General features: G+C 38.1%; 1 protein-coding gene across 2 annotated transcripts; it reads left to right on the plus strand.

Annotated features, from left to right (window-relative positions):
- The first annotated feature begins 32,860 nt into the window (after window positions 1–32,860).
- LOC113054247 (protocadherin-1) lies at window positions 32,861–110,418 on the plus strand. 2 transcript variants are annotated; one of them, XM_026219659.1, is made up of 5 exons: window positions 32,862–33,549; window positions 37,638–38,456; window positions 39,102–41,288; window positions 84,732–84,951; window positions 108,033–110,418. In XM_026219659.1, the coding sequence occupies exons 2-5, from the start codon at window positions 37,665–37,667 to the stop codon at window positions 108,404–108,406; spliced, it is 3,573 nt and encodes a 1,190-aa protein (XP_026075444.1). In that variant the 5' UTR covers window positions 32,862–33,549; window positions 37,638–37,664; the 3' UTR covers window positions 108,407–110,418. The 2 variants fall into 2 exon arrangements, with proteins under 2 accessions (XP_026075445.1, XP_026075444.1); XM_026219660.1 differs by lacking the exons at window positions 84,732–84,951; window positions 108,033–110,418 and adding an exon at window positions 59,066–59,254 and having other exon boundaries at window positions 32,861–33,549.
- Window positions 110,419–144,179: the final 33,761 nt, after the last annotated feature.

Below are 144,179 nucleotides of genomic sequence, written 5' to 3' on the forward strand. Positions count from 1 at the left end.
GCGTAGTGGTTCTTGAAGCACTGATTCCAGCTGCAGTCCACTCTTTGTGAATCTCCACCACATTTTTTAATGGGTTTTATTTCACAATCCTCTCCAGAGTGTGGTTATCCCTATTGCTTGTACACTTTTTCCGAACACATCTTGTCCTTCCCTTCGCCTCTCTATTAACCCTTTCGCACACCATGTTAGTTCGCGCTGAATCCAAGATGTGGGATTTACAACACGCAAATTCATCCTCTCCTCCCGAAAAGACATGAAAGTAAGTCTGTGGTAAGCTAAGAGAAGAACAGAGTAACTTTATAGTTATCTACAAAATCTGTATATGATAACAATAAAAACATGTCATCAGATTATATTTGTAAGGATGATTATTTCCAGTCCCACAGACAACAGCATATATTTTACAATGTATGTAAATGTAAATGTATGTTTTTGCTAGTACTCATGTGTATTTAAATATCTGAAACCTAAGATAAGCATTATATGATTGAAAATACTGAATATTTGTGATAATATGACCAGCGATCAGCTCATCTGATCTGTCTCTGCTCCAGCCAAAGTGCAAAAGCGGATTTAAATTCAGCAGTTGATGATGTGACGTACTGAAAGTTCTAATCACACTGGTGTGATCGTACGAGTCAAAGGGGTTTAAATGTGCTTGGACACAGAGCTCTGTGAACAGCCGCCTCTTTTGCAATGACCTTTTGTGTCTTGCCCTCCTTGTGCAGGGTGTCAATGGTCGTCTTTTGGACAACTGTCAAGTCAGCAGTCTTCCCCATGATTGTGTAGCCTACAAACTAGACTAAGAGACCATTTAAAAAAACATTTGCATGTGTTTTGAGTTAATTAGCTGATTAGAGTGTGGCACCAGGTGTCTTCAATACTGAACCTTTTCACAATGTTCACATTTTCTGAGATACTGAATTTGGGATTGTCCTTAGTTGTCAGTTTTAATCATCAAATTAAAAGAAATAAACATTTGAAATATATCAGTCTTTGTGTAATGAATGAATTAGTGAAATAAATCAACTTTTAAATGATATTCTAATTATATGACAAGCACCTGTATACTATTAGATATTGCTCACTGAATGTAATTACAGGACAGAAGAAAAAGCTGCTCTGGAACTTTGCATGCCAGCAGACAAGTGATGTTAGCTTGCTAGTTAAAATAAGCTTATTGTTTCTATGGACAAAATGAATATTTTAAAGTGGCTTTATGAAATAATTTTCAAGTATTACTTGTTTTTTATTGTCAATGTGTCAACAACATGTAACATGCGTTTTTTAACATGTAAACTAAAAAAAAAAAAAAAAAAAAACGAAAGTCTGTAGGTAAATTTTTATGTGAAAGACTTCAAGGGAAGCTATCATAACAGTGTAATTTTAATGAACCTTAACTGTCGACATGATGTCATGATTGCTCGCATTACTGTGGAGTGTGTGCAGAAGCATGAGCAATAAGCTGCTGGCCACAGCTCAATTAGCCATATCACCCTGGAGCCCAAGACCGGTTTCCCACTGAAGCTAAGCAGGGCTGAGCCTGGTCAGTACCTGGATGGGAGACCTCCTGAGAAAACTAGGTTGCTGCTGGAAGAGGTGTTAGTGAGGCCAGCAGGGGGTGCTCACCCTGCAGTCTGTGTGGGTCCTAGCGCCCCAGTGTAGTGATGGGGACACTATACTGTCAACAAGCTTAACGGATGAGACGTTAAACTGAGGTCCTGACTCTCTGTGGTCATTAAAAATCCTAGGATGTCTTTCGTAAAGAGTAGAGGTGTGACCTCGGCATCCTGGCTAAATTCGCCCATTGGCCTCTGACCATCATGGCCTCCTAACAATCCCCATATCCGCTGATTGGCTTCATCACTCTGTCTCTTCTCCACCAGTAAGCTGGTGTGTGGTGGGCGTTCTGGCGCACTATGGCTGCCGTCGCATCATCCAGGTGGATGCTGCACACTGGTGGTGGATGAGGAGATACCCCTTGACTATGTAAGCGCTATATAAATGTAAAGAATTATTAATTATTATTATTATTAATTAACTGCCACCAGTGTTGCTAATAACAAGGGTTTCTGAATTCAGCTACATTTCAGCTTTTTCAGGAGTAAATTTTTAATGTTGACAGGAATTAACATGAGCCATCCTCTTGAGTAGGACAAGGCAGTACACAGTTTCGCAGAAAAAAAACACACAAAAAAATAAAAATAAAGCGTAGACATGCTTGATGATATTCAAGTGAACACGGTTGTGTTTAAGGTAAACATAAGAAATTTGAAAAAATATGGATCGATATATTGGATATGTTGTCTAGTGTTAGGCTTGAAGGTGGTCATATGACGTTGCTAAAAATAACATTATTTTGTGTATTTGGTGTAATGCAATGTGTTTGTGCAGTTTAAGGTTAAAAAACACATTATTTTCCACATAATGTACATTATTCTTTCTCCTCTATGCCCTTATTTATCAAAATCTTACTATAAAAAAATACAACAAATCATTTTCTTACGACCTTACAGTACGTGAATTATTGTGACATAAATGCATTATGAAGATCAGACAATTTATTAAATTATTAGTAACGTTACACTTTTACTCAAAACTCACTTTGAACCAGATCTAATGTTTGTAATAACTTCCTTTTGCGATCTCGGGTGGAATTTGGTTATTTACTATTGTAAAAATATGCTATCTGTAGCTTTTTTATCGTAATCGCTGGTTTATTATTCGGATATTTCGTGTGTACAGAGGTCTATCAGTGTTGTTGTGAGCAAATATGAACCAGGAAGTGTCTGACACAGAGCACGAGCATTGAGGAGCAAACACACAGAGACAGCGCTGGGAGAGGCTATTTATCATCAGATCGCGTAAATCAGTGGAAAATAAATAGAAAGTATGATTCTGTCTGAAGAAATATGAAGTAAACATCAGTAAATATATCCATATATCTCCACGGATATGCATCTTTGGTCTATAAATCCTTATTGACACTGTTCAGTGAGTCTATGTGAACACAAATAAACCGCTGCAGACGTGACTGAGTATGAATGAGTGGGGAATTTCTATTCAAAATGTGGCATAATACGGATTTATTATTTTGCACTCCTGACATAAATTACTAAATAACTGTAACTGCAACAATGTTTTATCAAAACATTGGTCAAATATCGAAGCTAGAGTCTTTAAACTTTCAATTGATGCACAGTTTGCCCCGATCAAGTAAAGTAAAACAATAATAAACTGGGGGCGTCGGCGATGCTTGAACGCAAAGGGGTTATACGTTGTTCAAGGAGGGGAAAACATTTATCTTTCTCTTATGTGTGTATCTAACTGCAGTATAACTAAATGCAATGGCACTGTCGCTTGCACATCAAATGCTTGCTTGTAAATATTGTTTATATTTTTGTATTTTTAACTTAAAAAAAATACTAATTAATTATGTTTCTCACAACGTTTGATGAGCAAGTATTTGTAATTTATCTATCTATTTGTGTAAATGTAACTGTATCTAGGAGGAATGTTGGCATGGTTGTGAGAGCCTCTGGGACTGTGGGGTACACAAGCTTAGTGTGTGAGTTGTTACTGACTAGAGGGCTATCAGAGGAATATCACTGATGAGACACTTTCATTCTGCACGGCTGCTTGTCTGCGCTGATGAGCTGCACTGATGGCTTACTTTTGATTGGGTTTTAAGAGAGACACTGGAGAGACCCTGGGGAAAACACAAGGGCTATGTGTGGAGAATTAAAGATTGAGCTGTTTAGATGCTGAACAAGGAGTTCCTGTCTTAATCAGACATGTGAATCGCATTAAAAAACCCATAGGCATCATTCCCTGATTGCAGCTGACAGCATTGTCAGTGAAGTCTCATATGTAATGCTATAACAAATCATTAATGTTGCTGGTCTAAATGGCCCCCTGCAGGGGCAGCTGGGAGTACAGATGACACTTTTCTACTTATTTAATATACTGTGATCCATATGACCATGCATAGGTGCAACGTTACACAATGCATTTCCCTGTTATTTCTTTTTCTTTCAAGAACAAAAATCAGTCTCCTTCACCTGGTCCATGCTGGATGTTCTCAATTTTTCAGGATTTTCTTTGTCACACCAAGTGGCCTTGACATCCTGTGAAGTGACCTGGCATTGAACTCACACCCTGCTCTCTTTCCCAATTGTCTTTTTGACTCATATCTGCTAAAAGAGACAGTACAGTCAGATATACAGATGAAAAGATGGATTGATAAATTAATTAAATAAAAAGTATATATCATATATAATAAAAATAATACAATTATATGATATTAAAGTGATAGTTCACCCAAAAATTTTAATTCTGTCATTAATTACTCACCCTCAAGTCGTTCCAAACCCATAAGACATTCGTTAATCTTATTTATTATTATTATTATTTTTTTTAATGTAATAAGTTACAACATCAACAATACTCACCCCCATTCAGCCTGACGGTGGTGCTACTGCGATCAAAAATATAAAATCTCTTGTAACTTCTAAACCTTTGGTCCCAGACTCAATTGTTTTATATCGTTGGGGTCCTTGGCTTTCACATTGGTGAAATTCTTGGGGTATTTTGGATTTGTTCTAAAAACTACTAGTAAAAAAAATAAATAAATTTGACTCGCCATCAAGACAGAACGCCAAAACATTAGTGCTTTAACCCTGATTATTGCTGCTTACAGCTATTTTCATTTTTTGTAATTATCTTTTTGTGATAGTTTTGTATAATTATAATTTTATGATTAAATATAATAATAACAATAATAATAACAATTGAATATCTACTTATATATTTAATAATAATCATAATTTATTATTATTATTATTTTTAAATATATAATTAAAGTAGATATTTAATTGTTATTATTATTATTATTATTATTATTATTATTATTATTATTATTATTATTATTATTACATACTCTAAGCGGAAACCTGCTTTTTTTTTCCCAAACGTTAAAGTTAAACGTTAAATTTGCTAAATATTAATTGTTTGGAATTGTTTATTATTATTATTATTATTATTTATTATTATTATTAAGGAAATTGTTAATATAATAATTATTATGGGATATTGATATAATGATAATAATAATATTATAATAATGACAAATCTGGCTGCATATATGCATCTCCTTGGTTTAATGAAATATATAGTGTGAATACAATAATTAATTCTGTGATTTATGGGTGAGAAGATTCATAGTTGAGCTGTCACATGCTTGCACAAGCTTCAAAAATACTCAGCATCAAAATGATAAAACGCTCACTGCATTCAAAATCAACTTATTTCTGTGAAGAAGCACGTTTCGCTATCTGCGGCAGAACAAACCCAATCACACCATCAGTTTGGCTGGGTATTAAAGCAGGTTATGTTGCTTTATTGAGCATCCAAATCTGTGTGCCGCTGGAAGAGCAAAAAGAATCGATGGATGCCAAGTGAAAGCATTTGGGAAAAGAAACAGAGAAGGCAAAACATCTGGCCTATAGTTTTTTAATTAGAGTCTGTTCACCTTTGGGATTATTTTTAGTTCAGGTGGTGAGGGATTTCTTCTCCTTGCGGACCACCTGACAACAACGCGAAAGCACCTGTGTTGTTGAAGTGAGAGAAACAAGCAAATGTTCGCTTTTGTTTGAGCTACGTGCAGTAAAATAAAGAGACATGTGAGGCGGCTGACACCAAAACTCACCATTTCTCTTCGGCTACATTGCAAACGACTACCAAAAGACTTTGTAACCCTGCCCCACTCCAAGGGCAACTGGAACAAACCACAGAGTATGGGATTCTGGGATGGGGGGCGCATGACCAATGGGAGGACACTTAGCCCAGGGAGATGCAAAATTGATTCGGTTTCACTTATCAGAGTCTAGTGAGAGATGAGTTTGCGTGGTATCCATAACAGATTCAGAGCAAGCCTCCTGCTGAGAAACTCACCTCAATTTCCACAGAGCCGTGCTCCTGCTCTGCTTTGCCAGGATCGAGCACCAGATTTATTTTTTGTCATAGGGTGAACAACAGAGATTTCTTTTTTTTTTTGGGTTGGTGGGAGGTTTTATTGCTAGCGGCTACGGGTGATGACACTTGCCGGTGTGATTGAGAGTGAGTAATCACGAGTGTCAGACCCGTTCTCAATAAAACCCGCGCACAAAGCGAGCTTCTCTTTGATTGACACTTTCTTATAATCCACCATATGAATTCGGGAAGCCTATTATGACTTTTTGTGGTTGTTGTTGTTGCTGGATGCTGTAAGCACTTAGTTTGTCCGTATCAAGGGCCTTTCAACCTGCATACATTTCCATTCATATTCGTGAAGAAATCAATCTTCAAACAGTCTAAATACATTCATAAGACAGGAACGGCACAGCTTTGGACAACATTATTTGTTTCGGTTGGCGAGAAAACGGAGTCATCTTGTTGTGAGATAAACATTGGCGGCAAAGGCACTTTTGTCCAGGTCGAATGCTGAGTGTTGGGACTAATCATTTCCTTCTCCACCCCATCGAGTGCTGTCACTCAGCCCCACTCTAATGCAGACATAATCATAGCAAGGGGATGAGGAACTTTTCATGTTTAATTAATAATGCTAATGAAACTTAATTAGCACGGCTAATGAAAAATGCATTCAAATGAGAGATGAGCTTTATCCTTAAATAACAAGCCTCCTGCACTGGATTTGGTGTCCTATTACATGCTAATTAGACTGCACTGGGGACTGTTAATTTAACAAGCGCACATCATTTTCATCTTCTCCATAGTGGAGGGGTACAGGACTGGTGGGTATGATTGAGAGAAAGCAAGGAAGAGCGCAAAGGAAGCATCAGAGCCAGTCTCATGTCCAGCCTTCTGTATTAAACATGTTTCTGATTAATAGTCCTTCTCTGTTAACAGAACATTTCTAGAAGCTTGACTGAAATTCATTTTACTATTCTCAGATTTTTTTAACACACCACTTCACAAAATATAGCTCTTGCTTCTGCAATCGAATTGAAACAGGATCTATAAACCATATTCATGTGAATCTTCCAGTAATCATGGCTGCAGTAATGATCAGATGATGGGGAATATGTTTTGAGTTTGTATGGCCTGAAATACAATATATGAACATGTAGTAAAAATATTTTTTAGGTCAAAGTTAATTAATTGATTAATTGATTATTTATTTAAAGCATTGAAGTCCACCCCTGAACTTTATCCTCAGTGGGCTGTAAGTAGACTGAATAATAATAATAATAATGATGATGATTTTATATATATATATATATATATATATATATATATATATATATATATATATACACACACACACACACACACACACACTACAGTACAGTGCAAAAGCCTTAGGTCACTAGTATTTTCACCAACAAAAAATGGTTTTAAGTCAGTCATTTCAATCTTTTGCTGTAGTGTGTCAGTAGTACATAATCTGTTTACATTTCCAAGCATTATTTTTTGCCATTAACTAAATGGCAAATTAAATAGAAGTTAAATTAATAAAAAAAAAAAATTTTTTGAAGGAATTCTCACTTTACAGCATTTTTACAAAAGTCCTAAAACTTCGCAAAGTACTGAAGCTTTGCAGGTTTCTTGAAGCGTTTTGGAGACATTGCCACCGTTGTTCTGGATTTAGTCTGTCTCAGTTTGTTCCATTTCTTCATGTTATCTAGACAGACTGGATGATGATGAGATCAGATCTCTGTGTAGAGCACTGTCTGCTGTCAGACTCCTTGTGCAAACAAAAATCTCACTGGATTAATGGCAAAAATAATGTCTGTAAATGTAAACTGATATTTCTGACTGACACACTACAGCAAAACATAGAAATTACTGACTTGAAAATACTAGTGGCTTAAGACTTGTGCACAGTACTGTATGTATATATATATATATATATATATATATATATATATATATATATATATATATATATATATATATATATATAGCCAAATAAGTAGTCAACTTGCAAAACATTGTGCCATCCAAATTGAGTTCAGTAATAATTTTTGGCCCATATTTGCAGTTACCTGATTTGCATCAAGAGGTCTTCAGCAGGGGGTCGCCGGCTGTACTATTTATTGTTTTTGTTATTGTTATAATATGATCTCAAAATAAAAAATAAAATAAAAATGCAGTAAATAAAGATACACAACATTTAACCCAAATAAATATGATACTATATGCATATTTTTATAGGCCAAGCTTTCAACGCTTTTACAATATACAAAAGGTCTATAAATGGCCAAAGACCCAGTTACACAAAATCAAGCGCAAAAAAAAAGCAGATGGCATGCACAAATTAATGACGCCATCAGCGGGTGTGATTTTATCTTTGTTTTTGTGCACTGGGTACAAAACTAATGATGGCACAACCGTTTACAGTTTGATCATCCACTGCAGAAGGTGATAGACTGTCACACTGCATCTGTCCTCCTCTCGGCTCCCTGAACAGAGCAGCGACATCCCAGCTCATCCGTGGAAAATGCCGGTTCGCCTCATGGGGAAGGGCTTTTGATCGGCTGCCTATCTGCATGACTGCCCCCCCCCCCCAAGCCCTGATTCTATCTCTGCATTGAGCCATTAGCCAGATCTGCATGCTTAGATACACATGACTCCAAGGTTCCTGCTTTCTTTGGAATTAATGCAGCTAATCACTATGCCATTAGTGTGTTGTTGGTGACATATAAACCTTCGCGCTTCTGAATGATAATTAGACTTTCTGTATGGTACACTACTCATGGTGAGGCAAAATGTGGGAAGTGGGTTTGTTGTGTGCGCTGTCACATACTGTAAAATGTGTATATGTGTGTGTGTGTGTGTGTGTGTTCATACATCTTTGGGGGTGTGTGAAGGCAGGAGAAGGTGAGAGAGTGAGCGAGCATGTCTTGCTTGCACTCTCTTACATGGACTGTGAGTCTGGCAGGGGCCAGCAGGGGTTTGTGTGTTGCCATGGTAATGTGAGGCAGGCTTGAAAGAGCAGTGTGGTTTGCCCAACAGGACATGTCTTAAATGGACCAAAGGAACACATGTGAACCTCTTTTCCTCTCTCTCCCTCTCTCTTTCTCTTTACAGTATTCATCATCTTTATTTGCAGAACATTCGGCTTGTAGCACTAAGAATTTTTGTTTGCCAGGTTATAACGTAATATATTAAAATCTATCTGGATAATGTGGCTGTAATAATATACTGTGCTATTTTTCCTGTTCTTCATTTAATTTGATTTTGTTTTGTTTTTTTAATCATGACCTTATTTATTGTCATATTTCAGAAAAAAATATATATTATTAAGATAGATGAGTGTTCTGCGCTAGTACAGTTTGAGATATGCCAGCATAAAAAAATAATAAATTAATAAAGTGTAACGAATTCTGACCTAAGGTAACCTATGTGCTTCATGTAGTAAAAATAAAGTAAAACATACTAATTAACAAGACTAAACTAATATAAGTACTGTCACAATCTTTGGCTGGAGTGCCTTGCCTTAATGTGTGTTTTATTTTTTTATTTTTATTTAATTTTTTCTATTTTTTCTCTTGGACTGTTTCTGTGTTTTGTGCCTGTTTGTTGGATTACTCTCTTGGAATATTCTTAAATGTCATTGTTTCCTGGTGATTAAACCTGCCTGTTTGGCCATCATCTTTTAATAAAGCTATCATTTGGACCCACATCTCCGGTGTCACGACTCCTACTTTACAGAAAATGGAGTCTGGGGTAAAGTGGCAAGAGTCTGGAATAGAGTGCCCTCTAGCCAAGCGCACAGGCACTCCAGCTAGAGATTGTGACAAGTACTTTCCCTACTTTCCCTATATCACACACACAACGATAAGTATAAAAACTAATTTAACATATTAATAAATAAATATATATATTTTAAAACAACCTGGTGTCATAGCCTGAAAGTTCTCAAGTTCCCAAAACTCCTCTAAAACCAACATACAGACCAGCCTTGGAGTCCAGCAAAGACCAAATCAGCTTAAGTTGGCTTAAGATATATTTCTTAGCAGGTTTTGGTTACACAAAGGATCAAATGTGGTAAAAGTGGCTACATTTTTGGGTGAACTATTCCTCTAAGACAGTCCTAAGTCCTTTTTACTCCAGGGCCCTCCTCCTCTCTGAATCAATACTGCAATGCCCTCCAACCTTTTCTAATCACAAACATCTTTGTATTCTATTGTCATTGTTTTTCAATTCCATGTCATTATTTTTAAACAATAAAATGTTTTAAACTAAATTCCAGATAGATTTAAACACCCAGTGTTATATTATTTAAATATACTTTGCAAAAATGTCACGGCAGATATTCTTTACTACTTAAAAGTATGTAAAGCTCAGATATACAGATATGTAAAGAAACCTAACTTCAAAAAGTGAGCACAAGTCAACCTGCCAAAGAAGACCACAGGGTGATGCCAAAAACTACTACAGGGATCCATTCAGAATCACTAAACACCATAATACAAATGAAAAATAGAAACATACAGTTAAAAAAGAAAAAAACTATTCTGAATGTGTGGATCTGAAGGCGTATCGGTGTCAACAGTGAATATCATATATATGTGTTCGGAGCATCTGATATCCATGTGTACACATAAACGCCACTGATCTTCACAATCTTCTCCAAAACACGCTTCTTCAGTTAGCATCCATTATAAAAAAAAAAACCTGCTGTACATACATTTTTATCAACATACTGAACTGTTCAAGCAGAAATATGATGTTATAGCAAAGCTATAGAAGAGACTTTGGTTACAATGATCATGTGTGCCGAGAGTGCACATACACTGTTCCTTTGCACTGTAATCATCTTAACCTCGATTGCAATTGTCATCCATCAAAACTTTACTTGCATGACACTGGTTTGCTTCATCCAGTTGAGAGCTGTAGTTTGCGTATTATATGCTCATGTAGCGGTCGGGTGTTGTGAACCGCCGTTCAGTCTGTATTTTACACAGCATAAAGAGAAACGGCTTGAGCTGCTCGGAAACACAGAATATCACAAAATAGACCTGAGTAAAATACAAGAGAGATGGTGCTGTTATTTTTATATCAATTATAAAACTAGTGAATTGAATATACTTTAATTGTAAGTTATCTCTCTAGAAGAAGCACACTCTACCCTTTGGAAAATAAGTGAAAAAGAAATAGCAATTCTCACTCAAGCTTCTATTTATCACAGGTCAGTGTTTGACATTCTAAATTTGCTGAGACAAGGAGCAGCCGCAAACGTAGGCCGATACATTTACAAATCCTCGATTCGCTCAGAGATCTTTATTTAGAGAAATGAACAAGGAGCAACAATGCTGAAACGCAGAAGATTGAATGTGACCTTTTTCCATACGGAATCATGCCTGACATGCAGTAAATTAATATCACAAATCAGTTTGAGTGATTTGCTTATTTTGTACACAATCATTTTAGTTGGAATAATCTGCTCTGCCATGTATCCAGGCAACTGAGTCATGTGTTTGTGACCCCTTTCGAAATAACAGTGAAAGGGAAGATGTACATTTAAATTAGGTTAAAACGACATTTTGTTTCTGCTCTACATTTCTTTTTTTATCACCAGTCCATTAACTCCTGTCAGGTCTGTCATTCCCTCAATCTACTTGCCTTTTTATTAAGCCTCTTTGCCTGTCACACTGTACTTAGCGCAAACAAAGCAGTGGAAGGAGGAATCCTCAAAAGTGGAGCATCACCGTGATTGAGTTTGGGTTGGCATGCAGCCCCAAGGCTCTGAGTACAGACAAGGTTTTTTTTTTTATACTTTTTTTATACGCACGTCCTTGAGACGTTTTCACACCCTGGCCTTAAGTGCAGCCGCGCCAATGTGAACAGGTGAATGCACTCGTGCTGTGAAGCGTCTAGGTAAGTGGCCCACTTTCCCACTTAGAATGGTGATGTCATAACCTGGTACTGAAAAACACCTGGGGGAACAAGCTTCAGAGTGTGAATGAGATCTGTCTGACGTTTAGCCGCAACTGCCAGCCTGTTGTGAATCTCTGTCAAAAAGATGTATTTTAAATAAACAAAAGCTTGAAAACACTTTGCCTGCAACTCGTCTAATCCACTACAGTTAAGCTGTGCGGACCTGACAGAGACTAGGATGAGAATGAAAATTTAGCCACAAACAAAACTTTAAACATTTATTTCTGATGCCTTTTTCACACACACACACACACACGCACACACACACACACACACACACAAACACACACATTTATATATATATATATATATATATATATATTTTTTTTTTCTTTCTTTCTTTATGATTCATTGAAGTTCAAAAGAACTGCATTTATTTAAAATAGAAATATCTTGTAACATCATAAATGTTTTAACTGTTACTTTTGATTAATGTAATGCATCCTTGCTAAATAAATGTATATATTTTTCAACAAAATATTATAAATTTTTTAATTCAGTTTGAGTGATTTTAGGACATCAGCTGAAACTTTGTCATTTATATGTATATATAAGTTAATGTATACAGACAATCATTTGTGTGTGTGTGTGTGTGTGTGTGTGTGTGTGTGCGCGTGTGTGTGTGTCTGTGTGTGTTTTCCACAAAAACTGAATGATCATGTGACACTAAATCTGGAGTTATGATGCAAAAAAATTCAGTACTGCATCACAGGAATACATTCGATTTTAAAAGACATTAGTAAAAGAGAAAACAGTTATTTTACATTCTTATTATTTTTCTAAATAGATTTTTGTAATTAAAAAAAATGCAACCTAGATGAGTATTTTTTTTATATTTCATAAACTTCACCAAATCATGATTTACATTACAGCTAGCTGTTCTGCAGACTATTTTGATGTGTTGACACTGAATTATCCAAGTGGAACAGTGGAACTGGTGGTGTTGAGTCCTCATTACACAAAAAAAGTGCATAAAATGTCTACAAAAGTGCTCCCCAACTCAGTTCACTCACTTGAAAACACAACCAACCTCTCATAAATCAATGCTCTTTCATGAGAAAAATGATATTGCAGACATCCAGAAATAACTTCTAATGACCTAGCATTACTTCAGATTAGAGTTTGAAGTGTTTTTTGACAGCTCTGAAATGATTTATGAAATAAGATTCATGAAAACACTCTCTAAATATTCTCTAGGCTCTCTCTATAGGTTCTACATTCTCTTTACTGTCAAATAATGAAATTACACTTCATTTTTCTATACATCTGAAAAGAAAGAAACAAAAAACATTTAATTGAGCTATTAGTTAAGACTCGTTAAGACATGTAATTGTACAGAAACTTAATTAGTTCCATATCAAGTAGTGATTCAGATTACTATATCAAGCATTAAGCGGAGCCCGATGCCAGTAACACCTGTCGAGGCTAAGCAAGATAACCTGAGAAATCTTTCTCGACTTTCTGTCATCATTAAAATTCCCAGGGCACTTCTTGCAGGAAAGCTAGGGTGATAACCTGGCAACTTGGACAAATTTCCCACTGTGGCCCATTGCTTTAAGCCTCCTCCATCAAAGAGAAAATTCTCCCCTGCCCTGCGATGATAAGTGGTGAGTGCCCATGGCCAGCATGAGTACTTCTGCAAGCTTTACAGGGTAAATACATATGGAAATGCCCAGTAAAAATAATGAACAACAACATGCACTTTTATGTAATTATGTTGTGGAACAGTCTGTGATTGTTGTTGTTGTTGTTGTTGTTGTTAATTATATTAATTAAAAGTAATATCATTAGCAACATGGGTTCCATTATGAAAAGCATTGTAGAGTGATTTACTATCTACTGCTACTACAGCTCCTGAATTTGATGGATTTTTACTAAGAAATCGCCAGACTGACACACTAATTCCTCACAGATCCTGATTATACAAGTGCCATCGATGAGTTTTCGAAACGCTGTTGAAATTGACAGCCTTGAGAGAAAAGTTTTATAATGCCACTTCAGACTTGAGGGATCTGCAAAAGGCCATTTTCATAAAATGAATGTATTCAAACAAGACATCAAATGTTCTCTCCAGTGAGGAAATTACTACAAGGTTTTATAGTGCTTTATAAGCTCCAGCAATTTTGAACCTTGTTTTAGGCAGAACAGCATTGTCTACGGTTTATGAATATCTGCTTTTAGAGAGATTTTAAGCTTCAGCAATTACAAAACTCTGTAAAAGTCTCAAATGAAAACTCCAAAAGTACAATCATACTTTACAGTGGTTCCAAACGGTAACACCTATTAGTTGCTTATTAGCATGCATATACTAGAATATTAGCCATGTATTAGTGATAATTAAGAACATATTAATGCCTTATTCTACCTTACCTTATTCTACATCCCTAATCTTACCCAATACTTAAATATAACTTCTACCTTACTAACTATTAATAAGCAGCAAATTAAGAATGTATTGAGAGAAAAGTCATAGTTAATAGTTAACAAGTGTTACCTATTCTAAAGTGTTACTGAAATCTCCTTCCCTTTAAAACGGTTAAGTGGTCACAAATATGTTATCTGCTGAGTGCAAAATAGCATGTACATTTTAAAAAGTTTTATTTGCATCACTATACTAGCAAATGATGTTTCCCTAATATACTTTTATGGTGGCTCATTCAATTGCAAAACCTAGTTTTGGTGGAGCATGCTTATTGTTAAAATGCCATGTTTTATTTACATTGAAATTATGTGTTCTTAGAAACTATCGCAGAGAATTAAGTTCAAGGTTTCTAGTTGCAGCACACAATTACTTTTTGCTGTGAGTAATTATGACAGATTTGTACCCCCCAATCCCCCCATGCTCAAAATGTTCTCTTTATAAACAACAATCTCTGTTTAAATGTCAAAATGCTTCCATATTTGGTTCTCACCGCTCCGAGCCTCTCTTGACCCTCAACCCCAGCCAAGTCTTAAGCAACCGTAAGCAGACAGAATATTTACAGTATACCTACTCTTCTGTTTCTTCCACAGTTCACTGTAAGGTTTTAAAAGAATGAAGGGGAAGAATTAAATTATCCTTATTTTCCTAACCAGATTCTATCTCACATTTTCCACATAAGCATCATAAGTTTTGTGTTTTGCTTTACAGCATTCAAAGCCAAAGCTGGTTAATTAAGATATGACAGACAAACTCACACCTCCATTAGACTGGTCTATTAATTAATGTGTCAGTTGTGACAAGACTATGTTTGGCATTTAATTTCTGTCACTATATAGTTACAGGTGTTATTCACAGTTATCCTGAAAACAGAAATGCTGAAAAATACTCTTTTCACATTTCCATGGTTGACAGGGTAAAAATGATGAAGTCAGGTAAACTTCCGTTAAACCTTCAAAACTGGTCAGAAAGGAGAAATATATAGAATTTGCCATTACTCACTTCTTAAAAAAATAAAATTAAAATAAAACTGCTCTCTTATATATCTCTCTTATATATTTTATATATATATATATATATATATATATATATATATATATATATATATATATATATATATATATATATATATATATATATATATATATATACACATATACTAACCCTAACCCTAACCCTAAGGGCAGAAAGGGCACTAATTGCTAAGCCACGACTCAAGACAGTCCAGCATATCTAAAGCAATTTTAAGACAAATACACTGTGTGCTTAGTGTTCAGATGAAATTTTGTGTTCAGGATACCGTTTCTCTTAAGGTGCTGCTCATTGCAAGGTAAAGGTAATGCCTTCGGCGTCAGACAATACCCTGACACTGCGCTCCGAACACTTTCCGTTACAACATCAAAGAGGTACAGATCATGTAAACACAGAGCACATTACATCAAAGCAGAAGACTTCAAGTTTATAGCCCCTGACTCCCTCTTCCTCTCTCTTTTCAAACACTTGCATTTACTCAGCAAATAGGGCCAGTCGTGGTTATTGTGTTTTTCCACTCTCCTCGGCTCGGAAAACCATGCTCCGGCTGTTGGATAAATGTTTTCTTTGCTCCCAGCCAGAAGACAATGAAACTCCGCCGAGTGCTTTTGTGAATATTATCCGAAAGAACATGTTAACGTATGTGCAGAAGCCTATAACGTACCACGTTCTCCTGGGAACAGACGTATACGTGTTCCATAAATTAAAGTCTGAGATAAGCCTATACCGCAGTTAGAGCCGGTGGATTCATATATTATCAGGATGTTCCGCTGGTGGAATGGGATCATATCTTCAAAGCTGGTCCAGACTGACATTCAGCTACTTCCGAGAGCGTGTGTCTGTGATAAACTGGCAAATAAGACTGTGAGAAGCTTGCGATTTAGACGAAAACACATACGCCAACCTGATATCCTGCAAAACTAGCCGTGATTTGATTCCGAAAGACAACAGGGTAACATGTTTCACGAGCTGGAGATTTGTACAAAGAGCCAATTGTTAACAACTAATTACAGACATGCACTGCAATCATAAATTAATAGCGTTCCAAGGGGCAGAAATAATCCTAATTGAAAAAAAAAGAGCTTAAAACATACTAAACCTAGAGAAATGTACAAATAGACACTGTTTGCGCTAATCCTCTCAAATCTGTAATATTGATTTAAAAGCATTTTTCTCTTCTTCATGACAAACCGTTTCATTAGACCACTGTATCATTAAGAGGCTTAATATGCTATTTTCTTGCCGGCTGTCTTCTCTGTGTTTGGTGCGTGGGTAAAAAATGAGCATGATAGACATTAAAGCAGAGCTCTATCACTGTTGGCCATGCCGGTTTGACAAGAGTCTCACCGCAGATCCACACAGTTGTAATCCCACTAAACAACCCGATGGCAGATAGCCTAGAAGGTAGAAAACAAGCATCTGCTAAGGAGTAAGCAGCATGGCAGGGAAAGAGGTGAAACGTGGCTGGGAGCAAGTACGGATACATTAAACACTCACTGAGAAAGGGAGAAGAGACACAGAGAGGGAGAGATCTCTAAAGCTGGTAAGATGACTAATTTGATCACCGACTACTTTGATATTCAAGTTAAGACATGTCAGAACATGTATTTCTCTTGGTGGTAATTGCTGTGGATGACAGCGCGTGATGTGCAGGTACCAAAGTAAAATCACTTGTACAAGCTCAACTAGAGCAAACACGCACCAAAGTACCAGGTTCAATATCAATGGAGCAGGGAGACATACAAAACGTGAGGAGATGGGGTGCTTGCCTATGTTTAAGCTCACTGTGTTTTGTGGTTGTAGATTTTGGCTAGATGATCGTCTGTTTGGATCCTTGAGTAATAAACTATAGGCCTCCAGGGTATCTCCTCTGTCATGTGCTCCCTTACAGCCACATACTACTGAGAATAATAGAATCATATTAAAATCAGTAAAGAATCATTCTATCATTACAATAATAATATATGCTATCCTATTTTCTTATACTTAACATTAATAATAAAGAATAATATTTACATTTATTTACTGATAATCATAAATCTGTGCCTTTGTATATTCTGAAATGTAATATTTTAAGTATAATTTATCTATTATTATTAAGCCATTATATTTATAAATATACTTTTATTATACAGTTATTTATAGTATTTAATACAACCTAAAATGCATAGAAAAAATAATAATATTCAGGATAAATAAATATAAGAAGTATCAGTCGATCAATCAATCAATAAAAAATGTTACTAGCAATTACATACATGCAAAGTATAGCACTACTGTTAATAATGTGTTAAGAATAATATGATATTTTTTCTCTCAAAAGTAGACTTCTTCAACATTGCATGGTAAGGACACAGTGTAACTGAAGTTATTCTGTCTGTACTCAAGCTGCTCGATGCCTAAAGCACAAAGTCATGACATACAGAATTCATAAGTCACTTCTCTCTAGTCTGATACTCTCCTGTCTGTCCTACAACCTACAAACAGTTTCTGTCCTGTTAGATCCTCTGGAGGGAACATAGGTGGGTCATGTCCTGAATCCAGCCGGAGGAGGGTCAGGTTTCTGCTTGACACCCCAATCATCAAAGCATTACAGCTGACGTCCAAAAAAAAAGAAATAGTTTTAATGTATATTTTATAAAGCAGAACATAAATTATATAAAATGGATGGAATTTGTATTGAATTCACAGAGCTTAAAGTTTATACTGAAATGTCTGGAAGAAAACGAATCTCCCTCTTGCTGTTTTTGCATTGCCCTCTGTCTCAACTGACATGTTTTACCAACCTTTACAGGGCATGTATGCACTGACTACCCAGCTTACATCTAGACTAGCTCTTCATTAATTAACTCACAGGATGTTCTGTTTGACCCACTGTGTGTGCTCTGAAGGGGACGATGGCTCATATTGCACCAGAGTCGGTAATTTGCACAGAAAAAGACTCATACTTTATTCTCTCTAAATTAAGACATCTCTCTTTTTCTCCAAACGAATCCACTCCATCTAAACCTACCTGGCCCCTCCCCCTCATAACAGAAACCCCTCCCTTTTACTCCATTCCTCATGCTTATTAAACTATAATGTGGTTTTAATCAGCTCATCACCTCTGGAATAGATCTGTGGAGACAATTTATCCTCTCAGAGGACAACTGGACAGCTAAAAGGGTCTTTTATAGCACAGGAGACTTTTAAAAAATATGTTTCATATGATAGCGACATATTACACAACTGGTTGAGCTAATGTGCATTTTAAATAAATAAAAATACACACTTCACATTTGAAGGAATAATACATTTTCCGAAAAAAAATTAAATTCATCCAGGCAGCATTCATTGCATAATGCTAATTACCTCAAAAATAATTTGGACTCTAAAATGTTTATTTATAATTTGGTACACTAAATTTCAAAACATTGTTATAAAAATATAAATAATTATTATACTAAAACAATTCTAATACATGCATGTTTTGTTTAATATCATATTTGATATATACAGTGGTAGCTGTACACATGAGTTGGCACTCTATATTTGACAATAATATGTCTTCGTCAAATGATATTTAAGTGCTCAGTTATATAATTAAAGCTCTGTTTCCTACAAAATGATGTATGGATAAACAAGTAAACCTTAGTTATTCTTATATTTATTTTATAAAATCAGTAAATAAGTTTAAATGTTTTTGAGAGAAGACATGTATTAGATTATGTACATTAGGTTTTATAACAATGTGTAAATACAAAATTGAGTATCAAATATGATGCAATAGGATTTATAGGGTTAAACTGTAAAGATGTTTAAATGGTTGGTGTTGTGTTCATACACATTTTTATATATATATATATATCTTGTGGCTATATTATTGCAAAAGAGTTTTTATATGCTTGGCTCCCGTCTTTCCCTTTAACATAAATTTGTTATTCTTCATTCAGGAAAAGAAGGTACAAGTGGGAAATAATTTCTTTGCCGATCAATAGTATATCACAATGTTCTCAATATATATTCATTGGTAGGTTCTATCCTTTGCATTTAATATCATTGCTTTCTTGGAGAAACAATTGAGATATTAAGATCACAATTGTAAATGTTCTTTCTTATGGGCTTTTCCCTCTCTCTTCTGTGAGTGAAATAACTACTGTATTCTGCCTAAGAAAATACAAGGCCAAACCTTTCTTCACTGTTTTTGACCAAACTTATATTCGGCCCATAAATGAAAGCACCCAGAGGCAGGAAGCGTAAATAAAGTAAATTGCTATAGGATGCCATAACATGAGGCTGTTTGAAATAGAGGGTGAAGTGACAGTCATTTAAAAGCTCATCTAGCTGGGCTGGCACGACGTTACTCAACAAGACAAATGGCTGAAGTAGTCAGTTCACTGTAGTGGTTTCACCAGAAGCCAGAGGAAACCTACTTAATAGATATTACAAAGCAAAGCGAGAAAGTTCTGCACTTCTCTGCTCACACAAGCTATTTCTTAAAGGCCATCCACGTTTCTTTCCCTGCAGTACCTCTCCTCTTTTAGCAGTCTCGGCATGCTGTGTTTTCTCTAAAGCTTTCATCACCTCTCCTCCCCAGCTGCCTTCAGCATCGCCTACACACAGCAGCCTCGAGCATGACTTCCAGGGCAGATGCTTCCTCTGGACACTAGAATAGAAAGGGTATATAAGTTCAATGTGCATGGTACTGACAAAGACAGCGCTGTATATTTAACTGAAGTCAAGTAGGAGGAAAATATAGAGACTTCATCTATTATGGGGAAAGGTGTTGCTTCAGCTATCGGCACTTTGGCCCTAACTAAACTCGCTTAAAACAAACTTTTTACACTCTCACTAGTTTAAATTGTCCAATAACAAAGTTCAACAGTGTATATATTCTTAGATCACAGGTGAATACTGTCAGGTTTTCTGAAAACCAAGAATATTTCCAGCATATTTGAAATTCTGTATTGTTTGACGATGGCAGAAATTATGTTCTGGCATCTTGCACGTTTGCTATTCGCTATTTTTAACCAAAGTAATATTACAGCGACCAAAGATTTGTTTTATCCCGCAGTTTCAACTAAATCACTGTCAACAGAGCCGTCGTGTTCACAACACAACTCTAATATGCATTTAAATAATTAACGTTTTTGTAAATGCAGCAGTCATTGAATTTTTTGTGCATCAGAAGCGGTTGTGGAATGCGGTTGTCACTCCATTAAACTAGTGAACTGTGTGTGTACTAAACAGAATTAAGTACTAAAAGGTGAACTAAAAAAACGAATTTAGCTGTAGTGTGTACATGGCCAATTACCTACATTTACCTACTTTGTCTACCTAATGCTGATTTCACAATAAAAGGCCAAACCATTCTTCATTGTTTTTGACCAAATTTATATTTAGCCCATGAAAAACAGTAACTTGTTCAGTAACAATGTTCAACAGTAGGTATTCATACTTCACGTTTAAATGTTTTCCAGAATAAAATGGCGGCATCTGTTGAGTTCAAGAGGCTAATTTCACAGCTAGCATATTACGTATCTGAAATACACACAATGTACATATAATATTTTCATACTTTTGGCATAATTTGACAGTTGCAGCCTGATTGGAGTGAATAAAAAATGTCTTCCTTGTTTTCCCTTTTGTTTTCTTCATACATTACATATCTCATAATTCATTTCAAACAGCCTGTCCACTGACAGTTTTGTTTCCATGGTTACAAAGAACACTAACCTCTGAAAAAATAAAATAATAAAAAAATAAAAATAAAAAAAACTTTATTGGGGACATGTTTTGAAATGTTTGTTTTCAAAGAAAACAGCATAATAATTGAGAAATAATTACTGCTCGTTCTCTCTCTCTCTCTGTGTGTGTATGTGTGTGCGGGTGTGTATATATATATATATATATATATATATATATATATATATATATATATATATATATATATATATATACACACACACACACACACACACACACACACACACACACACACATTTATGTATATTCGTTTAAAGAAATTATGATTGCATGGTAAATATTAAATAAGATGAAAGTGCCCAGAATGCAGATTTTTGATGGCTTTGTGGAATAAAATATGTGTGTGCAAGGGAAGAAAAGGGGTGCTGAAGATGTACAGGGTATTCTCAATAAGGGGTTTGATATTAGTTGATAACACTGTGTGTGAGCCAAAACACCGGACTCTTTAAGCTGTCAGTCAGGTTTACACACAAAAAACCCTCCTTCTTTCTCAAAGCTATCTGAGATGTCAGATTGCATAGCTAATAGCCCCATCGATGTGGAAATAGCATCTCAAAGCAAATAAGCTGCTGATGTCTCTCAAACAGGAAGAAAATCAATTACACACCGTTTTTAGTTTTGCTGCTCTGAGACGTTAAGGCCAAACACAATTATCAACAACACGAAAACAAATACAATACGAACTGACAGAATCACATGAGCAGCTAACTAATAGATGTCAATGGAGACTGACCAGCAGAAACCAATTATATTACATAAATCAAATACCAGAACAATGTAGAAGGAACTGCAATCAGATTGCATTGTCTTACCTCAGATGGAACTTGTTTACATTCTGAAGTTCTAATTTTAAATGTAAAATGAGAGATAATCAATTCTTATCAGTGGTCTTATCAATGCAGAGTTAATTTTGCACATGACAAATGTTAATGTAACTGCATACTTATTCATCAAATCTCCATGGAGATTTGTAGCTTTAATTATCTGACATTGTATTTTAATTTTAAGCCTGATTAAATCACATGTTTTGTCTTACTTAAGCAAGATCGGCAGCCAATGGTGTCACATTGCTCCACCTCCTAAGAAACACTAATGTACTTCAATTATTAAAGTCTATTGTGCACACACATCTTTTTTTCACTCTTTTTTTTTTAGGATATTGAATGTCTTTTTTCCCCCCTGACAGCTCCCTGTTTAACCTTGTTCTTGTTTCTTGGATTACTGATTTTATTTTGACTACAATGTTTATTTATGCTCGGTGCCCTGTTGTGTCTTGTGTTTGACTACTACAGCATTGGACTTGGTGATTTAGGTGATGCAATAAACACTGAATCTTTTTACATTTTTCTTATTCTACTAATTATACTATTCTGCAAATGTTTTATTCTATAATACATAATACATTAGTAATACCTCATTGTAATTGTTTTAAAGCTTTTACTTGTATTAAAAGGGCAGTTTCTGAAAAATGGCTAAATAGGACTACAGAGGTTTAGGGGACATTAAACGTTATCATTAAACACCAAACAGAAAAACTCATCTACTCACTAGTCAGCTTTCACAGCCTCGTTGCATTTATAATCATGCTCTTGCAGACTATTCTAATTCAAACTTTCAGGAAAATGTTTTAATGTTTAAGTTTTCTTTTTTCTTTTTTTAAAAACTGAAAGAGTTGTTGGAAGGTTAATGGTGGTCACATTAATGCGATGGTAGTCCATCTATAGCTTAAGCTCAGCTTTTCACTTCTGCCAATTGTATTTAGGCTTAAAGATTCATGAAAGCTGTGTGCATTTCAGAACATTATGATGTATGTAATAATCATAATCTTTTGTTGGTCATGGAGCTTGTTTTCTGCAATGATCCAAAAGCCAATGGATGAATCCTGCGTTTTTGTGAAGCAAACTTATGGAATGGCCTACAAAAATACACCATCGCTGGATAACACTATTAAACTTTGGTGCAAAAAACACACAGGTTTTACAATTGCACATAAGCATTCAATTTTACCACTTTTTGTGGTATAAACATAATTAACAATACATCAAATTGCAACCATGTAGCAATGCCCTGGTAACAATCCACAACAACTCACTGTTTGTATTTGTCCGGAATACATCTAAAAGCATGACACAATAAAAAATACATTATTTGATTTATCCTAACATATTTGTGGTATGCTTTAAACATTCAATCCGATTATTTGGACGTATCAACTATAAAACAGTTTAGTTGCAATCAGCAGCACTTCCGATGCAAATGAGCTCCTCTGTTCTCAAGATGCCGTTGTGACAAAAAACAATAATGCATGTTTTTTTCCAACAATTTCTCTCCTGGTATTTTCACTACAAGAATAGATACATAATCATTCATCTCCAGTACACCATTGTTACTGTGAAATTTCTAATCGTTCCCATTACAGATTGTAGCCCAGTGATTTACAATGGACATAGAAGCCAGTTATAATTACTCTGTGATATATGGCGGTTATTATACCATATTGAACACTATAATACGATAAAAGGCCTCCATGCCATCCACCTCTGCCGCAGTCTGTGGGGGGCGTATGCTGCCTCAGAGCATTGAGGTGTGACAGACCTTTGATGAAGGACTTCATTTAGACCTGTTTGTGCAGTGGCTGGTCAGTGTGAGCTGAAAGAGACCTGCGGGGGATCGCGTTAAGAGACCTCTCATTAGAGAGAGTGAGGCATTATGGAGTCTTCAAGCCCATTCGAAAGGCCACATATGGTTTTAGTGTTTGCTTTTGGAATTTCTATGTCTCACAGGGGTAGATCACAGGAAAGTGGTGGTTAGATCTCAACAATATAGAGTTGAGGAGATTATGCCACCTGTTCGTGGGCCAGGACTCACTCAGTTTAATGTTTAAACTCACTCAGTTTAACTCAGGACAATGCAATTTATGATGCTTGTCATGTATAATTAAGGACACATTATATATTTGTACCATTACAATTATCAACTAAAATTAGTTTATTTTATTTTTTTTTAGATAACACTTCAGAATAGGAAACACATATTCACTATTCACTAACTTTGCCACTTATTATATAGTTAGTAGGGTAGTTGTTAAGGTTTGGTATTAGGTTGGATTGAGGGATCTTGAATATGCAGAATAAGGCATTAATGTGTGCTTTATAAGCACTAATAAAAAGCCAACATGCTAGTAATATGCGGGCTAATAAGCAACTAGTTAATAGTTCGAATTAAAAAGAATTAAAAGCTCTTCAGATTAACAAAAAATAACTTCTGAGAACCTAACTTTGGTGGTTCTATGAACTTCGTGCAATAAGCTCCTTTTGTAACCTATATTTTAAGACTGAAGAATGAATTAAAAAAGGGGACATGATTGTGTCTAGCATGAGGAAAGTCCATCACATGCAGTCATTATGATAAGAGATGAGCCACCAAGCAAAGGAGAGACAGGTAACACCAATACTTGTTTGCTAACAATGCTAACTAACTGTAGAAACATAATGCTACCAGGGCCGTTTCTTTTCCAAGCAATATTGTCTGAAGCACTCTAATGAAAAATAATTATTTTAGCTTGTTCTCCAAGCGAGAAAGTGCAGTTTTACATTGTGTTGGTTAATGTTCCTTTGGACGAAAGCCACGCACATTAATCCTTGTCTTTGCATTTAACAAAGCTAAAGGCTTATAATCATCATTACAATTTATTCATTTACATTTTTTTTTCAAGCATTGCTTCAGCAATTTGAGTTGGAGGAAAATTAGTCCCCCACTGAGGTAGCCAAGACATCAGCTCTGTTCCAAAACCTATTGAGCTGCTTCTGTATTTTATGCATTTTAAAGCATCACACACACACTTTCGACATTAAGACTGTTCCAAAGTCTAATTTATTCAACTTAAACTTAATTATGCTGGCTCCTAAGACACCATCTTTTGCCCAAATAGAAAGGCAAACATGGTATGTATCCTTCACGGAGAAAGTAATCCTAGAATGAATTGAAACGAACAAAGAAACAAAGTTGATTACAAAGGATTTATATTTCTTTCAATACTGGGAAGTTTAAATAGTTTAAAATAGTTTTTTTTTTTGTTTTTTTTTTTTTTTTTCAAACGTCCTGTACTCTATGCACATTTATGCTAATTAATGTAGTTCCTCTCATGCTGTGTGAATTTAAATCAATTGTGGGATTTTTAGTTGTTGCTACCTAAATTAGTTCTTATGAGGTTTCATTTCAGTTAGAATGATGCCTTAGAAGGGAGCTGCTTATGTAGTCAGTATAATGCTGACATGAATTTCAGTTTTCAAAAAATTAGTTCATAAGTTTATAGTGTTTTTTGCATGGCTGTCAGTACTGTATGTGGAACGATTACATGATCTCTATACTTTCAAGGCTTCGGATGATAGATTATTAAATGGTATTGTATGAACTGTAGGAATTGTTATCTGAAGCTTCCTTTCATAAAGTCAGTCGGCTTCAAGAGCAAACTCGCTGAGTTTCCAATCATTATGCCTGCTCTGTTTTATTCAAAGCTTTCAGGTGAAGATCAGATGTTTGGCAGTCATGACAACTCACTACGTGTTCTGTAGAAGTCTAATAAAACATTACAGAGTGTATGTGTTCTGCAGAGTGTTTATTATTTATTATTATAGCACAGCATCTGCAGTCAGTGAAAGGGCCTTCATGCTGACAGTGATTTGCAGAGAAGAAGCAACTAAAAGTCAATCATTTTCAATGAGAGTTGGGGATTTCTGGCAGCACGAGTGACAGCGTCAGTTGTGGGCGTGTCCAGCTATGTCACAAAGGTGATAAAAGTTTAACGTCATGCAAATGAACAGCAAGTCAATGCAGCAGCTACTAGTAAGATGAAAACAACGGAGCTCCTGTGATCCGTCAATGGTGAGTGATTTCATTGTTCTATATGATTTGTCTGTGCTCACATGGTGCGATATAATTATGCATGGAAACTATGTTAGAAATTGTCAGCATTGAATTTGATTCATGCATTGATAATTGCTCATCTTGTTCATGATATGATTAATTATGCACTACTGCAATTAATATACCAACCCTTTTGGCTCCAGAATGAATAAAAAAAATAAAAAACAAAGCTTCTGTGTAAAATAGAATGAAAGCTTATTTTTATCAGCAAACATCCCATTTAGATAGAGACAGACATGGGTGGATGGATAGATTTGTGTTAGATTATTATTTTTGTATTATTACAATTTTTTCACATCTCAAGTTTTCACAACTCTGCTAGTTACGTAGCCCACCAATAACATTAGTGCTTTCATCAGTAGAAAGTAGCGAGCAACAGTGTAGCAACCTGATGGCTTCCTACAATAATATCTCTGTCAGTGTGAATGGGACATTAAGTGATGCTTTTTAGGGGCCGCAGAGCTGAAAGTGGTGGATCAACCAAAATATAGCTTTTATATAAGGTCAACAAACCATCTGAATACCAATGTGCACTTACATTCAGTGATTCAGGCAGCACTACTAGCAAAAAGTGGTTGGCCTTCTCTTAACATTACTCTCCTGGACCGTGTTCAAGGTTGGATCCAACTCTTCATTTGAAAGGAGCAACTCTTCATTTGAAAGGAGCAATTTAAGCAGGTTCCTTGGATGGGAATATCTTGTTCTTCATGCACTGGCTTTATGCTGTCATAATACTGTTGACCCTGAAACGTGTAAAATAGGTTCCTGCCTGGTTGTATTCCTAAGCCCACTTAATTGTCCCCCTGCAGTCTTGTCACATGAATCAGCCTCAGGGCTAAAGCATTAGTTCACATGAATTTCTCTGAAGCAGAGTTGTTTTAATGTGTAAATGTCAGTTTGTAGAAGCAAAAAATGGCCACACACATTATGCTTTTCCATTCATTACTAAAATCATCATCGCATATAGTCGAAGCGAGAAAAAGAGGGAAAAGAGGGAGTTTCAGCTGTAGAAGAACAATGTGTGAAATGACTGTGAGGAAATGTCAAAACCATCTCATGCTCTAAAGAGGAGAATAATCAAACTGCTTTACTTGTGAAATAGAGCACTAACCAAAGGAACTCCTCGGCACCCCCCTCTGAGTTTGCTATGCCATAATGCAGTTTTATACCTTTGAATATTTCTGAATGATTGACAATGGTGGGATGTCATTATCACAAACTGTGTGAAAAATGAGTCACTGCTATTACACAATCAAAAAACAGTATCTCACCTTTCATTAGAACAGGTTTCAGGCTATGCAAAACCTGAATGTAGAATTTATTTTGTGAGATAAGTTACTTCTGGAGTATTTAACAGAATTCTGTACAATAACTGCAATTTTTTTGCAATTTAAAATGTGTTTGTCTATTTTTAGGGTGGTACAATTTGGCCAAATTGTTATTATATTGTATATAAATATGGCTATATAATAATAATATATGATAATAATTATATATATATATATATATATATATATATATATATTTTATTTTATTTTATTTTTATTTATTTTTTGTACATAACAACTATATAGTTACAATGCTTACATTTGCGTCTGTCTTAGTTTCTTAATTTTTACATATTAAACCAACTTTTATTTTGATGTAAAAACACAAAGGGGTGCTTTAAAGAGGTGATAGAGGCGGGGCAGCTTGACAATGGCGCGGCCAGCAGATTCTACGAAGGAGCGTCAACCACATGTGACGTCCACGGGCTGGACTCCGCTTCGTCCACAGTGAAAGCCGATCCGGCGATCCACAGTGCAAAATGTATGTATTCCCTCAGCGACCAGCACGGATCAGCTCCAGGCGTGACAAAGCGGATATTGTCCTCTTTTGGAATGTCAAACAAAGAAGATTTCACAGTGAAACGCGCATTGTATATTAGACATGGCGGCAGCAGCAACAACAATACTACAATGAGAATAAAAATACACCTTTTTTCTTGGCATGAACATCTGGGCGGCGCTATGCAAATCTTCCCACATAGTGACGTAGAGATGTGGGGCGTGTTAGAACGAGCCGTTTTAGGGGTGTGTGGACGAGTCTTAAAGGGGGGTGAAAGGCTATTTCATGCATACTGAGTTTTTTAAACTGTTAAAGAGTTGGATTCCCATGCTAAACATGGACAAAGTTTCAAAAATTAAGTTGTACGTTTGAAGGAGTATTTTTGTTCCAAAAAAACCTCTTCCGGTTTGTCACAAGTTTCGGAAAGTTTTTTTCGAGTATGGCTCTGTGTGACGTTAGATGGAGTGGAATTTCCTTATATGGGTCCTAAGGCACTTCTGCCGGAAGAGCGCGCGCTCCCGTATAGCAGAGCACTGAGAGGCTGAGCACAGGCATTCCCTGATCAGAGCGAGAGCGTCGCGAAAAGTCACAAAAGGAGTGTGTTTTTGGTTGCCAGGGCAAGACAACCCTGCACAGATTACCAAAAGAGAAACAGCATTAAGGGACCAGTGGATGGAGTTTATTTTTACAGAGCATCAACGGAGTTGTGCAAGTGTTTTTGTTTGTTCCCTGCATTTCGAAGATGCTTGTTTTACAAACAAGGCCCAGTTTGACGCCGGATTTGCGTATCGTTTATTTCTTAAGGATAATGCAGTCCCAACGAAAAAGGGTCGATGGTGTGTTGGAACCACATGCGGTGAGTAAAACTGCTTCAAATATCTCTGTGTTGTTAACTTAGCTATCAGCGCGTAAGCACATCAAGTAAACAACATGCGATGTTGTCATCAAACTGCACTTTCCACATGTACAGCTTAAAAAAAAAAAAAAAAAAAAAAAGACGACATAAAGTGGAACTTAGTCTTTTTCCAAAACCGCTAAGCAAATATATACAGTTTCAGTACATACCACACAGAGACGCCTTTGCTGATGCTGCTCTTGTTAAATTTAAGCCTCTGGATCTGTGTCACAGCTTCCAAACACTCTCAACGCAAAAGCCTACTCGCGCTCGTGATTCTTTAGCTCCGCCCACACGTCACGCCTCTAGACGCTCGTGTTTTTCCGGGAAAAATCGGTACAGACTATCTTTCTCTTATAAATATAATAAAAATAAAGACTTTTTGGAGTTATGAAGGATGCAGTACTACTCTATAGGTACTCAAGATTAACAGGATATTGAGTAAAAACGAGCATTTCACCCCCCCCCCCCTTTTACTTTTATAAAGAATATCAATAATTTGAGACTAGTCTTTGCAACTTTACAGATCTTCTTCATGCGCTAAGAGCTTGTTAAACTCCAAAGAGAAAGGAAAATTTAAATAGCATCATATGACCCCTTTAAAAGTTCTTTTTTTATGCTTCTTATTACACATATGGAAAGATAGTAGCCAAATGCACATTAAAGCGACAAAAAAACTAAGAGCAGTTGCAGAGACGAGAGTTTGATTTGAACAGCATTTCCAGCAATCCGAGCTGCTGTGAGACACTTGCAGACACCTCATATAATGAGCTGCTCACGTATAAGAACACAATGCCATGTTTGACTCTGAAAAACACAGTGCATATATTCAATTAAATCACAGCCTTAAATAACTGCACTAAGTCATATCACAAATTTGATTATATTTCAATTAATTGTACAGCCCTACTTGTGAGACACAAAGATACAGTGAAAAAAACCTGACCTCTGACCTTCTCCCTGTTGCATGTAGGCGGGCACAGCGTGGGTAGAAGCTTCGCTTTGATTGGCTGGCGCCAGGCTCATGAATGAATGGCAGTGCTTAATGAGAGCCCAGGAGAGGTAACCCGACAGCTGTTTGTTTGCTGCTAATGAGAGACAGAAACACTCTGGAACTCTCACACACTGGAACTCTTTGAAAGAGGCTGCCTTCAGAGCGCCTGGCAGAAAAGAAGAAGTCCTACCTCTCCCTGAGGGCCGGGCTCAGGGGTCTGCTGCAGTTATCCGCTCTGGAAGCTCCTGGGTTCTGCCACCGCTGTTCACCACAGATCGGATTTGATGTTTGCACAGAGAGCAGGGATATGTGGCTTGTCAAAGCTTTGCTGTGTCTGTGATAATTAGGCTTAACAAGATTGTATTGATCTTTCATAAAAGATGACTATATAAAAAGATGATGAACCATTTTTAGCACTTAGGTCATGTGATTTTGGTAACAATGTGCAGTGGATTGGTACAGTTTTATCTATACAGAATCCTGCTTTAAATGTTTTTTTCTCTCTGAGCTTTTATAACTCCAACGTAGCATATTGGAAAAAATTAAACGCGTAGTTTCCAACCCCCCAAAAATCACAAAACGTCTGTTGGACTCTTTCTGAAGGACAAAGTGCCTGCTGTCTTTCTTTTATACAGACCTCCTCTCGGCTGGTGGGAGCTGCATGATTTTAACAGACAGCATCAGGTGGCATGCTGTTACACCCAGTGTAGAAAACATGCACCATATTGAATACATACAGGGCTAAAAATATTGAGTTGAATCCTCCGTTTTGCAATGTGAACACTGAATTAAGCATAGCAGGTTCTACTTTCTGCTCCACTGGTCTCACAGCAATCAATAAAGGCCTTGGCAGACGGTTTGTAAGGTACTTAAAGGGATAGTTTTGCCTAAATTAAAAATTCTGTCATCATTTACTCACCCTCATGTTGTTCCAAACCTCCTAAACACAAATAGAGATGTTTAGTGGAATGATTTCTGTACAATGAAAGTGGATGGGGACCAGGGGCTATCAAGCTACAATTCCAAAAGCACACTAAATGTAGTTCATACTTGTTTACAAACTTCTGCGCTAAATTCAGAAGTCATCCAGTAGCATAGACAGCAAATTCTTGATTGACAGATTCAGTCATTTTTCAATTACATAATATAAACTTTACATTCCAGTTCACATATTCACTTAAAAATGCAGTTTGTCACATTCAAGTCACCACAATGACGTCACCGGAGCTACTATTAGTGCAACTGCCATATTTGCCTTTATGACACATCTAAAAGCTGATGTATGTCAGAAGAGCTTTTTTTCACAAATGTTTAATAAATATTCGGTCTCCTCCACTGACCAATTCGGAAATAAAACAGGCACATTTGTAAGACTTAAAATGTATGTAAACATGCACAAAGGTGTTTTTGAATTCGATTAAGAAGATTCAAGCATTTACATGCTCAGTAGCGTGTTTAGGAAGCACCACGCAATCAACGTAACTGAGTGGGGCCCCGCAGTCAGGGGGGCCTCTGCAGAACATGATTTCTACAAAGGGGACCCTCCAGGGACTGTTTGTTAGTGCCTCCAAAACTGTAATCACGCCCCTGTACAAGCTTATTTTGTATTGATCAAAATATTTAATGTCTACACCACAGCTTCCAATTCGATCAAAACTGCATTCAGATCGAGCTCAGTCAAATTGATTGAGGTGTTTAAAGGATTTTCAATCAGAATTAAGCCATCAATTGGATTACTTAAAACTGTTGCATTTGGTTTCATGTAAACGTAACTGTGACACAAGGCAGTGTTTTTATGTTTTAAGTTATGATTTCATTTATGTCATCATGGCATGAGCCCACACCTGCCCTAATTTAAACAAGAAATAAACACACATGGCGTAGATAGATGCAGCAGATGTTTCATTTCTGTTGTTTTTGCTGCTGTTGAGTGTCTTCTTCATTCAAAGCTTAATCACACAACTCCATTCATTCCTATATGGGCTCATTTCTAAACAGCAAGTTCAGGGATGAAGTCTAGTCTTCTCTTCACAACAACTGTTACACAATCTAGCATCCTTTCTTCAGCATAAGAACAACAACAGCGGTTCTGGCGGTGCGTGTGTGCGTGCGCGCGCGCGCGTGGGCGATGGGGGAGTGGATTTATGGGGTAGATTAGAGCAAACGTGAACACGCTTTGCAGTGTACATTCAAACGCCTGTGGGTGGCGCCAAAAGAGCAAAGAGCGCCCAGCTCTTAAATGTTGAATGCATCAAACTGTATCTGTTCATTGGATGCGATTCCAACTGGATCAATAATCATCACGTTTCATGATCCAATTGCTCAGTATTATGATCCATGCACGAGAAAGTAATGAGCAATGGCACAGCCAGCAGAGCTCCGTGGTTAACCCTTGGAAGGGTCTGATGCTTAAAGAATTTGAAGCCAACTCTTTAAAACTAACAACTTTAATTAAAATACTAATAATAAAAATAATAATAAAAAAGATAAAGACATTTCCTGAACGAAATGGTTATGGGTGCGAGTCGACTCACCTTAAACGACCGTTTTCCCCAGAACAGTTTCCAAAACCAATTCAAAAGCGATTATTTTTTAATAAGGCCATCACGTTGGTCCCTGTTTTTGATCACATTTTATTTATAGGCATTTTACTGTTAGTTTTTTTGTCTACCAATCCAGTTCCTATACCCAACTCTGGTCAATAAAATAGCAACTTGCAGGAAATTCTCGTTTGTGTAGCCTATAAACATTCTGATTGTTGGCTATTTAAGAAATTCGATTTAAGGTCCATCAATCAAATCCTAAATTCAGTCCGAAGGGTGTTACTATCAGACCACATTTATCGGTCCGAAATCGGCGGTGTTGTTTTGGACACAAGAAAGTTCAATGACTCGTGAACCGATTCAGTCAAATTCATGGTTGTGTGAACTGGTTTAAACAATTCATTGAAGAGGTCTGACCCGATTTGTTCACGAATCTGTCTTACTAATAGGAAAGCAATGAAACGCATTTAAAATGATATGGGCCATATATATTAGACTATTAACAATTATTTTCCTAACCTAATTGTGCTTTTCTCATCAAACAGCCTGTGGCTCACAAGAGCCCCACCTCCTGTCTGTCTGCGCGTCCGCCTGTGCGCGCTTCTAGAGAGGGGACAGCGCGCGGTGCTGAGAAATCTCTCCACTCACTCTCTCGCATGCATAGAAATGCAGGATTAACCCTGTGCGGAGAAGATCCCTGAGCCAAAACTGCGCTGATAGTCTACTTCTGAGGAAAGAGAAGGGGAGAAACCCGATTCCATACGTTCTGCCATGTACTGTCACATTTGTACATTATTATTACGCTATCATTCCGTAACGTATAACGAGGTGCAGTCCAAATTTGTGAGAACCTGTACTCTCCTAAAATGACTATTTGAGGATTTATGGTCTGAAACGGGGGAGGTTGCTCGTATTAGAACTGTTCCTGCGTTGAGAAACAACATAAAAGACATTTCAACACCCATCATCAGCCGTAATTTCTAATCCATTAAGACTTAAATGAGTGTCGGCGTTGTCGAACTGACGCGGAGTCGAGGGAATGGCGTGGGAAAATAACGCGTTCACTTATGGATCGGTTTCCAGCGAAAGGATGATATGTTTTCTTGATATCTGGATCCTTTAAAGCAGGTGTTTAGGGCTCCGTGTAACCACGAAGGAAACATCAGCTGTAGTTGATCCTCAGACAAGAAGCCTCGGTCTCGGCAGGAAAAAGTGATCGACGGAGGTAGGCAATGAACTTTATTGACGCCTCTGGAAAATTAATAAAGCTAAGGGGAATGCTCGTTATGTCGATAGGTAATATTAAAAATTTCGATACGGCGGTATGCCACTGCAGAAAGTATATTGATTTTTGAAGATCATCTATAGATGTCAATGATATGTGGCAGCCCTATTATTTCGAGATTCTGACCGCATTTAGACGGGGTATATGTGCCGCAGAATCAATCGGGCTGTTTAGGTTTACATGCAATTAACCACTTGTTTGTCGCCTCGCCACTAGTAGCCTACTATTTAATGCGACGCGAATTCACGATTCTTATTTATTAGTGCTGTAAACGTTTTGCGGATCTTTTGGTGCGCATTTTAAGGTACCGAATATCAATCGTACGGATCCAGCTGCGGTGAAGATAGTTGACGAACGACCAGTTGAATGTGCTGTTTGCCGTGCGCAACTGCATGTTATGTTGTAACACTATTATCGTTAGTAACTCGCCATCGAGCCGACCTGGGTTGGATTTTATTCCACAGGGCTGCAGATAAAAAAGGAAATCGCAGTGGAGCGCCCACCTGGGCTGGCAGGGTCAACAGCAGGATCAATGTTTGGTCAAATCTCTGTAAGACTGATTGCAGGATTCCCCCATCCGCCATCTCCACCCACAACCCCGTCTGAGCTCAAAGGAAAGTATGGCGTGCGTCTACAAATTGGGGATTGCAATAAATAAATAAATAAATAAAATCCCAATCAACCCCCCTGTGAGTTGATGATAATAATAAGTATTATCATAATTGGTACATACATTCATATAGCTATCAAAAACAAAAAAGCAAACTAATAATGCACTTATGATAGCATTCCTAATGATAGCATTTTCTAATGAGCTTATGCAAAGGATAAAAATAGTGCATGGTCTTAAACAGCCATTACTGAATTAATTTGCCTGTAAAATGATCCAGCGTTTGTCCATAGGGAAAGGTATGGCTAATAATATGGGTAACTGATTTAATTGGACTGAGCTGAAATGCTAAACCTGTTGAACCTGAATGAATGCGATAACAGCTGATTTACAGCACTGCAGAAATATAAAAGGTCACAATACTTCAGGGAAAATAAAATGTCTGCATGAACTATCAGTCTCAAGAGCAGAGCGAAAATGTCTTCAGAACTTGTTTAGGGGTTGCTCTCCTTCATGTTCATCTCTGAAATTGTTGCAGGCATCTTGTGCAGTGTAAGCAAGGCTTGAAATGTACAACTGAGGGTTCAGTCTGAAAGTGCTTGTGCTGGATTTTCAACAGACCTCTGAATATTCTCAGCACTGTGTGAGACTGATACTGGCTGAATGTGGCTGGTTCGTTTAGATTGTCTAGGTGTTTACCAGCATTCACTAGGGAAGGAAATAATACATAGTGAACATATGTTCTGCTCTTTGCCTCTCCACAGCGTGTTACCAACTGATGTCTTTCAAACAGACCCTATAGTTAATGTTTTCATCAACAAATTTTTCAGCGCTTACATTTGAGTTCAAAGCCAATATAATAACCTTTTGAACATGAGGCACTCTGAACAGCTTAAATCAACAGCACTTAAATAGTTTTTGAGTGTTTGTAGACTCTTATCAGGATGAGATGAAGTGCTTATGCTCTTGTGGTGTTGAAGAGTCTCTTATGTAAAGGATGCTTCCGTGTTTAAATTTTTTTTATATTATTATTATGATTTGCTAGATCCATATATGAATCTCTTGTCAATTTATTGTGGCTGCTGAGGAAGTAAAAAAAATGAAAATGGCTTCTACAGCCTGTCAAATATGGCATGGAAAAGCACTCGAATGAACATCCCCCTTGCACATTTCTTCAGCAAAATGTTTTCACTACCCTGTGAACCGCCCCAACAAAGGCAAAACGCAATAAACATGTCAATGCTGGAACTGAGGAAAAAGAGCTTCATAGTTTTTTGATTGATTTTTATACTCAGTTTTCTCAGAATCTGAGGATAGTTCAGCTAGACATGTCTGTCAGATGACAGATCATAGACTAAGAGACCCAATTTCGGTCATAACCCACTTTTGACCAAGTGTGTAGTTATTGTGCTTTTGTCTTTGTAGGGCACTGCAGCGTCAGTGAACTTCTATTCAGTTTGAATTGAGTGGTTATACAGTAGAACTGGCTTGAAGGTTCCTCAGTTGCAGGCAGGTTTATTGCCAGGATTCTTTTTTTTTTTTTCTTGGCACAAATCATTACATGCACTAGTCAGTTACTTGGAGCAGCAAACGTAAAGCCCTTATGATTGATCAATTCTGAAAAAAAAAAAAAAAACATATTGCACCAAAACATCACAAAATTGCATTTCATTCACTAAGACATAATGCATGGGCCAACATATCATCACAGTTAGGAGTATTTTCACATCCGTAGCAGTGTTCCAGTCTCACTGGATACTTGTGTGGTTGCTCACTACATTATCACCTCCCCACTGCCATGAGTGCAAGTTATTGCCTGGGCCTTCAGAGTCTGTGCTTTATGCCACAGCCCCTAAGCAAGTTTTTACCCTATACACTATCAGCACAGCTAAATCGACAGGAGGCTGCCCTACAAATGCAGAAAGAGGACACATCAATACCTGGGCAATTAGTGCATCAATACGCTGCACTCCAAATCTTAACAGATACGAAGGAATTGTATTTCTTATTGGATTTCTATGCATTCTTGTGTTTAGCTATTTTGTATAACACTTATTTACTTTCCTTTGTATCATGGCCACTTGCAAAGCTTGTATTGATTCTGGTTTGACTCATTCCCCATTCTAGATGTTACATGGATGTTTTGCATATAAACATACAGTCTTCAAGGACTGTAGCATTATGTGGCCCAGCACAATAAACTGTCTACTGTCTTTTAAAGGCGCAGCATCATCTCACTCAGAAAATAATTACAATTTAAAACTATATGTTGCTCAAAAAGGAGAGAAACCTCGATCCAGAGGAATACTGATCAAAGCAGATGCTAAAATAGAGGATAGTAATTAACGAGGAGGCCTAGCAGGTTGAAAATCAAACATGAGCATTACAGTGTGTAAATTAGCCTGAAACTTCTGAGCCTTGATAGGACAGATATTTCAAATCTGTCTTGAGTAAATCTGTACTTTGAGATAAGGGCTGGCCTTTAGGTGCTTTGTGATCTGGGAGTGCATACCAGTGTTTCACTGAGGGGAATCTTTCAGCTTCCATTCTGTGATGCTGAATGGTTCCTTTGCTGTGTTAGCAGTCTTCTTAGTACGTTTTGTCTCCTCAGCACTTTGCATTGAGAAACTGCCTATTTTACGTTATGGGCCAATCAAATGAGGGTAACCTTCATTAAAGGGAAGTCTTCCAAAATAATAGCCCCATCACTGGCTGTGAATATGCATTGGATAAAGCATATGTTGAGGAAAGTGCATTATAAACTGCATGTAAGATGGTTTAATTTATCTTGTAAATAGTACAAAGCTTGCTGAGCTGTTGTTTCGAGCCTAACAGTAACCCATACCTTCTTATTAAAGAGCCCATTAAGAAGTGTCTTATTGCGTGTTCTAAATCATTAATTTTCAAAAGCATCTTAAAAAAGACTTAAAAATTAACATTTTACTGTGTGGTATTAATAGGGATAATGTACCTTCCAGATTTCAGAAATAAAGTATTTTTGTAGCAATGAAGCTACTAAATCATTGGTTGAAGGTGAAAACATAACCATGGTTTCAAACACCTTTATGAAAGACATTTGTACAGTAGGTCTTTATTGTCTTTCTTCGCATACAAGTAATCGTCCGCTCAAAAATGAGGATGATAAATAATGTAAGATAATGAGAGAGGAGGCTTTTAGTGGTGTCGGGGGAAGAGGCATTTTCCGGGAGCTTTTACCACTCTTAGACTTGGATGTAGTGCTCACAATGTGTACACAAAACAGTGTGTGGTATGTGCCTTCTGTTTCCCCCTCAGTTAGTCCCTTACTGGTAAAGTCAATTAAAAGAAAAAAGGAAATGTGTTTTTCTTTGTTTGTTCAAAAGAGTACCACATGACACACTTGTTTATGATTTAACATGTTTTTCACACTGTTTTGCAGACTGAGGTGTTACCTCTCCAAGGGCCCATGGATCTCCCAGTGGTGTTGTTTCTGCTGTGGGGACTGTCACTGGACTTGCTGAGTGTTGCCGTGGGTGGCATTCTATACCGCGTGCATGAGGAACAACCTCCAAGCACACTGATTGGCAGTCTGGCGGCTGACCAGGGCCTACCAGACACTGGACACCTGTACAAACTGGAGGTGGGCGCTCCCTATCTGCGGGTGGATGGCAAAACTGGAGACATCTTCACAACTGAGATTCCCATAGACAGAGAGACACTGAAGGATTGTCGTAATAAAGGCAGGCCCTGCTTTCTGGAGTTTGAGGTATCCGTCACAGACCTTATTCAGAATCAGAGTCCACGACTAATAGAGGGAAGGATCGAAGTGCAGGATATCAATGATAACACACCACAGTTCCCCTCACCTGTGCTAACCCTCTCAGTCCCAGAGAACACCCACGTGGGGGCGCTCTTCTCAATTCCACTGGCCACTGACAAAGATACAGTGAGAAATGGAGTAGCTGACTACACCTTAACAGCAGGACCAGAAGCTGTAGCACTCTTTGGTCTGCAAGTTGCAGAGGACAGAGGTGAAAAGTTGCCTCAACTCATTGTGTTGGGAAGTCTTGATCGAGAACGGAAAGACTCCTACGATCTCACCATCAAAGCTGTGGATGGAGGCAGTCCACCTCGCTACAGCAGTGCCTTGCTGAGGGTCGTCATTGCTGATGCCAATGACAATGCACCCCAATTTGAAAAATCCTCCTATGAAGCAGAGGTCGCAGAGAACAGCCCAGTTGGACACTCTGTGTTACAGGTAAAATCGCAAACATGCTAAGTCAACTTTTATATCCGAACAAAGCTAGATAAATTGCCTGTTGCGTCATGTTGGAGTGTGAAAATTTAATGAGTGCTGCTTTTCCAACCTCCCAGCTGTCTGTTCTTTACTTTGATGCCTTACATCAGTGGAGCAGGGCCTGACTTACCAGATTCATTTTCCTTAATTATTAGAATAATCCAGTTTGATCATCACATACACGTTCATCTAGTTAAAGAATAAATAAGTTAAAAAATACACATTAAATTGGTTAAATAAGATACATGCTCATTTGGTTAAATAAGTAAATCATTATAACTATTAAAGTTGAATTTGAAAGAATAAATTATTGAGGTGATCTGTGTAGTCTGTAAACCCCACTCTTCATAGATAGCCTGTGCCCCAGAAATTCTGTTATGCAGCGCTTTGACCCTGTTCTCAGTTTTGTGTTATAAATATATTCACTGTTTAAAAACCCAATATTTAATGCCCAGTGAATGTTAATGAATGTTTTTTTTTTTTGCTGTCTTGTCCTACAGTGTTTTTGTACACTGTCTTGAGTATACGTAAAATCCATTTTGCTGTTTTTAAATTTACATTTATTTCAGTGTTTCAAAGTTTCAATTACTATATTTTCTATTGCAGGTGAAGGCTAATGATTCAGACTTGGGTCCTAATGGTGAGATTGAATACACATTACATCAGGCCATTGATCCTGTGCCAAAACTTCTCAGGATAGACCGCTCATCAGGCATCATATATGTCAAAGGCCTGTTGGATCGTGAGGAAATCAACAATTTGAATTTTTATGTTGTTGCACGAGACAAAGGCCCCTCACCCAAAAGTTCTAAAACATATGTTTCTATTGATGTGACTGATCAAAATGACAACGCACCAGCAGTGGAAATCCGAGGCATTGGTCTTGTCACCCATAGTGATGGAGTAGCAAACATTTCAGAGGATATGCCTGTAGGCACTGCAGTGGCATTGGTCCAGGTTTCAGACAAGGACGAGGGAGAGAATGCTGTGGTGACATGTGTGGTTGCTGGTGATGTTCCTTTCCAGCTTCGGCCAGCCAGTGATTCATCAGTTGACAACAAGAGAAAGTATTTTCTGCAGACGACAACACCTCTGGACTATGAAAGGGTTAGGGACTACCGGGTGGAGATTGTGGCAGTGGATTCAGGCAACCCAGCTCTGTCCAGTACCAACTCGCTAAAAGTCCAAGTGACTGACACAAATGACAATTCCCCTATTTTCTCACCAACTCTGTTTGAAGTGAAGTTTGCTGAGGAGAACCAGCCAGGAGAAAAGGTGGTAGATGTAGTCGCCTCAGATGCAGACAGCGGCACTAATGCAGAGCTGGTCTACAGTATTATTGCGGACTCTTCAACAAGGGGACTTTTTGAGATTGACCCTAACTCAGGTGAAGTACGTGCTCGGAGCCCTCTTGATCGTGAGCACAAGGAGCGATATGAATTCCGTGTTACTGCAGCAGATAAAGGGGTTCCCAGTCACAGGGGTACCGCCACAGTTGTAATCAAAGTACTTGATCGGAATGACAATGATCCCAAGTTCATGCTGAGTGGATACAGCTTCTCAGTCTTGGAGAACATGCCACCCCTTAGCCCTGTTGGCATGGTAACAGTACAGGACATGGACGAGGTTGAGAATGCTCAAGTGCAACTTTCTGTGGAACCGGATGTGGGCAAATTTGTGATCCAGAATGGGACTGGCACTATTCTGTCCAGTATCTCATTTGACAGAGAGAAGGAGAGCAGTTACACTTTCCGCTTGAAAGCTGTAGATGGAGGGGACCCACCAAGGTCATCCTACGTTGGAGTGACCATCAATGTCCTTGATGAGAATGATAATGCCCCTGTTGTCACCAAACCATCTAATTCATCCTTCATACGTCTGTCTCCTATGGCTGCTCCAGACAGTGTTGTGGAAGTGGTCGAAGCTGAGGACATTGATTCCGGTTCCAATGCAGAGTTAGTTTACAGCATTGGTGGGGGAAATCCACATGACCTTTTTTATATCTCACCATCTAATGGTGAGATCATTTTAACCAAGGAACTAACTCGAAAACATAGTGGTCTGCATCGTCTGGTGGTAAAAGTGAGCGATAGGGGCAAACCTTCCCGCCACGCCATTGCCTTGGTACACATTTACGTAAATGAAACCATTGCCAATGTAAGTCATGTGGAGGCACTTGTAGGGCATAGCTTGTACACACCACTAGACATGGACATTGCAGGAGACCCAGATTATGGTTTGGCTGCCCAAAGAAGCAACATTGTATATGGCAGTTTAGCTGGAGTGGCAGGTGTGGTCACTGTGATTGTTGTAGTAGTCTTCATCAGGCATCGCCTTCAAAGAGAAGCTAAGAGTGGTTATCAGGCTGGCAAGAAGGAGACCAAAGATTTGTATGCCCCCAAGCAAGGGCCAAAAAGTGGCAAGGGGAGAAAGGGTAAAAGAGGTAAGCCCCCAAAATCACCTAAACCTCTTGGAGAGGATGAGGAAAGCAGTCTTCAAAAGAGTCTGAAATTTAACCTTGATGGGGTCAACGACAGCCCCAGGATCCATTTGCCTCTGACATATCCGCCTGGAAGCCCTGACCTTGGCAGGCACTACCGTTCCAATTCCCCATTGCCTTCCATTCAGCTCCAGGCCCAATCCCCATCTGCATCCCAAAAGCATCAGGCTGTCCAGGAGCTCCCTGCTGCCAACACCTTTGTGGGAACAGGTGGTGATGACAACTCCACCGGCTCAGACCAATACTCGGATTACAGCTACAAGACCACTCAACCAAAGTACAGCACAAAAACGGTACCAATCTTTCTTTTCTGATTTTGTATGTGCAGTGCTGTGGTGGAAAAATAGGTTTTGCTTGCAATTCCTGATATGGGTCATTTCAATTTTGCTCAGATAGGTACTTTTGCTAATGTAGTGAGTGTTGATATATGAATATTTCACTATATGCTAAATATTATTCTCCGCATTTCATTTGTTGAGGGTTAATTTACAGTACAGTATATGACATGAAAAGACAATTTTGCCATACAAGAATCTGTCTGTATGAAAGATGTCAGAAATGGCTCTTGTATTGCATCATGTACCCTTTTATGTATTCTCTGGCCACCGGTTCACTGTCTAAAAATACACTTCACTTTTACTTTGTGATCAGACAAATGTCCAGTCATGAAATGTTTTTATTGTATTTTTGTGGTTTAGGTAGAGTGCAAAATGTGCATATTTGAAAAAAATTCTTACATTTCTCATGAAATCCGATCTACTCAGTGAGAGAGACCTGTAGACCTGTATAATCTGTTTCTATTGAATAAGTCCAAAGTAGTTTTCTTTAGCTCAGATCTCAATTCAGTCTTGACCCATTTAGATGCCAATTCAACATGCTAATTTCAGATGGAATCCAAGGAGGGAAAGGTAAAGCAATTGGTGCTATGATTTCTGTGTGGATTAAGGGTAAACATAAACAATTTCAAATTGATTGTAATCTCCAGGGAGAGTTGTAGTGAAGTTTACTGGGCAGAGGTTTGAGACAGAAAGCAAGGGCACATGGGTCCTGACTCCGTCAGTACCAGACTGGTGTTTGATAAAGCCAGCAGATGCTAGATGACAGTCAGGTTGAGTGCAGGCCTTGCAGACTCACTGACTGGGGAGAACAGTTACCCACGGCAGCTCCCACATCATGATGGACAGCATATGGCATGGAAGTGACAATAGACTCCAGCTATGGAGAGCGTACTGCATTGGTGTGTGTGTTTTTTATGTGTGTACTTCCAGGCTTCTGCATGCACTCATGTAATCCGTTTGTGTGAATGTGGGCTGAGTTTCCTGTTTCCTAACTGATAAGATTCTTACTTGATGACATGCGTTACGTTAATGTATATTTGTTTCTGTGAAAGTTGACTGATCGGCATTTAATCAAGGGACAGATGTTGACTCATGTGACATCTCTTGGCAGATGTAAACTCGTTAGGGAACCCCCTCCATCCCATCCCAAACCCACATCAGGCTTAACAGATTGACCAAAATAAAAAATTAAAATCTCAGCCAAACTGAGTGACAGATGTGGAGAGTAGAGCATGACAGAACGAATGGTAATATGCTCACTGATTACTCAGGGTGCATGGCAATGTGCTCAGGTGCGTGTGACATCCTTGGCTCAAGCTTTCCCAGTTTAAGCTCTGATGAGTGTAAACACAGTGGCCTTGTTTGCAGTTTATTGCCAGTGAGGATTGAGCGTGATGACTGGCTTCACTGCTTTCCTTCCTGGTCCGTAAAAAACTCATTAAGAGGAGTTTGTTTGTTCAGAAATACTTCTCCTGAGGTGTGAGAAGAAGAAAAAAACCCCTCAATGCTCAATTCACAGTGGTATGGCCTGACTTTGTGAGGAGAGATTTGTTTAAATATGTTGCTGTGCTTTGTGTTTGTGCTTTCACAGTTCATGGATCTTCCCAAAACTCTCTCCCTAAAACTTCCAAATGTGTTAGACTGTGTGACAGTTACCGAGGTGACTGCATGGGCTCATCAAGAACAGTGCTGATAATTAAGTGGTCATGGCAAAGATCTAACACCTTTTTTATGATGTGTTCATCTCTCTCCAGAACAGCCTTGAATGAGAGACATAGCACACAGGTGGAGATCAGGGGAGAGACATTCCCAGTTATGTTGAAATGGGCGTGATGAGAGTTTGTGAAGCTGTAAATCTCTGCTTAAATTAAACCCATCCAATTAAAATGCCTTGTTTGACAGAGATAATGCTTTGTTTTACCCACTCTTCACCATGGGCTGCCCTTCATCTCTTACTGGAGGGTGGAGGATTGGGAGGCAGGGATTCAGGTTGGATTTTGGGGTGGGCTTTAATAGTGAAACACATCTCCTAACCTTGCAAATTCCAGTGTGTTTGAAGAGTACTCATCAAACACTAATATTGTGGCTGGGAAGGTGATGGTATATATTGTGAGTTGTTTGAAATGTCTCATTTGGCAAAGGTTTTGCATCTATACATATTAATATGCATGACTGCTTTGCTTTTATTGATGAGGAGAAAGTTTTATAAAGGGAGCAGTGTGAAGGACAGTGTGAGTTTCACAAATGTTAAATAACTGCTTTATTGTCCATGTTACAACATGAAACACAGTCTGACTTGAAGGTAACACCAGTGCACAAGTTCAATTCCATTTATGCTGTGTGCACGTGATTATTGTAAAATATGTAGGATGCATATATTGGCTATTTTCTATGGCTTCAATGTGGAATTTAGCAATGTTATTTAATGTCAATTTTAAAAACTTATTTTTTTTTTCTTTTTATTTCTGTGCCACTATTACTATTAAAACACAATAGCAAAAAATTGTTTTCCCCTAACACATTTAAGACACTGCTTGGACAAACAGGTACTTCTGTCCCAAACTAACATGATGGTTAAGCCATTATTAATATATTCAGGCAGGTTATGTCCCTTAAACCAACATATTGTAATTCCATATGATGCACCATTGGTGCAGAAATATCACACTTAACCTTTAATTCTCTATACCATTTTTAGTTGATTTTCCAGTATGGTTGTGACATTGAGGAAATTTCCCCACCAGGTAATTGAATTGTGACAAAACCAGTGATACTGTGGAGTGATACTACATCACCATGGAGGCAGGGAATTCCCTCTTTTCCTCAATTTCCTCAGCTTTTAAATAGCTTAAAAGCACCAATAAGCTCAAATAAATGACACAAAGTTTGAAAAAAGTAAAAATCTGCAAACAATGTGGAGTCAATTATATAAGAAACAAATGTTTTACAAAAACATTATGTGTTCCAAATTATTATGTAAGTAACATATAACAACATATCAATAAGATTTCAGTACAATAAAGAGTCATATCTTTGTTTGTGTTGTTTTTCACATCATTTCAGGTAACTGGTGTCAATCTCAGACTGGTTTGATCAATAGTTTGACAGGTCTTCTTAGGTAAATGGAAACCCTACTTAAAGAGGTTGTTCAACATTATTAAGCAAGTCACAGTTCTCATGAAATACGGTGAGGAAGAAAGATCGTTCTGAAGATGAAAATTATGAAACAATACATTGTCTTGTAAAAGGCATCAAAACATTTTGCTAAAAGCAAATAGAGATAACTGAACTGTCAAAAGATTTGTGAGTGACTTGGAGCACATATGATCTTGGTCAGATGAAGATTTATTAAGAAAAGTTTCTGTCAAACAAATGAACTGTATTGTAATGCCAGCCAAAATCTGACTCTTTATTGTACCAAAATCCTATTGATATGTAATTTGCATAATACTTAGGAACACGGTGTAAATGGAAAAAAGTCAACCACATTTTAAAAATCCTAAATATTGCTGAACAAGCACTTATGCATTATGTTTCGAAACTTAATCTTCCACCATAGTCTTGTCTGTCTCACCTCACTCTTCTTGTCAGTCAGCTTGACTCACTCTCCTGACTGGAGAAATTAAATTTGACTATGTCATTTGGCATGCTGCATTGAGCAGCCGTGTTTCGTTCTTAATTGTTATATCTGTTCTTTTACTGAACTAAATGATTTTAATTACTATCAAAAATCTAAACGATGGTGGGGTTGGGGGTCGTTGCCATGCTGGGCAAGTGACAACTGTTGTCGAGGCTCAACACGGGTATAACAGTTAGCACTGTCTATCACGGCAAGCCTTTTTTCCAGGACAAATAACTATCATGATACAGTCAAACACTATAGATAATGTTGTATAACATTTCTCATAACTCTATACACAATTGATAAGATTCAGATGACCCTTACTCTGTCAGACTGTTGACCATCCATGGCATGGCAAAACTAAGTAAAAACAGTGAAGTGCAGACTAGAAAAGCATTGTAGCAGATAAATAGCTCCAAGCCTTATCTCCACTCCATCTCACTATCTTCATATCTACCACAGATGCCTTATATTCTCTGGCAAGTGAAGCTTTAAGATAAGAGGATCTACCATCAAAAATGTTTCTACAGACCATTCTTCCTTTTCTCTCTCTATTTTTTTCACTTTTCTAAATTATGCACCCTATATAACAAATCCAATATGTCCATAAATTAGACTCTGCACCAAGAGAAGCTTAAATAGTAAATATTCAGTAACTTTAGAGCCCCCTGCTCTTTGTATGGTTCATCTACTCAACTATTCTATATGTGAACCAGTGTTGCCTTTATGGAGGCTGCCTCAAAGCCCTTCCCAGTATCCCACATTTTGAGCATCTGCTCAACCCAGCTCTGGCTAATATCCAAAGCAGAATGCAGCCGTAAACCTCAAACCTGACGCCCACCCTCTCAGATCTCCCCTCAGTGAATACAGCCCATAATACTCTCAGACTGCTCCTCATTAGAGCACAATACTGCCGGCACTCAGCTCCCTCTCGGTGGAGCAATCTACTGTCAGGTGCGAAGGCCTCACAGGCTCATGCTCAGCGTGAAGACAACTGCTGCACTTACAGGAATTCAAAAGTACGTGGCACCCTCTCCCCTTCTAGCCTGCATGAGCAAACAACTAAGCAATTATCAAGAAATGCTTTGCAATTATATTCCACAGAGATCGCTCATACTGAATGAAATTAGCACAAAAAGAAGAAATTCCATTGCACCTATGCTGGTATGATTGTGTCAACATGGCAGATGTCGTGAAGACAACAGGAAGGGTCAGATATGCATTCTTGTTTGCTCTTGGAGTCTTGCTGGAGGGTCTCTCTGGGACTAACAAGTCTGTGCTGGCACTTACGGACTGACTGGTCTTGGCTGACACTTCAGAATCGATTGACCTGGACAAGTGCTCAGGGATTTAGTGCACTGGGCAGACATATTCCAAAAGTGTAATCTTGTCCAGTAGTGATAAGACGGTCTATGACGGTTTCCAGTTCTTTCTTAGCCATTTTGTAGTCAAACCACATTTTGGCCACCAACCAATTTTAGGATGTTCAAGCCAGTTCTTCTGCCAAAATGATTCACTAGATATCACCACTCTGTTGGATCTCTACTTCAAATAAATGAGGCCGACATGACATTTTGAGTCTGGACTAATCGATTCTCATGATCTTGACAAGCATGCTGGGATTGGCCCTGCAGAAATGGCAGAGTAGAAATGGATAATCTCTCTCTGTCTGTCACTCCCTCTCCATTCATCTCAAAAGAACACAAACTCTCCCAGAAACTTGAGGATTGTAGTAGTGGAAAGGTTTGAGTAAATCTTCATGCCTCTGGTTTGGTCGTGCGCTGTTTGGCGATTTCGATCTAACATCCCAATGATTACCTGTTAAGAGGGATTAGAGACCCTACCCAGGAGGTGCTCCACTGTCAGGACACAGTTTTTCTGTCACCGAAGGAGATGGCTGATGTTGTTGAGTTGTTCGACAGTGAAGCGCAGCGCAACACAGAAGCACACAGATGTGCAACTAATGATAGTGTCGTCAAAGACAAGGATGACAATAATGATAATAATAATGGTAACATGCAAGTGTTCACAGTCAGATTCATTTCCTCCTAGATATATTTCTGCACACAACCACAAGGAGCCTGATTTATGCGGGTGTTGTCTTGGAAGCATTCTTCTACATGGGTGTTTATGAAGCAATGTCATTTTTTTTTATTGCGCCAGAGGCAGAGCATCTCTGATTTCATCATATTACATTTCTTGCTTATGATATGAGAAGAGAAAGCTGTGATAAGGATGAATGTAGATAGGCTGGGCTGACACAATTATGAATAATTGTCATACAAATAATAGCAATCATTAGTTCACTTTCCATTAACAGTGTTGCTTTTTGAAACTCAGCCAACCTGGATATTATATTATAGTGATATATTGATGTACAGTATAAACACATTTCAGGGAATTTCTTCATTGCCTTATACTGTGGATGGTAATATGAGATTGGAATTTAAAGTGCTTGATAATCACAATCAAATGAGATGAGATCAGATCAATCAGGTGATTTTGTAATAACTGTGACAGGACTATAGAAAGTTAAATTCTCTATATCTCTAGCTGTTTGCCTGAGAAGATGAAAGGCAAAGGCAGTTGTATTCTGTGCCTCTGTCTCATTTCACCGGTGACAGAAACGCGCTCTTTGAGCCACCGATGGTCAGAGTCGCACTTAATAAAAAATGAGAAGCTCCTTTAGGGAAAGCTATGTAGAGGCTCAGCTCCCTGATGGCATTGCCTTTAGCTCAAATATTTTATCACTACTCCTTCCAGCCTACTTTACCTTCTGCCAGGCAGATTAGTGCTTTTATCAATAAGCAGCTTAGCACCAATGCTTCTCTCAATAATGTGCTATGCCATTTCATTCTTGTTGCTGTAACTCCTAGATGCTTCTCTTTCTTTGTTTTTTTTTCTTCTTGTTTTCCTTTACACTGGTTGATGTACACTTTTTTTTTTTAAGTCAGCATAATGCAATTATTAGGTTACACAACATAGCACCAACTAGCAATTAATAAACTAGAAATTAAGTTAATATATTACAAATTGATGACAGGCCTTAAACTGTATGTACAGTATGCATGCATTTGTACAGTATGTTGTATGTAACACTTAATTTTCTCTTCATAACTTTTTTTTTTTTTATTGTAATGATACATTCGTTAAATCTCTTGTTAAATTTCTAGTTAACCATCCCTTTAAAACAATCATTACAGTATCAGTATTTTACGATAAATCCACACATCCTTACTAATTTATTGAGCCATTCAGTTTCACTGCTGTGTGTGCAGAGGGGAAAATATATTAGGTCAAGAAGTGAAAAAATAAATGCGTCACAATTATTTTTAATGTGTCCATATTAAGTAAGGAAATGAGCACATCCCTAAATGATGTGTGTATGTCCCACAAAACACTCCTAACACTGCAATGATTAGCTTGTGCCTGTGACATATATACTATATTTAGGCTTATATTGGTGAGGCAAGTCATTTTTCCCAAACTAAATTGATTACAGTGGTTACTACTGTACAATATGAAACTGTTTGTGAATGCAAAGTTCCGTCTGTTGTGTTCTTTCTTTCTCCCTCCCTTTGTTCTGCTTTATCTTCCACTATGCAAATATAAGTTGATTACTCATTCAAAGGCCAACAAGGCCAATCAGATTTCTGAGGTGACAGTAATGAAGTGGCTCATTCTCTCAGTGTGATGAAAAATCAACTTTGCCTGATGTAATTGTCTTGTCATGGGCTTTGTATGATGACTGGGAAGCACAACATTTCTCTGTTCATTGTGTTGCCATGGAGAAATAGGCCACAGCTCTGCATTTGCTGAGGCTTATTTGTAAATATTGATGATATTAAAATTTAAGCCACTTTAAATAAAAAGGCAAACAAGCTCCCGAAGACTGAAGATGCCCTGAGCCTCACATATTTTCATTTCTTTAATATAATTTTCAGATTTGACAGACCACTGGTCTCTGTCTCTTCTGTAGGTCAGTGGGGAAGCTTCAACTGAAGAGAGGAAAATATGGACAAATACCTCTCAGACATCTCACCCCATTAAAGCAGTAGAGATCTGAACACAATCCATTAAGCTCCATTAGAGATGTATAAATTCACACATGCACTCACACCTTCAAAGCCTTGCAGCGGTGTGCTGTTACACTTACAATCAAGTTTCATTATTCAGACACACCATTCATACAAAATGCAAGTTGCAAACTACCTAGAGAAAACATGGACTCATATTTGACCATGATATGTGACGCCGCAGAAAAGACGCCTGGGGGCAGACTTGGTAGAGCTTTGCTTTTATAAACCTACTGTTAATATCACTTACTGTCCACAACTGCAATTTGCATTGGAAATCAACAGGACATGCTTTGTTTTTGTACATGAAAGGTGGCAGGAAATGAAGGAACCGTCCTGCAGTCATGATGTGCTTGCTCCAATTCTCTGTTTTTGAGCTGTCAGTGACTCAATCATGCATCACACCCTGGCACAAACAAACAAGAAGATACAACTAAATCAATTCTTCAAATACAGTGTTCATCGTCAGAGGCTTGTCAGTCAAGCCCCTCGACAGCCCCAAGGCGGCCTGGCTCTTACTGAGATGTCAACGAGCAGGCTCAACTCCTGACCCCGTCAAAAATACAAGCCCTAATAAGATATTCCTCTCTTTATCTCCACCCCTGAAGAGCATTGCTACATTTTGCAGTTTTGGAGAAACCAGCAAACCAGTTATGTTCAAATTGTTCAACCCACATCTTCAGCAACAATTGTGTTTAAAGCCTAGTTTAATATCTGAGGCTTCATAGGTACTATAGGTAGTCATGATGGAAAACATACATTTTCTTCTGTCCTGGATTGGAGAATAATCAACTTACCGCGAAAAAAAAAAAAGAAAAAAAGTGAGAAACCACCAAAAAAATTGAAATAAAAAAAGTGCTGAAGAGAAATGCTTTTGCATAATTCTCTTTGCTGCTTTTGCTGGATGATAGGAGCAGTGAACATTATTTATCTCACTGTCTTCGCCCCACTGGGAAGGTAGGATATTAGAATATTTCATGATTGTTGAGCTCTCCCAGGCTTTTTGGAAGTGGCATAAATACTGTTCTCCACTGTTTCATGTTGGCAAAAGGAACAGGGCTTAATTGTGTAAGTCTATAAAATTGGATGAGAAAGAAAAATTAAAAAATTAAAATGTAAATTGGTCTGATGCACCTCCTTGTATTAGTCTCAAAAGCAAAAGCATCAACTTGAATGTAGTCAAGGATGACGTGGAAAAGAAAGGACCGCTAAATGCTTTTAGATAAAAGGCAAATCTTCAAGTGCCCCACTGAATCACTTTTCGGTTTAGCCGTCTGTGACATAAACCTTTTGAACTCAACGATGTGGTATAACATGCTCAGATCCCCCTGGGACTGAGGAAAGGTACATTTGCAATTTTATATTGGTCTGTGTATGTGGTGTTGATTTCTATTTAAATGGACGATATTTCTTACAACATTGATTCCGGAAGCTTTTCCCCTGCCCCCTGTAGAAATGGTCACTGGTGTTGAATAACATGGCTACACTTGATCCAGATCCAATATTTTCCACCATGTTGGATTCCCTTGTCTGACTAATAACTATAGGCACTGGTGTGAAAGAGAGCAAGAGAGAAAACGAGAGAAGAGACAGTCTAATCCTTTATTTCCTGTGTTAAGAGATTCTTCGGGTGAGTGCTCTAAAGCACATTCAGAGATGATTATTTGCATGGCAGTCTCATGCTCTTATCTGGTTGGAAGGCATGTTTAAACACAAAGGCCACTGAGAAGAGAGGCAGAGATAGCACTGGACAAAGCACCAGTGATAATTATCTGTCCAAAAGCACTTGTCAGGATGATGAAATCCAATTAAAGCACTTTTAAAAAAAGCCAGAAAATAGGATAAAACTTCAGAGTGAACGCATGGACGGTGGTTGAGTTCATTAGCTCCATCCTCTCAGGCCGACAGGCATGATTTGCATGAGTTTTGTCTGTCATCGCATTCTTGAGCCACAAACCTTGTCAATACAACTGTCAGTACAGATTAGACAAACATCCCATCTCTTTAACTCTTGTTTTTTTTTCTGTTTCCATAACATGAGAAGATAATTGATGATGATAACACATCATTATCAGCATTATTTCTATGACTGTAATCAGAATGCAGAGCAGATGCCCTTATCTGCAGTCGCTGACATGGCTCTCAGTTGTCCATTATGCGCTTGGCTACACAGAAGAATTCAGGTTAATTATCTAGCTGCTCGAAAACACTCTATTCGTTCCCAGTTGGGGTTTGAACCGGCAGCCAGCAGGTCACCTGCTTGACCGTGTACCATGAAAGAGAGGAAGAAAGGATGGTGTTATATTCAGAAATTGATCTACATTGCGTTGGCAATATTATAGTTTGGACAGTGACATCATTAAAGCTCCATTGAATGTGTATTTTAAAGACACACACACACACAGAGAGAGAGAGAGAGAGAGAGAGAGATAGTTTACTGCAGTAGCTGTGCTCTGCCATTCATTACACACTGATGCCCTCTGAGTGGACGCACAATACCAATAAACGAGTTTATCCAATTCTGCCGGTAGTGCATTCTGGACTGCTACCTCAGCTGTGGCCTTCTTCACATCCTACAGTCATATCAGTCCCAGCAGGGTAAAGAAAGATAGTGAGAAAACATAAGAGGGAGTAGGGAGAGAGAGAAAAAATATATATTTTTACAGTTGTTAAATATATATATATATAAATGTTATATATATATATATATATATATATATATATATATATATATATATATATATATATATATATATATATACATACATACATACACACACACACCAAGGCTTATATTTTGCTAATGTTTTAAAATCTACTAGTTGGTGGGTTGACCAAAAAGGGCTGTAACACCTGGTAAGAGCTATGCAATAGTATTTCTATTTATCTTAGTGGCACCTGGCACAGGACCCCCTGGAAAGACACAGTTTGAAATCTCTTTTGTGGAATCAGTCCCACACCCTTCACTAGTGACTATCTTAAGCTGTGACTTGAAAGGCAGCAAACACTGGAGAAAAAAAAAAAGAAGTCAGGCTTTCAAGGCCAGAACAAAATGAAATTTTCTTTTTTTTTTCTACTGGCATCTACCAGCAAAAGACTATCAGGTTCATGGTAACCAGCCAAAACTTGATTTATTAATCTGAATGACGAGTTAAAAAAATATATATATATATTTACGAAGCCCTGTAATAGTAAACTGATCAGATACATTTCTTAGGGACATTTACACCGCTGTTTAAAAGTTGGTCTAGGAAGATTTATATATAGGTGTTGAATAACATGGCTACACTTATTCTTTTTTTAAAATAAATTATTACTTTTATTCAGCAAGGACACATTTAATAGATTAAAAGTGATAGAAAAAAAAAGATATTTACATTGTCACAAAAGATTTCTTTATTATTAATTAATTTAAATTCATCAAAGAATCTTGAAAAAAACAAAGAAGTATAATGGTATCCATAAAAAAAATATAAGCATCACAACTGTTTCCCTGTATATATTTAAAAATGACTAGTGAACCTCACTGTCATCATGGCCCATCCCTAGTCTCATACTTCGGCTACAGCACATTAGAGTCATCTATCCAGCTCAGTATGTGTGTGAACGTTCAAGAGGTTTGTCCCTCCCTAGATTTTATTTCTGTTTTTGGAGTATAAATAAAGTATCCAGCCTGGACAAAGACAACCAAAAGGATCATTGAGAAGCTCTGTAGAACAGGATTGAGGATATCCTATAAAGTTCTTCCTCAGGCTAGGAGAGTGTAAGTATATCAGTTTGTGTGTGTGTGTGTGTGTGTGTGTGTGTGTGTGTGTGTGTGTGTGTGTGTGTGTGTGTGTGTGCGCGTGCGCGTTCGTCCGTGCATGCATGTGTGTATGCCAGTGAGGGGACATTGAAGCAGATTTTAGCGGAAGGATTCATGCGTGCTGTTATGAGGAAGAAGCGAACCAGTCGGACAGTGATAAATGAACCATAACCTTTCCTCTTCCAGATGCTACCCCTTTACCCCCTCTTCTCCCTTCATCCCTCTGTTTCCTGCTGATATTGTCTTTGTCTGCTGTTTTGAAATGTCTTTGTGTTCAGCGTGTCTCTGAAGGAATGGCCTAAGGCAAGGTCTCCGTGTGTGGCGTGAGTAGCACTAGATGCTTAACTCAGAAATGTATCTCAATCAGGGTGGTGCGCTCTTCTGTGTTGAATTGAGATAATAACCTATAGAAATGTGTATGCATTATATAGTAATATTATAAAACATGTACAAACAACTGTTTATGTATTTATTTATTCTGCATGTATTCCGCGTGTTTCTGGGAGCAAAAAGTAATTTTGTAAAATTAATGCCATTCTTGCTCAAATACCATAAACATGTAGCCAGTATTCAAGAAACCTATAGTTCAGTTCAGCTACCTACTCATAAATGGAAAAAGAGCCATATTGCGGTACATATTCTATTACCAGCAGTGACTTAAATGTGTATTTAAAATAATTTAGTCCATTCCATATTAAATTTTAAGTTTAGGCTAATATGGAGGGTGAGGAAGCTCTGTTCTGTCTAAAATCACCATCCTTATAATAGACATTTTTGCTTGAGTTTTAAATTGAAACACCAGGCAAGGCTAATATTAATTGCTTTGCTACATCTGCACTTGTTTTTTTTCTCTCTCTCTCTTGCAAGTTTAGTTTTTTCCTCCCTACTTTGCCTTTTTTTATTTTTTTGGAAGCCAAGCTCTGGAGCCTGATAAGAAGAGAAGTGCAGGGCCACCCTGATGCTCAACGAGCTTGTCTATCTCCCCGTCTCCATGCTCACTGTGGTAATGCTAATGCGATGGGCCAGTCCGCTAAAGCCTCTACGCTTCTATACAAGACACTGCGTCACACAGCTCAACTTAGCAGCACACCAGTATCTATTTGCTCCAAATAGCATAGGCTACAACAACAAAACGTTCATACCAAGAGAATGGTAGCTAAAGATAGCCTCTGGTATTGACAAGATTGCAAAAAAATATATATATATTGGCTGTTTTCAACAGGATGATAGAAGATAATTAACAATACCATAATGCAGCATAGCATGAAATGAGAGAGTTTTGGAGATTGGATTCGGGTCCCTTTGAGAGGGGATTCAGTGAGCTTTTAAAATTATCTAGTGTTCACTGTGGCGTGCAATTATGTGTTAGATTGTTTGTAAGACTATCATGGTTCTTCAGCATTTATTACAGCATTTAAAGACCTTGGAGAGGCAGATGTTTTCATTACTTTGCTAATACATGAACACTTTGAACAAAATTAGTCTGAATTGCTATACTTATGTAATCAAGTTCTAAAACCAGATGACTCTCTTTTGGTTGCATGCGATGCCAATCACAAGAGGAAAGCACAAGTCTATAATCAAACTCTTACCCTTACCTTATTTTTTAGCTGCTACCCCATTCATATGTATAAAACACCACTGTACACCAAAAACACTTCTATTTTGTGAACCAGCAGCAAACAAAATCTTTATGTCAAGTGGAGTCTTCCTCCTGTTACTGTGCTGCACATGTTTATTTATTTTCCCCAAGTCTGCCCTTTTAAAGACTTACAAGGATATGAGGAACTTCTCACACCTTAACTGGGTGGGAAACTTCCCAAGGCATAATTGTTAGGTATAGGAAACGATGTCATACTCACACTCTAATTTCCATCTAAAAATACCAGACTAGAGAAAGCGGCATGGAGGCACGAGTCTCCAGAGCACCGATCCTGAAAATAGACAGTCTATTTCCATTTGTTTTATTTATTAGTTTTTCACACTTTGGTTATCCTTGTTTGCAATCACTGAGTCTTTCAGCAGTCATTTAGCTTTCTTCACAATGAATACCTGTTTAGGAATTCATATTTCCCCCCCTCGTTTCCCTTTTGGATTAATGTCAGAGTAAACAAAAGACCAGAAATGTGAAGTCCGAGCAGCAGCTCTGTGGGTTTTTGTGCTTACAACAAAAAGATTTGTGGAAACTGCAGGGTCTCGCCCAGGGATGGATTGTCTCTGATTAGCAGTCCATATGAAGGACTGTCAACCAGGATTTGACAAGTATTATGTGAAGCAGGCAATCCCTGCTGGAGATTTCTCCTGAGCTGAAACATATTGTCTTCTATTGTTCACCAAAGAGAGAGACTCGCCCTCTTGGATGACCCATGTCATTGTGTGATAAAGCTAATTATTAGCGTCAACTCATTGGTCGCGCTGGCCATGTTTTCTAAAAACCTGTCTGTGCCAGTTTTTATGGCTTGTGGGGAAATAAAAAAGTAGCATATCAGTGATTTATTGACAAAACCATGCTCTGCCCCACTTTTCTGTGTTTAAGCTTTGTTGCTAAAGATGGCATCATTATGGATGCACGGATCAGCTCCATGTAAGGGAATCATGTGCCCTTCATTTCAGTTTGCCATACAAGACTCTAGGGCTGGGGTGTCAAACTCATTGTCACTGAGGGCCACTTCAACATTATGGCTGCCATCAAAAGGGCCGGTTGTAACTGTAAGACTGTACAAATGTTACTACTCCTTAACATATTGTTAAATAGCTGTCTCTTTATTTTATTATTAATTATTTAAATGTTAAGTATTGCATGCATTTGCATAGATGTAAAAATATATGCAATTGCTCTGTGTTATTTTAACATAAATCCTTTTAACTAACCAGGTTAAGAAATCCAATTTACTCTATAAATCAAAGTAAATAATAAAGTCATCAAACAAGTCATTACAATAAATTTGTTAAAAACTGTTTTGTTACATTCATGGCACAACAAATAATTGTGAGCTGATAGGAATGTGTGACAGAAATGGCATGAGCCCAGTCTCATGAAAATGAGTATCAATAGCAGGATTTTCGGTTTCTATTTGGCATGCGATTTATACGCAGAGATTGACTTTGGTGTGCATATGATACGCACATGTTTGGTGTGCATATGATACGCAATCAATGCTTGCAGTTGAAAAAAAGAAGTGGTGGTACTCAACCCCACTCCCCCGACCAAAAATAAATAAATACAAAGTAAAGTACTAAAAAAAATACTTTTTGATTTTCATAATTTGCAATGAATGTATGCCAAAATGAACAAATAAATTCAATCATAATTTTGATTAGGTTAATTAGCACTTTTCATGATACACTGTTGCAAAGCAGCTTCACAGAAAATTAATATTTCTAGATTACATTTAGTAGTTTATAGCACACACAAAAAACAAATGCACAAGTCTATCTGCCATACCAAACAGGAACACAATAAACAACATAATAAGAAATAAGCTACCTTGAAAGGACTGATCCAGATTTACTAAACCACTGACTACTGCATAAACTAAAACACCTTAACCCAGCATTCAGTATAATACACTCATGCTTTTAAACAAAATAGCTTGCCGTCTGTACATAAGTACTATTATCTCCACCATCTCTCATGACATTGGCCATTTTTGAACTTATTGCTTGAATGCATTTGCGTTCCTTAGACTTTCCATGAGTTTACCGGTTGATCTGATCGCAAAAAAAAAAAAAAAAAAAAAAAGAACCGCTTCTTTTCATTTTTAGAATATATTGTTGATTTAAATGAGTAATTATTATTTTATAACTCTAGGCTAGGGTGACCACCTGGTTATAGATCTGATTTTGCGGGACAATTTGGGACATTACTGTTATGCTATGTAAATACTGATTTACATTCGTTGGCATATATGCACACATTTATTTCTGACGGTGGATGCACACACTCCAAGTTGTGTGTATTAAACTCAAAAGATAAGATAATTTTTGAGCACACACATGTCTGAGCGATAGGGAGTGCATCTGTTTTATGAGTGAATGAATGGGAATCCACCTGCGAGCAGATAGATTTGCGCTCATGCATTTAATGCACTCTTGCATAGGCTATATAATGCTCTCTGGACATTTGTCATTAAAATACAGTAACTCAATAGAAAGAGCTTCATTCAAACTATTACAATGAGAAAAAAGTTGTGTTGGAAAGCTTTTTTTTCCGATAAATAAAAGCAGAATATCATGTTTTTCCATGTGTGCTGCTCGATCATTTCCGTTGGTGGTGCTCGAACAACTGAGGTCCGCAGTTATTCCTTTGAGCGGTCCACACAGTCATCATTAACAGAAAAAACCCTAATCACATATTAACCATTTCTAATCATATATGATGCACACCAATGTCAATTCTGCATATAAATAGAACACCAAATATAAACAGAAACTTGTGGAAACACACTTTCATAATTTACAATATAAAGCAGCATAAATTTTTATTTTAAGACAATCATATGCTCTCGTGGGCAACATAAAATGATGTGGCGGGCCGAAATAGGCCCGCAGGCCTTGAGTTTGACACAAAGGGACATATCTGTATTACGCCTCTACGCTTTATTTCTCCATCACAATCACAGCACAGCTGGGGTTCCACAAGGGTGTGTGTTTGGGCCCGTTCTGTTTTCCGGCATTACCCCCGCTACCCAGCTGGGATCCAAATGAAGTATGAACCACTGTCCTGCATTCAGTTGTTGCAGTTGCAGCACAGCTGGGATTCAAACCAGCCTGCCCTGGCTGTGTTCTACATTCCCCATCTCCATGGAAGCACAGCTGGGGAGGGTTTTATCCCCCTATACCACCTCTGACAGAGCATCACAGCTTGAGCCTCCACAAGTCTTAGGGCAATCTGCCTGAATTGACTGTGACTGAGAAACTCAAACACAACGAATGAAACGAGCTTCCCTTCTTAATCTTTAAATCACTTCTTGCTGAGGAAAAATCTTTATTTGCAACTGTTAATTTTCTTACTGTCACTGAAAGACTTTTCAAAGTGATACTGGAATGTTTTGATACTCACAGGCAAAGATCGGAATTAGGACTGGTTAGTGCAGACTGCTTCATAATACAATACACGTTGAAATAAGTATGTTGCAATAAAATATACTGCAATGCATCACAATATTATAATTGGACTGCAGTTGAAATCAGTTTCAATCTTTCATATGCCAGTATCAGAGTTTGTGCTTATTTAAACAACATGCTTCTTCAATATTTAACTGTAAGATGGGGGGAAATCACCCCTAAAAAACTAAATGTGCATTTACTTTTAAACTGTAACATATTTAGACATAGATTTTGCATGTGCAAATTATTTTTTTATGTGCATTTATGTCTACATAAAGTACAATATGTACATACTGTGTATAATGTGTATTGTGTGTGTGTGTATATGTATATATATATATATATATATATATATATATATATATATATATATAAGAAAAAGTTTCATGCTGTATGATTTTTGAATTTTTGTACTTGTTTTCTGACCTTCAGCCACCATTTGTTCTGCGACCCCTGTGAGCAATTGTTGGACCAACCAACTCTCCTCAACACACTGAATTCGATCTCCCAATACAGTTTTCATTTTTAAGTATTCCTCAACACAGTGCACATTTGTGTTGGATTAAATGTGAGTTCTTGTTGATAGAGCAAATATATTTAATCAAAGGTCTGATTTGGAAGTGATTCAGATTTCATTTGATATAGCCTTTGCTAGCTGTGTATAGGCATGCTTTGTGATGAAGTCTGTCTGAATTTAATTTAATTTAATGCTAGTTCTTTGTGCATCTATCCATAACAGGGCATTATGCACTTACAAGGACTGCTGCAGGCTTATTTGGTTGCAGGCAGGCAGGCCATCTCTTGCCCCCCACTGCCCGTGGTCACTGACTCAGAAACAATTACTTATGGGGAACTTTGATGATTTGAAAGTAATTCAGTTTATTCTCCTTGATTTCACTGGTAATAATGCCTGCCTCACAGTCAAGCTTGAAATGCATTCAATTAAAGTGGAGGAACTTCTAAGAATGCTACTGTAATGGTTTAAAAACTATGTGAAATCAAACTGACCTTATTTATTTTCTTAACACATTTAGCTGTGTGACTCATCGAGTCATGCTATTCCAAAGAAAAAAAAAACCCTGTTTGTTTTCCTAATCATTTGCTTTCATGAATTCGCCAGATAATGGTAAACAAGCTTGGCTTGCTGTCCGTGAAGGAGGCTCGAACCTGAGGCTTGGCTCGAGCTCTGAAAAAGACCCCCCTCCCCCCATGATGGTAAAGTGTGGAGGATAAAGAGAAGGAATTATAGGAAATGAAGGGGAGGTGGAGGGATATCAGAAGAATTGTCACTGGACTGGAGCAATGACAGCTGCTTACATGCGGTCGTTGCCATGATTGACAAGATTATTATGGTTATGATTAGGCTCCTTCCAAACCTGCGTTGGGAACTTCAATTCATAAAAATTTAATAACTCTGTTTTTCTGCTCATGTAGCTATGTCTGGGCAGGTGGGAAAAAATTGCATGAACCATTAATATCATTGTCTTGGGATCCCTGTCCAATTAAAATCCTGTCTGATAAAGAAAGAAAAAATTCTGCCCTGCATTATTTCCTTTTCTATAGTACTCCATTCAGAAATATGTTACATTATGAGTGGTTAATGTGGTGCAAATGGCATTTTTGTGTGTAAAATCAACAAAATGTATCTTATTTACTTTCCTATTTAACATTTCTGATTATATTTCATTGCTATTGTTCAAAAATGAAAGAAATTCAATTCCTTCATCAGAGTCTGAAACGGCTTTGTTTTCAACCGTGTGGGCTACTGGATAGTTTTAAGTAATAGCTACAGTAAATAGTGATTCAGACATTGTTTTACCAAATTTGTATTCAGATCTGGCGCCATTGTGGTATGTGATGCATCTATGGTGAACCTTTAACATGCATGGAAACTTTCCATTTCACAAAAACACCCTTTAGGAACATTTGTTTCTAAGGATCACATCAATCACAACATTTTTTCTTATCTACATTCGGATAAAACCAGGTGGAACGTACAGTTACTTGATAAGATCTTTTTTCATAGTTATCATTAAAAAATTGTGCCATGTTAAACTAAAATAATTATAAATTTCTAAAATAATATTAATCATGCAACCAGAGAGATGTCATGACAAACGTTTAGTAATCATTTTCATTAGCAGAACTCTTTAAGCAAGTCTTTTTTTGGAACTTCACTAAACAAATGTGCATGTGCCGTGCAAACCAGAAAAAGATTAAGATGCAAACATGTAGGCCAAATAGAAAATGTATCTATATCTAACTTGATTACATAATCCTAATTTTGAGAGAGAACTGGTTTGGTTTTTGAGAGACTTCATAAAGTTCACATTTATTCACGTCACACTCTTTTGTGTGACTTTAGAGGTCTGTGTATAATATTGCGCTGATCCCCTGGTTCAACTGTTATCTAGCAAACACCAGACTGTGCCAGCATCAGCCAAATATCCAGGCAGAATTATTCCTTGTCTATTATTCATTTTTGAAGCCATTATCCGTGCCATTCTGGATCAGGTATTCAGCTTCAAGCACACCCCTAATTATTACATTACATATTTTAATTTTACATGCAACATAGATAAAGTCATAGAAAGTAACAGCTACATGCAATATTGTAATCCTAAAATTCAAATCGTACTTGCAAACTCTGTGCATGCTTTATGGTTAATGCTACTCGAGTAGTCGATTGTTTCTGACAGCGCCTACTAGTGGTTGTAGAAGTCGATCACTCCACTACTTGACTAGTCTATGCAAGTCCTAGTCCGGATACATGTGGTGGTTTCAGAGATAAGTGATTAACTATAGGGTTCCTTAGAAGGAGTAATAGATGGAGATGGAGTGAGACAGTCCATCTCATTCTAAAAAAGAAGTTAGAGTAGCTTTGGATTGAGATTGTACAGAGAGAGTACTCATGCAAGAGATGGGGTTACATCCCAAACGCAGAATGGGGGTCAACTAGCAGAGGGGGTTGAGGGTAGAATAAAGGGGGATAAGTCATGCCGAGTGAAGATACTGATAGGGAGCCTCATGGGCCAGAGACAGCCGAGGTTGCTAGGAGACTGTGGGATGAGAAGAGATGTGCCGAGTGCATACAGAGAGATAGTGTGCCAGTTTGAAGACGGTAAGCTTTGTGCCAGTGATTTCAGAAAGCTGCTGTTGTGAAGGCATCAGACCAAATGAGCACAAGATACACGAAAGGGAGATACTAAACCGGGATCTATCGGCACACCAGTGAGCACGGGCATCTGGATAAACCTTCCCTCCGACTGCAGGCGCGCTGGTCTCGACACAGCACGGTGTCAAAAGGGGAAAATCATTACACGCCGCGGCCCAGCCCTCCGTATGCATAATTTAGATGGAAGATGTATCAGTAATTGGCAGGGTTTAAACATCATGAGCTGAGGTAATAGAACAGTCTCCCTACTAATGGAAGCATGTCAGACATGAGCTTCCACCCAGTCGACAGTGAGTGACAGGCATGCTGCAGAGCCAAGAGAGAGGGATACAGACTTGGAGGAAGGAAGTGAGTCAGAGAGAGTGAAAGACGAGTCACTTTTCTCTTTGAGAGGATGATGAGGGAGGAGAGTTTTTGGCTAACTCGCAGCCACAAGGCTGCCCCAGACAGATTCTGACTCCATAACGTGAGCTTTGGTCTGGGTTGCCATTTTGCTAAGCAGGCAGAGGGAGAAATAAGAAAAACCTTAGAGGCCCTTCGGCCTCCCCGGCGGCACCCACGTTGGAAACCATCCCATTTACTGTATGACAAAGAATTCCATCTGTGTAATAAGCACCAGAGACACTTGGATTATGAAAAAAAAATGGATCCAAAACAGCTGTCACTTGCTGGAATTGTCAGCGACAGAGAGGGGTGAGCAATTTGAAACTACTGTTATACTGCAATACACTCCGAAACATACTACTATATCTGCTGCTAAATATACATATTCACGTTTTCATGTTAAAGATCTCTCTTATACTCACCAAGGGTGCATTTATTTGATCAATAACACAATAAAGATATGCTGTAAAATGTAACAAATTAAAAGAACAGTTGTAATTTATTCTTGTGATGGGATGGCAAAGCTACATTTTCAGTGGCCATTACTCCAGTCTTTAGTGTCACATTACCCTTCAGAAATAATTTTAATATGCTCTAATATGCTCAGCTTTTATCAGTTATAACTGGTACTCAATTATTAATAATGGTTATTGTTGAAAACAGATTTGCTGCATTTTATTTTGTGGAAACTGCGATACATTTGCAGTATTTCATTTAAATCATTTTTAAGTAGTTTTTTTTTTTACATTACAAAAGTCTTATCACTTTTATTCAGTTTAATGCAATATACAATATGTTTTGCATGTTTAAAACACAGCTGCTTAATAGTGTGAGTTGATTTTCATTTGTTTGTGTGTTTAAGATTGATCATACTTGTTTTAGGGGTGTGCGATATGAAGATTTTTGATGGTGGATTATAAAAATGTCTCCACGATCTCCTTTTGGATAAATATCATAGCTACAGTGCATATTCTATCAACTGAATACCTCCATACCTCTGGTACCTCCATATTAATATTCTGTACAATGTGACATACATTCACAGCAAATGTTATCCAGCAATAGCAATATCCTTATGGGACAGCATTTTTGTGCGCAGTCACTAAAGTATATTGTTTGCATTATTTGCTTTAAAAGGTTTACATACAGTATAAACACAGGTAGTTATATCTAAAATTAGAGTAAACAGTTGAGAGAAAAGTTGTGTGTGCAGCTCTTAAAGATACAGAACTAAACATGCTGCTGCTTGCCATTAAAGGGATAGTTCCCAAATAAACGTATGTTGTATATTTTGAAGAATGTGTGTAACCAAACAGTTTGCTTAACATTTAATTTGAACTTTTTTTAAACTATGGACGTCACTGTGGACCAGCAACTGTTTTTGTTTAACAGAAGAAAGAAACTTGTTTATGTGTGAGTGAGTAAATGATGGCATACAAATAAAACACTATACCAGAACTGACAGACAGATGACATTTTTCTTTTTTTTCTTCTTTTTTTTAATCCCTAATATAATTTACTAAAAAAAGTTAGAATAATTGTAATAATATTGTTTTACTTTTTTTTTTACTGAATTTGATTTGTTGATCAAATGAATGCAGCCTTGGTGAGCAGAAAAAATACTTCTTTCATAAACATAAAAAATAATAATAATATAATAAATAAATAAATAAATAAATACTTCCAAACTATTGACCGGCCAGTATTCTGCCCTACACAGCCAAAAGACCTTAACTCACTAGAGTGTGTAACTGAGAAAATGACTTTAAAGTTTTTTACTTGTCCAGCCAAATTAATTATAGGTAGGACACTGGAAATTTAATAATTCTATGTTTTAGTAATGAAAATTATCTACATTAAAAGATTGTGAGCTTAAACTTGATTTTTACCTCTATTTTGAAGTAAATGTACTCTGCCTTTTGCATTGTCTGGAAAAACATGAGAAGACACACCAAGTCAAAAGGCACTAACTTCCACATTATCAATATTTAGTTGCTGATCACCATTTACAAAATCGTTATAGTAACACCTGTATAAAGTCTAGTGATCAAGGGATGTCTCATACAGGCTGTTGCTTATAGTAATGTGTTATTTAATCCATAAACTGTATTAAGATTTTTTTTTTTTTTTTTACCATAAACAAGTAGACTGAAAGTTAAACATGAGTGGATACCAATTTATTTGCTATGCTCAGTAAGGTAAAAGAATGCTATCCATAGCATAATTGCTTTTATATTGATTTGTGTGAAATAGTCTAACCTAAAAGAATGACTTGTGGATTGATGTGAACGCCAGCAAGCTGGAATAATGCTCAGAATGCTTGTGGATTACATCTACGATGAGGTTCATCACCATGGACTGATTTTATCGGGTTACAAGAAAAGGTAGGGGACGGATTTAATTGCGAACTATTAGTAGGCTACTGATTTTATGATTGATCACGCTAGCTACAGGATTCGAATACACACAAGTCCAACTAAAAGTGACAGCCTGGTGAATAATCTGCATTACAAAAAGAAAAAAAAAATCTTTAAAGGTTATTTACAATTACGTATTGTTGCCAAGGTATCTAGTATTTACAGTGCTTTGTTATATCAAGATATTTGCTAGATCGCGATCTATTTAATTTGTTTGTCTATAACGTAAGTACAAGGCGACAGACTTTAATGGACATTAAAACAAAGGAAGAACACCGTATAACTCCAAACTGGCACCGTAACTGCATATCGACACGTGGCTAAACAAAGTCAGAATGCTGTGACTCAATTTGAGCGTTCCAAACAAAGTGAAAGAGCCGTAACTGGTGTTATACGGTGTTCTGCCTTGGCTTCTCCGGGGCTTTTCGAAGTTATGGTTGAGATAGTCATTATTTTCTCGAAAAAAACAAAGAAATTGACTCAAGATACTTATACACATGATAAAAGATGTATTGAATGTATATCAAAATATCAATAACACATTTCTGAAAAAAAAAAAAAACGAAGTTATGTCTTTTGCCTTTGCACGGCAGTACTGTATACAGATGATTTTAAGACATACTTTAACTTTTACAGAGCCAACACAAACACACATAAGATGGTAATCAGCTGATGAGCTCTTTGTTTGCTTTAATTCTCTTAATCAAATGTTTCTTCGTACATGTTTCTCTTCAGGATTTGTGAGTAGTGTTTTTTTTTTGAGGGGGGGGGGCTATTAAATACTATTAAAAGAAAATACAAGCTTATACCTACAATTAAAAAACCTTGAAGCTCATGTTGGGTTTGTCTTGAAAGGTTTACACAGAACTGTTAAAAATCAATTTCCCTATAGATAAAATAAATGTGTTTTTTTTTTTCTTCCAGAACTAGACTGTTGCACTCTATTGACTTTTTGATTTTTGAGAGTTTATTTACTGTAGAGTGTGCATGGCCATTAACTGAACCAGGCTGATATAACAATACAATTGATGTGTTTGTTACTATTGTTGTCAGATTTTAGTGCTGTTTTGAATTATATTCTTGTAATGTAATCTTGACAAAATTGTTAGATTCTAGTTTTCCAATATTCAAGTAGAAAGGAGCTGCATTTGTGTGCCAGTTACTTCATTCTTAAAGTGACTTTCACACTAACCAAAAAAACGGCATCATCAGGTGAGCGAAATCTCACACCCTGAATTGGCCATGTGTAGTAAAGGGAAGTGGAGTGCAAACAATGAGCAGGGAAGTGGCTCGCGATGTACACTTGTCCTCCACTCCTCTTTTCTGCTCTCATCTCTCGCTTCCATTCATGAATCAGAGCCATGAGAGCAAAAACAGCCCTCGTAAATAAAGCAAGAGGGGAGGAAGGAAACCTCTCTCTCTTTCACTCACTCTCTCTCTTCTTCCTCCCTCTTTCGGAGTCACACGGCATCGCTCGGTCCCCATTACGTAACCATTGAAAACAAGCCCAACAAAAACCCTTTGCAGAGGCCCGAGGAGCGTCCTAAGAGAACCTACTGAATTATGAGGCCCCACTTTATTTTTTCACACACAATCAGGAAGCATTAAGGTAGGTATACAAGGAGTGCAAATGGAACCTTATGCATCACAATCGATCAGATCTTAGAAGACTTTTTAACGTTCTTTCTCCCTCATCAGCCAACTGAAGACCAAGCATGGATATTGATCTTTTATGTTTGGCATAACTATAAATGCACACAGAGAAGAGGGAGTTTTATCTCTATTGGATTTCTCCTCTCCTCTCTCCTGGGACCCTTCACACACTCACATCAAAATGCCACTAAAATGCCAGCAGGGAAATGGAAGCATTATTCACCGGGCCGCCATTCATAGTGGAAAGATGCTGGCAGTTGCAGCCCTTCTTTACATCCTCTTCATTATCTATCTCCCCTGAAAATGCCACATCATTTCATGTGACTTATCCCCACATCAGACGTCCATGCAAATTAAAAAAACCGAGCCAGATTTGGACGGGGAAAAAGCATTTATTTTTTATTGGTTTTGATACCTTTCTTTTGCAGGATTGTCATTAAAACAATGCAGAAAAAGCAGGCACAATATAGATAGACAGAATGCGAGGGGGAGTGGAAGAGGGGGAACGGGACGCTCTATATTTGATGAAGTGGATCAAAGCACTGCCACGCTAGCTGCCACCACTGGCATCTCTGCCTTTTTTATTTAAATTCAATACATTATTTATTTTATAGCTTGACAAGTTAATGTGGGGTTCTTTGATTGGAACTCTGGTAAAGCGCAAGGGGCTGTGTCTTTTTCATATGTTTGCCTTATATGTTTATGGAGAGCACAGAGAAAAGAAAGCTGCCAGATAGACACTGATGAAAGCAGCTCTGAAAATGTCACCGAGCCGCCGGAGGTGAGACGGGTCCGCAGACGTGTGACATCTTTAACTGGAATGACACAGATCACCGAAAACAAAGTGGAAATTAAATCAAGCCTCTCATTTCCTCATAGGTGGCAATAAGGAGAGACAGGCAGGCGAACACGCTGCTGCGTCAGATGTGCACACGCTCCTTGAGACACCTTTAGTCAGCCGAGTAGATCGCAAATAAGTCCAGGGAGATCCGCTGGGATATCTCGCCATCCCCATAAAGATAGCATGGTGGCAGGCCAAATGATGGAGGAGATTTATGGAGGAATCAGGCCGCTTCAGTTCTGCTAAATTGGTCTGCGTTGTTCTGCAGAGCACACAGAAAAAAATGTGCTGTTATTAAGAGAGAGTTTGGTGCACATGCCAGGCAGGCCTCATTAATCTAATGTTAGGAGCTGCATTATTGAACGCAGTCTTGGGGGAAGGACTTCAATGGGTTATATCCGAGAAGATGTTGTGTCGGCAATGTTGGAGGGTTAAAGATAATGGCCCACACTCATTTCTTTTTCAGATGGTCCAGAGACACCAGAGTGCGTCATGTGATGTGATTGTGTGCCCCCTGCTTTTCAGAAACGACTGTGCATTTATACTCTGAAACACTACCAAGAAAACCCACCCACGTCCAAGGCCGGAGGAACTCTAACATGAGAAATCCATCTACTAAGTGTCAACGCAATGAGTTTCCTACTGCAGCTGGTTTAGGCTAATGAAACGTGTCCACTGAGAACGGTGGGGAAAACAGAGTGCAAAAATAGAGACGTTGTCAACATTCTCTATCTTTAAAGCCAAACACTCTTTTTTCCATGGATTACCTGCTCACTCAGAGAATGATCAGGTAATTGAAGATAACACCACCTCAGCTTCCAAATAGTACCGTGTCAGTGCTAATACCAAGTTGACATAACAAGTGGGTCTCAGATTGTCAGGGCGCATTTAGGACTTCATAGAGCACTGGTATTCCTTACTAATGCCTACTGAGAGCTACGACTGAGGCGGAACACAGCAAACGTCTCCTTTATTCATGCATTTGAAGTGGAATATAGCAAATCGACGCTGAAAAAAAAATAAGAACGTAAGGCCAGACTTGGTGGGTCCACATTGGGACACAATTTTTGGCGACCTAGATTTAACAACTCTGCTATGCAAAGGCTTGTTTGAAAACTAATGATGAATATCAATAGCATAATTACCAAGCTGATGAAATAAAAGAGGATGGACACCATACGCTATTTTCCATGAAAATGGGAAATGGACAAGAGCTCTATCCATCAGTGATAATTACATGGAGTTTTATTCAGCTCGTGAACTAATTAATGTTTTTTTTTTTTTTTTTTTTTTTAGGGGAAATGTAATGGACCACCTGGTCATCTCATTAGACGCCAAAGGCCTTTATGGGTTTAAGAGCCAAATAAAGCTTGTTCAGGAGCATTCTAATCCAAACCTTCATTACAAACAAATAAAAGATACAGTCATGAATATGGATGTGATAGCCATATATGTAAGCATGATAATGAGATCTTTTGTGAACACTGACACATTTTTCTCAATCCCTGATGCACAGTGATAAGTGATTATAATGAATTAAGCCTTAAAGATATTTGAAATCTCAAATATATGAGATTTCAAAAGTTGGAGCAAAAGGATCTCAGTGTTTTTTTTTTTTTTTTTTTTTTCATTGGCTCTTCCTACAGCAGTTTACCCTTGTAAGACAGCACATCACGTTCAGCTTGATATTACACAAGCCTAGTAACACAGATACAATCTACACACTGTCAGCACATTGTGTATATGGGTGTGTTTGAGAGAAAGAGAGATCACTGTCTGTCAGAAAAAAAATGTCTGTCTGAGGCCTTACAATTCTGTAAGCTAATGATGTTTGATGTATTAACTATGAGAATACAGGCAGTGTGTGTGTGTATGTGTGTACTCTTGTTTTTGTGACATATCAGTACACAACTATGTATAATGACATGGGTATGACACAGTTATTACAAGGAGAGGGTGACTTATGAGGACATAACCCATGTCCCCATTTTTTCGAAACGCTTATAAATCATAGATAATGAGTTTTTTTTTTTGTTGTTGTTTTTTTTTTTTTTTGAGAAAGTAAAAATGCACAAAGTTTCCTGTGAGGGTTAGGGTTAGGTTTAGGGTTGGTGTAAGGCCATAGAATATACAGTTTGTACAGTATAAAAACTATTACACCTATGGGATGTCCCCACTTTTCACAAAAACAAACGTGTGTGTGTGTGTTTGTGGAGGGGGGTGTTAGCATGTGTGAGTGTATGTATGGGAGTAAATCAGAGAAAATGAAGTGTGTTTTGCCTTTGTGCGCAATTGAATAAGAGGGGATAAGTGTTGAAGTCGTTTAATGTTTTAATAATGTTTCAAGTTGATTGAGTGTCACTTTGTTAGATGGTTTCAAGTTTCAACCAATCTGTCACTTCAACCAATGGGTAAACACTTTCACAGAAATATGAACTGAAGTCACTCAAATGTGACAGCTTTGATGTGATTGTGTGTGTGTGTGTGTGTATGTAGAGCTGAATGGAATATTTTCACAAAAAAAAAACTATAATTTTTCCACATTTGTGCACCTGAGGCGGATGACATTGTGCTGCTGTTCGGCAGTGCAGCAAATATAACCTGAAGCATATCTTAATGCATTTACTATCGAGATTCATTAACAGTGCTTTTTAAGGACGTAGCCATCTAGTGTTAGCCATCTTAGCTGTCATTCTATAATTTATCTATGAATCAAATCCAGATCCGGATGTTTAGAGTTATATTTGCATTGTTTACAATACAATTATTCCATTATGTTTGTCATCCAAGTGAATTGCTGAGACATTTTGTTTTCTTACTTTATCTACAAAAATTATGAAATTAATAATGAATTATTTACATTATTTTACATTTCACAGCACTAGTTTTATTTCATCATTTGCCGGAGACAGTTTATTTGTGGCGCAAAGTATTGATTTAGTATCAATATTGAGGAAACAGAGGCTAGTATCGTAATGAAGCCAAAATGTTGGTATTGATCCAACTCTAGTGTATGCTATTGTTTATGTCCATAGAATGAGCGTGAACATATTGGAATGTTGCCAGCATAAGGCTGTGATTTATCTCCAAGCTAGCATAGATGCATCTTTAATTAAAGCCTGTTTTGTTGCTGTGCACTGAAAAAGTATGTGTGTGCCTTTATCACACGTCAGACTGAAATTCAATCATTTAAAAGGAGTTATAATGGCAGCTCATGTTCCCAGAGATGCCTATTGCTTTAGATGATGTTTGGGGTTCAAAAGAGCAATGGCCACTGCAGAAAGTTAATGCATTAAAAGACTATGTGAATGTGTGATCACAGAGAGCCTTCTTTAGAAACCAGTACTGTTAATGTGTTAACAGTGTCTCCAGAAAACTAGCACTAAATCATTATTTTCAAAAGGATTGCATTTCAATAGATGTATGACAATTTTTTCATATGTAAATTATTTGCACTACACTGGATTCATACTGTTGTGGAGAGCCCGGAAATATCAGGGATTTTCTAAAATAGTAATTTCCTGGCCTGTAAAAGTCATGAAACGTTCATCTGTTAAACATATTACGAACTAGATATTGATCTTCTTCAAAGAAATCTCTATCAAATTGATTGTCTAATCAATTGTTATAATGTTTTTAGTATATATTTACATTTATTTTCCAGTGATCATAAATAACAAGGGAAAAAAGAAAACAAAAGATGGACACAAATTATGTATAATGTAATGTACTGTACGAAATAATCTGTTATATTTTAATTAGATTGGGCTTCTTTTGTTGGATCAAGCAAGCTGTATTATGATTTACTGCTCCCCTTTAGATTTTTACCCAATTTATCTACCTACTGTTGCTTTTAAATCTTGTTTGTATTTACATTCAAATAAGACACACCAAGATGCACTAAGACACGTTTCACAACAGTGACACAAGGATCAATGTTGTGTGATGTAATTGATGTCAAACCGGTTGAGAACTAATTAACTATAATTAACAGCACTAATTTAACTACACTTTATTCATATTTTAAATAGTTTTAAGTAGTGAATCATATTCCTTCTCAGTCTTAGTCCAGTATTTATACATATATATATATATATATATATATATATATATATATATATATATATATATATATATATATATATATATATATTGTAATTTTAAGTAACCCTAGTTTTCATGTTGGTCGGCCAAGTAAATGCTCTAGTAAAAACTGTAAATTGTTGCTCTACAGTCATAAAGCGATTCAAAGGTTTTTTTCACATTTAATACACTTTTCCTTGCCATTTGTAATTCATATCTGAGTAAAAAAGTTTCTACACCCTTTTTTATTTTTCAGTGTAGCGCTTGCAAAGTAGCTTCCCCAATGTGGCCTGTTAAAATTAATCTTGATCATATCTGAATGTATGCAAATCAGATACATTGCATAAGGTTTTATTTTAAGCAAATAATGCTATGAATGTTTCAGTCTATGTTGATTTTTGTAGCTTGACAGAGCTCATCTGCATTCACTTTAGTTGAATGAGAAACCACATCTTGAAAATTCACACACACAATAAGAAAATCATATAGATTTGGAAAAACATGAGGTGGGTGAAAATCATTTTTGGGTGAAAACAAAACAAACTAATCTGTATAAGGTGCAAGTGGTTTTAAAACATACTGTTGCCTAGGTTTTCAGAGTGGAAAATGTGGCATGGTCTGTATATGTCCGTAGGGATCGAGACCATGTGTCACGTCCTTTTTAAGGGTTTTTGTTTTGCAAGCTATTGTGAATGTCTATGCCAGTTACAGTTGGACTGTGCGAGTCTGGATGTTTTAGAAAAGTTGAAAGAGCTCTGTGTATTGGACACGATCACTGCACTGATAAGGTCCCTGGAGCTTTATGGCCACGGAAGTGCAGTGTTACATATAAACTGAACCAGACTCTGCTCCCAGTCAGCCTTTCAGTTTGTGGTCAGAAATGTACTGAAATTAGTTGATTTAACATGGGACTAATGGGTATCTCTCTCTCTGTCTCTCACTATCTGTTTCTGTTAATGTCCTGCAGTTGTGTAATGGAGGTCAATGTGGGCTGCAGAATATAACCTCTGGCTGCAGATTAGTCCACTGACCTACAAACCCCCCTATAAAGCCAGTGTCTCAAATCCCAGCATGCTGAATGGCTGAAAACATCTCCAATACAACTAATGCAGATTTAAATTTGCTGCTTGTAGAATCTTCCTTTCCCTCCCATCTGCTACTCTAATCCCCAACTAGCTGACTCACTTCTTGATTTCCATGAGAAACGATGGGTTATTTTTTAAACAAATCCAAGAGAGAGAGATAGAAAGAGAGAGAGAGAGAGAGAAAACATTTTGCCGTTGAGTTGCACTACAAAAGAAAACACTGATTCTGGTAAGACTGGTACATTTCAATCCCTGTGTTATCCAGGGATTTAGGAGCAGAGAGTCTCAACCTCCAACCCTCTACAGGCACCTTGGCAATTGAATCGCTATTAGCTAGTAAATATTTAATTAACTCACCAGACTGATAAAAATCTCTCTCTCTCTCTCTCTCTCTCTCTCTCTCTCTCTCTCTCTCTCTCTCTCTCTCTCTCTCTCTATATATATATATATATATATATATATATATAAATGGCACAGTTTTTTAAATATCTGAAAGTACACTCTTGACATCAGTCTTAACATCAGTCATTCATTATAATATGATAATCAATATTATTAAATGATAGAACTTTAGTAATTACATTTACATTTATGCATTTGGCAGACGCTTTTATCCAAAGCGACTTACAGTGCATCCAGGCTCTTCAATTTCAAATACTGGTTATGTTGTACATCCATTCAGATTAACTGAAGAATAGCACAGATCGCTTGATGGACAGTGAAACTCTGAAGCGCTGAGTCAGTCTTCAGGGAGTGTAAATACAGTATATCTGTGCTAAACCTTTACTTAGCCTCCAACTCCCTCACTGGCGAGTAAAATCTGATAATGTATTAGCCATTATTAGACATAATTTAGTCACCCAGAGTGAAGATTTAGTCGGATATGCATGTGATTTAGTCGAAATGTAGAGGGTTGGTCTCAGACGTAACACCCACAGACCATTAGCTAAACGTCTGATTCATATGGGACACAAAAGTGGAAACACTTCAGGAGTGTCGAAGTCATCATTGGATTGGTTGAAATCTACAGGATTTCTGGAAAACGTGTGTTGCATTCTTTAACCTTCTGTACGGACACCAGGATGCAGTCGTGATGCCAAACCCCCTCACGAAAAAAGAAAGCCGAAGTGTTTACAGTTGTGATGGTGAGCGCTTATCAGGATCAACTAAACACTGTGGTCTCAAAAGTATGTCAAATATTTAAAGTTCACCGCCAAGAATCTTTCAAACACCTCCAAAAATTAAAAACAATGGCGAAAATGATTTATTTTAAAGTTGTTGAATATATTTATACAAATTATTTGATGTGATTTGCTTGCTATGACTTTGGTGGAATTTTCTGTACAACATCATGGGTAATGTAGTTCTTCACCATGAAGACTATTACAGTTAACAGCTGTTAATAGTAATTATTTTTTAAAGGGGACACAACTTTAGTTCACTTGTTTTAGGTTGAATTCAGATTATGCACAGAAACACACACACACACACAGAGAGAGAGAGAGAGAGAGAGAGAGAGAAGGGGGAGCAAGCGAATGCCTTGACTTTCAAGCCATTATCACACCACACTAAGCACAGACAAACACTTTGCCTTGCACGCACACGCATGAATGCGTAATCACAAACTCCTCAACTCGACATGCGTCCTCACTTAATTGGAAATGTCGGATCAATGCTTTCTGATTACCAGGCTTCACAAGATAGTTTGTTTCTGGCTTATGGCAGTAGTTTTTATCCCACTTGTTTTGTTTTTTTTTATTTAAAGACTTACCTCTCTCTCTCTCTCTCTCTCTCTCTCTCTCTCTCTCTCTCTCTCTCTCTCCCTCCTTCCGTTTACTTGCAAGGCCCAGCTGTAGCCAGAGCTATACTCACCCATCTGTAATCAGCTTTTAATTTATTAAGAGGACAGAGCTTAGAATTCATCAGCTGTACGGCGTGTTGTTTCACTCTCTGGCTAAAGTGGGCGGAGGATGAGATGTGAGCAGAATCATCTACTCCATCATTTTCTTGGGTTATTTAAAAGGCTTTGAATTCCTTTGATATTTGCAAACAGAACTCCAGACAAGACGTCCTTATGATTTCTGAAGCAAACGGAGAAAGCACATGAGCGAGCCGGCCTTGCTGCAGATAGAAAAAAGAAATTCTAAGAGTCATTTTTACGTCTGGTTGAACACTCTTAGGCAGCTGCCAAACCAAGGGTTCACTCAAATGGATCAATAAAAGAATTTTGTCCTAGTTCCATGGCCATGGCAGAGAGCACTGAACAGCAGATGAAAGAGCTCGCCGGCTTCTAATTACACATTATTTTTTTGATATAGTCGCCCTCATTTTATATGTTTAGGAAATTCAGAGTGTGGTTAGTCATCTCTTTTAAATAATAAGGTAGGGAAAATGTCTATAATGAAAGATGTTTCAGTCCTGTAAGTGTTCATCTTGAAATATTACTTACAATATAGAAGTTATTATTTTTACTTTATAAAAATTTAAGATTTAACTGCAAAAAAAAGTGAACCACAACCTAAGGGGCAAAGTTTATATTGAATACCTTCATGTACAGTATTACATATATACCATAATTGGACATAAATAAAAAAGTATAAATCATCTATCAGATGAGAGAAGGCATGGAACAGATTGTGTACTACAGGTTTTGATTGTGTCGAAAATTTAGTTACAGTTTACAGATACAATAGGCTTTACAGAGTCAATGAAACATGCTAGAACATCTTAGTTTACATAAGCAAAGCAACACCATAAGAGAAGCTGTGCTCACTTTTCGTTGGTTCCCATGTGTATCAACAATACGGCAGATTTAAATGTGTGAAACATGCAGGATTTGAGAACTAGGGCAGTCTCCCACACCACCTTCACAGTACTTGTAAGTACAATAAGCTTTGAAAACCACTGTAATACAGTAACTGTCTTTAGTAGTATAGTTTTTAACACTGAACTAGCTTCCAAGCTATGCCATAAAAGAGCCCTATCATACACCGGCACAATGCGATGCAAGGCACTGCGCAAGTGTTTTTGCTAGTTTTAGCCCGACGCAGTGTTCATTTTCCTGTCTTGTTCTAAGATGTTTAAATAGCAAATGCATCTGTGTCCATTTGTGCGCTGATGGGCATGCTTGTCTTAAAACGAGGTGTGTTCAGGTGCATTACTGGCGCATTGCTATTCTGAGGAACTGAAAATAGACTGTGCCATAGACCAACTCAAACCTGGTCTAAAGTCTGGCACAATGTTTTTCTTTGTTATTTCAAGAGCGTGTTATTATAGGCGGGTCCACAACGTGCATTCACACTGCTGATTAAACACACAGGGAGATACAGCAGCACACAAACATGCCAAATGTTAAAAATTAAAGTATTATAATGCAAATGAATGTTATCAAATATAAAAATGCCATACATGTCATAATGGATAGTCATCGCATGTACCAGAATACCTATACCTATTTGCTCACGCACCAGCAGCTCCGTTTCATCTCTGAGACACGTTCCATCTTTGCACAACTGACTCTTAAAAGGAAATGGGAAATGAGATTCTGATTGATTTATTGCACGTTAACACCCATTACTCATTACTCATTAAGAGAGCAGGGTCAACCCAATTAGACCATGTGCCCGGGCACACCGACCGTTTTCCCATCGTTAAACTAGCAAAAGTGGATTTGGACACGCCGTGAGTGCACCTGTGCCGTGTGCTTTAGACCATGCGCTTCGATCGTCAAAATAGGGCCTATAGTCTATTAATAGTAATGCAAAAAAACAATTTCGAAGGGAGCTCCTGAAGTCTGGCACACGCTTGAGAGCTTTGTCATCTCTCCCCACAATCCCATTATATATCAGGTCCTTAAAGCAATTTGAGGCTGAGCTTCATGCATGCCTTCCAGCCAGGAGCTTTAGGGACTGAGATATTAACTCTGAAATGGAAGTTTAAAAAGGAAAAAGGTGTCCACTTGGGAGTGGATGCTGAGGATTAATTTCTCAAGTGCTTTTCTGTGCCTCTCACTTTTCCCTCGCAACTCCTCATTGCAGATTAATATTCAAACGGCCTCTCCCACTGTCATTCAATATTTTTTAAAACAAGGACTTTTAGAACACAGCACAAATGAAATGCAGTTTAGGACCGAGCCCTAATGTTTCCCACCTCTGAATGCAAACACTTGCAGTGGGGCCGACCAAGTGCAACCCTCAGGATAAAGGATTTATTGCAGGCAAACGGCTGCTTGATCCACCCAGATTACGAGGTAATATTCTGAAAACTTGACACACTGACACAGCCCCTCTTTCTAATGTTGTAAAAGAGGCTTTTGTTATTATTTCATGTTATGCTGTGACGGATCCATACTCTTCTCTCTCTCGCAGGAAGTCAGATTTTTCACGTTGGAAATCGCAGGTATATGCCTCTCATATCTTATGAAATGGGTTTTTCTCCCCAGCTTTAAAAGAATCGGCAGATGTCTCGGCTGCCCTGTGATATGAAAAATTCAATTTAAAAGGATGAGAGGGAGAATGGCGCCCTGGTCTATTTTCATTCTCTCATACAAAGAGATATGAGAATGATGTTCTATTGTGAGGGGGGGTGGGGGGGGGGTGATGCCAATCGAACTGCAGAGAAATTCCTTCATTATTCAATTCAGTTTCCTCCAAATCCCAATGGTGGCCTACAGTTCCAAAAAGATGGGGTGGGGAGAGATGGAGAGATTGTGAGGGAGGCAGAGGGGGAGTGACAGATGCCAGGTGCAAAAAGGGAGGAGAGAAAGGTAAAATATAGAGGGTGTGAAGAAACTGGAAGGAGAAAACAAGTTTAAAATTTAGATGGTGTGAAGGAAGTAAAGGTGAGATGGAGAGGTGTTATAAGGAGTGTAGATTAGAGTGTTTGTTTCGCATCTTGTCCCCGGTGATGGACAGGAGGCTGAAGAGTTTGAAAGGTTATGGGTTCACAGCAAGGTCAACAATGACAGCCATTGTGATCATGTCAAAGCTGGATCGCAGATTCGACTACTGTATGTTTTCCCACTCAGGACAGAGATTAGACGGCTGTGTCATCTGATGTGGCAGACAGCAGAAATTATGTTACTTGTTCTCAGCATAATCATGTATTGAATTACCTTCATATAGCCTAGACTACGGTTTTTCAACTTCTATAAATCCCTAACAAATACTCTCACTCAACCCAGGAACCCCCAGTATTAAAAAGGAAAATTAATTTGCTTTAGAACAACTTAAATGAAGAACAAATGTATTTTTTATTAAGAACATTAACATTACTACATTATAAAATGTATATAAGATCTCTAGTTATTGTTCATTCAGATAGTTAAGAAAAATACTGCTTTTTAGCCGCCCTTTTTTTTTTTTTTTTTTTTTTTTTTTTTTTTTGACATAAATATCTTTTTAAAAAGTTATATTACTTCTATTTTTTTCTTTTTTTTTTTTAGAAACATCGGTAATACATTAATGTATTGCATTGTTTTTCAACAGTATTTTTTGCATTTTTTGTAATTGGTAACACTTTCTATGAAGCCTGTATTTATAATACATTATACATGTATTCTTAAGGCATTATAATGAATGCATAATGCATTATAAAAATAAAAAAAATGTATAATATGTTGTATCATCTCATGAATATTCATAAGAACAGTTTTAATATATTGTAATATTTAGTTATTTGTGGTTATAGCTTTTAAGAGTATCATGTTTTATAACAAAATGAACACGTTTTATCCGTGTTATCCATTTTTTTGATTATTTCAACTAGCTGTCAATAGATTATTAGTATGTCTTCTACTGTAAATATATGCTAACACTTTATTTTGATAGTCAACCAACAGATAAACTGACTATACATGTATTTGCAAGTACGTCAGCTTATTCTACCTTACTAGATTCTACCATTCTTGACCATCCTATTACTTTAATGAGAGGTAGTTGGAAAAATGCTTACAGCTGATTGATTAAGGGGACCATCAAAATAAAATGTAACCATATAAAACATTGCATTTTTTCAGTTGGAGTATTATGCTCACATCAATTAATTAACATTAGCTCCACATGAAACACTCAAATAACACTCAACATCTAACCACTCACAAGCTGTAATAAGATACTGTGCAGATCTTAAACAATGTCAATATGTGATGCAGTCCATTATACTGTAAATTAAGTAGATTTAATATGGTGTTCATTGTGTGCTTTAAATAATCATACTCTTAAACGTATAACCACATATACATAAGTATTGTATAATTGGCATTATGATTACTCATGAGTTGATATAACATATTATAAGGATTTTTATAATGCATTATGTATTCATTATAATGCCTTAAGAATACCCTTATAATGTATTATAAAAACTGGCTTCATAGAAAGTGCTACCAAATAATGGTAGTATGTCATCTTTAGCAGAAAAGTGTAAAAAAAAATCTTTAACAACACTTCTATATGTAATTTCTTTGATGAGATTAACAGTAGGAAAATTCTGTTAGAAAGTATTATTCCATCTTTTAATGCTGCTTAATTGCCCACACTGTCTTTTTTTAAGTAATTCTTTAGCCAGTTCACTAAAGAATAATGTACATTATGTAACACTGTGATTGTCTTTAAAATGTGAAAGTGTGTTCATCTACACTATGCATTAGAATGTATGCCCAATTATAGTGCTCTTCTCCATATTTTGGTCAGTATTTGATCTTAAAACTGCTGCCATTGAAATCTCTTTAAAAGCATCTCTTTAAAATTGTGATTTCTGGGGGGGGGGGGTGTATAATAGATCAGTGTTCATCGTGACAGGCAAATTACACTTTTGAATAAGGCTTAATTTACATAGAAATGGCAGTAAGTTAATTCAGGTGCTATTTCAGCAAATGTATCTGAACGTCATTCAGAAAATCTTCTTTTGGGTTCTTTTTTATTTAATTAATTATTTGACAGGGACAATGGGCAGTCTGAAAACCGCCCCAGAATTAGCTATAGAACAAAATTTAATCTGCTGTCCCTGGGCAGGAACATACAAAACAAATGATGTGTCAATACATCAGTATAATACCATGTACATTCAAATAGAAACTACAATCCAAATTTCTACAAAATATCCCCTATAAATACTACAAAACATCATCCTACAGACAATTATAAAAAATATTACAACTCAACCAAAGTTTCATTCAGAACACAGAAATACTCAACACACCTGACTCATCTTTAACCATATTTTCAAATGAAGCTTAAACTGTAAGGTGGAACATTGTCTTTGATTGGTAAATTATCCCAGTTATTAACAACCCTTACAGAGAAAGCTAAACAATCAAAATTAGTAACTGTAAAATTCACTGCGCAATCTCCTCTTGACAAAGTTGCAGTTTGTCTTATATTTTCAGTACTAGAGAAATTCCTTCAAGGGTAAAGGTGCAAGATTGTTAACAATTTTGTACATTAACAATTATAAAAAACAATAAAATTGTCCAAAGTAAAATAAATAAAAAAATGTACTTATAATCAAACAATGATGATACCTATAAGGATTTCTTGTCGAATTATTTTAGTGCACGTTTATACAAGTATATAATGGTTTAAGAGTAGACTTTCCTGCTTCTGACCATGAAGTAATAAAATAAGAGAAATGAGAAAAGTTCAAAAATTTTTAAAAGACTCTTGAAGTTGAGGCGTCACTGCACAGACTATTTTTCGAACATGCTTTTTAAATGTTAGATAAAATAACTCCAGGATACTTAAAATCTGGTACAATTTGTAATTTTACACCATTAACTAATATATCTGGTTGGGCCTCCTCCTTTTTAATTTTAAAATGCATACATGCTCTTAAAAAAAAAAAAAAAAAAAAAGACATTTGAATATTAAACAGCACTGAGGAAACCAATCTAAATAGAAAATTTTTGTTGCCACCTTTTCTATTGTTTTGTCAGGTGCATAAATCTATTCCGTATAATTTAGAATTTAATGTCATCTGCGTACATTTGAATATGTACATCAGGACAAACATCTGGAAAATCATTAAAATACAAACTAAAGAGTAATGGCCCTAGTGTTAACCCCTGAGGAACCCCTGTGGGACAATCTCTCAAAGAAGATATTTATGTTTTAATCCAGGTACACTGTTTCCTTGATGTAAGGTAAGACTCAATACATTTTATTGCATATTCCGAAAAAAATTTATGTGATAATTTAGATAATAAAATGTTTTGATTTAGTGTATTGAATGCCTTTTGTAAATCAAGGAACACAGCAACCACAGCCCCAGCCTTACCTAATTTTGACCGAATTTGATCAATAAAATAACATACAGCAGTTTCTGTTGAATGCTGTTTACAAAACCCAAATTGCATAGGACACAATAAATTATTTTCAATAACCACAAAATTCACAGTTTGCTCAGTTACTACTTTTTTCTACTATTTTAGACACTACTGATAGAATCGAAATCGCCCTATAATTTGCCACATTAGTTTGATCACCATCTTGAAAACTGGGGTAACTAACCCCATTTTACAACATTCTAAGAATGTAAATCGTCTAATTGATAAATTCACAAAATGAGTAATTAGTGCTAGAAAAAAAATATTATAAAAAAAAAGTAAACTCTAAACCATCTATATCTTTGGCACTTTTTTTTTATCTTTTATAATATCCTGAATTATACACTGCAGATGATGAAAGAGTTTTCACTGAATTATAATCTCCCTTAAACCTGGATTGTGAGAGGTTAAGATGCCAAATTTTACATTGAAATAAAAAAGAATTGCTGTGAGCAAAAGTAGTATGCTTACTGTTTAGTGAATTCACTCCCTAGTGAATTAACTGCATATATTCTATGTTTTACACTGCATATATATCTATGGACATTCACAGAACCACAGTGGTCCCTGTTTTAAATCCTTGCCCCTAGACCACTGAACTTAAGTATGGCTGGTTTTATTTTACTTTTAGCATTTTTTTTTTTCTCAAGGCATTAAAACCAACTTATTGTACAGATGTTTTATTGAAAAGTCTGGAAAGGTCTGTTGCGCTGTCTGCTGTGATAAATTATGTGACAGAAATTGAAAGTTGTTTTCTCAGCTGCTGTCCCATGGTTAATTTAGAGATCTTTCCTGCCTTTGTGCACCCACACTGAGTAGGAGATGTACTGTGAACCACTGTGCTCTCGCTTGGTTAAAGTCAGTGGGTGAACTTTTGGTGCCATGTGTTAGTTAAAGGGGATCTGAGCGAGTGTTCAGGCTCCAGGGCTGCAGGCGCATGTGAGGATCAATGAGCCGCTGCTTCAGAAGGCATGTAGAGCAGAGGAAAAATGAGCTGCGCAAACAAACATGACAATGAAGGAGTGCACCTCGGAAGAGATGCAGCCAGCATAAAATCACAGAGAGCTGAGAAAAATAAGCAGGGGGTGGAGGGGTTGTTAGGCACATACGGATCTGTTCTTATTTTCCATCCGACTCTCGCCAGCTTTTCCTCTTCCATCTTTCAGATTTTTTGTTTCTCAGTTTTTTTGTAGGTGCAAGAGCTTGGAGGCAAGAAGTGTGACACTAGGGTCTTCAAAGAGTCCAGACTTATCAAAGAGACACAGGGAGGGAGAGTTTGGGAGTGGGCACTCAGAGAACGTGTCGGAGAATGAAACAGAATGGAGGGGGTGGTCGAGAAAAAGAGGAAAGAGTGAAGATATGAAACAAGACGAAGAAGAGCTGGTGATTGAAATGAGAGAGGGCAGGAGAAAGCCATTGTCAGAGTTGTTTAGCATTCACTAGTGGCTAATTTCACCAGCAAAGTTCGGTAGATACAAACCCCTCTGTGTCCGAAAGGCATGAGAGCTTCTACCTCAATAGATCTCCCCCCCTGCTTCGAAAACTGCACTCCTAAAGCAGAATGTTTAAAAATGGTACAGGGTTTGAGGCTGCAGCAGCGCTGACACAGTAAAAGCCTGCATTGGCTGTACGCAGAGTACAGGGGATCGAGCTGCCACTTCTAATGACAAATCTCACAGTTCATGCAATTTGGTATGACAGCGTGCAGGAGTAATGTGCTGAATGAATCACTGGTAGGGAAAGCTCAGCCTCGCCGCCCTGCTTGCAGCTTAAACCACCCTGTGTATCCGCTATCCATTTCTGGAGTATTTCACCTCAAACCACACCTCATGCGTGATGTATAAACAGATATCAGGCAGCACTCCATTATCAGCTCAGAGGCACAACACTTCAGCCTAGCAAACGTCATTTTCTCCCTCTATCTCTGCTCATATCTGTGGAGTTTTGTGAAATTCTCTTGCATATTCAGTGTTGCATTTTTGTTTTGTTCCATTTCTATTTCCATGTGCACTGTTCTAGTTTTACTCAAATCCTTCAAGGCCATGTTGTTTGTCTCTTTTACTTTGTCCAGGCATCTTTGTGGTGCATAATCAAATCTGTATTTGGTTTCAAGTCCAGTGTAAAGGCCAGTCCTAGAAACCCTAATACACTTCTCCATTTCTGCCCTGTAGACAGCCGATTATCTCTCTCCCCCTCCAATCCAAGTCTCTCTACAATCTAAGTTTCAGCCTCCAGTCCAAGACCCTCTCCAATTAGGCAGGGAGTCTAATTCAGCCTAGAATTAGACTCCCTGACAAATTCTAGGCTGTCTCTCCAAAGCAAGACTCTCTATGCCTGGTGCAGTTCTCTCTTTCCTATCCAAGACTCTCTGACCTGTCCAAGATTCTCAGGCCAGTACAAAACACTCTCCAATCCAAGACTCTGTCGATTCCAGGTTCCTCTACAATCTTAAGATTCTCTCTCTGACTTTTCTTCCAGTCCAGTATTCTATTACAAGACCCTCGCTCTCCAAAGTGCCCAACTCCAGTTACCCAATTCACACTCATCAAAATTCATGCAGGTCGATTCCAATCAGGGATCACTTTAGCCAGCCAGAATGGAGACTGGCTCTTTTACATCCAGGCTCTGTTCCTTTATCTTTTTCCTGCCTCACTTCTGCCCCCACTTAACCACCACCTCCAATCCCACCGCACCCCCCTCCCCCTCCCCGTCCCAACTCTGCAGTGCTCCCCCTGGAGGGAGAGAGAGAGAGACCGGACTCTGTGCTGAGACTCTGCTCCATCTGCAGAACTGCAGACTGCAGGTTCCTGCGCTAAGGGGGAATAAAAGTGCTGACTTTCGAGCAATGCCTGTAGGAGCAGTTTAAGCAAGAATCCATATTTAAATAACTAAATGCCTCTCTTAAGTTTAAATAGCAACGTGTCTGAAGTACAATTCTAGTCTCTGAGAATGCCATTATTCTAGGATGGTAGCTGCATTGGCAATGATATTAGCAATTAAAATATCATAACTGTAATAATGTGCTTTCCCTAATAAAACCACACTGGAGGATTTTTCTTTTCAAAGTCCCCTACTGTAGATCAAACGCTACAATTTGCATATTACATGTGGCCTTGTAATCACTACATCCCTTTACAGTGATCAAGCAGTGCCATTTGCATTTTCTACAAAGCATGATAAGCACATTTTACAGAAAAAGATAAAACAATGACTAAAACGTGTGCCACCCGAAGAATGGTGTGCATGCGGTCCCTTGCACATCAAAGACTGCTAATTAATAAGAAAATTATATATATATATATATATATATATATATATATATATATATATATATATATATATATATATATATATTAAACTGTTTCTGCCCTAAGACAAAACACCCCATGGTTCTCCCTTGTATCTCTTTCTTTCTTCCACACACATGGTCCCTCATTGTATGAAAGCTTTGACAACAGAGGGACTCATGCTGTGAGTCCATGTCTGAGTTTAGGGAAGGAAGTCAATGTAATTACTGTGCAGTGGGAATGTTCGTCTATGCACTTCAGTGCCTCGCTAACCGTAAATACCAGAGCACAAGGGAGCACAAGAATAACAGGCCTACAACTCATGAACGTGACAGAGTAAAGAGTAAGCGCAAAGTACAAATGTTTAGTGGAAGTGTGTGTATAGCTTATGAGCAATGAGGAGATGTGTACAAGTAAATACTGTAGATTTGGGGCGGGCAAAATGACCAAGATCTTGTATGATGGAAAAAGTAATTTTTATATCATGGTAACAGTGCCTAAATGTTGCACAGTACTGTAGCTTTGTAGGTTTCTTGAAGCATTTTGGAGACATTGCCAACGTTGTTCTGGATTGAGTCTGTCTCAGTTTGTTCTGTTTCTTCATGTTGTTCCAGACAGACTGGATGATGATGAGATCAGATCTCTGTGTGGAGCACTGGCTGCTGTCAGACTCCTTGTGCAAACTAAAATCTCATTGGATTATTACATTTAATGACAAAAGTAATGTTTGGAAATGTAAACTGATATTTTCTACCGACACTACAGCAAAACATAGAAATATCTGACTTAAAACCATTTTTTGTGGTGAAATTACAAGTGGCCTAAGACATTTGCACTGCATTTCTGTACAATTTGGAGAATTAAATTTCAGGAGAAGTCAAGAAAATAGTTGAAGAATGAGCAAATAAATAAACATGCTGAATTAGAGGGAGAAAAAGAAAGCCTTACAACTTTCGGATGGTGAAGTATTTTGTGTTAATGGCCTTTCTATATGTTTTAAATGGCCATGTTAATGGGCTTTTTATATGAACAGAAATTGCTCTCTTAATGGCCCTAATTCCTACTCTAAAAAGGTTCTGTTTGCCAGTTTGTATGTGTGTATGCAGCCTGGCACTATCAATCGACCCTGCAGCCGGGAGACTCTGAGCTCCCACAGAATTGGGAATGGAGGCTTTTTTGCAGGATTCTGTGATTTCCACACTTTTATGAGCTCTGCAACTCTATATTTCAGCGTGAGTGTTTGCCCTCATTGGCCTTGTGAAAAACAATGTGGTCACCTAAGCAGTGATATCAAAGAATTATATTGCTTTCCCCTCTGCCAAGAGATAGTCTAATAAGTGATTTCCTCTTTACCATTTCCCCTCAATTTGAACAAAACGTTTCCTCATTAGCCGCCCCTCTGGAAATTACATATTGAAAATGCCCGACTGCTGAAGTGTGATATTACAAATTTAGTGGTCAATTAGCCTAGTTTTGGGGCCTAAAGTTATAATTAGATTGTTGTGTGACTAAAAGCCCCTCTTTCCTCTCGACTGCAGCTCCCGCATCGCAGAGTGACATTCTCTACAGCCAATCCCATGCAAGATCAGCAGGACTCCTCTCAGCAGAGTTACTATGACAGTGGTCTGGAGGAGTCTGAGACCCCCAGCAGCAAGAGCTCTTCAGGACCACGCATCGGCCCCCTCGCCCTACCCGAGGACCATTATGAACGGACCACCCCTGATGGTAGCATCGGAGAGATGGAACACCCAGAAAACGGTAGGCAATTTAGACTGCTGTTACATCTCATTTGGCAGGGTAACACTGGATCCAGTGAAGAGTTGCCCAGGTGAGGTTTTTTTTATCAACAATGCTTTGTTTTCGGCCGAAGCTAGATCTATGTGTTTGGGGTCAGAAGCAGACTCAGCAGGGTCTGCGTCTTGCCCATCAGCAAGCCCTCAATCACAACAGCAAATCATTCTTAATGACCCTCTCACAAAAGTGTGCTAATTAAAAACTCCGACTAATGGAGCTTTTGGTCTCTGAATAAATCTGCTCTTTGACGTCTGCCCAGACAACAGTGTGCTGATCGTAAACAGCTTCTTTGCTCAAGCCAAACTGCTCTCACAGCAGCTGCCATGGTCATAAAACAATAAGACAGAAAACGAATCCAAAAAAGAAAATGCACGCAATAAGCAGGATAGTCTACGGACAGTTTCCTTTAGCCATTACTAAATTCCACCGGAGATGTAGTAGACATTCTTCCTGTAATTAATTTGTATTGTCACTCTCATAACCAGAAACATCCTCACAGCCGCTGCCATTTAAATGTTGCCCTCCCAAATTCATCTCTGTTCAATTTAAGCTCCATTGCCCTAGCAACATTGCCAAAATACCACTTTTTCACATATTATCTTCTTCAGATTTTTGTTCTATTAGTGCTGTTGTGCTCAATTACTATGTTGATATCCCTCTGGATGTCTTAGTGAGCTTGTGTTAACATTTTAGCTGTGACGTGTACCTTAGTCTTCTCATGTCAGTGTTTTAACATGCTCCGTGAAACACAACGTCCTGTTGCTTTCACACTGGGAACCTGCGCCGTGTGTGGGGTGTGTCTGCCAGCCCCACAGACATGCATCAGATTCTAGGAGAACCATTTAGAAAGTGAAATGTCAGCACTGCATGCGACTGGCTTGGTGTTCAACAGAGAAAATCCTATGGAAAATAAACATAACCTTCTGTTTGTACATTGCCTTGTGGGTAACACCGTAGTCTGATGTGTTATGCATGATTTTGCATGATGGTCTTTGGCCAATATCTTCAGGAAGCCATGAATAGAGGGACTTTTAGAATTTAAACGTATTTATTCTTTTCATAGAATGCAACACAAATTAAAATATCTCCACATAGATTTTTATAGGACCGTCAGCCTCTAAAAAAAAACAAAAATACACTTAAATGTAGCGCTATAAGTATGATGAACAGAAATTTTAGTCAGAGATTTTCTTTTTCCTAATAGACAATATTCACACTATTGTATTTTATAGAACCCGTAGAACACAACTATACAATAATAAACAACAACAACAAAAACATTTGTATTATTCATATGTTAGTATGAATATTTTATTATATTGTACTGTATATACTATTATTATAAAACATAAAATATATATTTTTTTAATTATAAAAATAAAAAAATAATATAAAAACAATAGTACTATTATAATTGTTCATTAATTAATTAATTTAGTTATTTATAAAATATTTTATTCAATTATATTGTAACATTTAAATAAGAAAATGAAGAAATATATTTACTCAATAATAATACTATTTAACTGTAAAATAACATGAGTATTTATTATTATTATTATTATTATTAAAATAAATTAATGAATAATTCAAGGCAATACTTACTGTAAAATAATAAGAATAATTATTATTTTATTTAACACAAACATTTTATTTAAAAGGATATTTAATCCAAAAATGAAATAACCTTATGATTTACTCACTCTCAAGGCATCCTAGGTGTATACGATTTTCTTCTTTCAGACAAATACAATCAGGGTATATTAAAAAAATGTCCTGGATCTTCCAAGCTTTATAATAGCAGTGAATGGTGGTTTGAAGCAAAATAAAGTGCATCCATCCATCTTTAAAAATGCTCCACACAGCTCCAGGGGGTTAATAAAGGCCTCCTGAAGTGAATTGGAGCTTTCACTAAGTCTACATCCTACATCATCTACTCAACGCCACTCTCTCATGAACGCACATACGACAGTAAGCAGAAGCTAGAGATTATGGTTTATAAAGTTTTAAATATGGGTATTTGACTCACACAAATGCATTGATTTGCTTCAGAAGGCCTTTATTAACCCCACCAGAGCCGTTTGGGACACTTTTTGAGGGAAGGATGCAGTTGTTTTGGGGCTTTTAAATCCCTGCCACCATTCACTGCCATTATAAGGTTTGGATGTGCCAGGACATTTTTTATGTAACTCCGATTGTATTTGTCTGACATCTTCAAGCTACTCCCCTTCACCATGACATCTTCAAGCTACTCCCCTTCACCTTTACCAGTGAATGTGTTCATATTCGTTTTGTTCATATTACATTTTGAGTTGTATATACACATTATTTGAATTCAATTAATTTGACAGACAGCATTCTGTCAACATCAAGCTAGCGCCAACCAAAGTCACCAGAGCTGCCAACTCTCAAGCATTCACCGTGAGACACACGCACTTGACTCTTTTCACACGCTTTCAAGCCACACATCAATTTTCTCACGCACAGAAAAACCACAAAGCAAAGAGGACACGGAGACCAACAGACTAGACAGAGCAGGTTAGTTATGATATTAAAAAATATCTGATTGTTATAACTTCCCGAAAAAAATACGCAAACATATAAAACAAACTTCTAGCGAAACACTAACAGCATCTTACCTACCTATCCAAAAGAAATGTTGCAAGTTCGGAGTCGAACCTCATTTCTTTCAAGTCCATCAGTTGTCTCCAGTGATGGAAAGCAGTGGCGATGTTTACTCTGGTTCGGCTCCTTTTCTTATCGGATTTGATTTGTGATTCCGAGCGCGGTTGTTTCCCTGTAGCGGGTGGTGGTGGTAGGGGTCTCTTGCCAAGGGCTTCAGCCATCCTTCCGCTCTCTTCCCTGAACTGAAATGAAGTAGGGAGCTGTACTTTCCACACGATTGATATCAGGTTCAAGTACACGCCCACAAGCCGTGCGAGTTATTCGTGTATTGCAGGTTGGCTGGTGGTTATGTTGCCCGCATATCGCCTCCCATGGCCGAAAATGGTATTACGACACCTGTCGGGCCGTGGCTAGTAATGCTAATGCTAATTAAGGTTGATATCTCTGCAGCACTATAACTTTACATTTTTTTAATGACATCATCGCCCTTATTTCTTCTCATTCTTTTGATGTGTGTAGGTCATTTTTTTGGATATTTTTACCTCAATTTTTACACATGGCACCTTTAAAGACTAGCATGGCACAAGCTGGCTTTTTGTTGTTTGGGGGTGTCACAAGAGTGGGAAGACTGAGGATTGTTGGCATCTTTGATATGATCCAATTTGATCTGAAAGTGAGTGAGTGTGACAGCCCTGCTAACACCGCCGGGTGGACACGTACACTGATCAGGCAGGGAGGGGAACTGTTAACCAGAAGTAGACCTAATTAAAATATGATTCTCACCTCAGGGAGATTATAAAGAAATCCCTCATTGAGAAATGGAGGAGAAAATGATTTTAAAAAGGCAGTTGTTCCCACTCCCCCAACCCCTCTAGCCATCTACCATGCGGTGCTACTCTCTGCCCCCTATTTATTTTTGCGCTGGGATTTGAGTGACAGGGTGACAAGCAGGGGCCGGTGGAGGCTTTTGTTCACTGCCGTTGCAATGATTGACAGTTTGAGGGGGGTGTAACTCTGTTTAAACTGGAAGAAAAGCAATATGTGAACTCTACACACACATTCCCGTGCGTCTGCGGCCCACAGGAGAAAGGACACCGTGGATCCCCGAAGCAGTTTGGCCTTTGGTTATGAAAAGTCTCCTTTTTTCTGTTGCCGACGTTGGCCGCTTCATGCAGGAAAGGACTGTGTTTTATGATTTGCTCTGACCTTTGTTACCAGACCTCTTGATTCCAGGTCTCGTTGACAGTGCTGGAACAAGACGCTTTGTTCTCTTGCCTATTTTAGATATACAGTGAACACCTGCAGCCTGTGACAGATTCAGTGACCAACTGCAACTCTAAACCAATCATTTCTGCAGCCCGGGATGACGTGTCGAATATCATCCATCTTTCATGCTGAGCAAATGGCAGATGTAATATTTCACATGCCCTTCACGGGATATTTGACACAACAACCATTGTTAGCTGGTATCAGTACAGAGCGCAATATACATGATACCTCAAATCCATCCATAAGACCGCAAACTGACGTACCAAGAACTCCGCTAATGTTTCAGACTGCCATTACACTGCTCGTTTGTCAATCCACTAATGATTGATTGGTGTCATCTTGACAGAGTTACGCAGCTCAGAGCAGAGACTACTGATTTATGTAATGCATATACTGTGCATTGCGTTCACCACATTAGCCACAAACTGTCGATCACTAAGTTTGACATTGTTCAGATATTAGTGGAGTGGAGTGAAGTGGCCAGTATAGATGTACATTAAATAATATAATGTACATAAAAGGATAATAATATAATAATTTTATTTTAAAATGTTATTATTAATAAAATAATGAAAATGTTTAAATGATGTCCCAATGCAAATAGGAAATTATTTTGCAAAAAGGCAGCATTATTTTATTATCATTAATATTCTATTATAGATTTTTTTTATATTTTGAATTAGATGTTATTTTTATTTTTATTTTTATTTTTTGCTTCCATTTCAATTTTAGATTTTGTATTTTTTGTAATTTTTTAGTTTGTATATTTTAAGTTTTAGTTCAGTTTAGCTTATTTTAGTACTTTAAATGAAAATGAGGTTTAATTGCCTTGACTACTAGCTTTAAAAATAATACTTTAAAAAAATATTTTATGTCAGTTAATAGTTCATTTTATTTATAAATATATAAAAAACTATCAACTGAAATAGAATAAAATACTAAAATGTAAATATATAAACAGGACACACATTTGTGCAGGTTACAGTTGTCACCAGAAGTTTATTCACTATGGTTTTGTTTGGTTAGTGTTGTAATGTACTTCCTATATGGTGCTGGAATTTAATATTTTCATTGCTGTATGTTTTTTGGGGTTGTTATAAGTTGTGGAAAGCAACAGTGGCATTTTCTCTCCAGCTTAAACTTCTAAGACTCTAATCTACTGCATTTCGGCAGCTTGCCATCCGTTCTAGTGAATTCACAAAACAAAATGCAAACAAATGTCACCCCAGTCCAAATGTACATCCACCAATGTACATCTGGTTTATTAAAATAAAAAGTTGTATAAATGCGGATTATAATCTGGAACCTCTCGCACTGGACCATCAAGATATACTTATTGTTCATTTGCCGATTCATGCACATGTTCACTGAACTGAATGACTTTGGTAGATCAGATTAAACATGTCATGAGGTGACTGGCCCTATTCAAATCACTACAAGATTATTTAAAACTATTTGAAACTTAACATAATTAAAGGCTTAGTTCACTCCAAAAAGGAAAATTATGTCATCAATAACTCACCTTCATGTCGTTCCAAGCCTGTAAGACCTGCGTTCATCTTCGGAACACAGTTTAAGATATTATAGGTTTAGTTCGAGACTGACGTACAATGCTGCTGACCATTTCTGGATGAACTAACCCTTTAATATTCATGAGAAATTTCAGTCTCATCCATTTCTGTGAATTCTAACTGCGACACCCGTTGTAGTCTGATTTTGTGCTGCAGAAAACACACTTGTCTCTAACATCAATGTAATGTAAAAAATTACACTCTGTCATTTCTCATTTTGCAGTTTGCAGCAGTGTTATATCGTTCCATCAGTTAATATCAAATTTGAGCTTAGGCAGTTGTCAGACATATTCTGAAGAAGTCAACAAAACCCCGGCGTCTCCTCTGCACGAACACCAGTCAGTTGCAGAGGTTTACACTGGATCCTGGAAGAGGAAGTCTTTGAAGTGTGTTTCCATGGCACCCACACGTTTCCCTTTTGATCTTGGATCAGATTGAAGTGTATGATGTAATTTGGTGGTATATATGGTTGGGGAGAGAAGGGACGGTGGTCTTAAATTCTGGGATTCAATGACTTAGTGGAAGGAAAATGTTTTGTGTTTTGTGCTCTCTACATACCACCCCAAACCCCCACCCCCTCCCTTTTTCTGTCTGTCTACCTGTCTGTCTGAGTCTTTGTATCCCTTTTTCTCTCTCTATCTCTCTCTATTGTTCTGTCTTCCCCTTGCTGTCGGTCTCATTTTTGTCTCTCTTCTCTTCCAATCTGTTTCTCTCTCTCGCTCTTGCTCAAGGCTTTTCTCCTTAGAGAAAAGGCTCAGACGGGCTTCCTGAGATCTGTGATACACAATTTGATTTTCATGTAACATGATCTGTTACTATTGATTTCTGTAGTTCTCATTTTGGCATTAACATTAGCTCTGGTTTTTGGCTTGCTCTTGGTTTTTGTTCTGTACATTTTTCCCTGATCTTCCTTTGTTTGTTTAAATATTGTGTGGCGAATTTAAGAAACACTTTAGTGCACACTATTTAAGAGCAAAAACCTGCTTTGACCACAATCCAGTTTAACTAGGTGCTAAATGCATTTAAGTAGCACTGTGTTGCATTTACATTAAAGTTGCAGTAGGGAACTTTTGACGCTCTAGCGGTTAATAAACAGAACTGCTTGCGTCTTGCGGAAGAACATTGTAGCCGGAGCTATTTCTCTCTGTTTATGTCTATGAAGAATCAAAAAGGTACTGGGTTACTCCACCGCGGTACCCCCGAAGCAATCTAAAATAGTCCGAATATAAACACTTATTATAGGTGCACCCTAGTGATTCAGGACAAGCTAAAAACACGGTTTGGAAAATGGATTCATGGTGTACTCGCTTATTATGTTCATTTTTCTACATTTTGAACACAAACAAAGTTACAGACCGCAGCTCTGATTGGTTGTTTTTTACTGGGAGTGGATGAATTTCTGCAAATGACAATAGGACCAATGGGAGAAGCCAGATGAGCTTGATTTTTTTCACAGATTATCTGTCTCATATTCTACTGTCAGGACATAATGACAGGTTTAACAAATATGTAAAAAAGATTTTTTTTACAAAAGTTCCCTACAGCACCTTTAAGTAATTGACTGTTTTCAATGTAAACACACCTCCTTTCTATGTAAGTGAGGCTTATTATATATCTGATAATTTTTTTTATAAGGTGTCCTTGTTACAGTGTAATTATACATTTAAGAACATGTACTTACTGAAGTGTTAGTGAAGTTGTAAATTAAAGATCACTGTAGTTAATTTTACAAGAAAGTAAAGTTCTACTTTAAAATGTTTAATTCAGTACTTGCTTTTCTTTCTAATCATTTTAATTTTACTAGCAATTTCAGAGTGAACATTATTTCAAAGTAAATCCTTAATTGTTTGTGTATAAGTCTTTAGTTTAGGGTTAATTGATTTATTGTTTTTACTGTAGTAAGTATAAGTGACCACAAAACCTGTCTTAAGTGTAATTTTTTTACAATTAATATTTAAACATCAGCTGGAAGTTGAATAAATAAGCTTTCCATTGATGTATGGTTTATTAGGATTGACCAATATTTGGCCGAGAGACAACTATCTGAAAATCTGGAATCTGAGGGTGTAAAAAATCGAAATACTGATAAAATCGCCTTTGAAGTTGTCCAAAGGAATTCTTAGCAATCCATATTTAAAAAAAAAAAAAAAAAAGTTAATATTTAGTATATTTAAGTTTGGAAATTTACTAGATATATTCATGTAACATGGTCTTTACTTAATATCCAAATGATTTTTGGCTTAAAAGAAAAATTTATCATTTTGATCCATACAATGTTTTTTAAAAATATACCCCAGCGACTTAAGACTGGTTTTGTGGTCCAGGGTCACATATGTAACGTGTACAACATTTGACATTGGGTTATTGTAGATTGTGCCTTATTTATAAAACTATTACATTCCCGCCTCAATTAACATTGCTCTGTTACTGTTCGTGGAAGGCAGACTTTGAGGGCAGTATCATATAAAAGAGATGTTTGCACACATTTACAATTGATCACTAAATCAGTTATACCTGTACTTCATATTTTGGAGAAGAGTGTTATAAGAAGTGTTAGAAGTGCACTTTCAACACAAAACTTTACTTGGAAACAGTTTTCACTCAGAAATTGATTGTTATTTTACAATGAAATCACAAGTAACACATTTGATTAGGTGTGAAATTTGGAAATAAAAGCCTGAAATAGAATTTTCTAGTAAAACATACTCATTTTTGACAGTATAATGCTGTATGGTTCCAGTAAAACATGCCAGATCACAATAGTCAACTAAATCCTCCATAACCAAGCACACCAACACACAAAAGAGAAATGTAGTGTAAACAATTTCAGCGATTTTATATTTGCATAATTCCTCTTAACGAATATATATATTTTTTTTTCTGTGTTCTGGTTGAGATCTTGGCTAAAGACTTCCCATAAACCAACTTTTTAGTAAAGCATTGATTTTGTTAAATGAACGTTTGCCCAAGCAGCCATACATATTTATGCAGTGATGAGTAATTTGCATCACTGTGTCACCATATGTAGGCAAATAAATGATACAGTGCTGTATAATAATTAATGTTAATTAGAAATCATTTTATACTCCATAGTTAATAAACAGGAAAAAGTCATCGCTTCCCATGGACTGAATGACTGTCAGTCTTTGTAGTTGTATTGAATGCAATCTTTCAATAAATCTGTCATCGTCGTGGACATTATTAAAATTGATGAGCATCATTAGTTTAAGTGCTAGCTAATGCTTATTAGTATCATATTAGCATTATATGAAGAAAAATGAACATGAAATCAAAAGTGTACAGTTTATGACAGGCCACTTATTTCTCTTCAGTGATTGTTTTGAGTGGTTAGTGTGTTCATATGTGGTCCCATCTGCTTGAGTTACAGTAAATGCATTACAAATGAACTTGCCTGTATATAGAAACATCACTACAATGGCGACAACAATTTCAGTGTACTACAACAGCTTGCGCTTCACTCTAGATGCTGTTCTGTATTATACATATATGGCAACACAGAGGCCACCCAAAATAGAGATTTGTGTGCTAATGTATACAGGCGCACCCAGTTTTGATTATGATTTTTCAAGACAGACAGCGCTAGCAGTGCGAACGTCTGCCATAACAGGTTCAGAGTTTTAATCTTCTCTCTTAATTGGACTCGTTTGATTGGACGAGCCAGGTGTACAGAACTCATTAATGTAGACAATCCGAGTGACAGCCAGCGAACAATCATATTCTTGCAAATGCTGATTTTCTCTTTATTGTGGCTTCCTCCACTCGAGAGAGAAGGAAAAAGAGCAAGGATTGACGCTGATGAATCATTCCTTCCTCATAAGTGGCTGTTTGACTCTGATTAGGGCTGCTAATTTTGATTTATGAAGGAATTATCAAGCATGTTTTTTTGTATCGAACGTTGCAGTTTTCTAACGACAATCCAGTCTTGCGTGTGTCTGGAATAATTTGACTATCAGAAACACTTTTAAAGGCTCATTAGACAGGATTGTCAGAACACTTGGTCTCTAAGGCACTGATATTGGGTCCTCCTCGTGTTAGATTGCTTTTGTTCTCTTTAAGACAAGCACTCGCTCGTCCCACAGGGAGAAGCAAGTGCACAGGTTTTGTCCCTGAGAGCTCGCTGGGAGTTTAACACAGGTCAGCGGTGACGTTTGACCACATCTCGATGCCCACAGCGTGTCCTATGTGTGGTGATCAGCTTGGGCTGTTTGATCCCCAGATGGGGGTATTTGCATGTGGCCTGGCTGAGCCTCCTTTTGAAGCCCCAACATGAGCCACCGCACATATGGCCAGAGTGGAAAAAGAGACAGAGATAAAATGGAATAAAATGGCATTTGCATAATGATGAGGAACTTTAGCAATGCTGTGTGATTTTTTCTTTCTTCTTTCTTTCTTCTTCGTTCCTGTGATGTTTCTGGTGCCTTATGAAGTCCTAATAATGTAGCACGTTTTTTTGTAACTCTTTTGACAGATTCTCTCTTAGTTTCAAGCTCTGGGTTTTAATGAACTCGTTTTTCATTGTGTCCCGAGCTCGTTCAGTCACACGACACATTCAGATCTCATGCTGCTTTAGTGGTCGGTCTTGTTTGTGAGTGATTTGTGTGTGATCGTTTGCTAGTTTTTGGGTGTACTGAAGATGACGTGTTTTTGTTTGTTCTGTATTTGATAATGAATGCATGTATGGCAATGGAGAAGAACTTCATAACTGGTATATATCCAGATATGCGTAATAAACAAGTGTGCTTTTAACATTTTAAAGAGCCACGTGAAGGGGACACTGAGAAAACTTTGGTGAAGGATTTTCATTCGGAAATTGCTAGTAAATTTTGTACAAAAAGTTAAAAGAAACGGAAAGTAAAGAATTGAATTAAAAGTGACATTTTGGAAAGACTGGAGTAGTATATTCTTGCAAAGCGTACTACAATAATATTTATGTACTACTTTAAAACAAATCTATTTTAAACCCTGCTGACAGCATCTCATTGTTTCCAGAACTCGTTCAATTGCATGTCACTGTCAAGTATTGCATCTTGTTTGCGAGTGATTTGTGTTTATGTGTGATCGTTCATTAATCTGTTGGGTAAAACAAAGATTGCACATCTTTCTTTGTGCTGTATGTGGCAATGTATATAGTATGCATGGTTATGGGGAATAATGTTATAACTGTTTATGTCCAGATGTGTGGTTTAACCAAGTGCACTTTTCATTTTAATTTTAAAGCAGAAACTCATGTGTGCCTGACTAGAGAACTTATGATCATTGTTTTCATGCATCAAACACACATATTTCTACTTCAATTTAACTTTCATCAGGTAAATGTCTGGCTTGTGCTCGTGATTGGGGATTTTCTTACCAGGTGGTGGATAAATTGTATTTACAATATGTCATTATATGAAACATTAAGCAGGAATTAGGACTGTCAGTGAATTATTATTTTTTTTTTTTTATAATAATTGCATTCTTTTCTTACTAATTAATCTAATTAGTCACAAATAATTATTTATCAAAATTTAGAAAAATAAGAAAAAAACTCTAAATGCCCCAAATAAACATTTAAAAGATTAATTGTCCTCTTGCTCTTCAAAGGGATCGTTTCAACAAAAATGAAAATTATCTCACCATTTACTGAACCTCTGTCATCCCAGATGTTCATGACTTTTCTTCACATGAACACAAGCAAAGATTTTTAGTCCATATAATGCAAGGGGACAGGACCACTTCAGAAACCACACAAAGTGATTCAAATATTGGTATTTGTATTTTTCGTACATATGCGTTTCACTTAAGAAGTCAGTAATTCATTAACAGGGGTTGCATGAGTTAGGGTCATATTCTCTTTGTGTATAGTTTTGGAAGTGTCATTTTGGATGTCCTATACACTTTCATTATATAAAGATTTTTTTTTTTTTTTCTAAAACTCTTAGTTTGTGTCCATCTGATAAATGAAACTCATATAGGATGGCATGAGGGTGGAAAGGATGGACGTTCCTTTTAATCCCTTTCCCTGTATATATTTATGTACTTCTAATTTTTAAATCCTTGAATACAATTTAAAGTTGTACTTTTTACTTTTACTCAAGTATGTTTTTGACCAGATACTTGTACTTTTAAATTAGTAAATTTTTTACTGAGAACTTGTACTTTCACTTGAGAAAATCTGTGAGTACTTTTTACACCTCTGGGTTTTACTGAAACCATTTTCAATGTGTCCCTAGCTCATTCAATCACGTCACTTTCACATCTCATGTCGCTTTGCAAGTCAGTATTTTTTACTTTAGTTTTGTGAGTGATTCTTGTTTATGTGTGATCATTCACTAGTTTGTTGGGTGAACCAAAGATGACGTGTCTTTGTTTGTTCTGTATGTGACAATGCGTGTGATGAAAGAGAGGAAGAAAGAGGGACAGACTGAAGAACGGAGTGTTAGTCTGAGGGGGCTTGTTTGTCTTCTGGGTGCCAGCTTGGGTTGTTGCCCGGGTGCCAGTGTGGCGTGACGACGCGGGGCATGGCTCTGTTCAGACAGATGGCGTTAGGCCTTGTCAGAGTCCCTGCCTGTTAGTAGAATTGATTGCAGAGGCCCGAGCCAGCCTCTCTGCTCTCTGCTCTCTGCTCAACCTTCCCCACAAGAGAGAGGCGCATCTGATGTTCTCGATTTTTCAGACAGTATTTTTTTTTTGTTTGTTTCAGGTGGAGGGGGTGAAACAATGTGTCCTGGTTCTGTTTACCCTCAAGAGGTGAGCTGTCAGTGGCTCTCTGGCCTTAATGCCAGTAGGTTGCAGCACAGCTATTGTGCTCATTGTGCTATCGTTTTTTTTACCTCCTTTATTGTTCAGCACTGCGCCGTTTACAGTTACAGTGCAGTAGCAAGAAAAAACCAACAACTAGGGCTCAGATGTATCTGTGTTGCAGAGTTTGGTTGAATGCAAACAGAGTGAGGAGACATCGAGAGAGTGGGTCACTGCCGGTTTAAAAGAGGGTTCCGGTTCAGAAAATAACTTCAACTGTCCCATATTTCTTTTTAAGGCACATATAATGAAAGTGAACAAGGCTATGAACGAGATGAATTAACAAATGAACGAAAGCACTAACCATAAAAAAAACAACAAAAAAAAAAACAATTGGGATTATAGTTCTAGCCAAAAGAAAATATTTTTTTATATTAAAAATATATATATATATATATTTGTGTAAAGGCCAGTTCTTACCAAGAACAATAACTATAGTAACTTTGCGAAATGTTTGCTTCATTTCAACAAACCAAGCTGCACCTTCCAGCCCAAGCATGCAGCACTTTCTGCTTAATTCACTTTGTCACACTTTGAAAGTATTTAGTGTCTAAGTGTGTGTAACACTAAAGGAGAGTACTGCAAGAGGTAGATATAAATGGCCTCAACAAAGTCATTAAATTAATCATTTTAATATTATTTAGATGTTTATTTTATTTATTTAATAAACATTGAGATTCAGCAGTCCAATCTGATCTGAGTACTTTTTCCAGGTGTACTCTCTTCCTCCTTTTTAGCCCTCCCTGCACACACCGCTCTGATGTTTACCCAGGATTGTGTGTAATGACCGCAGGCCGATCTGGCCCAAGTGGTGCAGATAACATCTGTCATTAGGACAAAGTGGATCGCTCAAAGTACAGAAGTGGGTTCAGGGCTTGATGGGGTCTCGGCAATGTGAGCTGATAAAAATAGATAAAAATTAGATGATTATCGCCTTCACGGAACATCAACATCAGCCTTCGGTTTGAGCCTCAATGAAACTGATTATACCATCATCATGTCACACTACAATAAAGCACAAATAAGACCTTTCAAACCTCTCGCCTGCCCCTCGCTCATTTTCCAGCAAATAGAGCCCAGTTACATCATGTGGACTGAAACGCTATATCAAGCTATAGCATGCCTTTGCTGCAGTGTGATTTCTCATCTTCATGCCACATATAATTCATCTCTGATCCAAGTTTCATCTCGATCTGCATACGTAGTCCAGCCCGAAGTCATTTAATTCACTGTGAAAGTCAATAATATAGCACTCCATTATTATTTATTGAATAGCCATGATGTATTAGTTAATTCATAAACACCAGTGAAGCTGAAATGTTGGTGCTTCAATAGATTTTTTCAGCAAGTGTCAGTAGATTCAGTAATTTTTTTTTTTTTTTTTGTGAGCAGTTGATTTGAGCATGCTTTCAGTAAGTGTGTGTGCCTGTATGCTAATCAGAAGCAAAACCTTTTATACTGCCATTGTGGATTGCTCACAGAATAAACAACTTTGATTCTCTGACAAATGGAGAACATTACAATACACATAGCACAAAATAACCCAATAAATAACACACACAAGTTGTGGAAGTTGACATTGTAGATTTTAAGTTAGAAGAGTAAGGGGAACTGTTAGACATTATAGAGACGCAGGGGGATAATTTAAAAAAGTGCAGTTGCTACGGACTGACGTTGCAGAACAGTGGCTAATGGGTTGTGATGAGCCGAAGACGGACAGAGAATTAGCTAAAAAACAAAGAGGGAAGAACAACATATCTGAGCTCAGACTGGAGCTCCACAGTCTCTGTAAGGGGGTTCCTGAGCAAATTAGACACACCATGGGGCGAATGGAGCCTCTTCACACTGTAGAACATAACACAAGTTTTAGCAGCATAAACAGTTAAATAGAAGCAAAATTAAAAAAAAAAAAATGCAGTGCTTGATTATTCACGTAAACCCTAGTCAGGGTCTTAAGTGAACTTAAAGAGTTTAGAGTGAAAATATGAGTAACAGTAAATTGGATACGTACAGCTCTTCATGTGACAGACAGGCTGCTGTCTGTGTGCTTAATATTAATAAAACAACAAAAGACAAAAAAAAAAAATCACTCACTGCTCTTGATTGAAGGACATCTGTAGCCTGAATAATAATAAACAAAGCAAGTTCAATTCTTAAAGTGAAGACTATGCTGTTTTATTTTAAATTCGATTGTTCAGTTTCTGTATTAGACTGTAAGCTGAATACTTCAGACTTGCATACAAAAAACTTAAAGCACTGTTTACTTCACTTGTAACTATTTTCTATTGTGTTTGTCCTTTGCTTTTTTGTTTTATTGTATAATTGTTTATTTATTTATAAAAAAATTTGAGGACTTTTTTTTTTTTTTTTACGTAAGAACACACACACACACACACATATAAAACTACAGTGCCTTTGTAACCTTTTTTAATCTTTTAAGTTTTGGTTACACTGAGGTGGGACATTTACCTCTCAGGTTTCATTTATTATATCTTAATGCAGGGCTTAATTTGTGCCGGAACAAGCCTAATCTGGCACCTTCGAAATCCGATTCGGCACCTAATTTTGGCAGACCCCCCCTCCTCCCACGCCACTGAAAGACGTCCGTGCTGACCTACAGCATGCATATATGTCATGGAAAAATCTTGAGTGCACATCTACATTTGAAATAAACTTCTGCGCGCAAAAGATGTGGCGTGAATGGCTGCTGCTCACATGAGGCTGCTCACACAAAAACCGAATGCATGGATCCTTACTGTTACACATGCGTTTTCTTTCTCAACTGTTTACATTTAGGAACCTACAGTGCTAAAGAGGATACTCACCAGGAAGGCCATTCAGACATCATTTTGTGTGTATTTGGTCACTTAAGCTCAACAAACTACGAAAAATAACTAGCGGGACGGCTTTATACCCGTGCACTTTGGATGTGACTTTATGAGTGTACAGAATACAGCCTCTGGAGCGCACAAGATGTGCAAAGATGTGCAAATTATACATTTTAGTGACAATGCAACAATGACCCAAGTTACAATTCTGTCAGCTGTGCCAAAATGTGAGTGAAAGTCTTGTATCTCAGCATGCAGCATGCAGCAGCTTGTCTATAATGCAGACAAGATTCACTGATGTGAAGCACGCTCTTAGAGAGTTCATGGTTTCAAACGCTGATTTCATAATGACTGATTTAATCTTATAGTTTGCGTGAATTTATTTGTTCATCTAACCTACATACTATATTGAATAAATGCAGGGATTTCCCTCATTATGAACTTGAAATCTGTGGGAATGTAAAACTATGTGATATACAGTAGCTACACGCAACTCCCCCACCCAAATTTAGGACATGATTAAATATAAAGTTATAAGTTGTATTTGTTTTTTTTTTTATTTTTTTTTTTTTTACTTTTTCAAAACTTTTTCAGGCCTGAAAATTGCTATTTTGAAAATTGTATGGCTTTTCCCGGTTATTATTGACCGTACAGACCCTAAAAGCAACTGAGGCATGCTATTAATCACTTCAACTGGTCCACCAATGTGATCCGTTACCAATCCCTCCTGTAACATGCTGGATCCGTTACCCCGCTTCTTCCGGTACATCGCAATTGGTTGCACTTTATTTTACAGTATGTGCACTTACATGTACTTATAGTGTACTTACAGTGTATTTATCTAAGAAAGTTCTGGTAATACAAGGTAACTACATGGGGTAGGGTTAGGTTTAGGGGTAGGTTCAGGGTTAGTACCTAGTTTTTACATAGTTATTGCAATTACTATGATAGTATGTACATGGGGAACAGGACTGTAAAATAAAGTGCTACCTCGCAATTTACAAATTAAGCTCTGTGTTAATGTTTTAGGAAAGGTTAACCAAAGTCTTATGGGTTTGGAACAACAGGAGGGTGGGTAAATGATGACAGATTTTGGGCTAACTTTTATTCTTTTTTTAATTCAACGGTGGGAGGAAGGAGGAAATGATGGCAAATTGGAAATCTTCCTCTTTACAGACCATTGTATAATGCTATTGACACAAATCGGAAGGAGAAATTATATTCAACACAGTTTCTGTCCATGCCCCACCTCTCCACCACAATGACAAAGCTCTCTTAGAGCAGATAGAGTGAAGGGCACTCTTTTTGAGACTGCGGGCTTGCAGCCAAATCCACTTCCACCCCAGTTGGGCTGCTCATAAAGGCAAAGAAATGCCCTGGGGTTCATGCCTCCATCTCACACACGCACGCATACACGGAGAAGCAACGAAGCGCTCTCTAACTACTGAACTGGCCTGCCATGATGGATGGCACTAGAGGGAGCAGGCTGTGTGGCTCTGACATGTACTTCCTTATTTTCAGCAGTGCTGAGAGGAGCAAGTCCACTGTGGCCACTCTCCATCTTCACCAGCAAGCCATTGGCAACACGCTCTGTGGTGTCAAACATATGCTGAAAGTCTGCAGACAGTACACGTTCCCTCGCATGTATTAATGCGGCCATACACACCATTGCCCATTTGCTCCATGCTCTAAAGCTTTGTGATTATACAGTCACACTCCGGGAAGCCAGACTTTAATTTTTACCCCTTAATCCAACAGCAAACTGATAGTGCCAAATTGTGTTGCATCAAAGCCAGATACGACCATATGAACGCCAGCAATCACCATAATAAAACCTAGGACATGCTACAGCCAAGCAGCACCACTCCGGCGCCAAGAGGAAAATGATCCCTAGCTCAAAAATTACTGCCCATCAGAGGGACCTGGCAGAAGTGAGTGGCTAATCAGTTCATCAAAATGGCCACTACCTCCCAATCTCTCCCTTTCTTCTCTTGGAGGTAGGGGTCTGCATCCGATGTCACTGAATGCAGCATGGGACAAGTTCTGAATTTCTGAGTGCAAGAGGAAAGATGACGATGTGTGTGTGCAGGAAGCTGAAGAAAGCAATCAATCGTGGGGCTTCCACAAAATACTATTATCTAAAAGTAAAAGTTACAATTTATTTTAAGGTAGAAACTGTTTACAATTGCAGGGTTGGATATTGTCCAACGGGACATAATCTTGTAGGGACGGAACTGAAAAATCAATCCCGCACAGATCTCCACTTAGAGGTTCCTTAGGTCCTCTAGAAGAAGTTTTTCATCCATTCCATTCGTTCTCAAATGGAAATGCATGGCACAGCATGCCAAACACTGGAGGAGGAAAATGGACACCAAAGACAACTGCAGTAACCCAAATGTTCCAAGCAGCAATCAACACACTCACTAGTACAAAAATAGAGTAGAGCTGTGTTCAATAATGAATCAAATATTCCTTGAAATCTGTTTTGTACTTTCTGGAGTGAAATATTTAGAAGTAGAGATTAGTTTAACAAAAGCCCCACACTGAGTAGGTAGACATTGAAATATGGGTAAACATGAACGAGTTTGTAAAAATGCTAGTTCCTAAGCCCTCAAAAACCCCTCTAACTCCAAATATGAAAGGTTTTGTAACCAAGAAATCAAGCTCTATGCTTTCATAGAGCAACAGAAATGTCCTTGTAATGGAAACAAACACAGGACACTAGATGTCCATAATGCTTCAGCACCTGAAAATTTGCCATCATTACTTCTTAAATATGTATCCTTCTTGGGATATCTCCGCAATTATGTGAAGGATTCCAAGATCTGTCTTATTTTGTGTTATTTTCTCAGCTGATTTCTCTCATTTTCTTTGTCTTTCCTGGTTGCTCTAGAAAGGAACATGATGTACTCAGCAGTGCCAGCTTGTTAGAGGAGCTTCTGTGTCTGATAATAACCTCAGCATGTCAGGCTAAACCAAGCTGTGTCATTTTCCCTCCGCAAGAAGACAACTGCCACAAATTATTACAGAAATATAGACATCATTGTTTTTCTTTCGTGGTTAACCACAGGGCACCTGATTTTTGATAATAGATTCTTATAATTACATGAGCATTTTGCACATTTGATTAAAACTGTGGACAATTGTGGCGTCAGATTCTTTTCATCTGGTGTGCTTTTCCGTGAACTGGACTGTAATTTCCAGCTGATTAGAGCACAGCGGCACACTCAAAAGCAGCAGGTAGAAGGAAAGAGAGGAGAGACGAACGGAGAGAAAAAAGTGGCAGATTGGAGAGAAAGTAAAAGAGGAAGGGAGGGGGTGGGAGAATAAAAGCAGAAAAGCAAGGTAAATAGAGTCATTCAGAAAAATAACTAGAAATAGAGGATCAGAGAGACAGAGAGAGGACAAAAGGCTGAGGGTACGTTAGAAAGTGTGCACGCCAGATCAGAAAGGAGGTGTTCTGTGAAATCTCAGGAAGAGCAACATGCCCATTTCCCCTCCCCACTACCCCCCAGCTGGAGATCAGACTGAAAGGAAGCCTGCCACAGATCAACGAGACCAGTCATCCCACTGGTTCCCTGATGCAAGAACACTGCAAACCCACCCTTACATGTGTCTAAAAATGAAGACTTCCTTTTGGTCCTTTTGGTCTCAGGTTGTGTGCTGTGAAAACCAAAACGGTTTCAAACTTTTGTTGTACAGACAGAACACCCATGCATGGTCCAAACCCCATACAAAATGCCAATTAGAGATCGACCGACTGATCAGTTTTGCAGATTAATCAGCATGATATTTGATTGCTGGAACAATCGCTATCAACAAAAATCCATGCCGATAGTTTTCTGTTGCGTCAGTTACTTGACTGGCTGAGATGGTCCTGCTGTCGTTACAACATGAGAGTGGCCTCTGAAGGCAAAAATCTGACACCTTGTGATGTTTGTTTTGACATGTGAGGCTGGCGCTGTTTTATTTCATAATTGTTACCATCTGTTGTCATTAGTTTATATACAGCTGGTCACATGAATGTATTTTTCAGTCAGAAAATTTGCATATTTAAAGCTAGTGATGTGAGAAACCACATTGATGAGTCACATTGATAAGAGTCCATTGTAACATTAAGATTACTGAAAGCTGTAGAAGTATTGTTCATTCTATTGTGTATTGTGAATTTCAACATTTACTTAAACATTTTAAATTTTTAAAGTTGCCACTGTTAACATTAAAGAACTTGGAACTAACCTTAATTATCAATATATAATTAATATTAATATTTTTATTCATTTACAAAGTATGGTTCAATACATTTTGATTCACCTTCAGTTTTTAGTTTCAGATTATTTATTTATTTATTATTATTTATTTATTTTTTAACAGTAAAGCAGTATTTTAGTTCATACAGTATCCATTTTAAAAACTATCGGTTGATTAATCGTATCGGCCAGTGTGATCCAATCTAGCTATCAGTATCTGTAAAATCCACTATCGGTTGACCTCTAATGCCAATCACAGTAAACACCAAAACACACACAACTTTAAGATGTGAAATGTAATTTATGAAAACAGTAAGCTACTCGAAGCTTTGAAAGGCGGTTATAATTGAGCTACAGCTAATGTGTATACATGCTGGACAAAGCTGAGCTACGATCACGTTATTTCGGTCTGTGTGTTGGATTTCGCAAAAAAAAAAAACAAGAAATGGCAAGTAACACTTTGATTTTAACATGACATTTTGAAGCAGAAAGAAGTAAACAATATTTTCTGTATAATGTGTTTCCGTAATCTTTGTTTTATTAACTTTGTGTAACAGTGCACCTGACATTTTAAAAAGATGAACTGAATAACACTAAATCAATTGAATAAGTCTTGTAAAGTGCATGTAAACACACTTACTGATTGTATTGTGGGTAAGGTGTGATAAGGAACTGAAATATTATAAAATACACCAATAGTGAAAAAATAGTTTCTGTTATATATACATATAAAATTTTCCACAATGTAGCACACAAACTACATGAACAGTTGCATGCATAGTAGTCCAAATGTGGCACACTTAATCAGAATTTAGAGTCAGAACTACAGTAACTGCTTTGTAAACTACAGTACTTGTTCAACGTTGTCTCTTGTGCTCACATCTAAATGCATGCTTTCTTTTCCCGTTTTCATTTGTCTAAAACTACTTCAAATCATTCAAGTAGATCTGCATTTAATTGGCTATTATTCTATAATTTCCAGTATATGTATATATATATACTGGAAGAAATGAGATCCAATAATGGATAATAGATGTAAGAAACTGTTTTCACGCCTGCCTACATATAGCCACAAGAATATCACAAACGCACGCACACACACACACATTTCTACACTCCCAACACCTCACTTTTCAAACACCATCTGTAGCACACATCCTTCTTGCACAAACACGTGCAAACACTATTACTTCTCAAGCACATGGAGAGTAACATCATCTAACACACATGCTCCCTTTCCTACGCACATCCTACCCCTCATACACACACAGGTTGTGCCTCTAATGCACATCCTCAATTATATTCCGAGTTCACCACACACTTTTTTCTCCCACACAATCTAGCCCTTTCGCACACAAACAAACAGGACTGTAGAACTCTTAATGTGTTTGTTCCAGAGGGGTGAGTTGATCTATTCCGTTTGGTGAGATATAAAGCCTCTTTCCTCCTCCAGTAAACGCCCTCTTTTAGCCTATTCAAGACCTCTTTGATGTATTGACCATGTCGGCTCCTGCTTACTGGGAGTTTTTTTGAAGCATACGTTCATTTGCGCGGTGGTGGGGTCAGTGTGGTGTTTTCGTGTGGAGAGAACTGTCAGTTATGTTGTGCCGGTGGAGCCTCACAGAGCTTTATTTAATGAGTGCATTAAAGCTGTCTGGATGTTCAATGCCAGTGGAGGTACGTCCCCTGGGCCCCAGCGTCTGCCTCAGGGCTGCCATCTGTAGATCTCTTGCACATTTAAGGGTCTTCACTACTTTTCTCTTCATTTTCTCGGTCTCTGTTTGAAACTGTGGCGATAATTGAAAGTGGAGAGAAAGGTAACATTGCAGGTAGATCAGAGGTTCTTAACAGTGTTGGGGAATACTGACACTACTAATGTAACTACATTTTTTAGTAGTTCGACAGAACCTCAGCTACTTTTAAAACAATGTAGCTTTTCCAGGTCCTAATTACTTTTTCCAGGGAAAAGCCATCTTTTACACAATATTTTTGAGAAAATAATTTTGTGAGTTTAATTCAAGCTACTTAAATATATATATATATATATATATATATATATATATATATATATATATATATATATATATATATATATATATATATATATTTATTGCAATGCTAAATGTGATGCAGTGTTGAACTTTTACTTCTGACAGCCTGAGATATTATATTGTTTGGAATAAAACAATAGTCTTTGACAACATAATTGTATTGCATTGTATTTTACTTAAAACATTCCTCATTAACACTTATTCAGGTATTTCTGATATATGTCACTGTGAACAAAGGGTAGTTAAGGCTAGCTACTTTCTGGTAGCAACTTGTAGTGTAGCTAGCTACTTTTTAAGAAGGGTAGCTTGACTGTTGCTTAACTACTTTAACTTATGAGTAGCTTTTAACTTATCAAGTTATAGTTTCAGAGTGGCTTCCCCAAAACTGGTTCTTATTGTTCTGTGTTCCGCAACCAATTCCATATAGGATCAATGGTCTTCTTTATTATTTTTGATTTTGGTCAAAGTAATAAAATAATGTTTTTCAATGACCGAAGAAAATATAAAAGTATGGCATCTGGGATAAAAAGCACCTTTGCTGTTGTGTCTAAATGCACAATACTAATAAATTGCATTGCTGACTTCTCTATTCGTTGCCATGACGTGGTTAGAATCAAATATATACAAATAACAAATAACACAAATGCTTCCTTTCGGTCCTAAATTCCCAACACTACTTGAAATTCTTAGCTTTGTCACAAAGTAATTTTGTTATTTTACTGTTTTCTAAAGATTTTTCTCCTAGACTATGATAAAAAATAAGACCATGACTCCATCTGCATTTCCAGCAGCCCCACGCGGGTTCATAACTGAGAGACTGAAAACCTCTGGTGTGAATGCACAAGGGTGAGGAATGTGGTCCACAGAGTGGAACGGCTCCTGAGAGAGAGAGCATGTGGTTGGTGGATTACAGGGAGTGTGTGTTAATGTAGCTCTCTGAATGGCTCTATCAGAATGAGGTCACTGGGTCTCGGCCCTGTTTAATTAATTAGGGAACAGTGGAATGGAAAATGGATAGCAATCAGAGGCTCACTAATTTCAGACCTGCCAATCTTCAAGCCTTAGTGCTGAATTTTCCTTCAGGGGCCTTGGTGGATCTCATTTACTGTTGAATGTAGGATATTGAATGCAAGCATGCCTGTATGTTTATTTGTGCATAAATATTCAAGACACGAATATCGAGGGATTGCAGCCCAAGGGACATAAATGCAGGGAAAAGTGAATTGCACTTCCGCCGTTTTGCCATCAAACTTCCAATACATATGTGGGCATGCATACATTCGAATGCACCTAGCAACCGTCAGTCGGAATGCCTACACTATGAAGAAATCATTTCAATTCAAAGGACTTTAAAGAATCAAACCAGAAAATTCTGACCCACAGTAACCACTGAAGAAATCCCAGTATGCAGTCCATAACAACAGCACTGTGCATAGCAAATACTGCCTCTCACATGGCAACCACACCACAGTGCATAGCAACCACTGGCAGCTCTTTGTGTATTCCCTGTTAGTTGCTTGCATTTTACGCTAGGTGAACTGCAGTGTCTCTGTGACTCACCCGGTACAACAAAATAAGTTTTGATTTGCTGTTCTTTTATATAATTTACTCGTCATTAAAGACTGTTTTTTGTGTGCCTTCTTCTCACAGATATTCGCTCACTGCCTGATGTTGCCATGACGGGAAACTGCAGTCAGGAGTGTAGCGAGCTGGGTCACTCAGATGCTTGTTGGATGCCTGGTCAGCCTTCGCCCGTCCGCAAGACCCGCAATCCCCCTAAACTGTCCACGTTTGTGCCTTATCAGGAGAGGGGGAGCTTGGGACGCCTGGCCAATGGGAGCGTGAGGCTGGGAGCAGAGGAGAACAGGCCATGCCTCCCACCTTCCCGTAGTGCCTACTCCAGTAGTGACCACAACCCCAGTGGCCACGCCCCGCTGGAGGAGGTGCCTCTGAGCGTGACATCAGAGTTCCCACCTACCAATCCTCCATCCAATCACACCTCGAAAAGAGAAATATACCTGTGAGATAACCACACCCACCATCTCTGATTGACACGCACCGGAAATTACAAAGACACGGTTGCAAAAATAGAACATCGAATTTGCGACAGGATATAAATTGGATATTGGAAAAATACACAATTGTCATAATGTCAAAGTAGATTTATTTATTTATTCATCCATTCATTCATTCATACATGCATCTATTTATGATCACTTTTAACATTTTTTTGTGGTTTCTTTAAACTTTTTATACTGTTTTTGCGTACCATAAAAAAAAAAAAAAAGATGCATACTTTTACGTGACTAACCGACTTTTAGCTTCGCTAGCCTACAGAATGTTCATGGGTTCTTCTACTAGATTACCAAGTGCTATAGTGGACTGGAGATACTGCTGTAAAAGGGTCTTGAGCCACATAGAGTGTCTGACACTCTTAACCTGATCCTGTCCTCAGAGGAGAGCAGTCTTTATACATGCTGTAATAATGCTGTAAATACATGTGTATGGTGAATATATGAATATTACTATCAGGCTCAAGTTGAAAAATAGTATATACAAAAAGGTCAAAAGTTACATCTAAATCAGCCTGAACACCTGAAGTGTGTGTATTTACCACTGCTTTTGAGGATTTGAACATTTGTAATGGCCATATGGGAACGTGGATAGACGAGCTGGAGTGAAGGGGAAAACATCCTGATGGTGCTCCTGACCCTCGTCGTGCCCGTCTAGGGCCTAGATCCTCACCTGCTGTGCTGTATGTCCATCTGCACGCTGGAGCATGTAGTATAGCTGTGTGTGTGCGCTTGGAGAACGGGCAGTGGGTTTAACATCTATTAACTCGATATGACAGATCTTAACGTATGCCGGTGTGTGCGTTCATGCATCAGGGGACCTACTGTCACAAAAAGTAACACATGTGGCTTTTGGTACATTAGCACATTCTTCAATAGGTGAGAATGTGAGTGCATACTTTTGTGTCATACGGCAGAACTTGTGTTTTTTGGCACTGTGAATCTCTCCTGAACTCCCACGATGTAGTTCAAACGCTGCCTGGCACTCGCAAAGACGCCTACGGCTCACACAGCACAGCCCCAGTGAGGAGGAGACCACCTGCTTCCCCTCAAATTATCAGTATGGTTTTGTCCACAAACAAACCTCATCTCCATCAAATGAGTCCTTTTTGCCACGCTCATATTCACGGTCCTGTTTTCTTTGTTTACATAGTTTTTACAGTTTTAAATGAAATGTGTGTGTCCTATTTAGACTTTGTTTGAAGAACAAATGTATTAATTGCCTTAAAAAACAGTTGTATATAACAATCACAATGGACAAATTAGACTGATAATCCTGTCTTGTCTTTCGCATGTCAACTGTGCATGTTCTTTTATTTTCCCACAATCAAATAATTACAAATGTTACAAGCGATCACATCACCATTTGCCTAATTTCAGCCACCTTTTTTTTCATAAATTGTTCTGCCCTCCATCAGTTGGGAATTTCTTTTTTTTCTTTGACACTGTGCTGACTATCTAACCTGTTCTGAAGCTCTGGCTCCCTCCAAGTTTCAGAGAATCTCTGGGGGACCATTTTGACAATGATTACCTAGTGTGCTCAAGGACCATATCTGATGGACATTATCATTACTATTGCATCACGGTGCATCGCCTCAATATCTCGACTTTTTCCACACCTGGGTGAGCTTGCTTTATGTCTGCAGGGGGGTTGACAGTGGGCATTTCCTTAATTAGGGTGAGTAATGAGTGTGGTGCAGTTGGCATATGCGAACTCTCCAGCCCCCAAAGGAAGCACAGATCACAGAAAAAGATCCTGGTCCAAATGCTTCAGTTGTTTAGCAAGTCGCAATTTTCAATGCACTTACCTCATCGCGACGGTCTTCAGCACCTCTCACCAAATAATTAAGTCTGAAACGTATGGAAATTACTGGACGTAGCCATGATTAAATAAGGCGAATGATTATCCCGCCTAAGGAAAGACAGCACATTATGCTTTTTTCAAAGCCATTTAGTGACTCCAAACAGGAAAAAAAAAAATAATCCAGCGAGAGTCATGATCCAGCGTAATTAGCCCAGCTTGCTTCTCCTCTGCACTTCAGGCAGGCTTCCCAGGCAAACGTGTGAGATCGCTGACCTGGACTTAACATGGCTAAAAGATAGAGATGACCACGAAACTCTACCACCACTTAAAGGCTTTCATCTATTCTAACTCTGAGTGAAGCAGGTTTTGACCTTCCTCCACTCTGATGCCAGCCTGATTCAGACAGTCTGAATTGCAGGTTTCGACTCCTCTGGCTTTATATTGGCTGTTTTATTCCTAGGAATTCTAAGGCTAGACTGCTAGAGTCCTTCGGCCCAAAATGCCAGAGGACAGATGGAGGAATGTCCACTTCTTGTGGTTGTTTTTTAAACTGGTGTTTAGATGTGTGCTCTTTCGCTGTTAGATGTCTGGATGTGATGAGACGACCGTAACGAAACAAGGGAGTCTTTTCTTCATCCTTAGAGCGAGACTTTTCTTCATAGAGTAACGAAAACTGGTGTTTGTAGTAAACATCTCTTAAAAAGTGTTCTGTACATAGCTCTCCACATTCCCCGTGTGTGGTGTCTAGCAGGCGACGAGCTGAGCATGAATTCCAAAGATAATTGGTAGAAACCGTTTACTGTTCTTGCTGAAATGTTAGTGCCGGTTCAGAAACCTTTTCTTGAGAACAAAAGCGACGTTAACTGCACAAAACTCATCTTCACCATTCACCCCAAACTGAAGACAGCTGCCTTGAAAGTATGTCTTTTGCAGGAGAGTTCAAAACTTGTTATCCTTAATTGTTGGTTATATTTATATAGGATTAAAAATGCTTGTGATGATCTGTTTTTGTACAGTTTTATGTACATGCAAGTGAAGCTTTTTAAATCTTACAACAAAAGCCGATGGCATATACAAATCGTAAAGTGTTTATTGAGATGTGCACATCTTGCCTTGGATGGATTGATCTTTTTTTTTGCCGAGTCAGTGTGAATGTGGCCGTCGTATGCCTGCACCGTAGTCATTCACCGGCTCCTGTCACCGAGGGCTTTATCAGATTTTATGTTTATTGTGAACAGTGGATTGTCCGATCCGACTTGTTTGTTTGACTCCCATGTGTTTGGTTTTGTTCTGTTTCCGCATGTTGAAAACAAACCCCTTGTAATAAGTCCTTGCAAAGTTTGTAATAAAATGAGAGAAGAAAAAAAAAAGGAAAATACATTTGCTTGGTGAGTCATTGTTTAAGAATGAATCTAGGGACTGTGATCTCTCCATGAAGCTTTTTCATTAATAAAGCAAATTGATCTGACAAAGATATAAGACTCAATTTCTTTCTCTCCAATTCCGGGTCTCTTTGCCTATGTAAACAGAGAAAGAGGAAAAGGTTACGGTTTCGCCAGACTGACAGGAACTTAATAGAACAGAATAGCGAATGTGAGATCTAGTCATGTGAAGCTCACACTTCACAAAAGCTGTCCATCAATATTAATGATCAAAAAACACAAGACCCCGAATTTTCTCAGTCTCTGAAACCTAATTCTCTCCTCAACAAGGAGTTAAAGCATTACACCCAAGACCTTCCAGTACTCGACAGCACAATAAAGACGAAGCCATAAAGATGATAACGCCGAGACAAAAGACAATAAATCAATCCGGCTTTCATTTGGTGCGCTGTCTTTATAGTTATGCCACTACATAATTCGCGCACCTCTGAAATGATAGCTTTCACGGATAAAAATATATTGATGTGAGCCAGCAAACAAACGCTTTCAAAAGCGAGAGTCATAAACAAGATCAAAAGAATATGAAACATACAAGATAGAAAGTGAGGTAAATACTTGGAGCAAGTATGTGAGTAAACAGACAAACGTGAGAAACGCACTTTATGCTTGTCTAGAAGGCCTAACTGCCCTCTAATGGTCGTCAGGATAACTACAACTCCCCAGTAAGGCAAAAGATTAGCGTTTAATACCTGATACTCAACAAGTCAGGATTAATGAATCAGATAGCCTTCTTTTCTGCTGGTGTTCTTCAGTTTCTTGTTGACATCACCTACAGCGTACGCGTTCCCGAGGACGGCGGATGAAACGAGTGAAGCTGCATGAATAATAATTGAGATCAGGATGATACTGGTTTCTGGACCACATAGAAGCACATTTCGCAGACAGGGGTGCTTGTAGCAGCTTATTTAACCGAGGCTGCTTTGGGAGGACCCACTGAGTTTTTTTCCATTAATCTCTTTCTAATGGATAGGTTTTCGCTTCGCCTCACACTCTGCAGGCTGAGCTTAAAAAGGAGCCGTTTCGCTGGTGTTTTGTTTACGTGCGGCCGGGGCATTTATTTCTCGTTGTGGAGGAAGCCTCGGCAGAGAGGGTCTTTCTTCAAGATGAAACTACCCCCTCGGCTACTGCCTACTGTTGATGTGCTGTTGCCATAGAAACCTGGCCCCTCTCTCTTTCTGTTCCTCCCTCACCCACGCTCCTTCTTGCTCGCTTCGTTAAGCGCGGTGCTGCTGGCAATTAGAAGCAAAGCCAGCGGCGGGGACGGCTGCCTCTCAAATGCACTCTCCAATTAAACACTGTCAAATAATGGCATATATCAAAAGCGCCACCTCCCTTCGTACCCTCCTATCACATGACACATTTGTGCCTGTTTAAAGATGCAGAGATCGATGCGTGCACGAATTCCACATTTTCCCGGTAGTAGGCCTCTACGTAATGATGCTAAAGGTGGCATGTTTTTCCTATAGTCACAAGACGTTAAAAACTTGATTATACTTTCATTTAACAGAAAAGTCATATAGCTGCAAGCCCTAAAAAGGTTTTCTCCACAGTATTGATCGCACATTTTTCAGGAAAGTGGGGTGTTTTACAGATCGTGGGCACTTAAGACTCATCGAAAATTGCTGAACTAAAGCCCTCTTCATATTCAGCTATTTGTACCACTGTCCTACATATCGACTCTCATACACTATATACGTAATTGGTGCATTAAAATCAATGGCGCAATTTAAACAGCATCATCAAAGGCTTATGAGCAAAGTCAATAAGCACTGGAGAAATGGTTCGGTACTGCGGGCACATGCAACATCGCACATAAATATAAAATGCATTTTGCGTCTTACTGTATATCCAATCTCACACATGCCTGTCGATTTTTGTCCACGCCAGCTAGGTACTGTATACACTCCTCTGCTGCCCAATAGTGTCAATAAAAAGTCTCTTTGTCTCATTTAACACCCGATTACATCCCACCTGAACTCAATCTTCCAATCATCTATGATCCCGAAACGGCCTAGAGCCATCCATCAGCCCTGACAAACACAGTGACCACACACCACGCCTCACAGTAGTGCCTCCTCACCTGTTCACTGGGCCTAAACGCCCCCCTTTCCACAATCGCATAAGCCTCAGAAGGCTTCTCCTGTATATTCAAGTGGAAAATCACTTTTTGAATAACTACTTGTCCCTTTCACATTCGTTCACTGCCTCTTCTGTGGCATTCTGCTTGATAAAAATGGCCTATAGCTCATGACTGGCAGAGAGAGAGTTACTGTGGTACAATAAGAGTCACATTTGTGGAGTAGTCCAACAGGAAGTATAACAGGAAGTCGTATTTTACTGGCCCGCACTGTTTGTGTTTGTCGGTTTGTTAAAACGGGATTATTGAAATTGTAGAACCATGGCAGAGAGCTCAGAATCAGTGGTGCCTTCAAGAGAGTGTAGCTCACCTCACACTTCCCTGCCCACCTGCTGAGCACCATCACATACCTAGAGACTCATTTGAATTCATCTTCTAATCCTGGAAACATGACACTTTAACATTAATCTAATTTACAGCAAGTCTCTGCCCAAATGGAATTAAAACAGCTTTTCAAACCACTGCTTTTCAAGCCACTGGCATACATGCCTGTCTGAGTCACCTGCTGTATGTGTTTATATTAGAGGTCTTCACAGTGCACCCGACACCCGTCGACCCCGGACCCGACCCGGGACCCGTACGGGTTCGGGTCTATATTTTAAATCATCAGCCGGGTCCGGGTCGGGTCCGAATCTATTACCTCGGGTCCCGGGTCTGTTTAACATTGTGTGTAATACCCGTGCGATCGCCGATCGGAGTCATCGGACTCGGAGAACATCCAGCCGTTATCAAAGACTGCTTGTGTTTTTTGTAACTTGCAACTTGTAAAATTAGGAAAAGAAAAGAGTGAGCCAAAAAAAAGTGATCTCTCTCTCTCTCTGTCTCGCTCGCAGACTCGAGTTAATACAAGTGCACACACGGTAATGCTTGCAGACTTGACACACTCATGTTTAATATATTTCAAATCAGCAACACAATCTGAGGTGAACTGTCACATGAATGTTTTCTATTACGCTCAAATTGCGTAAAGGCATTTTAGGTTGATAAAGCTAGCACGCATGTGCAGTCATGTTTCTATGGCAAGCAGTGAGGGACACTTCGACCGCCAAACCGCGTTTTACATTTTCTCCCATTTTTATAATATTATAAATGAACCGTTTAATCTTAAAGTTTAAGTGGTTCAGATTCAGACTCGATGCAGAGCAGAGAGCACAGACAGAGATCAGATGATAGTAAATAAATAATGTCAGCGGCCATGGCATTGCACGAGCGATCGTTATTATAGTTCAAAAGGCGAACAGTGTAAGTTATTATGCGAATTAACTCGAGTCACAATGTACATGTGCACAGTAGCATTTGTCATCCGTCACCGTGACATCAAGTGGACTTTTGAAGCTGAAATAATGAGTGGATTCAGCTTGGACTTGGAATAACGAGAGGAATAACATGAATAACTTTCTTGACGGAGGATTGTAATGCATCACAGGCAGTCAGGTACAAGGAAGAGAGATCACGGCTCTTTAAATTAGGTAAGACAAAAGCTGTATTCTTCGCAACAGGTTTATTGACTTGTAATAGCAATTTAAGGTGGAATATGTCAACGTCGGGTCCAGTCGGGTCTGTGTCTTCCCGGCGGGTTCGGGTCCAGATTTCAAGTAATATACGGGTCCGGGTCGGGTCCGGGTAGGCATTTCTCGGATCTACACGGGTCCGGGTCCAGCTTTTGAAATAATAGACGGGTCCGGGTCGGTTCGGTGTAGTACATTACGGGTCTCTGTCGGGTTCGGGCAAGAATTTTTGGACCCGTGAAGACCTCTAGTTTATATGTGAATATTTATATTCGGTAGCTTGAGGTTTTATATTATTTACATTTAGAAAACAGTTCTGCGTTGAAAGTCACAGATGGGTCATTCCGTGTCAACTCAACCAGAGGCCACCGGATCAAATATTTGATATTGATAATAAGCCAAAATGTTAAAGGGGTCATAGGATGCTACATGCACTTTTACAAGTTGTTAGAACTGAATTGTGTGTTGGCAGTACGTGTACACAACTACCATATAATGATTAAAATCCACCCAGTGTTTTTTTTTTTCCTACTAAAATCTTAACCATTATCTCAAATCGAGCTGATCTCAGATGCCTGTCTTTGTGATGTCACACAGACAGGCCCCTCCCACGATACACAGACTGGACTGGCATCTTACCTTAGACCTATCCTGAGTGAGCTGTCATCAGTCCGCCATTGTTTCCCCGCTGATGCAGATGTAGACACGAATAGACAAGTTGTTTTATTGATGATTGTAATAATGAACATAGTAGTCGTCATTTACTCCCGACATCTGAGTCACTGAAGCAAAGTGGATTACATTTGTTTGTAAAAGGAATACATCACCGATCTTCCTAAATGAGTATGTCCACATACAAATCATTCGTGCTCCAACAGGTCTTTTAATAATTGTTTGCTAATCACCTTTCCTAATAATAAGATGTTGTTTTCACCATCCAGAAATGTCTGAATCATGTTCACAGATGTAATGAATTATTTATTTATTTGTATTACCTGTACCTTCCAAAAGGTTATTGAAACAGCAAATAAATTATATAGAGAAAGTGAGAAAATAACATTTAACTTTACATTGTCAAAGAACAGTATGCAGAAATCAAAATGGCAAAAGAATTACCATTTTAACCCCCCCATCTACGAAATAGTGTTTTACTCGGTAAATATTCATCCATGACATTTAATATTTTGGCTTTTATCAATATACATGTTTATCTTTCTGCAGAAAAAAAATCTGAGCTAATTAAAAAATTTGAGATGGGGACCTCTGTTTGCGTTAACACTAGGGATGTCAACGATTAATCGATGATCGATTAATTGTCGATAAGAGATGCAATCGATTAAGGCTATCGATGGTCGGTTAACCGATTCAATGTTGGGCTGCGTGCGGCTCATGCGCACTCAACACGTGCGAGCGGCTGTGAGTGACGGTGACGATATATAAAAGCATCATCATTCATTCACAATGTACAAATTAAGCTTTTAATGTGATTTAAACTTTAAAGTACATTAAAATAGAAACAACATAAAAGTTCTTCAACATTAAATGCAATAGAAATGTAGTTGCTAATCATTTCATCAGATAACTGTTTTATATCGTGCGCTTTGCAGGGCTGCGGGACACAGTGACAGGACAGGTAGTCTATTCATTCCTACAACTTGTTAATTCATTCCTACGAATTATTAATGTGGCAATTGTCCATGTTTCATTAATTTTGTTCCCTAAATAACCCATGATTTAAGTGAAATAAGGGAACAAATTAATAAATCGAACGAATTCTTAATTCATTAAATCTTTAATTTCCCTTCCCATGTTTACCACAGTAAGAGATGCGAAAACAGTTATTAAAAGCGAAAGATAATAAAATAAACCTGGGAAATTAGAGGGTTAGACTATGAAGATTTAGGAAAAGAAACAATGTCTAAATATACTGAATTTGTGGAAATTCGTGACCAACCGGCAAACCAGAACAAAGCCGCGTAAATGAAGACTATGGGGTCCAAAAGCATGGTCGCGATGTAACATTTTCCAGTTAACCTATCATTCCTCTAATAAACAAAGCTTTTATACCACACTTGTCATAATCAGATCTTATCATTTCTAAATAAATAATTGCTGGATTCAAAACAGCGATTAATAGGCGCTGTGACCGACACATTCCTGGAGCATTCACTGCTGTCACTAAACGGTGACGCCGAGCATCGTTCACAAGTCTCTGCATGGACCTGACTAGGGCACAGGTTCTAAGCCCTGGGACAAAATGGGATGCTTTAAGGAAAATTTATAGCCTACTAAGTAATAGGCCCAACATAAAAATAACAATTTGTTTTCATGTTTTTTTTTTTTTTTTTTTTTTTTTTAAATAGGCTATGCGAAATATATCCGACTTAAATAATTAAGATTAACGGATTTAAAACAGAAGTGTGGGCGCTCCATAAGTTCACAAAAAAAAAAAAAAAAGGATGACAACGCATTCTGTTTGTTTGCTTTATTTTACAAGAGCACAAATCTTCTGTTTTTATTGTTAGTGTGCACAAATGAAAGTAAACACTTTTGCGGAAAATATATATATTTTTTAATGTCTCAGCTGTTTCGATCGCCCCGGAGCCTGCTGCACACGTATATTCTAGCGATTCAAACTTACATCGCAGTCTGTTCATTATCAAAATAAAATGTCAACTAAACATTAAAAGGTTACACTGGTCAGTTTAAATAGACCGTAGTATACCGGTCCACTCTGCTGTTATGCCAAGGACGTTTTTGCTCATATGAAGAGGATCATCTTTTCCGTCTATATGCGAATGCGTGTTAAGTACAAGCCTAGTTTACATTATAAATAATAGTTTAACATTCAAATACATTGCGAATATGGAAACATTTCGATTTGTGCCGAATGAGACATGAGCAATAACCTCCAAATAAATCTAGCCAAAGCCGCGCTCGCTCATCCTCGTGTGCACGCATGCACTGTCACGATCTAATGCGCTGTATGCCGGATTTTTAAAAATCTGACATTTTCTAGGACAGAATCCAGCAGGATCAAATTAATGTGAGCAACTGTGTTTTGGTGCAGCAGCGCCGATGTAGTTCACTTAATGTGCAGCGCAGTCACACGCGCTCCACATTTCGGATAATTTTATACAATAATGTTAGTTGAAAACATTGCAATTGTGCTTTAAAATACAACAACGAGCACCACAAAACCATTTAAAGATGCGCGTTCAGCGTTCTCCGTGCGGGATTGGAAACGGTCAACAAAGTAAAATGACCTCAAAAGTATGGCGCGCTCTCTTCATTTTATCAAATGATCATAAATCGCATCTATTCATTTTATAATCCTGCTACTAGCATTTTATTCAGACTAAAACCTCTTTAATTCAAGTGAGAAAGCGTTTTGTGTGTGTGTGTGGCTTTTGCACATCCTGTCATACCGCTGACTGCGTGCCTACAATAGACGCATTTTGCAGTATTATGGTTAACGATTAATCGATTAATTGATCGTTAATTTAAACGACGATCGATCATGGAAATAATCGAAATTTGACATCCCTAGTTAACACGGAATGACCCAGGTTTCTTGAAATAAAATTACACTTATGAAACTCTAATTTTGCACCTTCCAAATTTTCATTTGTCAGATTGAATTATTATGATGTTACAGAACAGGTAGCTTTAAAAATGCAATATGGAATTATTATTACTGTTACTAAACATTATAAAGTGACACTGATGATTTATAATGAAGAAATAGGTGGTTGAACAGCAGACGAAATAAGTTTACTTTATTCGTTATTTGAAAATGTCAGATGTGTAACAGATGCCAAAAAAAAAAAATTAACTATTCCCTATCTCCAAATGTAAAACACAACATATAAGAAATATAAAAAGTATAAAATAACAATAATGTAATATAGGGAAACACTTTTTGTGTTGTTGAACAAAACAAAAAAAAGTTATATATATGTATGGGTTTCTTTTTACTTTTTTGCTTTTTAAACAATGAAAATCAATGGTGTCCAATGTTGCTTTAGAAACCAGGTAATACACCCAAAGGGTCAAGGTTTGACTGAGAAGCATGGCTCTTTAGCCCCTGCAGGTAAATGTAGTAATCACACCATGTGGCTGCATTTTCCTCCATTACACACCCTGTAAACTATGGCACTTTCAATCAACTCACAGTGTAGCCAATATTAATTATTCCACTCCAGCTGATCATCATGATTTACACCACAATGTATGCATGTGGTATGATGCTTGTTTTGTTCTCATAGGTCTGGTTAACGCCTGAAAACCGTGACATTCTTTATAAAAGTGACACCTGTGAGAACAACTATGCCAATAAACACATTTCTATTGTGTGACAAAAATGGATTTTAATTATCCTGCCATTTAGACAGGTTAGCAAATGTGTTAGCTGTTTTCTTTAAATGTTAATTGCATCCCACATGTTGTGACACATCGCATTTAAGCATAGTAAAAAAAAAAAAGTAAAAAAAAGTTATTGGCTTACAGGCAGTGTTGAGGTGCACAGTATATACACACTTCTTTGTCAATCTTAAAGGAGTCATCAAATGGCCATTTTCCACAAGTTAATATGATTCTTTAGGGCCTTAATTAAAAGTCTGTAACATAGTTTGGTCAAAGTTTCTCAATGGTAGTGTAAAAAACAAAATGTTTACCCTGTCAAAAACAGCTCTTTTCAGAGCAAGCAGTTTTGAAGCATGTTCCTTTAAATGTTAATGAGCCCTGCTGACCCCACCCCTCTATTCCAAGCCACTCTCAGAGACACTGTTTACTTTAGCCGTTAACTTTTTTTTATGATTATTGTTATAGGCATATCACCCTACAGCCCAGGACTGGTTGCCCACTGAAGCTAAGCAGGGTTGAGCCTGGTCAGTACCTGGATGGGAGACCTCCTGGGAAAACTAGGTTGCTGGTGGAAGAGGTGTTAGTGAGGCCAGCAGGGGGTGCTCACCCTGCAGTCTGTGTGGGTACTAATGACCCAGTGTAGTGACGGGGAAACTATACTGTAAAAGCACCTTGCTTCGGATGAGATCTTAAACCAAGGTCATGACTTGACTCTCTGTGGTCATTAAAAATCCAAATTTCCCATTGGCCTCTGAAGATCATGGCCACCCAATCATCCCCAAACACTGATTGGCTTCATCACTCTGTCTCCTCTCCACCAGTAAGCTGGTGTGTGGTGGGTGTTCTGGCGCAATATGGCTGCCGTCGCATCATCCAGGTGGATGCTGCACACTGGTGGTGGATGAGGAGATTCCCCCCGTTCATGTAAAACACCGTGAGTACCCAGAAAAGCATCCTATGACCCCTTTAAAGCTCTTAAAACTGTTTTATTTTCACCTATTTTGTTAGTTGTTCTTTTATATTATTCATCTGTTGTATATTATTATTTATTTGTTGTTAGCCTATACATGCATAAACAATGCTTTGCTTGTGTCACTTCTTTGTACATACTTTTGATATTTTCTGCACTTATTTTGTTGATACCTTGGCATTAATAAAAAAAGTTTGGACTAATGAAACGTGAAGACATTAAACACACGACTGCGACAATATATGGTTTATGTGTGTTTTTCAAGTCATCACTAGGAAATTAAAAAAGCATCTGAATAATGCAGTGCTAATTGACAACATTTATTACAGTTGCCTATAGAAACTATAAAATATATCTTCTGCATAATTCTGTGATTAGGAAAATAAAGGAAAAATATGATAGAATATTGGTTATAAACATTGTATTTGGTCCACACCAAAGCAAGGGAACTAGCAGACTTTCCTTGTGTGAATACACCCTTAGACAATACATTGTATTTGATAATACCTTTTAGTTCTAGTAACACATTGTGTGACTCCTAAACGTGTGGGCACCCACTGTTTTTTTTTTTTGTTTTTTTTTTTCTCAGACCTATGGGAAAAGAGTTCCAGTCAGGCAACAGAAGTCTGAAAGGAAAGTTAGAGAAAATACGAACTTTCAAAATTAAAAAATTCAATATCGCAACAAGAAGATTCTCCCGTGAGAAACTCACTTAGCAGCCTTAGACAAAGTGGATAGAAGCAGATGCTCAATAGCTAGAAAGTAAAGGCAAGAAAATGGAGAGTAAGGAAAGATGGATCTTTTGTTGTAAACACAGGGGGTGCAATTAAACATCATGTGTACAGCTGCTCCGAACGATTTTATTGAAGGCCATACGGAGTTACTACAAAACACTCCACTGCTAATGGTGGAGAGGAGTGCTTTATTTTGAAGAGAGATCAGTCGAGAGCCTAATCAGAGCTGCTTTTACATATTTATCTTGTGCAAGTAGGGCCGGATTATTTCGACGCCGTTTTGTGCAGCTACATTGTTTGCGTTTATTTGAGAGGTTTGTCGGATGTTGTTATGCACCTGAATGAACCCTACAAACACGGTGAGCTATATTGTTTCCTCTTCCTCTAAAGGTGCAGAGGAGGCTCTCCTGCACGTGCTAGATGGCTTTGTAAAGACAGTCAGGGTACAGTTGGAAAACATGGTGTTTTGTTGAAAAATGTTGTAGCTTCTGGGGAGAGCAGAACTGGCAGTTCCCAGAGAAGAGGAGACAGGCTACATGATGGATTGGGGAAGGGGGCTCTCATTTAGAAGATGAATACTGACAGGTGGTCTCCCGGCGGACCTGATCCTTCTGTCCAACACGAAACCTAAAGGAGAAGCACTCCTGATTAAGCACACACCTGGGTGGCTGAGTGGCATCAGTTGATCTCAGCCGTCGGAGCCTCTGATCAACCCCACGCGCTCATTTTCTGCTCTTTCAATCCTTCTGTATCAAAGTAGCCTATAATTGCCACGCTGTCGGACTAAATCTGCGGTTATATCTTAGGCGTTGAGGAACAGTCTCACCTGTTTGCCGACTGCTGAGGCTGGATGCACACGATTAGGGAGAAAAATGAGTGCGTCTCGGTGGGTAATGCAAAGCGCTTTTTGATTTACTCCACCAATGTAGCCTTGAAATTTTTTGTTTGTGAACCGCGGAAGGTTTTTTTTTTTGTTGTTTTTTTGGGGGGGTTTATCTGATCTGCATTAGGCATGTGTGTCTTGGCCTATAGTGAAAGAGAAATGAAATACATTATGGCTTTAATGACAGGCACTTCCCAGTGTTGCTTACCATCTATTTTGGAAAAAAGAAATTATATATATTTTTAAATCGCAGTTCTCACTAAAGCTCTGATCTTGTAGTCTCATTAAAGCTCACATTTTTTCCTAGCCCTTTCCCTTCTGAATAAAACTTTTCTTCCTTTCGGAATCGATTCCCTTCTAATTAAAACCACCCTTTCTTTGCGTCCGTCATCTAATTAAAAGGCTCCCATTCACTTTTCTATATGTCGATCCACTTAGCTGCACATTAAAAAACTCACCTTTTTCTCTGTTCACAGACCGATCCAGAAAGTTTCAGCCTCTACAACCCGAAGCTCTCCTCTGAAGACAATTCTTTCATTGTTCCCCTTCTAATGTCCGCAGTAAATTGGACTGAGAGTTGTTGGTAATTGAAGATCATTGTCTCCCTCCTCAGACATAGGAGCTTTGCCATAGCCCTAACAATACACCTCTCTCCCTCGGCATCCAGCCAATTTCAGCCCATCCACTTTGTTGCTTCCCCAGACTGGATCTTCTAAAGCCATGTGGAATTGGAGGTTCCATCTCGAACCCAGAGTGTAGAAACACTTTTCTCAGCTAGTTTTCTTCCACTGTCCTCAGAGCCGGTCCTGTATCTCCCAGGAGAAGTATCTCTCCCAGTTCACTAACTTACAGACCTGACTTAGTGTGTTTTCAGACAAGAAGTACACACACCAGGCCTGGCTTTCCAATTACGATAGTGCAGATTGTGCCTCAAAACAACAACACATTGAATTCAAGATAATGGCGAGTCTCAAAGCCGTTATTCAGCGCATGATGTGTTTTTGAAGAAACGGTTGAGGGACTTTGAATAGTCTCAGTAAAAAATAAAATAAAGCATATGTTTTGGGTGCCACATGCTGTCACATTTCTTCTCTTCCACTCTCCATAAATTTGTTCTTTTGTTGCCAGGAGACAGAAAGTCTTTTGTTCTGAGGAGGAAAATGGGGAAAAGTGAGACTTGATAACCTTTCAGCTGAACTCTCAAAGATTTCATGATGGAATGGAGAATATTCTCCAGAGGCCGTGTTGACTTCATAAAGAGTTTTAAAGTGTGAAAATGAGCCCTTTTTTTCTGAGCAACACTAATCATGTAATGTAAAAGTGCTCTATTGTAGGAGAGAAACAGGAAGTCAAATGCATTTTAAATTTATTTCTTACACCAAAACTGACATGTTTCACTTTTATAATGAGTACTCCCTTCACACTTGACTTAACTTGTATTTCCTTTTTGTTCTTGTGAGATGGAAGACACCAGCGGAGTTCTACTCTCTCTCTTTCTCATCGCTGCGAATGTGTCTGGTTTCTCAGACATAGTCAGACAATTAAAATGAATAAAGCCGCTACATGCAAAGTCAATTATTCCAGATCTGTTGTTTGCGTTGGTATCTGTAAGAAAAAAAGCAGAGGTTGTGATAGAGAACAAGATAATACATGAGTAGCAATGGATCTTATTCAAGAGAGACACCATATTTCATTTTCAAAAATGAAAACGATAATGTGAGCAATAGATGTAATGTTGTGTCAATCTGGGTTGGACTTGCTGTGAAAAAGAACCGGAATGAAGGTTGAATTGTGCACAGGCTTAATGTCCAAGCCAAGTCCAAGTTTGTATAATTTTAATATACAATAAGTGACTGTATGCATGAACTGAGTTCAGCAGTGCAGAATTATGAATATTTCTATTCAGGTGACATTATTGCCATAATGGCAACTTGCAAAGAGTAGGTTGTCCCTGCAATTTTAAGTAGATAGAGATGAGTAAGATAATTCAGTTTTCACTTACATTGTTCTCTAGGCATTCAGAACTGAGACAGTGGAAAATTTAATATTCAGGTGTCTGGGGCTTAACAGTAAGGATGACCTGCTGGCCAGTGAGTAACTGTAATAACTGAATTATTTCCAGTTATTATTGCAGGTTTTATTTGTAAAGAACACTTAATGTCTGATTAAAAAGCATTTAGCCTGTAGTGTATGTAATTTTATTTATTTATTATTATTATTATTATTATTATTATTATTATTATTATTATTATTAATATTATTATGTCTTTGTGCCGGTGAAAATATTTGCAAGCAGAAAAAAAATCTTGATCATTCAATTGATGCAGTCAGTGACCAGATATGACACAGTACCCAGAGACAGTAAAACTGGATTAATATGGTGTCTACCCTGAATAAGGCTACAGTATATTAATGAAAAGTTTCAGTAATGTAAGCCAGAAGTCTCTCTCACTTTCCCCACCCCCACAAGGTTTTCTTCATGGTGAGGTAACTTTAATGGCCTGTTGTGGTTTAGGCAGTTCTGTGGCGCCTACGGAGTGTTTTCTTTGCGGACTCGCTGGAAGCGGGTGACAAATCGTTGCGTTCCTTGCATCGGTCGTGTGATAGGGCCACTCATGCAATGCAATTTTTCTGGCTGCTTTAAATGAGATTCATATCATGAATGAACACTCACTTACTTACCTTACAGCACAGAGAGAAAATGGTCCAGACATAACCCGCAGCTTTATAAAGAGGTGATCTTGAGGAAAAAAAAACCCACTTAAGCTTCAGGTTTGGGGATGAAATGAATTCATCATTTTATAGGCCTGCATAAATGAAAAGCTTTCTGTGAGATAACATGCTTCATCTATTTTCACCCATAAAATTCAAACCTAAAAATGAATTATGAACGGAGTCTATTAACCTACTCTCCATACTGCAAATACAGAGCTTCAATCATCCAATGTCCAGATCATTTTAATATATGTCCATAATTATTTTACAAAGTGTAGTTTTGAAAACTGAGATATTATGGAGCACTCTTATCTAAATGTTTAACTTGTTGGGGGTGGGTGGCGCTGAACTTTTCTTCTTCTTGAATCTCGAATTTCTAAACATTTTATTCATCATTCTTAATTATAGCCTACTTTGATTTTTATTTTATTTTTTATTTTTGATCTTTGGGAAACTAATTATAATGTAGTTTCCAGTCCAGTCAAATCAAATATGTCAGGTGTATTTAATGACATTTTTTTTTATATGATATATGAGCTAATGAGGACTGTAATATTTTGGTTGAAATATGCTTTTAAAATATACATTTTAAAATATACATTTATAAGCAAACTTTGAAATATTCTTTCAAAATCATGAAATATAGTAAAGGAGGGTTTACATTTCTTCCATTCGCATTGCTATTTACCCACCAAAATGACCATATCTGTTATGCCAGAAACAAAGGAAATTCAATATACTATATATATATATATATATATATATATATATATATATATATATATATACACACACAATATATTAACAGTTCTCATTATAAACACAAAATAATAATCAACTGTAATATTCAGTGAAGACAATTAGACTATGTTTTATATGATAGGGGTGCACTGGCCTAAGCAAGGTTGAGAACCATTGATTAATCGGTCAATTGTTTAGCAAATACCTGAGCCACTCCCTGTGCCAACGGGTATAAAGGGCGACAGGTGCATCCACTCATTAGGTTTTACGCTAAGGAGCAGAGAACGTGTGCCTGGCATATGCCCCAGGAGCCTCTGAAAGAGTTTCAGTGGTACCACTGTCCTGCCTCTGAAGGAACTCAGGCAGTTCAGCACTGACTGGGCACGCTCGCTGGTGAACCGTGCCATAATACTCACCGAGTCTAACTCCATACCGAGATGAGGGATTCTCTGCACAGGGGAGAGCTTGCTCCTCTCTCGGTTGACCTGAAGCCCCCACTGACTGAGGTGCCAGAGCACCAAGTCCCTGTGATCGCACAACTGCTCTCAGGACCGGGCCATATTGAGCCAGTCATTGAGTTGAGGATCCTGATGCCCTATTCCCAGAGTGGGGCAAGGGCGCCCTCCGCAACCTTTGTGAAGACACGGGGGACAAGGAGACAATTTCCCCCAGTTGTGAGCCACACTCTACACCGAGAACCAATCGAACAGCCATGAGCATTCAGGGCTGGGCGGTGCAATCACCTCTTTCCTGATGCTCACAGCTGCCGGGGCAAGCACGGTTGTCAACTCTGGGTCCAATTCGGCAGTGGCGACAACACCAGAGAGGGGCAGCCCCGCCGAATCTTCATCCACAGAGGTCAATAGCCCATCCCCGATGCTGCAATCGACATTTGATCCCCGGTGGCAAACTAAATGACCCGTTGGGACTGCCATAAGACAGCCCAGCAAAATCACCCAGCAGCCGTACAGGACAAACACTGCGGAAGGGGTAAGATGTCTGTGGGGCATGGCCCGGCGGAGAAGCTCTCACTGTCACCTTCCAGAAGGACGCGGACAAAACGGCGTCTTTAAAAAACGGCTCTTTTAGGAAATCTGCTCTCTTATTTGAAGCACCCAGGGGAATCGCTGAAAGGGACACCGATGTGTGCGCCGTACCGCCAACCAGAACAGCTTCCGGACCCACAACAGATGAATGGCTTTGTGGAGTATAACAGCTTTCATACAGCCACTCGGCTGCAAAGCAAAAATCTAATGAGTGGATGCACCTGTCTCCCTTCATACCCGTCGGCACGGGGAGTGGCTCAGGTATGTTAAATCCACTAGCCAATTTTCATTGGCGTTTTCTCTTAAACTCAGAGATGATTGGCCTCCCAAGTGAGACCCCATATGTAGTTCGACATAACTCGTAGTGACCGACAGATAGGGAACAAAAGAGTGTCAGGTTAATTATTTACCTACAGTTCATTGAAAAAAGTACAGTACATCCTATCAGTCAGCACTGAAGGAAAAAGCTATGTTAGGCATATTTTAACAAATAACATTTGACCGATTCATCAAAGAACCGACTCCATCGAGGGATTAATTTTGAATCAGGAAAACCATTTTCCAACCATAGTGTCAATTTTCTTTTACCTGTAATAACTGTAATATCATTATGATATTATATGGATTATTTGACAATGAAGATTGTAATAATGGCTGGTGAAAATTCAACTTCGCATCACAAATATAAATTACATTTTAAAGTATATTAAAATAGAAAACCATCATTTTAAATGGTAATAATATTTTACAATATCACCGTTTTTTTTCTTGGTCAAATAAATACAGCCGTTATGAACAGAAGGGTCTTTAAAGCACATTAAAACTCTTATTGATCCCAATCATTTGAACAGTAGTTTATATACACACACATTATATATATATATATATATATATATATATATATATATATATATATATATATATATATATATATATATATATATATATATATATATATAATTCATTTATTTATTTATTTATTTATTTATTTATTGTCAATTGTGTTTCAATAGCTATGCCAAATACATTTTTAAAAAGAGATCTTTGAGTTCATATGTAAATCTGTGAATTTTGTATCTTGGAAAATCTGAACACAGTTTTTGACGTTTTTGAGGATTATTTTTTTCTCTCTCTCCCTCTCTCTGAAAACATATCAGAGAGATGTCAGCAAAAGTCTCCATTTGCTCTCTATTTAATGTGAAACTGTCTTGGAGGAACCACTGAGATGGAAGACTTATTTTCCTTCCTATACAGCTTCCTATACAGCTTTCACAGGCCTCACACTGAGCCACTGTAGACTCTTCTCCCATTTCTGCACCCTCCTCTGCTTCCACTCATTTGTACGATTATTTGCTAAGAGCTAGGTTCATCCCACCCCATCCCTGTGGTTTACACCAGAGATAATTGGAGGAAAACTCTGCACAGATCAGCCTATGTGGATCTAATTGTCCACTCACCCTGGATTGTGTTCTTTGCATCAAAGAAACCTGCACACAAAGTAGCCTGACAGCAATAATTGAAAATAATATATGATGATCATTTGTGCTAGTTTAAATTAATACCTTTGCTTCTCAAATTGAAGATTCCATTTGATCTATTCCCCACTTTCTCATTGGTCATCTTTGTTTCTCTCCCCTAGCTAAAAATATGAAAGCAAGAGGCCATTTGTCTATGTTTTGCACACCCGGCCCTGTCTGTTCTTACAGGTCAAGTAACAAAAGGAAGGAAGGAAAATACCAAGTGAAGCTGCAGGTTTGAAAACGAGAAATGAGGTCATAAAACAAGTCACCATCATCCTTGCCGCATTATCTGACAACACCAGCAAAAAAAAAGCTTAATTTCACATTAAGCATGTTTGTGCTTTTGTGGGGCTCGCTGTGATTCGCTGAGGGCATGAGACGAGAGCAAAGAGCTGGGAATAAACCAAGCAGGATGTCATCTGTCACAGAATGCCGGCAAGGTGACAGACAGCCACCCGTGGCACTTTATTATCAGTGGATGTAGTTATGAAAATTATAGCTGTGCTTTAAACAAATGGGGAATAATTCATGTCAAACTGCTCCCTATGTTAAAAAATCATAATTTAAAGATGAAGAATGTCTCAGGTTATTTATGTAAGCATGGATCCCTGAGTAGGGAATGAGAAACTGCATCCTCTAGGGGTCGCTATGGGGAATGCCTCATCGTGACCTGTGTCTGAAGCATACATTGAAAAACACCAACAACACGTTGGCCGGTGACAGACCATGATATCACTACCGGTGCAACTATAGTATAAATAGAAGGAGAACACGTCATCCACTTCTTCATCTGAAGCCTGCGACCGAAGCATGTCAGGAAGCTAGAGGATGCAGTGTCTCATTCCCTACTCAGGAAACTATGGTTACAAGTAATCAAGGGGAACTTCAAACTGTCTCCTCTACTGGTCACTATGGGGAATTGTATACCCATGCCACCATGCTGAGGGGAGTGCAGGCCAGAACCATGGCAAGCACTAAGTACCAACTCTACCATTTCCATGGGAGTTGCCCCTGGGACATTAGACATTAGTTTAAGAAAGGGCTCGATGCAACCGCACGAAGCCATCACCATATAGAATTTTAGAAAAGAACGCACAGTCTATGCTTGCGAACTTACCACAGTGTGGATTTTAGAAAGTGTGCAAAGACTTCACGTGCACACTTATCATAACATGGATTTAAGGATATTTTTCTAAAGGGCTCTCATGGTACAATGAAAGAGCAGCTCATAGATGGAATGGTACATCCCAAAACCAATATGTTTGAGAGTCATCAACTTAATATATGATATAATGCTGGAGTGGCTAGCAGTAAATATCTAGCTAATGGGAGGGGCAAACACCCAGCTCTCAAACGACAGGAGAGCTTGACCTACCACATGTTCCAATGCTGGAACAGAATTGTCCAGCCAGTAAAACAGTAACTTACTTGGCTGAGGGAGCAACACACCCAGTTCTCAACAAGAGAGGGGGCTCAACCTACAGCATGTTCCAATGCTAGAACGGCTAGCAGTAGGTTACCTAGCTGAGGGAGTATAGACCCAGCTCTCAACAATAGGGGGCTCAACCTACAGCATGAAGCGTACTGCAATCTAGCCAAAGATTGGTAACCCTTACAATACAGGATTTCAAAAAGTGTGCAGAGTCTTGCGTGCACACTTACCTACCACATATGTGGACTTTAGAAAGTGTGGTAAGTGTTCAATGTGCACACTTACCACCATGTGGATTTCAGAAAGTACACAGAGCTTAGCGTGTTTACTTAAAGCTTCCCAAGGATCTGTTCACAGATACCTAGAGGTACTGAACCGAACGGGAGAGGCAAGCTCAAATACAACCCTCTAAGGTAAGGGGAACACTGCCTGAGACAGCATTACACATGAAAGTTCTCACAAATTCCACCTATACTTCCCGCTCTATGCTTCAGCAAAAGGGTATATCCTTGGTGACTAGGAAGCCCCTCAGGTCAGTGCCGTGCTGGGGACCTGATGATCAAGAAGGTTCCCGCAGAAGACTATGACCTGGCCACATGATCCAGGAACCATGAAGCCGGAACCAGTGCTATCATACTGGCTGGACACAATATCAACAAGTGAAGTAACACTGCAAATCGAGCACCCAGTTTATGAATCCAGCCAAGGGGGGTGCTCACAAAGAACCTACCTTAGAAAGGTAAGAAACCCACAGGTTCCGGAAAAACACTGCAAAAATCTCACAGAAGAATTATACACATCGATACGGGCCAGGACCCCTTGGTTTGTTTCAGGTCAGACCTGGACCTCCGTGGGTCGAAGGATTTGGAGGCCATTGAACATGCCTTTGCCTCCCTGAACTTCTCAACCACTGTCTCGACAGAGGTATCGAAACGTTTGAAAGGCGAGATGTATCCTAAAAGGCTTACATCTTAAAAGAAAGTGCCTCCCCCATGAAAAGATAGCAGGGCAGCTTCTCTTCAACAGGTGGCATCTTCTCATAACCATTCTTACCCATTCCCTCGATGCTGGCATAACTAGCATGCTGAAATCTGTGGATGCGGGATGAGAATGGATTTTTTTATTTATTTTATTTTTATTTTTTTAAGCTAAAGTGCAGCATAGTGTGGTTATCTGAGAAGGACATGTTATAAACCATCTGTCAAAAAAAAAAAAAAAACTACAGACAGACCCACACTATATATTTCCTATATGAATAAACGAAAGTTACTGATAGGGAAAAATTTCCTGTCAGATCCTTTCCATGTTCTCACCGCGACGCAATGAGCAGCATGCATTCAGCTCCCACAGGAGCTAAACACGCTGCGCCCAACTGCTATATTACCACAGAAGTCAAGCGCAAGCGAAACTGCTGCCGCGAATGCATCGCTATTCCCACGAGAGGCAATGCACTCATACAAACGCTGTCTACAAACTACAAAAACTATCTACTCAGGTATATGGTGAAATACTCACATCCCCCTCAGTAGTCCCGCAAATGCATAACAATGAGCACAGCAGAGCTCATCCAGCTCCCTCAAGAGCAGAATGCACTTTCTCTTCACTACACACACACACACACACACACACCCATAGCATGTCAGCTGTGTGAACTGCAGGTATCAGAGCAAAGCTTCTGTTGAGAAACATGTACTCCTAAACGCTGTATGCTTCAAACAAAAAAACAGTCAATAAAGACTGAGGATGACGTGTTCTCCTGGCGCCTATTTATACTATAGTGGCACCGGTAGGCACGTCATGGGCTGTCACCGGCCAACGTTTTGTTGGTGTTTTTCAATGTATGCTTCAGACATGGGTCACGATGAGGCATTCCCCATAGCGACCCCTAGAGGATGCAGTTCAAAGTTCACTTTAAAGGGAATTGTACTGATTGTTGAAGAAGATGCTCTGTTTTAACAATCAGCAAATTTGGTAGAAAGAACTTTTTCTTTTATTCTTTTTAAGGCAGTTGTGAAATCCTGAGCCTCATGTTAGACACCAGTCTTTATTAGATGGTGAAATCATGAAGCAATTGTGGGCTTTTGATGTACTGTATGGATGCACTGACCATTTACGTTGGGGTCCAGCAGACTGATAGCATTCAGTTTTTGTTATTGTTTAAAAGTGCTGTATGTAATTTTTTGACTGTACTAAAAATAAATAGTACACCATATTATGATTGCAGACATTTAGGAAATATGCCAAGATTACATATGCCCCCACCGCAACCCAGTTGGTGGAAAACACAGTTCATTGCAGTCACGGAAGCCAGCAAACAAACTGCATCAGAGATCGCAGATTTAAACGACCTAAAAAGCTTCTGTATCCATCTACAAATCTCTATGACCAGTGCCTTATTAAAACAAATAAACCAACTTATCAACTTACACTGCAATGCTTATCAATGTCGAATGCGCTCAGTCCTGTTGCGTGTCCTCAATCTGGCAACCCGCATAAGCATCAAGTCTGAGGAGGAGGAGTTTTACTACTTTCTCCAATATTTTAAATTTGTACTGCAGTACCCATTTAATCAAAGTTACAATGAGACGCTTACAAAGGAAGTACATTTTTGAAGGATTTACAAGCAAAAATGTGAATTTTATAAAAACAATAAATTCTCTGTTAAAAATGTGGGTATTATTTGAACTCAAAAGCGGTCTAACTTTACTTTTATAGCCTTTTTAAGTTTTCAGGATTTGTGATATTGCATTGTCATTTTGTCATTCATTGTTATGACTTTTGAAACTATTTTAACATTTGTGGACTGTCTTTATTCACTTCTACTGTAAGTTTGCCTTTTTTTAAGTATTTTAAATAATTAATCAGCATTATACCACAAATACTGTCAATTAAGCTATAATTATGGTAGAAAAAGGAGTAAAAGACGGCAGGCAGGGCAATTTTCTCTCAAAGTGCATAGGCCGGGTGTCTTATAATGGATCATACTGTATCCTTGAAATGCCATCATTAGGATATACAGGTAAATCTCAATAAATTAGAATTTAATGTAGAATGAAGTATTCTAATTTGTTGAGATAGTGAATTGGTGGGTTTTTATTAAATGTGAGCCAAAATCATCACAATTAAAAGAACCAAAGACTTAAACTAATTCAGTCTGTGTGCATTGAATTTATTTCATACACTAGTTTCACAATTTGAGTTGAATTACTGAAATGAATTAACTTTTCCACGATATTATAATTTATTGAGATGCACCTGTATTCTAGCTGGAGATCTTGAATCCAGTGTGCTGTGAAATCTGAATCTGATGCTTAAATTTGTTAACTGTGTGGTGGGTCAATCAACATTTAGATCCAGTGAGTTTATTTTATACCGGCGGTGATTGCATGAAAGTGCAATCTACAACGCTGTGTAATGTGACTGTATGGGGTGTTGGCAGGCCGTTCTGTAATGTGATCGCGTATGCAGTGTGGAGCTGTTTAATGCGGGACCGCGTGCATTCGCTGGGCCGCAGCTTGTAAAGAGATGTTGCAGTGGGGAAGTCCTGCAGCACCATAATGTATTTACTCTGTAATTTGTGTCTCAGTGAGAGGCCATATATCCTGTTTAAGAGTGACACCTCCCCTCCCTGCGGCCCACTGTATCCCTACCTCTCTGACGGAGACCTCAGCTCGCTGTGCTGATGGATGAGCACGTCAAAGCCACTCTGGTGGACATTCTGCTGCAACACACACACACATACACACACACATCTGTATGCAGCAACACATTCGGACCAACAAACTTGAATGTGCACAAATACATTTGTAGTAACTGAAATCAAATTACAACAGGTCAGTTATCATTGTTATATATATTAACGATTATGATAATGAATTTAATTCTATTACGACACTGTTTTATCATGTTTTATTTATTTTTTATTCAAATTAATTTTGAGATGTTTTGTGGGGCATAAAGTAAAAAAGAAAAAAAAATTTAATAAAAATTACTAAAGAGACTAAAGTAGTTTAAAATTGTTTTATTATTATTTCGTAGGGGGGGAAATACTTCACTATGTGTTATTTTTAAAATTGCATATAAATACTTTGTACTTTAATAATATATATATAATAATAATAAAATTAATAAGATTAATAATAATAACAACAATTATTATTATTATTCGGGATAATGCCTGTAGTGCTATTAATACACATTTAATATTGTTTTTATTATTTAAAAAAATTCCATGGCCGCTCATTTGCTTATGCACCCATATACATGTGTACACAAATAAATACATTCACATAAATTACTCATTGCCACTAATTAAGCATCTCTGCATGTAAATGTCATTTATTGTGCTCATGGCAGTGTGTCAAACACATGTTGCATGTATTGAACAGCCCAGCAGGCCCTCTGTCACCATGGTAACAGATGTGCATGACTGAAAGGTTTCTTCTCACTGCTTATAAGACACGTTTAGAGTTGAAGCTTATTTTCAAACTTTTATATTCCATAGTTTTTTTGGACATTTTCTATGGCAATTGAGCTGCTTCAATAGTGTTGGTGTTCGTCCAAGAGCAGGTTGGAAAAGCTCTGTTCCAGTTTATAGAACCTTCCAATGATAATTTTATAGATTGTTGGCTAAATTTGCTTTTTTTTTTTTTTTTTTTTTTTTTTTTGGGATAGTTCCCATGATTATATAAATATTTTGGATGAAAGAGAGGGATGAATATAAAAATAATCCTTAATTAGTTTATCATAGCAGGAACATTGTATTGGCCTATATTTGAACATATTTGAAGTCTTATGTAAAATTCATGAATTTCCTTATATAAGTTAACAAAATGTCAAACCCAGTGGCATCTGCAAACAAATAATGCCATTTTTGAAATTACTTTAACCAGCTGGTCCCAGATCACATTAACGTATGTGTTTGGCAAAAAATAAAAATAAATAAAACACCTTAACTATTTATTATTTTAAACTTTATATCACAATGACCTTTTTTTATTTTTACACAAAGCTGAAATAGGCTTCCACAGACTTGTCACTTTAAACCCAGCAAACTGCTCAAAAAAATTAAGGGAACACTTAAATAACACATTAGATCTGGATGAGTATAATTGAATATTTCAGTTGAAAATCTTCACTTATATACATTGTATAATTCAATGAAAACAAAAAGATGTGGTGTAAAATGGACAATGAAAACCAAAATCATCAAGCCACTAAAGGCTGAATTCCAAATCACCCTGAAAAAAAAAATCCAACTTGAATTCCAACAAATGAATTTCATCACATCAACTCAAAATGTAAGTCATTATTGTGTATGGCCCCCATATGTGTGCACTCCCGACAATGCTCCTAAAGAGATATCGGATGCCGTCCTGGGAATCTCCTCCCAGAATTGGATTAGGGTATCAGTGAGCTCCTGGACAGTCTGCGGTGCTACTTGGTAGCTTCAAATGCTCGGATACATAACATCCCAGAGGTTCTCAGTTGGGTTCAAGTCTGAAGAACATGATGGCCAGTCAGTGTCATTAATGTCTTCATTGTCCAGAAACTTCCTAAGCACCCTGACCACATGAGGCTGGGTTTATCATGCACCAGTCTGTGCAACCCCCAAAGGATATTCCTCCCCAGACCATCACTGATCCACTGCCAAACCCATTTTGCTGGATGATGTGATGATTTGTGATGAAGTGTTCCCTTAATCTTTTTTTTTTTTTTTTTTTTTTTTTGAGCAGTGTAATTTCATCAGTAGTTTTTCTTGTCTTATCTTTCTTTAAAATGAATGCCTCTTGATTATACATTTCGTTATATAAAGCAATGACATTCATGCATTTTTAAGTGTGGCTTAAGCATCCAGGGCCACTGTACTCCTAAATAATTAATGTGCCTACAGCAAGTTTACTTTGCTGAAGACCCTCAGCCATCACAGTTCTCTCGATTGAGTAAAACTACCGAGCTGAATTAATGAATCTGCAAAAACAAAGGGCTTCTGTCATTCACCAATTAAAGAAGTGCGAGACTCCGCAGGTGCAAATGTCACTCTCAGATAACATCTTATCATCGCTCAAAAATTCAGCACGTCTGTTCCTGTACATGATTCGTTCTTGTGGGTCATGAATTCCTGGTAATTGAAGTGCCAAAAAGATGGAGGTGACAGCTCCCACCGGAGGAGAGAAGACTCTGGGGCCCTCAAAGAACCTCATTTGTGGGCCCTTTTACCTCTAGACTATCCTTTGTGGGATACAAAAAAAGGTACAGACATAACCTGCAAGTGTAAAACAGCAAGTGAGAAGTGGATCTGTCCAGACCTTCAGACAGCAATGGCTCATCTTTTGATGCACAACATCTCCTTATGCAGTCACAACCTGCTGTCAGGGGCAGAGAGCAAGAAGTGCTACTGTTAATATGCGGTAGAATAAGCACGTAAGGTGTCTCTTTTTTAAAAGGAAATCGATGGGTCCTGCTAACACAAGTCTCTAGTGGAAAGTGGGACAGTTGCGCTGACTCAAGGTTGATCACATGATGGACAGAGAAGTCCATCAGATGAGCTGGGTTTGTTTCTGTGTGTGTGTGTGTGTGTGTGTGTGTGCGTGTGTGTGTGTGTGTGTGTTTAAATGCATATTTTTTTGCACCAATGAGAAAGAGCAGAACTAAGTGTTCAAATTCCTTCCTGTCCATAATCAAGTCTGGGTCAGCACTGATAACATATTTAAAGATCCTTTATTTATGAGTGACAGAGCTGTAGTGGGTCAATGCTGATAAGAGTCATAAGACCTAAATGGACATGAAGACGCACATTATAAATGTCTACGCACAGCGCTAAAAGCTCCTCTTTAAAACAACTCCAAACTCTCCCAACCTTATTTAATTAAAATGGCCAGCTGATAAAAATGCTTACACTATTTCAGTCACTTAAAGCTCATGAAATATTTCCCAGTGTGCACTGAGGCACAGATGGAACGAGAGTGATGGCAAACTTGCGGCAGCCAGTGCTCGCACATCAGACAGTTTGTCACAGGACAGGTCTCTGCACACAAAACTGCTCTTGACTGGAAGTTGGGACCACAAATTCACTATTCTTTTAGTAGAGGAAAAAAAGTAAAGGCCTGTCTGTGCCAGAGAACTTGAAGTAGTACATTTCTTTCAGAATGTTTTTTTTTACCTTGCCACAGTTGCCCTTGGTTTTCTCACTGGGGAATTTGTAAGGTCCTATTTTAAGTAAAGGTACTTCAGAAACAAAATGTATTGTGAAAGCACTATACAAATATAACTTGACTTTACTGGACTTCTTTTCAGTGACTAACTGACTGTGAGTCCTGGCCTATCTGCAATTTTTCAGGAACAAGTAAGTTTTGTTTGATCAGTGAACCTAAAAATATTTATGAACTATTATTTCTTGTCCCAAACTTGCATGAAAAGAATGTATATATACACAATTTTTTTTAAAAAACATGAGGATAATTAAATAATCACAAAAAAAATAAAATTTTGCCTGAACTAACCCTTGTGTTGTAATGCCTTCAATTGGCCTATCAATCAAATATATTTTCAGTGACTCATCCAGCTAACCAGCCCATCGATCCATCCATCAGAAAAGCTATTGTCTCAATGTCAGAGCTTCACAGAGAGAGTGAATCAATAGTCTCTGAATCAGTATCAGTATCTGGAATGATCCATTCAGAGCAATTAACTGAACATACTGTTTATACATCGACTAGTTGATGTTGAAGACAGTGTTGTTGACGGTTTGTGTATATTTAAATTAAAGGTGTGTTCAGCAGTTGTTTAGCTAGTCTTAGCATTACTGTTCTTTGTGTACTTTGAGTACCGATACCACAGTGGTGTTAGATGTTGCACTGCCATCTATTGACGTGGTTCAGCATGATAGTCTCAAGTTTTCATGTCTACTGTCCAAAAAAAACTACTCAGGACTTTGTCAATAGCTAAATATTTCCACCTTGAGTTTTGCTGTACCTATGTTTATGCTTCTTTCAACAGACCTTTTCTGCTTCTTCAACCAAACAGTTATTGACTTTTCCATTGACTTTTCCATTGTCTCCACCAATAAAATGGGTAAGATAAAATGGGTGTAGTCTAATTTTCATCTTCACATCAACAATGTTATACTACTAGCATATCTACAGAGAGGGCAGCAACTGAGTGCAAGGTCATTTCATTTTATCATAGTGAAATGCACCATATATGGTTAAAAAACGTTTTAATAGAGAACTTTTATAGTACAGTCTTCATCCCATGGGAGTGTAGGACCATTCTCTTTTCACAGAAAAAAAAGGTTTCTCTCTATACACAGAATAGAGAAATATGTTACTCAACATATTGCAACTCAAGTGCAGTAAATTAAAGATATTTTTCTTTGCTTGTACATTAGTCAATTGTTGATCCACCACATCTCTCTCTCTCTCTTTCTCTCTGTCTCTCTCTCTCTCACACACACACACACACACACACAACTCAAAGGTGTTAACAAAGGTGTTTTGACAGCAATACATATTTTTCTCTGGATGCTAAGGAGGCTGTTACAATGTTGTGTGGGACCTATTAATATATGCAGTGCAAACAAGCATTTCAAAATGGTCTCCTAGTGACTTTATGCAAAACTTATGTTTGACAGGGCCAAATTAATGAGCTGTTTGTGTCAAATAGTTTCATCATTTTGGGATAGCTGCTTAATGAATGCAAGCTGCACTAATACTGTGGAGATACTGACGGTGCATGATGAGCGTGTACATAAGAAATGTTTATGCGATTTAGAAACAGGCCCGATAAAGCTTCATCATTTGCACTTGGCTTCTGCTTGTGTTTTCTGACATCTTTAAAAAAAAACAAAAAACAAAAAAAAGATTGTACACACCCTAGCTTTCATGAGAGGCCTTATCCAAAATATTGCTGAGGTTTAAATTTGGGTCATCAGAGCCACTTTTGAAAGCAATTGTCGGCATTCATATTTAATGACTTTTATGAATATTCATTAATTATGGATGCTTTTCTGAGTCTGTCCCCAGGATGACATAAGAGAGGGGTGTGATAGAAAGATGGGGCTTTAATGGATTTCCTGCATCCGGTAAGTATCAGCTATACATATAATGGCTTAAGCTGATAGTGATTTGCATTATTTGTGATATTCAAAATAAAAGATAGACCTTCATTGGGTGCAATTGCCAAATTAATTATGATGGATATTAAGAATACAAAGCAATTCATTTGACGGCACTCCAAGCTACCATTCTTAAAGTATTAATGTGCATTATGGGTATAATTTGCATTAAATGTTAATGGGGTGAAACAATAATGTTTTTTTTTTTTTTTTTTTTTTTTCGAAAGGTGAACTAAGTGCCCCCCAAGGGCAAATGGCACTCTGTTAACTAAGTTCTGTGAAATTAACCTGAATCTGTCATGGTTGTGTTCATAAAAACAGAGAACCTGGACCCCTAAAATTGCAATTTCATGCATCGCTCCTGTTAATCTCATTCATTCTCCTTCATCTTTTCTGCTTGAACTAGAATCACGATCAAGCTCCTCTATGCCATGGTTCTGCTTACACACCTCTTATGATTTCTTTGTCTTTTAATTTTTCTGTCTCCCGTTGCCTGTCTGTTCCTGGCAGGTAGGAGTTGTGTGTTGTCTGACATCCCTGTGACCACCACTGTGATGGCTTTGGTCAGCATTTTTAAAGAGTAATGACTGCAGTGGTCGGCAGACTCTTGCTATGGGGTGTCAACGGCAGTACCGTTTAATGTATCCTGTTTGCTCTATTACAGTCTGCCAATCCAATGAGCTCCTGCAGCCCTGGACCTTTACGGATGATGCGGAGACAGACCCGAGAGTCACGTTTAGCATGGCGGAAACGCTCATTGCAATGGCTCTATAACGAATGCGGTGAAGGAATGGCCTGACTGAAGACTCAATGCAAAATCCCTGCCTTTATTTTTCAATTCCCAATGAACAAAATCAAGCCCCACCATACATTTTTCCTCATTCAAGAGGTCATTTCACTTGAATATGCATCACAATATGGTAGAAAAGACGATTGGAACTTCCTTTTAATGGTGACTTGCCTAATACAAATAAGCTGGATGTAGGCTAGTACAGCTAATGCTGATGAATCAAATTGAAGTGGGTTATAAACTCAGGCAGAAGTTTATCATCCTTGATTTGCTTCTTTGATGAAATATGCAGTGAAAACATTAAGGCCACTTTGCCAATAATGCAAAATAAGCCTTGCAAACTTGTGAAGCATTCAAGCTAGTGAGTGAGAGGGAGCTTATTAGATCTTCAGCTAAAGTAATGGATGTCATTTGCAAATGCATACGCTTCCAGTAGGATTGTAAGAAAGACAGGACAAATCTGATTACGGAGCAAAATGCCTGTTGTCTGGAAAAGACTGTTTACATCTGAAATCAGTTGAACTGAAAAGGGACTCCAGTTTAGTGATCCCACAATAAACAGCTGGTATAAAGCCTCAGTCTGTTTTCTGGAACATTCTGTTTGGTGGCTTTTTAATTAACTGGGGGGTGAAGATTACGGCTGATTCTCTGACGAGTGAATCACACGGAATTCAAACACGGCACTAAGCTGCAGAAACAATGAGCTGCATTTATAGCATCTTCCCACTCTGAAGAAGAATAGGATTGACCACAGACAGAAGCGCATACTAATCTATCCAGCTGGCATTTCCTGTCAATATTTACAGCGTAGCAGCCATCAACTTGGCATCCCCTTTTGTACACATTGGAGGGAGGAACAATCTATGATTTCTATTTCTATGGCAGACATTTATCATTTAATTACCAGCAACAGGTTGGAGGTAGAAGAGATAAGCACAGTGAAACTTGCTCCCGGCGAGGCTGGCATTACAGAACAGCTGCAAAGCTCAAGAGCTCCCCCACATGCTGCCTGCAGAGCCAGAATAATACTCCCTTCAGTCATCTGCAGTTATTGCTCAAGCAATCGTGCCATGCTGAACTGATTTCAGAACAGTAAAGCATAGATGTGGGGCAAGAAATAAAGCAGGCACAAATTATCCCCCAGAGTGCCATGAGAAATCTGGGCGGCTGGTCTGCAATGACGTCCAGTGGAACAGACTGCACAGAGAAGCGGTCGCAGCGTGAGCCTGCTGTTTTCCCATGCGATGCACAGTTCTTCAGAAGCTGAGGAGATCCAACGGGTGGTTATTGAATAACAGCAACACTTTGGCACAAACACATATTTTAGTGAAACTGTTGGTGGATGGGGGAGAAGAACAAATCCTTTTTTGTTTTTATAAACTGAGTGGAAGATTCACCCCGGAGGTGACTTGTCATACGATATGTGGAGTGTCATTGTTCCAAAGTGCAGCTTTTTCCCTCTAGGGCGACAGCACTGTGGGACACGGCTTCTGTCATTTTTCACAATAAATATACATGAGTTGATTCATTTTCTTCCAAAGCGGGGAAATATGAACTTAGACGCCTTTGAAAACAGAGAAGATCTCGTTATTGCTGGTGACAAATGTAATTTTATTTTCCACTCAAGTCTCTATCATGCTTCAATCCCTGTTGGCTAGAATATTGTCCATAATGATCCTTAATCTCATCATTCTTTATAACTTCTCTCTGCCTATCCGTGGGTGCCGCTGGCCCGAGGATTGCCAGTTCAATTCACAGCACTCAAAGATTGTAAATCAACAAAGATCATCACATTCTGCCTGTGTCCTGGTCCTTTTCTTTAAATGTGTAATCGTGGATTTGGTTTTTAAGTTTAGCAAGGATGTAAAAGTTAAGAGCACCGTAATAAAAAAATGGCCACAGAGCTACTGTCCAATGGAGAGGAAATATCCCTTGTCAGAATTTGTAACTCTTGTTTTGTCCTCTGTATATGTGCTTTCCAATTGAAGGTTTATAAGATGCACCTTTAGGAATTTCAGAGAATTGGTTTATCATTTGCTGATCTACAGTACATGTCTCTTCATAAGTGAAAGTCAAGATTCACCTGCACAATTCATGACAAATTTACAAAAACTCTAATAGAAATGTGTAGAAAATGTGCTTGACAGTTCAACTTTAGACAACTTAAGATCAACCGTTTTGTATTTAATGACTTATACGATGAACTAATGCCTAAATGTTTTTTGGGGTAAGACTGTTGCACAGAGAACTATAATAAATTTTGAGCAACAGACAAATGTATATAATCAATTGCATGAATTTACCAAAGCCATCGTTACTTGGTTTTATGATGTGTCACCAAAGTGACTGAGGAAAACTGTATATGGGCATGTTTTTGTGACATATCAGGAAACAACTCTGTATAATGACATGGGTATGACACAGGTATTACAAGGAGAGGGTGACTTATGAGGACATAACCCATGTCCCCATTTTTCAAAACGCTTATAAATCATACAGAATGAGGTTTTTTTGAGAAAGTAAAAATGCACAAAGTTTCCTGTGAGGGTTAGGGTTAGGTGTAGGGTTGGTGAAGGGCGATAGAATATACAGTTTCTACATTATAAAAACCATTACGCCTATGGGATGTCCCCACTTTTCACAAAAACAAACATGTTTGTGTGTGTGTGTGTGTGTGTGTGTGTGTGTTTGGTTCTCTAATTTGTTTTCTTAAGCCATGTGAAGCAAATATTTTCAAATTACATGTTGCTTACAATGAAACCAGCAAGCAATGTTTATAAATGTTCTTTCAGTGACTGTTTTTGAAGCAACAGGTTGCTGTGCAAGGTGATGCTAGTCACCGTGACCCTCTGATTTGCTTTCAATGGCGACTATTAATAGTGAAGTGTGCGGGTGCGATTCTTTTGTGAGCACGTACTGTATTAGCAGCACATAGAGCAATTACAAGCTGTAGCCTTCAGTCTTTCTTCATTCATTATACATCCACGGATGGCCATTTACACCACACTTTCCACTCCCCACCACATGCAACCTCCGCCAGAGAGAGGGGACCAAAGGGAGATGCTAGAGTCGGCTGCTATTAACAGAATTAACTCCAGCTGGGAGCGCCGCCCTGGGAGAACACACCAATTCCATTATCTCAGCTGGACCCGAGCCACTCCTTTCCTCTTGATCACCCAGTAATGCCAAACCACACCACAGCCGAAGTGCTCAGAGCTGCTCACTGCTCTCGGGCCAGTTCCCGTTGGACCAGCTCTCCGCGTGTTGGAACTCTCCAGCACTCGCTGAACTGCAGCATAACTAAAGCATTTGCACTTGAAATATTCATCTGGCCCTCACAAACACACGCCGCACGACCACATTTCAGTCTTTCCTCAAGAATGTGCTTTTTATGTTTCCATACTTTTTTTATGCAGCTATTTTTGCCCCAGTTGAAATGATTCATCTTGGGGCTTTTTTCCCTGAGTTTTGTTGAACTTTGTTGAACTGAAGACTTTTGTAAGTTATCTCCGGTTCATTCCAACAATGAGTGAGTGAGTGAGTGAGTGAGTGATAAATAGACAGATAAATATATATATATATATATATATATATATATATATATATATATATATATATATATATATATATATATATATATATATAGACAGACAGAAAATGTAAGGATGGATGGATGGAAGGTTGGACAATTTAGAAAAAAAGAGAAAGGAAAAACAGGTAGATGAATGGACAGTAAAATTGTTGGATGGATGTATGGATGGATGGATTTGCAGACAGAAAGGTAAAACAGATAGACAGTCAGACAGACAGGTGGAAGAGAAGAAGAGGAAATAAACCTTTTCTTCACTATTTGGATAGTATATGTAATACATCATACTGTTTGTTACATTGCAGGATGTTTAAGTCCATTAGGGATGTGAAGATTTTTCTAATAAATAAAGGTTTGTTGCACTCAATTCACAAACCATGAAATGCTGAACACAGCACACTTTATACTAGTGTTTCTTACAGGCCATTTTCATTGTCAATATTAGAGCTATGTTTACACACTCAGTCTTCTCTGAGTGCAGTGGCTTGGGGCATTTCACAAAAGGAAGTATGCTATTGATTATAGCAGACCTCTAGTTGCTTTGTGCATTACTAATTGCATTTGCAGATTGACCAGAGAGACAGTGGACAGCCGTCTGTATAGCACTCCATGGCGTTGGTTTTATGAATGAGGCAGCTTGGTATCGATCCGCCAATTCTTCCTCCAGAAATGCATTCTATTTGAAACATGCACTGTAAAGAGTCTGATTCCCATCACACTGTAATGTTAACATCTCATCAGGATCTGTCAATTTTCCAGAGAGATAAATAGTAATCATGCTAACGCACGGAAAACTTGTTAGAGCACCGTGCTACCATTTTTCTACAAGTTACTGGAAACTATGGCAGAGAAGATGATAACAGGAATGCAGTTTTTTTTTCATTGCATCTACTTTACTGAAAAGAAATTTACTCACTCCCCGCCATTAATGAAA

The sequence above is a fragment of the Carassius auratus genome, chromosome 35 (assembly GCF_003368295.1).
Source record: "Carassius auratus strain Wakin chromosome 35, ASM336829v1, whole genome shotgun sequence".
NCBI classification, from domain to species: Eukaryota; Metazoa; Chordata; class Actinopteri; order Cypriniformes; family Cyprinidae; genus Carassius; species Carassius auratus.

Coding starts and splice junctions, on each gene's coding strand:
- LOC113054247 (XM_026219659.1), top strand. CDS start 37,665: ATGGATCTCCCAGTGGTGTTGTTTCTGCTGTGGGGACTGTCACTGGAC. Junction 41,289..84,731: donor CAAAGTACAGCACAAAAACG/GTACCAATCTTT, acceptor TCTCGACTGCAG/CTCCCGCATCGCAGAGTGAC. Junction 84,952..108,032: donor GATGGAACACCCAGAAAACG/GTAGGCAATTTA, acceptor TTCTTCTCACAG/ATATTCGCTCACTGCCTGAT.